General features: G+C 36.6%; 18 protein-coding genes across 23 annotated transcripts in view; 4 read left to right on the top strand and 14 right to left on the bottom strand.

Annotated features, from left to right (window-relative positions):
* LOC109712075 (oligopeptide transporter 5-like) overlaps positions 1–7,374 on the top strand; it is an 8,664-nt gene extending 1,290 nt beyond the window's left edge. The window contains exons 2-8 of the mRNA XM_020235503.1: positions 1–66; positions 1,782–2,224; positions 2,396–2,493; positions 2,617–3,186; positions 5,622–5,886; positions 6,279–6,461; positions 6,627–7,374. The exon at positions 1–66 is cut by the window's left edge and continues 35 nt beyond it. Of these exons, the coding sequence (XP_020091092.1) occupies positions 45–66; positions 1,782–2,224; positions 2,396–2,493; positions 2,617–3,186; positions 5,622–5,886; positions 6,279–6,461; positions 6,627–7,247 (2,202 nt within the window). The 5' untranslated portion in view covers positions 1–44 and the 3' untranslated portion in view covers positions 7,248–7,374. The remainder of the gene's footprint in view (positions 67–1,781; positions 2,225–2,395; positions 2,494–2,616; positions 3,187–5,621; positions 5,887–6,278; positions 6,462–6,626) is intronic.
* Positions 10,483–11,260, top strand: LOC109712153 (protein TIC 20-v, chloroplastic-like; the record flags this gene model as incomplete). Its single annotated transcript, XM_020235577.1, has 1 exon — positions 10,483–11,260. A coding segment is annotated over one exon (486 nt), but the record flags the coding sequence as incomplete, so codon positions are not given.
* LOC109711457 (transcription factor BIM2-like) lies at positions 18,917–29,596 on the bottom strand. 3 transcript variants are annotated; one of them, XM_020234499.1, is made up of 14 exons: positions 29,306–29,596; positions 29,070–29,132; positions 28,899–28,985; positions 28,215–28,553; positions 24,005–24,074; positions 23,767–23,897; positions 23,461–23,584; positions 22,006–22,075; positions 21,830–21,925; positions 21,217–21,255; positions 20,881–21,088; positions 20,659–20,803; positions 20,277–20,409; positions 18,917–19,495 (listed from the first exon to the last, which is right to left on the bottom strand). In XM_020234499.1, the coding sequence occupies exons 2-14, from the start codon at positions 29,080–29,082 to the stop codon at positions 19,493–19,495; spliced, it is 1,458 nt and encodes a 485-aa protein (XP_020090088.1). In that variant the 5' UTR covers positions 29,083–29,132; positions 29,306–29,596; the 3' UTR covers positions 18,917–19,492. The 3 variants fall into 3 exon arrangements, with proteins under 3 accessions (XP_020090088.1, XP_020090087.1, XP_020090086.1); XM_020234498.1 differs by having other exon boundaries at positions 18,917–19,492; positions 29,070–29,192; positions 29,306–29,593; XM_020234497.1 differs by having other exon boundaries at positions 18,917–19,492; positions 29,306–29,593.
* On the bottom strand, positions 34,221–39,880 carry LOC109711458 (calcium/calmodulin-regulated receptor-like kinase 2). 3 transcript variants are annotated; one of them, XM_020234502.1, is made up of 9 exons: positions 39,547–39,874; positions 38,783–39,168; positions 38,039–38,192; positions 36,833–36,959; positions 36,192–36,277; positions 36,037–36,108; positions 35,249–35,452; positions 34,763–35,058; positions 34,221–34,284 (listed from the first exon to the last, which is right to left on the bottom strand). In XM_020234502.1, the coding sequence occupies exons 2-9, from the start codon at positions 39,097–39,099 to the stop codon at positions 34,269–34,271; spliced, it is 1,272 nt and encodes a 423-aa protein (XP_020090091.1). In that variant the 5' UTR covers positions 39,100–39,168; positions 39,547–39,874; the 3' UTR covers positions 34,221–34,268. The 3 variants fall into 3 exon arrangements, with proteins under 3 accessions (XP_020090091.1, XP_020090089.1, XP_020090090.1); XM_020234500.1 differs by having other exon boundaries at positions 34,229–34,302; positions 39,547–39,880; XM_020234501.1 differs by lacking the exon at positions 34,221–34,284 and having other exon boundaries at positions 34,451–35,058; positions 39,547–39,866.
* On the bottom strand, positions 41,143–44,573 carry LOC109711629 (PHD and RING finger domain-containing protein C126.07c-like). The gene is made up of 3 exons (XM_020234772.1): positions 43,799–44,573; positions 41,862–43,218; positions 41,143–41,579 (listed from the first exon to the last, which is right to left on the bottom strand). Exons 1-3 carry the CDS (start codon positions 44,225–44,227, stop codon positions 41,320–41,322), a joined length of 2,046 nt encoding a protein of 681 aa, XP_020090361.1. The 5' UTR covers positions 44,228–44,573; the 3' UTR covers positions 41,143–41,319.
* Positions 46,978–48,860, bottom strand: LOC109711630 (UDP-glycosyltransferase 89B1-like). The gene is made up of 2 exons (XM_020234773.1): positions 47,752–48,860; positions 46,978–47,650 (listed from the first exon to the last, which is right to left on the bottom strand). Exons 1-2 carry the CDS (start codon positions 48,772–48,774, stop codon positions 47,237–47,239), a joined length of 1,437 nt encoding a protein of 478 aa, XP_020090362.1. The 5' UTR covers positions 48,775–48,860; the 3' UTR covers positions 46,978–47,236.
* On the top strand, positions 55,336–69,904 carry LOC109711271 (DNA topoisomerase 1). Its single transcript, XM_020234228.1, has 22 exons — positions 55,336–55,525; positions 55,622–55,736; positions 56,163–57,208; positions 58,324–58,978; positions 59,539–59,625; positions 60,234–60,280; positions 60,805–60,914; positions 61,013–61,113; positions 63,205–63,297; positions 63,589–63,672; positions 63,947–64,030; positions 64,172–64,240; positions 65,394–65,453; positions 66,026–66,097; positions 66,970–67,077; positions 67,182–67,258; positions 67,962–68,045; positions 68,135–68,246; positions 68,340–68,429; positions 68,836–68,901; positions 69,010–69,105; positions 69,336–69,904. Exons 2-22 carry the CDS (start codon positions 55,668–55,670, stop codon positions 69,465–69,467), a joined length of 3,342 nt encoding a protein of 1,113 aa, XP_020089817.1. The 5' UTR covers positions 55,336–55,525; positions 55,622–55,667; the 3' UTR covers positions 69,468–69,904.
* LOC109711273 (kanadaptin) lies at positions 70,074–77,166 on the bottom strand. Of its 2 annotated transcripts, XM_020234229.1 has the most exons (13): positions 76,706–77,165; positions 76,347–76,432; positions 75,845–75,921; positions 75,539–75,594; positions 74,804–74,852; positions 74,551–74,700; positions 74,238–74,333; positions 73,536–73,649; positions 73,320–73,450; positions 72,385–72,647; positions 70,777–71,568; positions 70,612–70,700; positions 70,074–70,501 (listed from the first exon to the last, which is right to left on the bottom strand). In XM_020234229.1, the coding sequence occupies exons 1-12, from the start codon at positions 77,044–77,046 to the stop codon at positions 70,651–70,653; spliced, it is 2,205 nt and encodes a 734-aa protein (XP_020089818.1). In that variant the 5' UTR covers positions 77,047–77,165; the 3' UTR covers positions 70,074–70,501; positions 70,612–70,650. The 2 variants fall into 2 exon arrangements, with proteins under 2 accessions (XP_020089818.1, XP_020089819.1); XM_020234230.1 differs by lacking the exon at positions 70,074–70,501 and having other exon boundaries at positions 70,611–70,700; positions 76,706–77,166.
* Positions 79,132–80,373, bottom strand: LOC109711649. The gene is made up of 2 exons (XM_020234797.1): positions 79,823–80,373; positions 79,132–79,690 (listed from the first exon to the last, which is right to left on the bottom strand). Exons 1-2 carry the CDS (start codon positions 80,227–80,229, stop codon positions 79,318–79,320), a joined length of 780 nt encoding a protein of 259 aa, XP_020090386.1. The 5' UTR covers positions 80,230–80,373; the 3' UTR covers positions 79,132–79,317.
* Positions 81,676–85,027, bottom strand: LOC109711648 (sodium-coupled neutral amino acid transporter 2-like). Its single transcript, XM_020234796.1, has 5 exons — positions 84,241–85,027; positions 83,432–83,584; positions 83,057–83,260; positions 82,266–82,731; positions 81,676–82,129 (listed from the first exon to the last, which is right to left on the bottom strand). Exons 1-5 carry the CDS (start codon positions 84,665–84,667, stop codon positions 81,991–81,993), a joined length of 1,389 nt encoding a protein of 462 aa, XP_020090385.1. The 5' UTR covers positions 84,668–85,027; the 3' UTR covers positions 81,676–81,990.
* On the bottom strand, positions 96,052–96,798 carry LOC109712152 (aspartic proteinase CDR1-like). The gene is made up of 2 exons (XM_020235575.1): positions 96,165–96,798; positions 96,052–96,065 (listed from the first exon to the last, which is right to left on the bottom strand). Exons 1-2 carry the CDS (start codon positions 96,796–96,798, stop codon positions 96,052–96,054), a joined length of 648 nt encoding a protein of 215 aa, XP_020091164.1.
* On the bottom strand, positions 98,828–100,168 carry LOC109712151 (aspartic proteinase CDR1-like). The gene has a single exon (XM_020235574.1). It carries the CDS (start codon positions 100,166–100,168, stop codon positions 98,828–98,830), a length of 1,341 nt encoding a protein of 446 aa, XP_020091163.1.
* On the bottom strand, positions 101,153–102,521 carry LOC109712150 (aspartic proteinase CDR1-like). Its single transcript, XM_020235573.1, has 2 exons — positions 102,177–102,521; positions 101,153–102,019 (listed from the first exon to the last, which is right to left on the bottom strand). Exons 1-2 carry the CDS (start codon positions 102,519–102,521, stop codon positions 101,153–101,155), a joined length of 1,212 nt encoding a protein of 403 aa, XP_020091162.1.
* On the bottom strand, positions 103,601–104,950 carry LOC109712148 (aspartic proteinase CDR1-like). The gene has a single exon (XM_020235572.1). It carries the CDS (start codon positions 104,948–104,950, stop codon positions 103,601–103,603), a length of 1,350 nt encoding a protein of 449 aa, XP_020091161.1.
* On the bottom strand, positions 107,325–108,824 carry LOC109712165 (aspartic proteinase CDR1-like). The gene has a single exon (XM_020235588.1). The coding sequence runs from the start codon at positions 108,716–108,718 to the stop codon at positions 107,375–107,377; it is 1,344 nt and encodes a 447-aa protein (XP_020091177.1). The 5' UTR covers positions 108,719–108,824; the 3' UTR covers positions 107,325–107,374.
* LOC109711934 (basic leucine zipper 8-like) lies at positions 121,703–122,796 on the top strand. Its single transcript, XM_020235310.1, has one exon. The coding sequence runs from the start codon at positions 122,054–122,056 to the stop codon at positions 122,597–122,599; it is 546 nt and encodes a 181-aa protein (XP_020090899.1). The 5' UTR covers positions 121,703–122,053; the 3' UTR covers positions 122,600–122,796.
* Positions 129,335–136,552, bottom strand: LOC109711485 (serine protease SPPA, chloroplastic). Its single transcript, XM_020234546.1, has 13 exons — positions 136,230–136,552; positions 135,534–135,717; positions 134,585–134,722; positions 133,581–133,751; positions 133,398–133,501; positions 132,244–132,311; positions 131,861–132,027; positions 131,621–131,690; positions 131,322–131,476; positions 130,808–130,913; positions 130,337–130,424; positions 130,112–130,255; positions 129,335–129,840 (listed from the first exon to the last, which is right to left on the bottom strand). The coding sequence occupies exons 1-13, from the start codon at positions 136,341–136,343 to the stop codon at positions 129,610–129,612; spliced, it is 1,740 nt and encodes a 579-aa protein (XP_020090135.1). The 5' UTR covers positions 136,344–136,552; the 3' UTR covers positions 129,335–129,609.
* Positions 138,573–140,942, bottom strand: LOC109711898 (zinc finger protein HD1-like). The gene is made up of 2 exons (XM_020235252.1): positions 140,224–140,942; positions 138,573–139,154 (listed from the first exon to the last, which is right to left on the bottom strand). The coding sequence occupies exons 1-2, from the start codon at positions 140,815–140,817 to the stop codon at positions 138,816–138,818; spliced, it is 933 nt and encodes a 310-aa protein (XP_020090841.1). The 5' UTR covers positions 140,818–140,942; the 3' UTR covers positions 138,573–138,815.

The following is a 141,495-nucleotide window of genomic DNA, read 5'->3' as shown; positions in this document are numbered from 1 at the left end:
GCTTTGGCAAAGAAGAGGGGCATATCAAAAAGTGCAATATCTCTATGGACCAATCACCCCCATTGTGTAAGCGCCTTTCTCATGTACCTTTTCATAGACCTGCACAAATATTTTACCATATCCCTTAATTTATCCATTATTTAAAAGGTTCGCTTAAAAATATGCATAAAATGTTTTTAAAGCTTTTCTCTTTTTATCACCCAAGTTTGTCATTTGAGATATGCTTAGCTAATGCTTTTGTAAATTTTAAATATTTTCGAGATAAAATTAGTAAAAATTTAAAAAAGAAAAAAAGCCTTGCATGGCATAGTTGGTCTATATTTCTACTTAAATTTATTTCTAAAAAAATATATATCGTTTCTTTTCATTTGAAGAGTATAGGGACCGATTTGCAATATTAATATTGTATATATAGTACTCTAACTTAGCTGTACAATTACTCCAATTACTTCCTTTTATACTGCTCGTAATTATACTACAATAATTTCTTTTCCTTCTATAAAACTGTTATCTATTGACGATAAATTATTGACATAAAATGCACATTACTAATCTGTTATTTCCTTGTTCATTTGTTATCTCCTGTCATATAGTACAAAAAAAGGAAAAAAAAACTTGAATGAGTAGCATTTATTCCTCTTTCTTATTTGGCTAAATTCGTCTATATTCATGTTCAATATGCTATTGATATATGGGTGAAAAAGTTTCTAAATTAGAACAATTTTTAAAATTTAAATATAAGATGCATTATATTTCGGTTCACATTACTTCAATAAGATTGATCTTGTTAAAGACTACATCAACAAATTAAGCGGCATTTTCACAAAGAAGTGGGACATATCAAAAAATCCAATGTCTCTGATGGACCCATCACGCCCGCTGTGTAAATGTCTCTTTTATGTACCTCTTCATGGACCTACACTATTTTTTTACCATACCTCACTATTTTTCTATTATTTCAAAGTTTCATTTAAAAAATATGCTTAAAATATTATTCTACTATTGATGCTGAACCAAGAGAACTAAATATATAAATTTTCTTTTTATGGGAAAAGCTTAATTTTCTCTCCTAAAAATCATCTCTAGTAGATTTACATGAAATCAAACACCACACAAGTTTTTCATTTTGTATATATGTTTAGCTAATTGATATATGCAATTAAACACATCTATAAATTAAGTATATTTATCCTGTTCTTATTCAAGCTGTTTATTTTTCTTTGTCACACTATTTTTCAACAGCCATAGAATCAAACTTGTAGACATGTAAATAGTCATTGTGATCCGAAGAAAACAATTAATTAATTCTCAGGATCTACAAACATAGAACAACATTTAGGATTAATGATGGCATATGTATCCTAATAATCACTATGAGAACATCTTAATACAAGAATATTTTTTGGACCACGTATGGAAGAAGCGTTTCTAAACGTTCCTACAACCGACACTTTAAACAATATCGTCATATAAATACTCTATTATATCAAACCAATTTATTGAATGATAAAGTGTACTATTATTTTAAATTTTTTGATTCTTTAAAATGTTGTATTTCAAAAAAAAATCTCAAAAAAACCTAATGCCTTTAAAACGTTAGAATGTATTTTACAAATTAACACTCGGCATATACCGATATGTACGTAGCGACTCTTTATTTATCAATATTTTAACGGACATTTTCAATTGTGATCCTAGACTATATAGGAACACTTTTAAGAATCGTTAAATATGAAAAGAAAAAGTATTCGTAAATGATAATTTTCTTATGGTGAATGTAGGTGAAGTGCATGATGATTCTCCGATAGAGGAGGTGAGGCTCACGGTTCCGACGACCGACAACAAGGATTTGCCGGTGCTTACGCTCAGAACATGGGTCCTGGGCATCAGTTCATGTGCCCTTATAGCCTTTCTCAATGAATTCTTCAATTATCGCCAGAATCAGATCGGGTTAGACCCAAACTTGCCACAACTAGGCCTCCTTGCGCTCGGAAGATTGATGGCCGCGACCCTCCCCGCAAAATCCTTGAGAATCCCGTGGACCGGATGGAAGGTTTCGCTAAATCCCGGGCCCTTCAATATCAAAGAGCACGCGCTCGTCATGATTCTAGCTTCGTCGGGTTCTTGGATCCCTTATGCCAGTGAGGTGGTACCTCAAATGAAAGCGTTCTACCACAGGGAGATTAATCCCTGGGCTGCTCTCCTGTTGATACAAACATCTCAGGTCGGTTTCTATATATGTCTGCATGTGTCTGATCAGGGAACACAGATACAATTTGGTTCAGAAATATGCATGCGTGCGTGTACCGTTTCTAGCTAATTAAGTTTCCTAATTATCATCTCTTTAGGAGCTAGCTAGCTAGCATCATGAAATTTTATGTTTTAATTTGTGCAGGTGATGGGTTATGGGTTTGCTGGTGTGTTTATGAAGTTTCTCGTGGACTCTCCGTACATGTGGTGGCCTTCGACTTTAGTTGATGTTTCTACCTACAGGTAAATTAACATGCATATATTACGTAATGCTACTTGCATATGCGTCAGCCAAATATATATACGCGCGCGCAGACACACACACACACACACACACACGCATACACACCTTACATTGCTTTCCAGGGCGTTTCATGAGGTAGAAGTGAGACAAAAGGGAGGCCTAACTAAAATTCAGTTCTTCACGATTGTCGCCGTCTCGAGCTTTGCTTACTATGTTGTTCCCAACTACTTCTTCCCCTCGATCACGGCCCTATCATTCGCCTGCTGGATTTGGAAGAGCTCAATCACGGCGCAACAGATTGGGTCAGGCTTTTCTGGTCTTGGGGTTGGCTCGATCGGGCTTGACTGGTCGACCATCTCTGCGATCGGCAATCCCATGGCCAGTCCAGCATTCGCAACATTTAACACGCTCGCTGGGTTCGTTCTCGCGGTTTACGTAGTAACTCCCCTCGTTTACTGGAGGAATGCATACAATGCAAGAAGATTTCCTATTTTCAGCGCGGGGACATTCGACGAGACCGGTGGGAAATACAACATTTCAAGGGTGCTGGACAGCAAAAGATTTGAGCTGGATAAGAGTGCATATGAAGAATACTCACCATTGTACATGAGTGCATTCCTGGTGGTTTCCTATGGTTTTTGTTTTGCGGCGATAACAGCTACTCTAGTCCATGTGGCTCTTTACAACGGGAGGTATGTAATATTACTTGTTTTATATCATGCATTTACAATCCTTCTAAAGATGGCAACATAACATATACGATGATACATTTGAGGAGATGTACCCTTCTAAAAGATAGTAACATAACATGTACAATTATATGTTTGAGCAAATGCAAAATCCTAACAATTATCATGAACAAATCAATTATTTCTCACGGCCAATTCGTACACCACCTAACAGTCTAACCAATATTAAAGAACTGTTTGATTCAAAGTTTGTGATATTTCAAAAATATTATATATTTTTATTTAAAATGATAAGTTTGTTATTAATTTATCAAATCATTTAGTAAAAATATTGTTAGGAATCAATATTTATTCTTATTAATGGACAATTAATGAGTATATTTTCTATCATCCAGAAATCTAGCAATGATTACACTAGAACTATATAACTTGACTCGAATAATAATAATTCCCACATTACACCCTTGCTTGAGGGGGAGCGAGTCGGGGTTGGGACTGGTCCAACCTTTTTTAAAAAAAATTTTATTTTAATTTTAATTTTTTCGCTTTCCACTGTCCACTAATCAAAACTGAAGGAATTGGATTTTTTTAAAATCCAATCTAATTCTCATCTATTTTATTATAAAATTCAAAATATATAATTTTTTATACATAATTTTTAAATCATATAGGTTATATATGTTAAACATACATTTTTTAATTTTATAATATTTATCACTTAGATATAAATTATACAATAAATAATAAAAATAGATTGATAGAGTTTAAGTTAATATTTATTTTAATAAATTTAGTTGCAAAAATCATGTGAAGTATATTAACTAAATCTATAAATTAACGACGCATTTAAATTTTGAAGTTAAAGTATTATTTATTGACTCAAATTTAACATGTAGAAAACTTAAATAATAAAATCAAAATTTTAAAAGGTTTGATAGCTTACTCAAAATAGTTTATAGTTCTAAAATATTCTATACATCTTTATTTTCATTTTAATATCAAACTTTAATGCCATATTTATAATCTAATTAGCGATCAATTTCATATTTAAAATCTTTTAAATTATTCAAAATATGATTGGTCGATTTTTAATTTTAACAATTAAACATTCTAAAATTTATTAGATGGTTTAATATATCGTAAAGAGCTTTGTCTCCTTCTGAAATAAAATTAAAATATAAAAAAGTATATTACGTTTTTGGTCTCAATTTATAAGACTTGTGATACTTTAGTTCTCGAATTTTAATGCGTTATATTTTCTTGCTCAAACAATATGAGGCACGTGGCACTCTAGACCTCAAATTTTATTTAGTTGAAATTTCTGACTCTATCTATAAGGCATATGATATTTTAATCCTTAACTTTTTCTGATATTGTAAGTATAATTTTATTTTAATATATATGTAGAAAGATTGGATAGTAAAAATAAAATTTTGAAAGGTTGGATAGTTGGCTCAAAATAGTTCATAGTTCTAAAAAGTTCTATACGTTTTTGTTTTGATTTTAATATCAAACTTTAATGCCATATTTATAGTCCGATGATCGATCAATTTCACATTTAAAATCTTTTAAAATATCCAAAATATGATTGGTCGATTTATAATTTTAACAGTTATATATTCTAAAATATAAAAAGGGTAAATTATGCTTTTGGTCTCAAGCTATAAGAATCGTAACATTTTAGTCCTCAAATTTTAATGTGTTATATTTTTTTGCTCAAATTATAAGGTACATGACGTTTTAGTTCTCAAACTTTAATTAGGTGCGATTTTTGGCTCTTACTGGAGATCATATGATATTTTAATCCACAACTTTTATTATTACTATAAATATAATTTTATTATTCTTATAGTTTTTTTAAAATTTTTTTTTTATTTTTCTTATATCTTTATTTTTATGCCTGTTGCTAATTCTTCAATTATTATTTATTAGTTTTTCTACGAGTATCTTCACTAGTGGAACATTTTGATGCAAATTTTCATGAGGATATGACTAATAATAGTCTCTGAATAATGATATATATATATATATATACACACACAGAGGGCTCCATGCTTCTAGAAGCATACCAGNGTCTATTATATTATTAATAGTACTATGTACTTGGTGTTATAGAGTTTTTTATCGTTAGATTTACCATTTTGATTATTTTCGTCCGTTAGATCATACTACTAAATCAATCACCCACTCAATTTTAAAAGATTACTACCATTCTAACCGAATATCTCTTTATCTAAGGACCGAAAATTTAATAGTACCAAGTACATAGTACTATTAATAATATAATAGACTAATTGTATATATGTGTATATCTTGTCAAAGTGGATGGTAAAAGTGTTTATCTGCATGCTTTATATTTGCGAGCTGTATATGGGATAAATGACGACTCCTGCAGTCACAAGTTATGCCTTCGATATGCGAATTCTGTGTCGTTGCAGGTCGATATGGCGACAGTACAAACAAGCAAGTTCGAGTTCAAGTAGATCGGATGACATTCACACTCGATTGATGAAGAACAACTACAAGTCCATCCCGCAATCGTGGTTTATCGTCCTACTGTTAATGATGCTTGGTTTATCAATACTAACAGTTGAAGGATTCGGGAAACAATTCCAACTTCCTTTTGTGGGGATCCTGTTGGCATGCGCCATGGTTTTTATTCTCCTCCTACCTTTCGGGGTTCTCGAGGCTACAACAAGCATGGTAAGTTTAAGATCTCATAGAATTAATTAATATGACATGATGATTGGATCCAACACCGGCTCAGAAATTCACACGAAAAAAAAAAAGAGAGGTGTGTGTGGGTATTAATTGAAAGTGCATTTAATAGTCAGAATTAAACCTGATTGAAGCATCCCATGCATTGCATGTAACTACAATAATTCCCCGATAATTTGGTTTAGTACTATAGTTTCTCTCCATATTTTGCAATTACTTAAGTGTACTGGTCCGTATGTGATTTATGTCATGTTTCATTTGTCTCTCTTTTATGCAAATAAAAGAAAACAAGATAGGTAAATAATAATATAAAGCATTACTATTTAATGAGCGTGTATATACCTGAACAAATTACGAATTAGCTATCTCTCTTGCAGGGTATAGATCTAGCTCTTATTTCAGAAATGACTAGTGGGTACTTGTATCCTGGAAAGCCCCTGGCAACATTTGCATTCAAATCCTATGCTACGAGTTGCATGGGACTTGCACTAAATTTCCTAAAATCTTTCAAGTTTGGCCACTACATGAAGATCCCTCCGAGGTCAATGTTCATCGTCCAGGTAATTCCTATATGTTTTTAAAGTATCATTTGGTTATTTGGTTATTTGGGTCAGTGATATTTCACCAAACACATTCGAAATAAGACATACATGTCCATAATCGAACAGCTTCAACTCTGCGCTCCTTATAAGTTTCATGATAATACATGGCAATCTCTCGTGCAGATTGTCGGCACGGTGATCGCAAGCTCGGTAGACTTTGCGACAGCATGGTGGCTCCTTTCAACAGTCGATGGCATTTGCGACCTCGATAAGCTTCCAGTGGGGAGCCCCTGGACGTGCCCGGGCCAAACAGCAATCAACAGCAGCATCAACATTTGGGCTGTGATTGGACCGGCACGCATCTTCGGATCCCTAAGCGCTTACTCAAGCCTCTACTACTACTTCCTCTATGGTGCCTCCGCGACGGTCTTGGTTTGGATCATCTCGCGCGTATTTCCTAAAAAAGAATGGATCAGGCAAGTCAATGTTCCGCTGATTTTTGCAGCGTCCACGCAGATGCCGTTCGCGAAGCCTGTGCACTACTGGTCATGGTTTATCGTCGCGTTTTTCTTCAACTATGTGGTGTATAGGAGGTGGAGAGCGTGGTGGAGTAGATACAACTACCTGTTGTCGAGCGCGCTCACCTGCGGCGTTGCATTAATGGCCTTGCTGGGGAGTATTTTCCAGTTCAATGGCATCAACGGGATCGGCTGGTGGGGGCAAGCTGTGAGTGATCATTGCCCCTTAGCTATTTGCCCCACAGCTCCAGGAATTGAAGCTAAAGGTTGCCCCCTTCTGCATTAAGATTCGCCGCGCGGATTATATTATATTTTACGGTCAAAATTCTGTGAACTAATCCAAACAACTAATCTTCTCATTCAACTTCATTTATGTATGAGAATGTACATGATCGTCCTCATTGTGAGACTGTATAATCTACCATTCATGTTATTTAAAAATTCAAGCCTGAAATATCAACAACTTAATTACTTTTTAAATCAAAAGGTCAAGATTCTCTGTTATTTGATCGTACAAATTCACTTTTGTACTTAACTTCTAATTGAGATTTTCATTTCTATACATTAGAAAGTTCTTAAAAATTTTGTTCTTATATAGTTAGAAGTGTGAGAATTTGTAAAAGAAAAAAAAATTATTGATGCAAATAGAAAAATATGGGTATGTGCATGATGGGATTTGATAAAAAGTTTTAAAAGAAAATTGAGTTTCTGTCATTTTTTTTTTGCTTTCCAAACACTTAGGGATGTAAAACAGCCGGGCGGCACATGGGCTGCCCTGCCCGGCACGGCCTCAGGCCGGGCTACAGCAAGGCACGGGTACTGTAGCACCCGTGCCGGGACGGCCTAGCCCGAGGCTCTTGGTCGTGCTGGGCCAACTCTTTGAAGCCCGACGTCCCGGCACGTCCCAAGCCCGGCTGGCACGGCACAGCCCGAAACGGGCTTGGGCCGTGCTAGGCAGAGTAGAGGCAAGCGGGTCGACACGGCACGGCCGGCTTGGGTCGTGCCAGCCGAGCCATTCCGGTCCGCACCCATGGCCTAAGGCAAATTGCATTGGGCCATGGGGTCTGATCTTCTGGGGAGGAGGGCTTGATCATTTTAATATTTTTTTATAAGTTTTTAATATTTTAATCAAAATATTAATTTAAATAAAAATATTTATTATTTATATTTTTAAATTTCATAATAAATTGTTTAAAAAAAATTAAAAAATAAATACTTTAGTAGGCCGGTCCGAAGCACGGCCTGGCCCAGTATGGCCCGTGCCTTCCGGACCAAAGGACTGTGCCGGTGCATAGGGTAGAGAACTTGGGCCCAGCACGGCCTGGCCCGAAATTAAATCAGGACCGAGCCAGGCCGGAGGCTAACCCGTTTTGACCCAAAAAATTTGAGCCGTGCCGGCCCGACGCGGCCCACATTACACCCCTACAAACACTCCCAAAGAAAAGACCCAAAAATAAAAAGTCATTAATTAGTCCACGCTACGAAAATGTCTGTAGTGCTAGATTTTAGGCTTGAATGTTAGTCTAAAAACCTACAATAATTTGTGAATTAAGTTGAAAACTTTTATTAAAATGAATTGATATATTAAATTGTTTCAAAAGTCAGCATCGAGGAAACAGCTCGTTAACGTTATTTCGTAGGAACTGATCGTCTTGATCGTCCCTAGCGCAAGTGGCCGAAGACTTGTGGTTGGTATTCGGGGTCTTTAGTTTGAATCCTAATTAATTCATATTTTTAACTAAATTTATTTTTTTAAAAAATAAAATATATAACATGCTAAAGGGGTAGCATGCTATTTTTTTTTGAAAATAAATATTATTTCATAGGATTGATTGTAGGTGTAAATTGATTACATGACCGGGCCGGTCACGATCCGTATGTAATATAAGTCGCGCATTTCGTGCCGACTGAGGCACGGACTGACCTTTTTTTTTTATTAATTTTACTTTATATATTTTTTATAAATATAGTAAACTTATTGACAAATTATTTAAAAATTTTTAAAAATATATAACAATATATTTTATAATACTTAAGAAAATTAAAGATAGAACAAAAGAATTTAAAAGTTTCCAAAGAAATATAAATTTCTTTACATATATTTTGAAGACCAATTTTTGACTGTTGAGAGGTAATTTGGTCCTTTCTTTTAAAATTTTTATAATTCTAAACAAATTATATAAAAAAAAAAAACATAAAGAGTCGGCTCAGATTTATTAATTTAAAGGATCTGCATGGTGTTGTTGTTGCCGGGGAGACATGCAAGGCTGTACGTCCAAAAAAAATGGAACTTGTCTAGGACAATCCGAATTCAAAATTGGATCAGGCTGAACTGGTTCTTTTCTTGTTTCAGTGCAGTTAATGTGGATCATGCTGGTACGGCGCAGTCCTCATAGTGCCAGTAGATATACGTATTTTACGGTATCATAGGAGCTCACATACAAATTCACCCACTAGCTGGAGAATATCTAGTGGCCATCTTATCTTATATCGGCATTAATATTGTTAGGGGGTGGTTGGAGATTGGAGAATTTATTAGGAGACTAACCAACTTGAAAATAAGAGAAGAAGAGTCTTCTATATCTAAAGTGTGAGAGAGCTCATTCCCAAACTGGAAGAGTGGATGAAATCGGATAAATGATGCAACAGCTATATGGCAGGCTTTACATTTTTTCCATCTTGAGGCAGAGAGCCCAAAAGGCTACTGACGGACAAAAAGGAAAAAGAACAGATTACACATGGGCAATTTAATGTCCAAGAGTAATTGTGCAGCCTGCGATCATTTAATGTCCCAAAATATTGTAAAGTTATGCTCCATCTATAAATACCACATACCTTGGCCACTTTAACACACAAAACAAATCAACTTCTTACTAATGTTATCGACTGTTCCTAGAATAAGTGGCAAAGAATTTGATGGTTGGTATTCGAGATCCTAAGTTCGAATTCTAGCTAGTTAATTCATATTTCCAGCTAAGTTTATTTCTAAATATAACAGGTAGTGTGCTACCTATCTCTTTTAAAAAAAAAATTTCTTCCTAGTGTTCTTAATTTAAGATAACAAAATAAATGATTTACTCCTGTAGCCTGCGCTCCGTCGTAATGCAGCACCTGGTAACGTTTTTACTGCTGCTGGTGGTGGCGGCGACAGCAACAACAACTGTGTTTTCTAATCCTCCTCCTAATCCCCCGTGCTGTCCCTCAATCCCGATGAGCTGCGAAAAAGTCAACACCACTGCAAAGCCATAAGAGCTTTGTGGGCTTCTCTCTTGCTGGGAGAATATTCCCGTTTTCATTGTCAGTAACTATGTATTGTTGTTGTGTTGTTGTTTAAGGACTAAAATAGTTATGTACCTATGTATTGTTGTCGCATTATTTGATGACTAAACTAGTTAGGCCCACGCCTAGCTAGATATCAATGTATGCTAATTTTATGAAAATATAATGTATTAGTAGTAGTAAGTTCTTTTGGGCCTTCAGTATTTGCAAGTTAGACAAAAATAATTTGTAGTTACAACTAATTAGGTATTATACAACCGCGGTCACCCACTTCCTCCTCGGCCGCGTGCTACCTCTACCCTTTCCTCGACGGGGTCCAGTACGGGGGCTTCGTCCTCGCGCAGTTCCCCTTCCTCCAAACCCTAATCCTGCCCCTCGTCCCCGCGATCCGGCTCTTCCGCTCCTCCCCGGTCACCCCCTTCCTCCTCTTCCTCACCCTCTACTTCGCGGTGGTGCGCAACCCCTCCCGCTTCAGCGGCTACGTGCGGTTCAACACGATGCAGGCCATCGTCCTCGACGTCCTCCTCATCTTTCCCGACCTCCTCGAGCGGTCCTTCGCCCCCAGCAACGGGGTCGGCTACGAGATCCTGCAGAGCGCCGACAGCACCGTCTTCTTCTTCTTCTTCTTCTTGCTCGTCTCCCTCGTCTACGGCTCCACCGCCTGCCTCCTCGGCCAAATCTCCTGGTTGCCCCTCGTCGCCGACGCCGCCGATCGCCAGGTCCTGTGACTGCCACCTCCTCTATCTGCCCCTCCCCCTTCCCCTCACTACTTCTACTTCTTCTTCTTCTTCCTCCTCCTCTCGCAAAAATAGGTGTCAGTTTTTGGCATTCCACGGTTCCGATTTGGGTATTTGGGTGGGATCGGAAAAGTGGATTAGGTTATAATTTTTCCCTTCTTTTTTTTTTTTTTTCTGGTGGTATTTGGTGGTGAATTGGTTACAAAACTAGATTTCCTTGTTGTACCATCTTATGTAGAACTCGTAATTTTGCTAATAATATTTTGCTGATAATTTCTGACTATTTTAGGGGAATTGGCATGTATACAGGGCTGAATTGATGATACTTTGCGCTTGTTTCTTATCCTTTGTGATAATAATAGAATATTTTAGGGGAATCGGCATGGATTTGCTCCTTTGTGATTATCTTTGCATATATAGTAGTTTAACTCGAGCTCTGGCATCAGTCCTGTTTATCCTCAATTTTTTTTTTCTTTTTTTTTACTTTTGTTTCGTAAATGTGAGTTAATTAAAATGTATCAATTATCATTTAAACGGCCAAATTTTATCTTAGTAAACCAGTAAAATTTGCTATGATACACTACTTTAGCTGGAAGAGAAGGGGAATAGCGTAGTAGAACGGAGCAAAGTTGAGAATGTGTGTCAATCAGGGGCAAAAAAAAAAATAATAAAAATAACATAATTATCACCACCGCTAATACTATGCAGTTTCATAAAATTAATTATAGAACAACACGAAATTATATATATATATATATATATAGCTAGCTAGATATGGATCCAGCTAGTTTAGTGACCAAACAACCACACAACAATACATATCTAGCTAGTTCGGTATGTACCTAACTAGTATAAAGTAGTTACTGATAATGAAACAGTCATCATATATATATATATATATATATAGCGACATACTGAAATAAAAAAAGAAAAAAGTGCGGTGACGATCGAAGCCTCCATATGGCTCCTACGGCTTGGCCGTGTTGTTCATCATGCGGCAACAATATGGAATACGTGGGCAGCATCCGGAACAGCATCCCAGCGGAATTTTGGTACCTAGGGACTTAGCTGCTGCTGCTAGCAGCAATGTAAGCAACAGCATTATCATGAAGCGCCAACTGGAGAGTGAACTCATTTTTACTTTTCTATCTTAAATTAACTTATGTAGGAAGAAGATGTGTTTCTGAGTGAAGGTCTCCACACTGAAACGATATTTATAGAGGTAGGAGGAATATAATTTTACAAAATTAGTTAAACATTTAATTTCTTAATTCTTATATGGCGTATTAATTTTAAGTTGATTTGTGGACTCTTTATGTTGATTTTACCGTACTGTTAATTTAAGTTCCTTATAATATGATAAAATAATAAAACAATTATTAAGTGCAGTAAACTCTTCTATGAAACATTAAATCATCACATATTCAACCCCTTTTTTTTTAATCTTTTTTCATTAACCAACTCTCACACATCCCAAACTATTTTAAAAAAAAATTATATAAAATAAAAAGTCCCAATTAAATCTTAATTACAAAAGTGGGCTTGTATGATCAAATAAAAAATAATCTTGACCATCGGATGTAAAAGCAAACAAACAATGGGCTCTCTATCTTAGTTAGGAAAAATGTATAGCCTTCCATAGTTGCTGAGTCAATTACCATATTTTATCCACTCTATCCCAGTTTGTGAAAGAGGTCTTTCACCCACCAAATAAAGAATGCTCCATATATAGTAGACACTTCTCTGTTTTTCAAACTCTCCTATGGTGTTATTAATGTCTTTTCTCACGTGTGTCATAAATACGTTACAACAACAATATCTGATATTTATAACATTTAAAAGAATTAGAGTTCGTTTAGTTAGATATAATTATAAATACAACGTAGTTAGATATGCATGCTGTTGAAAATATAACAATTGCAACTGCATGTATCCTGTTTGATTGGATATCGTAGAAATCGTTGCAATTGCAAATAATTTATTTGGTTGCATGTAGTTGAGAAATTATTTTTAAAATTTTATTATTTTATATATATGATTGTGAGATTACCTCCAATGTAAAAAAATATATTTTTTATTTAGAAAATAATTAGGGAGATAAATATCTTATAACAATATTACTTGATGTTTACAGTATTTAAAGACATACTATAAATGCTAATTTTTATTTGTGAAAAACTTTAACGTGGTATCATTAGTACCTTTTCTCACGTTGTATTGTAAATACCTTATGGTAACATTACATAATATCTACGGCATTTAAAAATTTTACTCTAAATGGTAATTTTCATTTAATGAAAAATTCTCACATGGTATCATCAACACCTTTCCTTACGTGGTGTCGTAAATCATTTTTTGCAGTATTTAAATAACTTATTGTAAACAATAATCTTCATTTAAGAAAAAATTTATATATATAGTGTCATTAATACCCTGGTGTCGTAAGTTCCTTAAAACAACATTATCTAACATTTACAGCATTTAAAAGACTTACCGTAAATAGTAATTTTTTCTTAAATGAAGATTATTGATATGGTATTATTGATATCTTCAATGTTGTCGTAAATATCTTATATCAATGGGCTAAATTTTTTTTTTTTTTTTTTGACTGTTGAGAGGTAATTTGGTCTTTTCCTTTAGATTTTTATAACTTCAAATAAATTAAAAATAAAAAATATAAAGGGTCGGCACAGATTTAATCTAGCACGACATGGACAGCGTTATTCTGGCGGAGGGCCGATGCAGGGCGTTAGTTCCAAACTTAGAACAATCTGAATTCAAAATTTGAATTAGGCAAAGCCAGTAATTTTTTTCTTAAACAGTAATTTTTATTTAAGGAAAAACTCTCAAATGGTATCCTTCCTTGCGTGGTATCCTACCTTGCAACAATATTAGCTAATATTTACAATATTCAGAGAATTTATTAAAAACAATAATTTTTCATTTAAAGAAAAATTGCCAGTAATTTTATTTAAGAAAAAATTCTCACATGATTGCATCAATACTTTTCGTCGCGTGGTATACTAAATATTTTTAGTAATATTACCTAATATTTACAGTATTTAAAAAACTTATTATAAACAAAACATTTTATTTAAAAAAAAAAAAACTCTAATCTCCTTCTATATGGATAAAATGGCACTAGATATCTTTTTCATTTTCACGGCCTTCCACATGCCGTAATCAATGCCATTATGTAATCAATGTCATAGGATGTAAAAGGACATCACATGTCCCGGGCAAAAATTTTATGGACCCAGTGTCCATAAAAAGCAATTTGGGGATGCCCCCTGTAAGTGCCGCGTGGCACCTGCCTTATGAGGGGAGCAGCTTTTTTTTTTTTTTTGGGTGCACGTGGTGCACTACGTTTTGCTTTAATTTTTATACTTTTAAATTATAATTTAATATAGTTATATATTTTGATATTTTAATAATATATATAAAAAATTTAGAGTGTAGGATTTTAAAATTAATTTTAATTATATTTTTAAAATATCATAAAATATATCTCTATTTTATTTTTAAATTATAATTAAAAAATAAAAATAAAATTTAAAGCAAAAGATGGTGCACCGGGTGCACCTAAACAAACCCCACTATTCTCCCAAAAAACAGAGTAGCGGGTGCCCATCCAGAGTGTCTGAATGCCACGCGGCACGCATCCAAGGATTCTCAAATTGGATGTAAAACGACCTCACATGTTAACGGTCGAAAGCTTTAATTGACTGTTACTTTTTTAGACCGGTTTACCTTTTATGGACGCTTACTTCTTTAGGACGGGTTACCTCATAAGCACGTCCACTCCAACATAGTACCACGGTTAATTTTAATTTTTTAAAAAATTTTTAATTTTTAAATGAGGAATGTAAAGATGCACGTAATAGTGTACAAGCAACATTTTTTTAGATTTATAATTCAAAATAAATTATAATTTTACAGTTTAATTTTTATATAATATTTTTTTTAGCATTAAAATTTTAAAGTTATTACTTCAGTCCTAAAATACAGAGCTGCAGAATTCGAATCTCTTACAAATTACAAATTATATATTCAAATCTCTTACAAATTTTTGCACCTCTCATCTCCTCTGCCCATGCATTTTTAATGGCGTTTGCTTCTCCACAAGTTCAATACGAGGATCATTTTAATAGATCCAATTAACAAAAATGAAAATAAAAACACGCTACGTACTAAAAAAAAATAAAATTTCTGTTCTTTCTAAGTGCAAAAAAAAACGGCATTAATTGCTTTAATAGGGCATACAGTTGAAATATTCTAGTTGCTTTCAGTTGTATAATACTTAATTATACCTATAAATTATTTTATCAACGTGCAAATAATGAAAGGGCAAAAAGAACAAAATTATTAATATTGGTAGTACGTTGCGTTTCATAAAATAAGCCATTAAACAACATGAAAACACATAGATAGATAAGACAATAGATAGACAACCATTACTAGCTAGATATGGACCTAACAAGTTTACTCATCAAACACCAAACAATACAACAACAAGACATACATATCTAGCTAAGCTAGCTAGTTTGAGGTGGTTACTGAAAAATAAAAACGTACATCATATATATAAGCAACATACGTGGGAAAAAAGTGTTCCCAGCATGAGATGGAGCCCCCACAGGGCTCCTAAGGCATTGCAGTTACATTGAAGATTAGGCAGCAGTGCGGAATACGGGGGCAGCATCGAGAGCAGCATGGGGGCGAGTTTTCAGTACGTGGAGATGCGGCGGCAAAGAACACAACTGCTGTTCATAGCAGGAGCATTTACTACCCGTTTCGTTTATTTCATTTAGAAATAAACTTAGCTGGAAATATGAATCAACTGGGATTTGAACTTGGGTCTCGAATACCAGCCACCAAGCTCTAGAGACGGTCGGTAGCAGTTGCAGGAGCATTAGCAGTTGGCGCAACATTACAGAGCATTGACCGGGAGAGGAAATCTTTTTTTTTTTTTTTTCGCTATGTTAAAGTAATAGCTGCAGTAAAGAAAGATTTTTTTTTTTTTCTGTAAGTTAAGATGGCCATAGAACCCTAGTATTTATAGAGCTCGATGTAGTGGCGGTTCTGGCATATGAGTAGTGGGAATTGACGCCAAATTTTCCTCTCAAAAATTTTCCATATCTCTGAGAGTAGTATACATCTTATAATTAACTTTATTTTATTGATTAATTGGTCTTGTTTTATTTTAATTAATAAGTAAACATATCTTTTGCTCTAATGTGGCACTTTTTTCAATTTTATAAATTTGAACCCCAATTTTAAAAATCACCTATAAAATATCAAAAATATTTTATATTTCTTTCAAAATAATAGTGATTTGGGTGAAAAAATAATCCTATTTAATGACGCCATCCTATATCATTTTAAAAAAATAAAATTATGTTGGAAACAATATAATTCAAAATGATACATATTCTTTCTTAGGCAATATTTTTAATAATTATATTTAACAATTTTTATACTTCTTAAATTTTATTTTTTCTTCATTTTAGATACGCCATTGGACTAAAGGAATCATAATTAACTTTGTAAAATTCGTCAAAGATTTACTATTTCTTAACTCTTATATGCAAATTTTAAATTGATTTGTGGACTTTCATGTGTTACTTCTGGCATACTGTTAATTTTAAGTTTCTTATGATATAACAAAATAATAGAGCAATTATTAAGTGCAGCATTAAATCATCACATGTGCCACACAAAGATTTACTATTTCTTAACTCTGGAACATTAAATCATCACATGTGCCACATTTTTTTTTTCCTTTTTCCTTGAATGTCAGTTAGGGTCTCCACCTCAGATTCCATTTGGCTTAGATTCTAAAAAAATGCTACAGCATTGATTTTGATTTAGAGAATTAGTTTTGGTTAAAAGTGGTAAAATATTTGGCTGAGTTTAGATAAAAAAATATTTTTTTGAATTGATTTAGAAAAATTGTTTGACAAAAAAAATTTGATGTTTGCATATAATAAATTTTTTTATTAAATTTTATTTTAAAATTAATATTTAAAATTAAAATTTGATTACTTTAAATAAAAACTTAAAATTTAAATTTTAAAATTTAAAAATAGAATTTAAAAGTTTAAATTTTGAAAGTAAAATTTTAAAATTTAAAATTTTTATATAGAAATAATATATGATATTTATGCCATTTAAAAAACTTACATAAACATTAAGTTTCATTTCAGAAAAAATTGTTATACGGTGTCATTAATACCTTCGTTCATGTGGTATTGGAAATACCTTAAAACAAGGTTACATGATATTTAAATCATTTAGGGAACTCACCTAAAATAGCAAATTTCATTTAAGGGAAAACTCCCACATAGTATCCATTATAACTTTGTTCACAAAGTGTCATAAATACCTCTAAGCAAAATAAGCTAATATTTACAGCATTTAAAAAACTTACCATAAACAGCTGTTTTCATTTTTTAAAAACTTTTATAATAATAGCATTAAAGGACTTACCATAAATAGTAATTTTTATTAAAAAAAGTTTACATATAATATCATTAATGCATTTAAAATAGTTACCATAAATAGTAATTTCTATTTAAGCAAAAGTTCTCACTCACATTATCACATAGTATCAATAATTCTTTCTCTCATGTGTGTCGTTAATATCTTATGGCAACATTATAGATATTTACAGTACTTAAATAATTTATAATAAACATAATTTTCATTTGAGAAAAAATAATCACATAATATTATCAATAACTTCCCTCACGCGGTGTCATAAATAGCAGTTTCTATTTGAGCAAAAAACTCTTATGATAGCATTAAAGGTCTTCCTATAAGTAGTCATTTCCATTTAAAAAATTTCACATGGTATCATTAATGCCACTCCTCATTTATAACATTAATAGTACTTACCATACAAAGTAATTTTTTTTAAGAGATAACTCAAACATGCTATAATTAATTACCACTCTTCCGTGGTATTATAAAAATTTTACAACAATATTATCTATATTTACAGTATTTAAAATACTTGTTGTAAATTGTAATTTTTATTTAAGAGAAAACTCTTATATGATATATATATATATATATATATATATATATATATACATGTGGCGCATTTTTATGAGAAGTTTTAATATAACTAGATAATAATATAGCTTATTGTGTTCCAATATTATATATATAAAGCAGTTATAAGAAGTTCTAATATAACTTGATAATAGTATAACTTATTGTGTTCTAATATTATATATATAAAACAGTTTCATGAGAAGTTTCAATATGACTTGATAATAAATTACTTAAAAATTATAACTAAAAGTTAGTAATAACACTCCATGCATCGCCTAGGTCAATTGCTAGCTAATATAACAACATTATCGCATATTTACAATATTTAAAGGAATTACTGCAAACAGCTCACGTGATGCGGTAAAAATCGTACCTCACGTGGTATTGCAAATATCTTAAAACAACATTACAAGATATTGTATTTAAATCATTTAGAGAACTCACCTTAAACAACAATTTTCTTAAACAACAATTTTCATTTAAAGGAAACTCTCACATAATATCAACAATAATAGTTTTCTTCATATGATTTCGTAAATACTTTAAAGCAATATAAGCTGATATTTCCAGCATGTAGAGAACTTACCATAAAGAGCAATTTCCATTTAAGAAAAAACTATTATGATAGCATTAAATAACATATCATAAATAGTATTAAAAAAATTCTTATATGATATCATTAATTTTTTTCCTCATTTAAAATAGTTTTCATAAATAGTTATTTCTATTTAAAGAAAAATAGAAGACGTAACAAGTCACCACTCCTAATATTTTTCAAATTACTAAATTATTCCACGGAACTCATTACACACATACACAAAAAAAAATAATAATAAATAAATAAATAAAGATACATAAAAGAAAAAGAAAACAAAACAAAGAAAAGCACAAGACAATCAGCAAAAATTATTATATAGAGTTTTTCTAACATCTGAGGTCCGACTAACTGAGCAGCGGCCATTACTCAAACTACTAACTTTTTGAACCAATAATGAAACCAATGCATAAACAATGTCAGAGATGCACTGCTCAACCAATACAATGATATTTACTACAAAGAACACAGAGTATTAAACAATCTAGTAACCACAGTCCCTTTGCCAAAAGAAAAGAGCAACTTCTCATATCAATGGAAGCCTGTAAAGAAAAGCGGCTTCGCAATTTATAATGGAAGCCTCTTCTAGAGGTGCAAAGAGACAAATGAAAGAATACCTGATTGGCTTTTTGGCGCCAATCGATTGGCTTTTTGGCGCCAATCACAGTTGAAACATACAATGTACAGTGTCCGAGGAACTGAGCTTTAAAAGAGGACGAGTTAGCATATTTGAACAGAGAAGCACAAGGGGGTACTGTAGTAGCTGCACTAGCTGTAATCAGTTTTGTGCCGTTTAGGTGCTTGCGTAACATCCTCGCGACACCCAGTTTCTTGATTGCTACATGCAGGATCTTCCTGATCCTACTACCAAAAATAAAGCATCAGCCATAGATCAAGAAATAAATGATCTTAAGTATTTAGCTGTAGCCAGAAGCTGGACTTCTTACATAGGACTATTGGGTAAGTAATCGAGCAAACAAAGCAAGCGGGAGTGTAGGATTAGTGACTGAATATAATAAGACATTCATCAAGTCATTTTCAACCTTATTTTCCATGGAAAAATGGTGAGATAGGCAAATAGGGAAAAAGAATCCACATATTAAAAGAAATACATCAAGCAGATAACAATGTTGATGAACTACTACAATGTTAATTGTGTTTTATGGTCAGAAAGAAGCACAACAATCACAAGTACAAAATAATGCAATTTAAACAAATTCTGAGAGGCTGCTGATTTCCCAAGAGTAAACATTTCACAAATATAGCTTTTTTGCACAACAAGGTGAGGGCCGTGAGGCCCATGTTCCCTACAAGTACTTTCTCATTCAAACAGAGGCTAACATTGCCTACAGCTATTTTCTAGGGCTAAAATATGAGTGCAAAATGATCAACAGGACTTGTCGCCTCACTACTTGATCTCTCAGAGGACCAGTGTTGTTATGCAAAGGATTTGATTATCAACAAGGACATCAAAGTTACCAAATTTAACAATAAAGTAGAAACTTAGAGCAGCTAAGCAAGCATCATTAGGAATCATATCTAACCAAGGAAAAGAAAGAAACAAAGGCACCATTTTACAACAGGATCAGAACTCTTTACCACCTAGTTTTGAAAACAGATAATAAATGACAATAAAATATAGTACCTTAGTCGTGCAAGCCGTCACATTGGCATTAGTTCTTTTTGACCGCCTTGCCAAATTGATCTGCACAGACAAATTGGCCTGTGATAGATCTATTCCAGAGTTCTGAAGAGTCTGGGTAAGTGTTGTCAGCACCCTGAAAAGAAGAATGATTGGAAAAAACTTTTTTACGAGATAAGCTAGTTAAGTTAACTTTCGAAAACCAAACTCACTACATAGGAAGGCACAAATATAGTATAAGGACACCTATGACTCCATAGTAATCACGCAATTTAAGAAATAAAATCATCAAAAGAACCAAGAAACATATAGCCAAAAGAGACAAGGTCGTAGTAACAAAAGATAACCAGAAGTAAAAATAGAGCCAATCGACTAGAAGACAGACCCTTGGGAATATGCATTCGAAAAATTAACAGTTGCCTGATCAATTGCTAGCTCTTCTTGTTCACTTAACATTTCACCATTAACAGCAGAGTCGGCTGCACCATGTGGTCTTAACCATGGGGCTTGAGCGCCACTCATGCTTTCATCTGAAAAGAAACAATTGCAATTGAGTAACACTAATTCTCCGCCCAACAAAAGAATTTAAGATATTTCTGGGGCTTACTTATGAAATTTTGAGGAGTTTCCATAGCTTTGCTAGAGAAGCCAGCTGTCATCATCTCTGTTTCAGTTCGATTCTGTGCCACACCTGTCAAAACTGCAGGCGCCACCTGAGTACCATTGTCAGTGTATTTGCCAGAGAACATGTAACCGGATGGAGAGGAACCATTTTTAATGGCTTGTAAAGGGTCGGATAGACCATGGTTGTTACTCTATTGGAGAAAAAAGAGAAAAAAAGAAGGAAAGACAATTTTAGAAGGCTAGTAGAATAGACACTCATCAAAGGAGAAATTATAAGTACTATGTAATCCCAGTTGAAATATTCTACACAAACAGATACCTGTGCACTTTTCCAGAAAGATCTAAAATAGACGTTAACCTGCCATAGAAAGCCAAAGTGAAAATTAACAAGGACCGCAATATTTTCTTGGTGACTAAAAAGGCCCCAAGAATTGCCGAAATTAACATTTTTGCATGTACAGAAAGAAAAAAACAGCATTCACAGACAGAAATTACTATACAATATTAATGAATGGTCTTCCGCACGCATCCCGATTAGCCAATGGAGTTAATATGATACAAATGCAGAATAGGTTTGCTTTACTTAGTTAAACCTTGTTGAATATAATTCTAAATACTTAGTTAAACCTTGTTGAATATAATTCTAAATACTTACTAGAGTAAAGGAAAGGTTTGTCTAAATACGAATATGACATGCAACATTTATTTAAAAAATTTATATGTCGAGCAAATATGCTTATACATATAACACAAAGCACACATATGCCATGGCCAAACTTATAGACCCAAAGATCTCTGTTCATGCAATACTTTCACCAACTGAAGTTCCCACAGGCATTAACAACAAAACCATAAAGCACCAATCAGGGCAAAATATTTATACATAAATGCATATATTCTCATTCTAGTGCTAAAGGCTCAAAAATTCTCACCCACGGCAATAAATTGGAACTTTCTTGATTCCATTCTGGATTTGTTGCCTCATACTTCTGTACCTTCTCTTGCAAGAATCGGATGTACTCAATAACCTTCATGAAGGGAAAAAAAAAGATTTCGGAATCGTCTATGGCAACAAACATGATAGAAACATTGTCTCTTATAAGGATACCTCTAAAAGAAATGAAGCCTTGTCTCTCTTCTGATCACCTTGTGGAATGAGTTCCCTAAGAATCTGAAATCTGCATGAAAAAAAAAATTGAAGGATCTGTTTTAATTTTGAGCAAATAAGACAGTTGAAAAAAAAAAAAAGGTCAAGAACATGCCATGAGTCAATAATTGCCATTGTCCTTGTTTCATTAAACTCTACCGAAGCTACTTAACATAATTAACATGTGCATGAATGCATCAGCTCATGATCTTAAAAATAACAGTGATGCATATGAAAGAGGAGGTATACAGGATGTATCAGTGTTTAATGATATCTCCCAAATTTCAAAATAGATTATAGCAAAAACATTTTTTTTAAGAATACGCCCGTAGGCCAACACAAAGATTAGATTCTTAGAATTATCACACTAAAACCCAATTCTGCAATATTTTGATACATATAACTATCATGTTTCATACTTCAATAAAAAAAATGTAGCAGAGTACATGTAAAATGATGAATAAATAGCATCAAACATCCATAGGTAATCAGTTTGGTCAACAATGTTAAATTCAGCCTTCCTTTGGCTGATTCTCAACAATAGATATGTTATAATTTTAGACCACAATTTTGGTCTACATGACCAACGGAAACACATTGATCAGGTTTCAATGTTTAAGCCGAAGCCTAAAAACATGCAAGAAATTTAATTGGAATATTTCACAAGGTTTTGCTAAATGCTAATATCAGGCCCTTCTTCATGGCTCACTAAGTTTCAAATAAGCACTTGCCACTCATTGGTACTGCATGAACTTGAATCTGATGTAAATTTTAGTGTCTAACAAAACTGGAGAATTGAACCAGCACCTATCGGACACATCTACCCTCAGGATTTGGAACTTAATTGCAATCAGCTAACACCGATAATGACACCTAAAAGATACGGACAAAGAGAATAAATATGCTGTTGTAAACTTTTTAAATATCCATCACCATTGAAAACTCCAAAGCGGCAAAAGAGCACAATTGACGTAATTGAATACTGTACCCACAAAAAAAATGCCGAGCTTATCAGTAACTGTTGCTATTATCAGGACACGGTTAACTCTACAATGATTAGCATAAATCAAAACACGAAAAAAAAACATTCTCAGATGTTGGTACATCAGCTGAGATCTGTACTAAATGGTATAGAATTGTCCAGATGAGGAAAGTGTAAACTCTGACTACAGTCCACTAATCATACTAACACTGAAAACTGCTTTTGAACTTCAAAAATGTAGCATTTTGTAGCACAACATAATTCCAAAATGACCCAATGATCACAAAACAACCTGAGCATCGCAAAGCAAATCAGCAACCAAAACTAGCTATTTCACATATAAGCGCAATTCAACTATTGAATAAACATAGAATACAAGGAAAACAATGAGAGTACAACACACTAGAAGAGTGATGCATCCAACATAAACTCGCCTATCATTAATTTTGCTTCTTCTCCGCTGCTCCGTGGCAGAATGCTTTGATCTCGGCGTGTTGGGCCGCTGATCAGTGCCGCTGCCACTACCACTTCCCTTCCCGTCTACCTTAATGCTCAACTCTGCCACAGAAGACAACAAAATTGATTCCTTTTTCATTCATATACACGAAAAGGAAAACCTTCGCACAAAACTTCCACTATACTACCAAAAGCCACAAGAAAAGGCCAACAATTTTCCCCGAAACCAAAACCCAAGTAGAGAAAGGCGCAAAAACACGAAAGGCGATTGAGAAAGGACGGACCTTTACGCGAGGAGGAGGCCTCTCGCCTACCAAACTCGTCGCCGTCGTCGTCGTCGTCGTCGTCGAAGGCCCCCCTGCTAGACCTCGAAGCGGCCTCCATGGATCGCTTCCCCTCCGTCGCCGCGTTGTCCCTGTGGCCCAACACACCCTTCCCACGGGTCAGAAACCCTCCAAAACCCTATAAAAGGGGAAACCCTAGGAGGCGAAAAGGGGGGTGAGAGAGACAGGGGATGCGAACCTGGAGGCGAAGGAGAGGGATCCGACGAAGCCGTTGGCGCGAGCGGCGGCGAATGGCGACGGCCACGGCCCTGCGCCGAAGAATACAAAACACAGCCCAAGCCTAAGCCTCCTCCTCCTTCTTCTTCTTCTTCCCAATTATTTTAAAATACTAATTTTAATTAAATTAAATTAATAAAAAAGCGATTTATAATTTTAAAAACTGGAAGATTCGTGCTACAGAGCGAGGCGTGGAGTGGAGGTTCATAGGCGACGGCACCGGCCTTTATTTAAAGGCAAATATGTACAATCACCGTCCCAACTAATGGATAATTTTGAAATAGACCCTCAATTTTTCTTTTCCCAGTTTAATCGCATTCAAATTTTATATTTTCTGATAAATTTATAAATTTTATTAATTATTAAGAACTAGCAAGTAGAACTATCAATATTAAGAAATTTATAATTTTATTAAAATAATTAAATTAAGAAATTAAAAGCTAATAGAGCATCATCACTTGGATGAAACATAGATTAGCTATTTTTTATAAAATACCCGTATACTACTAAATGTGCATTCATATTCTCTATCTGTGATTAGAATGGAAATCGCAAATATGGAACGCCTGCATTATTTGAGGGCTCCGCTCAAAATCCACTAGTGGTGAGGGTTCTACGTACATTTTCACCTTTTCAAATCCTTTTGTTTCGGCTCCCTCTTCTCAACGTACCCCCTCTTCTCAACGTACCCCCTCTCACCGGATCCGACGGCGATTTCAATTTGGTTCTGGGGACAGTTTGAGTTCCGGCTCGAGTTCCGTCCGGGTTTTTATTTCTTATTTTTATTTTTTTTTATTTTATTTTTCTCGTGGTGGTGCGGTGACAAAGACGTGCTCGCGGATCACGCCAAGAGGATTGTTCGGGCCACTACATAACGCCTCTGTGGGCGCGTGGCGTCACAACACGATCACGTGGGTCTCGTGTGACAACTACTTGCTCAACCAATAAAAGAGAGAGAGGCTTGAACGAAAAATCATACTTTGCCACCAGAACAAAAATTGATTAGTAAAATTTACGGCTACTATCATTCTAATCAAAAATTACTATTATACTAACTGCATATTCATTGATCTAAGAATCTAAAACTTATAATTATAAAAGAGTCTATATTATAAAAGTATAGCAGCCTAGTCTATATCTATATATACATAGGAATTATACTATTATACTATCGATAGTACCAAGCACTTTGTACTATCAAATAGAGCAATGCTCCTATGCACCGAACAAATCTCAACCATTAAAATTCTTTAAATGAACGGTAACGATAGACCTATTAAAAGAGGGTGACCGGCACTTGGGGGTATAGGTACCGGTCACCACTTTAATAAGGGTTTTTTTTTTTTATTACATGGAGTTTGCAATGAGAGCATTTTGGTAAATTTTCATCCTCATAACATGTTATTTTTGTAAATTTAAAATATTCCATCTTCCTTCATTCTTATCCTCCAATATTCCATCTTTGTATTATTATCTTTCCTAAATTAAACCTCATGTCTTTAAACCATAGTTAGTTAATTCGAATACGATAAAAATTCGATACGGATAAAATACGAATAAAATTTGTATCTTAATTTTTAAGTTCGTTAAAAAATACGGTTTAAAAATTAGATTCGCCAATAATTCGTATACGCGATTTATACGAAAAGTTTAAGTTTATCATTTAAAAATGCAGAATAAAAATTCATTTATTTAATTAAAATTTTTTTAGATTTATGCTATTATCATGCATAAATAATTATAATTCTTATAAAATATAAAAATAAAATTGGATATATATATACACACACACAACACACGCACACACACGCACACAAAAAGGAGGAGTGGAGCGAGAGGTCCACCGTGGACCTCTCACTCCGCACAATCTACGAGGCTGAGTGCAGCCTCGTGGACCGTGATATTTTCCTACACGTAGGCCGCGATTTCTTTTTCCTCGCCGCTCCTCTTTTCCTTTTTTGCTTTAGAATTATTTAGTTTAAATAGTTAACAAATTTTATTTTTTTAACTATAATATAAACTAAATCTAAATTTTAATTTTAATTTTAATCAATGTTTTTAAATTTTAATGTTGTTTTTACTATCGAATGAACAATTTGAATTTAATTTTAGAAATAAAAGCCTTTAATTTAAATAAAAAATAAAAGTTATGTTTATAAATACAGCATAATTTATAATTTAAATTAATTTAATATATTTGAAATTTCGTATCATTTTAATATATCAAATTAACAATTTGAATTGAAATAAACTATTCATTTAAACATGTATTTTTTCATTCTGAAAATAAAAATTAAAATTAAATTTGAATTTAATGTACACAATTATAAAGTTTAAAATTAAATTTGAATATAAATTGAATTTTAAATTCAATTTATAAAGGTTTATTACTTATCAAATTAGCACTATCTAATTTGGTAAGTAACAAAATTAAACAATGAAATAAATATTTGTATAAGGTTAATCAAATTTGATAATTAGTTTGCATTTTTTTTTTTCATATTATCCTTACAAATGGTAACCTGTTGAGCAGGTAACTACTATGCAAAAGTCAATCTCGCCCTTAAAATATGAATTGTTAGATTTATTTTACCTGGTGTATTGAAGCATTCCTCTCAAATTTTTGGCTGTTGGATAAAGGGTTGTGCAGCTAGAATAATAGTACTCCCTTTGAGTTGAGTGAGTAGTTAATTGAATAGTATGATCTAACAAGTAAAAATAATAATGAGTAAATCTAACGACAGAAAATTCAATAATACCAAATACTTGGTACTAATAATACACACAGAGAATTGTGCTGTAATACTATTAATAGTATTTTGGCTCTTTTGCTATTGAGTTTTTAATCTTTTGATAAAAAATTGTAGGGTTAGAATGATAGTAGTCCCCCTAGGATTATGTAGTGGTCTTCCTAGGATTTAGTGGGTGATTGGTTAAATAGTATGATCTAAAAGATAGAATTGATTAAAATGTAGATTTAACGGCTAAAAAATTGATAGCAAAAGAATCTAAATACTATTATTAGTATTCCAGCTCAACCCTTTCTCTCTCTCTCTCTCTATATATATATAGAGAGAGAGAGAGAGTCCGGCTATGGTGCTATACTATTATTGGTATTCAAGCTCAACTCGTTCTCTCTCTCTCTATAGAGAGAGAGAGAAAGTCTGGCTATGGTGCTTGTATAAGTACCAAGCGCTTGATGCTTATAAACTTTTTACCGTTAGATCTAATCCTGTGATCGTTTCACCCGTTAGATCATACTATTCAACCAACCACTCACTCAACCCTAGAGGTCCCGCATCATCCTAACAGCACATCTCTTAATCCAATGGCAAAAACTCTACAAGCATCAATAATTTGATATTTTTAAAAGCATAAAAGCTCAATTCTATATAAGTCCGGCTATGCTGCTTGTAAAATCACCAAATATTTTGTGCTTGTAAATTTTTTACCGTTAGATCTATTCCTTTGATCATTTTCGCCCGTTAAATCATACTATTCAATCAACCACACGCTCACCCCTAGGAATCTCATATCATCCTAACCGCACATTCTTTAATCCAATAGCTAAATATCTAAAATCACCAATAACTTGATACATAGGAGCTCAATTATATATATATATTGTGGGAAGCAGCTGAGAGTATAAAACACAGACATTGGAATAATCCCTTCTTGTCTAGCTCTTGAAATAGGGGCCCATAACAAAATCACACTTGTTTATTTTGAGAGAGAAAGGTAACTAAGTTATCGACTTTATTTTTTATATAAATAAACTCAGTTAAAAGTATGAAGTTATTAAAATGTTGAATTTGAGATTTTGACTATGCAATTATCAAGTTATTAGCCAATGACTCTAGGTATGGTCGCAAAAACAATTATCACAAGTTAGGCTACTTTGTTGAGGTGGCTGGACTAAACTACCAAATTTTGCAATCATACGGTGGTACTAATTAGAACTAAGTAGAAGCATACTCTCTGCAATTGTGTAGAAATTAAGAAAATGCCATCACTGAACTAACTAATAACCGAGAACGCAGTGCGCATGCAGTGCACAGCAGGTGCGAAAGCCGAAAGGTGCGCAGCAACTACTACCGTTTAGGAGAAACTACTGATTGGAACCGACTGTAAGCAGAGCAGCTCAAACAACCAGTTATGTTAATGTCACTTACCTCTTGATGATGGACCGGAATCCCGCGCTGTGGAATGGGCCCACGTAGAAAAAGGTGCACCAAGAACACCGACGTTTTGAGTTGTATAAACACCACTGTCGATGTCGGGTTCGGGTTTACTCTTCACACCGAACCCGCGAACCGCCCCGCACGTGCCCCGGTCGGGCTTAAGCGGCGCCCTCGAGCCAGGGCCGGACACGTGGCTGATGCTGAACGCGCCGATTCCCCCGGGGAGCGTGCGCTCCTCCTCTGTGGGGCCCACCGCGGGGTCCCGGCCCGCCGATTCCTCCTCCCGGTCATCCAACGGCTGTAAAAAATCGCGCGTCTTAATAAAAAATCCTGCATTTAAGAAAAACATTAAAAAGGGCGATTAGCGTTCTCTGATTGGCGAACGACGGTGAGCCGGGCTCACCGAGTGGTGGAGTCGCTCCAACGGCGTGATCACCGGGTCAGTAACAACTTCAACGGATGTGATGGATTGCAGACACGTGATTAGTAAGGACATTCAAGCATTGCGTAAAGTGTCTTTTAATTCCAAAAATATCCCTATCAGTATTAACCGATTGAGAATATATGAAGAACGATTTAAAATTTTGGATGCTGGATAAATTAATTTGAAGCTAAAATTCAAAAAACGAGAGGAAATTAGAGGGGGAAAAAAACTGAGAGACACCGATCGATTACCTTGGGAGGAGGAAGGTGATGTATCGTGGCGCTTGAACGATGGATCTACGGTGTGGAGCGAAAGGAAATCGTGAGTTGTTTTCTTTCCTGTAGAAGTATTATTAGAACTTATATCTGAAAATGTTTCAACGAAAACATCGAATTACTGCGTAAAATTATTCAGCCACTTACCTCGTAGCTCCATTCTCGTAATCTCTGATGCTCGCTACTTCGAGTTTCCAAGAGAATTCACCTCTGATCTCGAAATATCACATTCAAAAAAAGAAAAAAAAAAAAAACCTTATCTCATGTTTTCTGCATTATAGATCGTGAAATTCGTTAGAATTATCCACATATAGATCAATACAACTTCAAAATTAGAGAACTATTCACGTATAGATCGATAAACAAAACCTTCGATCAAGTACCTTAGAGAGCGAGAGAGAAGAGAGATTCACCCCAGAGTGTACTCTCCGATCCTTCGCGGGGATATATCTAGAAAAGGGAACGAACGTGATACATCGAAACTCTAAAATTCAGAGAGAGAGAGAGAGGGAGAGGGAGTGGGCGTGGGAGAGGGAGATATAGATCTGGGGAAAATTGTAATGGGGCCAAATTTTGATGCGTTAATAACTGAGAGAGAGAGAGAGAGAGAGAGAGAGGTGTTTGAAACTTTGGGATCTCGCAGGCGCACCGTGGCGGAGGTGGACACGGGTCGGCGCGCCTCTCGCCAGACCCTTTTAGACGGCGCCTTTTTCACTTTCCATTGGGTAAAATATATGGGTAGTCCCTATAATTTTCTGATAAAGCGAATTACCTCAAATGCTTTGTACCTAAATACCGTATTTAGCTCCTAAACATTCTTACTATTACGTTTTAGTTATTAATCATCAAACATAATTTTTGTTTCTAATAAATTTTTTTTACTTTTAATTGTATAATAATGTATTTGTTTTAGTTTATCTTAAAAGGTCATTTTACAGTAATTTGTACTTTTCACAGTAAGCTGTAATAGAGTGAAATATTAGTGATTAAAAAAACACAGGAACTAAATCAAAATATTCTTATAAGGTAGGGACTGAAATACATTTCTATCCGCACGCATTGTCCTTTCCGTTATCGCAAACGCCGTTTCCTGTGGATAGCACTATAGCAGCAGTAAAACTAACGGCCAGAACGGCAGCATCTGTTGTCCTTGTCCCACACGCAATCTCAGCCGTCTGATCGGCCCCGCCCTTGTCCTCGGGCACGAAGGACCGACGGTACAGATTGGCCCACAACACGGATTCAAAGCACAACATCTCTGATTATCTCTGCGGATCACGTGACGTACGGAACGTTGACCGCGGCCGGGCACCGTTGACAAAGAGAAGTTAATAAGAGGAGTAAAAGATGTAGAAAAAGAACGAGGATACCCCTACTAGTTTACTGATTAGCGCTGATCCCGATTAGAAAGTTTTATTAGCGAGTAATTAGTGCAGAGTTTCGAAAAAGGATTAGGAAAGGGAGGACGGAGAGTGCACGTCTCGGAGCATCTTGTTGTGGGGAGAAGTTATTGCCTGGACCAGGTTTATCTGTAATTCTCATGCACAGAGAAATCATCTGGTGCGGGGTGCAGTGTTCCTAATGTGAAACTATCTGATATATGAATTTTGCTTAGGAATTGAACAATGCACTAGCTGTGAGAAAATTGTGTTTTAGATAGTTTATATTAAGCAGGAAGCGAGTGGTTTGGAACAATATAGGTATGAATCAATTTGTGCATGCATGTAGGGCATGTTTCGTTCGTGATTGAAATAGAAATAAAAAATAAAATTAGATTGTTAATTTGGAATGAGAAATGAAATAATGAATTATCTAAAAATATTTGATTTTTATTGGAATGAAAATCGAAATAGAAATTTAGAATTTTTGAGAGAGAGTTTTAATTAGGAGAAAGAAAAGTGATGAAGAAAAAGAAGAAAAGAATTTTGAATAATTTATTTTGAAATGGGCTAATTCGAGATTCAAAGCCGGATTAAATCATAAATAGATTTAGCTATTCTCATTCAGGAGTAAAATAGAAACTAAAATTTAATTTTTATAAAATAAACGACAACTACCAAAATCAAAAATTTTTATTTTAACTTTATAGTTTAAAATAGGTGGACCAAGCATGCTCGTAAATCTTTTAAAATCTCTATAAGCCTTTGTTTGGTTGGAGGTTAAGGGGTGGAATAATCCTTTAACCCCCATATTATCCACAAACACCTCAAAAAATGAGTGGGGTTAGCTAATCCCATCTCAAATGGACTATTCCGGATTAGCTAACCACACCTAACTCCACAAAACTCCAACTAAATACTATTTTTTATTCATAATAATCCACAATTTTTTTTATCCCACCTACTCCAATCAAACATTATTTTTCACTATTCTGGACTAACTCCAACCTCCAATCAAACATAAAAATATTCCAACCCCACCTTAACCCTGAACTTAACCCTATCTCTGAAATAACTAGTTTTTTCTTAACCCCGAACCAAACGGTAGCTAAGAGACTTGAAAAGTAGCGTGCATGGTGCACGGGGTGCATGCAGTAAATTCTGAATGGTGGGGACTGTCGGGGAAAAGGTCGCGTGACAGAGCACCGAGGCTGAACGTTGGCCCACTGGGACCTGGGGTTGGTGGCGTGGTGGGCCCCATCGTCGCGCCTCCTCCTCCTCCTCCCACTAATAACCATAGGCACATGACCGAGAAACGTGGGCACACGCCTATAGTCTATAGATCTAGGAGTCCTCATGTGCTCTAGATTCCACCACCCCTAGGTACTCGCCTCTTTTTTTCCAACTTAGTTATTGTTATCTCCATATAAAGAACAAGCAAGTAAATACTTAGGAAGAAGCTAATTTTCAAAAGTTAGTAGTGTCGTATTAAATTGCGTGCAAAGATTATTTACGTTTCAATGGTTTAAGCAGATAGAATTTTATCTGCTAGAGTGGGGCCCGGAGCAGTGTAAATGTATAATAAAACATAAATGCTGATGATGAAAACATATTATACGGGTAATAGAAACTTCACTTATAATTTCCAAATTTTTCTTAACCAATTAATTAGGAGATAAAGTAATTAATCTGGAAAGAAAAGACAGCTGTTAGATGAGAGAGAAAAAAAAATAAAAAAGAAAAAAGAGACGAGATTAATAGATCTTACAAGTAACAACAATCAATCATTTTCTCTCCCTTCTTTTAGTTTTATTTTCTTCATTAAAACATACCGTTACGTTAGCCCATCACATTCCAACGGGGCAGCACCGTTTTTGCACAATTAGTTTAATGGTACACGATCACAGCACCTCCGTTTGTCTCCACCTCTCAAGCTACAAGTTTATTTATTCCAATATCAATGTCAACCGTAGCATGCAGAAGCTCTCCACAACACTCTCATCAATCTTTGAGAATATAGATAATTTTTCCAGCAATCAATTAAAGTGGTGCATGGCTTATGGATCGAGATTAATTTTGTTTGCACGCATGAAGTACGATTACTTTTGTTATTGTAAAAAATACCTCTCTTAATTTTCTTGCTTGCTTTGTTTTTCCCTATCTATATCTCTCTTATAATCAGATGCATGGAGCCTTTGGGTAGAATTATAAGCATAGCATTAAGCCACTAGTACCAACTCATCAAAATTTCAAAAAATATTGTGTAAACTTGTCAAGACATTAAAAGATTTGACAACCAATTAGGATGTGTCATTACACCAAAACATATTTATTGATTTGTACCATGCATCATAAATAAGGACATTTCGTACAAATTCAAAAAGTAGGAAGTTTCCTAATCCAAAAAAAAAAAAACTATTATTAGTCGTAGACTTATTATGCTAACTTAAAAAATATTAATCCATATTTAAATTAGAGTTTGGTTCTGGTACATGAACATTCCCTGCTTCTATGATTAAGGAATCGGTTTAGGGATCAGTAAATAATAGTTTCCATCATCACCGTTCTCTGATACAATTGATATGGTTTCGTAAGATATTTTTAATCACGCTTCGCCTCTAATCTCGCGGGGGGCGCTTTCGAAACTGCAAACAAAGAAAATTTTCTCCTGCCACGTGTCGTCGGCTCTGTGGCCGATGCCCCCGCTCGTCACGTGATTAAAGAAAAAAAATAACGCCACGCCATGCCGCCCCAGTCACGTGGCCAACTCAAGGCGAGTGGAAGGTGGGCCCCACAGATCACAGACGCTGCTACATCACGGCTCTGATTCTGCCACGTGGAAATTGCGTTTTTAGTGGGCCCCGCATATAAGAGTATCAGTCGTGATACGTAAGCGTTACACCGAAGACGGCTGAGGAGTGGTTTCTGTGCTGCGGGATCCAGCTAAAGCGCTTGGATCCTGTCCACCACGTCATCCATAAACCGGTCTGTATACGTTTGAATTCCAGAGACATTAAAATCAAAGCGTAGATCATTGTTTGTGTTTTTCACAGCCTCTTAGTATTCTGCGTATCAACTTTTGGAAACCTACATTGAACCATTAAGCGGTCAAGAATTGAACGACATTGAAAGAAACTTGTTAATTTTATCAAAATTTATACAAAGATCTTTCAATTTTGAAAATTATGTCAAATTAGTTAAAATTTTGTTAGGTTTTGTATACATACAAAATTATCTTATCTGAGCATATATTCTAACAATCTTATTTATTTATTTATATCCATCTCTTGCCAACAGCATATATACATATTTTATATATATCAATTCTGTATTCAGCAAATTTTAGTTTTACAGAACTAGTTATGTATACGCACGCAAAACAATCACGTCACTTTTTACGCTAATAAGATTGACTGTCTCGACCAAGCTCAAATGTTAATTATTAAAATGAAAAAAAGCAACAAATCCCAATTTCATCTGCAGGAGAATGGTCCACGGTAGACCCTCGGTCCATGGATACGTGCAATCACCTGTGTCGCAACGCATGTGAGGCGTGGATGGTGCGTGCGTCGTTGTCACAGTAGGGCGTGGGGTGGGGTGCGGCGCGGCACTTCACACGTGAGAACGGAAACTCTCGCGAGGGGAAGCTGTACCTCACGTGCGCGCCATCCCCGTCCTCGGTTTGCGATCCCGATCTGACAGGTGGCAGAGCGCTGTTTCCCGTGCGGTGGGCCCCCGGCCCCGCCCCCCGCCCGTCCTAGCACGCCCTTCGCCCTTTTGTCGCCACTCTCACGCTTCCCCGGCCGTTCGTAACGGCATCTGACGCCGTCATCTTCTCGACGGAGCGCCGTTTACCAACGCCGTTATATTTCACTTAACGTTTTGCTTCTATACGATGAAAAGGGGAACTCCCCAAAAGAAAAGTGCAAGAAGCAGAACTCAAATGTTCACGAGCCCTTCAGTTCCATCAGTACAATTCCGAGCTGTACCTCAATAACCAGCTAATCGACATGAAAGAACAACAAAAATAACCTGATATAGCAAAGTTCAAAATAAATTTTTTTAAAAAATGAAAAAAAAATCCTTTTTATGTACAATTTACAACATCTGTTATCTTATAGACCCCTGCAGGTCGAATAAAGCACGCAGTTGATAAACCGAACAATGCACAAAATGTCGCATTCTTTAACATCATCTTACACAAGTCACAATATCATGAATCTAGTCAATTCTTCATCATCGACCAATCTCTGTTAATTACAGCGTGACGATAATTTTCGTGTTATGGAGAATTATGCATTGGAGGACAGGTATCAGAATAAACTAAGTGAAGATCAAAATATTGAAGATCAAGATACGAGTGCATCGAACCGAGTACTACTATCATTTTGAGCTATCAATGACCCATAACCAGAAAGAAGAGAGTCCGGATACCGCGGTCATACTTTCTGGGACGCATATCCTCTCATGCTGGTAATGTTGTTGAGCTCCAGTTGCTGAAGCTCTATCCTCCTCAGAACTCCCGATGTCTCGATTCTTGAAGAGGGCAGGGTGTCTTCTTTCATGAGGCGCCGCTGCCGTATTCTTGAGATAGCCTGAGTCACGTCGGATATGGAGGGGCGCCTTTTCGGGATCTTGTGCAAGCACCTGTGCGCAATGTTGGCAAGATGCCCCACCTCATCGGGATTACTTTCACCGATAAGATTCGTGTCAATTATCTCATCCCAGTTGGCCTTTCCATCCCCCCCGGTTGCTGCCTGAAAAGTTTGGTGTTTTATTAATAAACTGACTAAATAAAATCGAAGCATGTGTTTTTCATTACGTAACCGTGCCTGAATAGTTTGATAGCCAAAACTTTCTACGTGAAAGAAATCATTCACTCTCTGAATTAGCTAGGGAAATGTATTTTTCATTTAAAAGTAAAAACACCAAGTCATAAGAACTTACAAGATTGATGTACTCCATCAGGCCTTGCTGCGGATTTATGGTTGTTATGAGCTCAAATAATATGATGCCAAAGCTGTATACGTCGCTCTTCTTGGTGAACTTGTTCGTTGACATATAGTCGGGGTCCATATAGCCATATGTACCCTTAAGTCCTGACTTTCGCTCATCGAATACCTCCTCCTTGGATAGCCCAAAATCGGCAACCTGTTTTCATCAATGGCATCAAAGACAGATGTATAAGGTAAATTACAAGAAGAGCATATGAAATTTAAAAATATTAATGACAGTTATTATTGCCATTTTACTTCCACCATAAGTTAACCCATAGAGAACAATTAAACAGGGTATATGCACACAAAAGTCCAAAAAAAAAAACAGAATCAAGTTATTTTAACTTAAGAAGAGATTCTTATGGTAACTCTGCTTTCGAAAAACAGATGTAGGGTTCTCTTTGAGAATGGCACTCTTTCCTGGCTCTTTGCAGCCAGAGATGTTTGTTACCAAAGCCTCAGTCATTAGAATTGTGTTCAAGGTGATAGATTAAGAAACATTGTGGACCAAAAACAGACGCAAGAAAACAGCCAAACATGTTTATGTTTAGTCAGCTTACATTTGTTAACAATAAATATAAACATCACTGAAGGATCCCCTAGATCATCATTAGCTATGTTAGTTCCATAGATTATAATAAAAAGAGTTAATAGCCCCTGACTCTAGTTAAGAAGCATATAGCAGCAGAGTATCAGATAAGATGATAAAAATATGCTACTATTATTTGCATGTCTCACCTTAGCCCTCAAAGAACCATCCAAGAGAATATTAGCAGACTTTAAATCTCGATGAATGATAGGTGGAACTGCCTGCATCAACCATCGATTTGATCATTGACCATGAACAAATAAGTGATAGCACAAAGTATGTTTGAGAAAAATGTTCACTATACCCCTTCATGAAGGTACTCAATCCCATGAGAAACATCATGAGCAATTTGTAGCCTTTCTTCCCAGCTCAAAACACGTGGATTGTCACCTAGGACATAATAGAAGACCATTTCGAAAAATTTACACAAAATAGGATTATCCATGCACAGCTAATCCTATTGGCATGAAAGCTGAAATCAGAATGAGCATGGCATAAAAACCTTGACCATCACAAACCACTACGTTAGGCTTTTTTTAACACTAATCTTGGTTTAATGAAGCAATTGATTGGCAATTGTGTCAGTCAACAGGGAAGGACTAATGGCAAACGGACTGAAAAATTAATTCAACATCAGGCAGTCTTTGTTCACGACAAGAGAAAAGACCCAAAAATGAAGCTGAACAAACAAAAATTAACTAGTTAACCAAAACAAATGGTTAAAATGCTCCCTTCAAGTCGTTCTGCTAGTAGTTCTCAAGACTAATGACTGTTGAACAGTCGATAGTTAAGAATGAAACTTTTTTTTTTTTTAACAAATTTTACTTCCCGTTTTAGTCTGACCGACAAAAGCCAGATAACTCAGTTGCAACTCATTGAAAGAAACTGTTCCGCAGGAATCAAGCCAAGAACATTAGCATGTATAGAAGAAATTATCAATCTTACCATACAAGAGGCTTGCCAAACTCCCATTACTCATGAACTCATATACGAGCATGCGTTGATTTTTATCTACACAATATCCAACCAAATTTACAAGATTCCTGTGATGCAACCTGCTAAGCAAAACTACCTACAAAAAGAATAACGATGAAGAATGAATAGGTTCTAGTCTAGAATCAGTAAGTTTTAGTACAACAACCTATTGTATCTGATTCCGTGATGCAAGGGCATAAGGAGTAGCATATCATCTACATATATTGAGTAAACTTTGAACTTGGCAGACTTAAACAGTGCAAAAAACAGCTAATAAAAGTGCAGACAACATATGTTGTCTCAATATTCGAGAAGCTAGATGTACTCTACTTTCAGTTCAAACCATAAGCAGGTGAATCAACTCTTCCTTCCATTTTTCATTTTCTTTAGATTAGTTTCTTCATTGTTGTACTTCATTCTTGTGTATATATTAGCCTTTGGGTCTCTTGCTATTTCAGTAAAAATAACTTTTGGAAATTAAATATAAATGAAGTCATTATGACTTCAAATTACAACTTAATATTAGAGAAAAATAATAATAATAAGCATACTTTCCTTAAAATACTACTCAAATGTGGACGATAATAGCTGATTCAATCTTCCGCAGCGAGGGTATCTCTTTTGAATGGGTTGATAGAGGGCAACAGGAAAAGGAAGAAGGGGTGAATCAGATGCAAATTTGGCATCCTAATTCTAGCTTTCAAATTCCATGGTCCATAAGCACAGTTATCAGTTGTCAACATCATATTTATATTCATGTAGAAAAGTTGCCGCATGGAACGGCATGGTCAGTATTTGGCATCAATTGTTGTTATATTGACATAATAATTTCTAATTGTAGGGTAAGTAGATAAGAAAACTGCAATCACCATATTAAGAGTTCAAGTTGTATGATGTTTTTTGCATTTCAATTTCCGTAAGAATCAACCATTTGCTAAACCAACGCTTTACTTTTCAGTTATTAACTTTTCAACCAAAACATCTTCAAGGAAAAGAGCATTAATCTCTAGTAGGTTTTAGTAACAGTTCACCGTTTCTTCCATGTACACGTAATAGTAGTTAACCTAGTTAAACATTTCATGCATGCCAATGAAGAAGTAAAATTGGCTTCCCTGCTAAAAAGTAGAAATCTATAGAAAATTTCAATCTTGGGCCATAGTTTGAGAAAATGCACACCTCTGTATGGAACTCTCTTTCTCCTTGCTTTGAATCACTTGCGAGCACCTTGACAGCTACAACTCCACCCGTAGGCATAACAGCTTTATACACCGGGCCGAAAGATCCCTGACCTAAAATAGTTGTGAAGTTTTTTGTGGCTTTCTGAATGTCCCTGAAAAATAAAATAGGCTTCATAAACATCCATATAACAAGAGCCAGTTTACCCAGGCTATGGGCGCGCAGAATTTTTCTATGTACGAATACTGGAAGAAGCACTAACAACTTTTTCTACTAAAATCTTCCCACTAATTTTCCCTACAGTAAAAAAGCATAAGCTTCAATACAGAGTTTCCATTTTTGAGGGGTTAGAATCTTGTTTTTTGCTTCGCCCACAGCAAAAGATCTAGGCTTCTAGCTTGCCGAATGCTTAGCTACTGCTTCCTGAAGAAAAGAAGCTTTTGCAGAAGAGAGGCCAAATAAGCAGTATGTACAGTTACTTAAATGTCTCTAACGTATGAATCTTATGCGCAAAATTTTTTTAAGTAACTACAAGAGCATTAGCTCAGATTAGTTATTTGAAGGTAATGAAAACAATGCTAATCAAATTTGTATAAAATTCGGTGGTTCGAGTCCCAACGACCACACCAAGTTGCCACATAAGAAACAAAACGTTCACCCATTAAAAGCCATAAGAAATGTAAGGCAAATTAAAACATAAGCGAAATATAAGGCAACGAGATAGAATACTTCTTGCAGCCATACTTGTAGGAGTATCTCGGAATCCCTGATGCAGAAGTATGCAGATCGTTATTGTGCTGCCCTCGCCGACCCCAGTAAGTATTTCTTGTCGCCGTAGTTTGCAAGTCGTGCGCACTCTCCGACACTGAGATTGACACGCTCGAATCGATGCTCGTAGCATTCGCGCCATTTGTGCGGATCGGAAGAGACGATATGCTAGGTTCTTTACGCGACCAATTCTTATAAATTCTGATCAGAACAAATACAGCAACAGCTATCAAGATCACCGCAACCGCACCGACAGTGACCCCGATAATCGTTATATTAGCTTGACTGCCCATTTCGCGGTCTCTTTTGATGCCTCGGAGGAACAGAACATTTTGGAGGGCTAACGACACGAGTCAATTTCTCTGTCCAAAAATGAGCATTTTTTTACATCAATAAGATACAGAGTTTGTGTCACGGAAACTAATCTTTGCCTTTTAATCTACTTTAATTTAAGAATTAGACAATTTTTTTAAACCAATGTTCTCACAAAGATGTCTCAAATAGTTTCGTTTACGATGAATTCTGCAGCATAGGCATAACTCGCAGAAACCCTAAGAACAAACACCCCCGTAATCAGGTCGATTGAAACAATGAATAAAGTTTTGCAAAAATCGAAAGGATAAAAACAAGTAATAATAATTCGACAAGCGAACCAACAAATTCTGACTAAAGATCGAATAAAAAAAAAAAAAAACCATTTCAGATGCTAATGGTTAGATCGATGGTGAGCAAAACCATACCTCGTAAATCCAAAGAATTAGCAGCAGCGATCTCATAAACCTCGAACTAGTGTTCGCTCCTTTTCCTCAGAGGGGGGATTGGTCGATTCCCTCCAGTGTAGTTCACCCAAAGGAGAGACGACGCGTGGACTCGGCTCTGCATATACAAAGTCAAAGACCAAGTCTACGAAACTACATAAAAGAGAGAGAGAGAGAGAGAGAGAGAGAGGAATAATAATAATAATAATAATAATCCCACATAAAGCTTTGTGGATTTTACACGGTTTTCCTTTTTTATTTTTTATTTTTCTCTTTTTCTTCGCTATGTAAAAACTTTTTTTCTGGTGGAATAATAATGCAGCGGGTAATGAGTGGGGCGAATATAGTTTATAGTCGTAATATCAGCAAAAATTCTTTATTATGAGATTATATAAATATAAGTATAAAAAGGATATTTCGTGGAATATTAAAGAAGAACAAATGGGTTGGGATTATTCCAGGGTATTCCTTGACCCGCAGCCGCCGGCAGCCGTGCCTCTGGGGAGTCCGTCCATTCCTCGCAGCTTGTCTGACTTGTGCCTTCCCTGTCTGCCCCATGGACTTTTATTCCACGAGAAAAATAAAAAGTCTTCATAACATAACATAACATTCTGATAATAATAATACTATACTGCGATTGTTTTTATAGATTGTCAATTTACTGACACGCATAATAAAACAGATTTTTATCTGTTTGTATATGCAATTTAAAGTGCCACATAAGAATGATTGACAATATTAAATGACAAATTAATATCATATAAAAGCCTGCTGCTGCACTAGATGGTTAAAAAAATTTGTCACCAGCCAGTAGTCGAAGTTCAAGCTCAATCAATTAGTGATGTTTTTTTTTTTTTTTTTTTTTTTTTTAGTAGCTGATGGGGAGATGAGTATTATAATTTCATTCCTATCCCACTAGCCTAATTTATCTTAAGTTAAATTGATTCTGCTTAATCCATGTTTAAGCCAAAGGTAGCTCACCAAACTAGATGAGTGCCTAGTGCTGCTTTTTTTCTTTTTTTTACTATTGTTTTTAAATTTCTTGTGGTTATCCAATTATTAATTATCAAGTACTTTTATAATTGTAAAATATGAAAGTTGCTCCTCTGGTCCTCGGCTAACCCATAGGTATTGCTAGAAGGGAAAGTAACCAGCCATTAATTTCAGAATCTAGGAACAAGCAAGTCTTTGAGTGAGTTAGGTTTAGCAACTAAAGTCCTAAACTAACTGATCATTAAACCAGATATTATTGGCTGTATGCAAGTGTCCACTCTATTCATTTTTATAAGCCTGGATATGTGCAGAATGTCATCAAACCAGACATGGGATACATTCTTATCCTTAACAAAGCCTTTTGTTCAGCAAATGGTTGGTTCATCTTTCTGCGGAACTGCAATGCAAAAATCTTCATGCAGCTCAAATTCCCGATACAGTATGTTTGCAGTGTTGCTATCTACTTGCCAAATAATTAGAATACCACATAATCAACATCACAATAATTGACACCAAAGACTGACCATTACAAATTACAATCCTGCTAATGATGGATTCCAGAAAATGACAGTAAGGACAGCATTCTGGGGAGCTTGTAACAGTTTTCTTTTCAGAATATCAGGATGTTTCATCTTCCATCAATATTGACAACATTTAGAGGGGGGAACTGCTAAAAGGAGGAATTATTGTACAACAATAAGGCATGTTCCATGCACAAAGAATTTACAGCATATAAATTGATATACATTGAAATAAGAAAATTCAATAAAGTCGATCTGCATTTGTTCGATCCAAGCAATTTTCTGATAATACAGATTTCACCACCTCTTGTACAAAGGTGTAAAAGCATTCTCTACAAGAACTAGGCATCAAATTACACTTACGAAGCTGCTTAACTTTTTCGCTGTGCTTGCATACCGATCTGGAGAACGGGCGAGCGCTTGATCTTGAATGTTCCAGTCCGCATGCAGCTAGGATGGTGTGAGTTGCAATCCTAGCAACTTCCCTAAAACTGTCCGCACCTGCATAATGCAACATTATCTTCAGAGAACTTCTAAAAAATAAAATAATCATCTTTCAAAAAAAATAAGAACAACTATTAAATCATCTTATTCCGAGATAAACTTCCACGATCTAGATATGAACGAGAAGAAATATTACTGCACTAGTGGTTAATAACCAGATCTTATATGCAGTCAGCTATAATAAGCTTGAAAGCTTAGATGACAACGGGGGGGAAAAAAGAGTAGGCATAGTAACATGGAAATTGAAATTATTGCATTGAAAACAGCATGAAAGCCTACCTAATCGCTTATCTTTGTTGAGCAACTTCAAGTTGAGTTTTACCAGTGACTGGATCTCACCCTTAGCAGTGTCATTCATGGTGGAACCAACTTTTCTCGGCAATCTATCATCAATACGGGTTCTCGCCTCAAGCTTCGCATTGCCCACTGGTCGATCTTTGGCCAGAATATGATTTTCCAGCTTATCAAGTGGTCCAACATCTCCCGTAGCATTATTGTTTCTAGAGCAACCAATAGAACTATCATGAAAAGTTGTATCGTTCACCTTTTTTTGGCTGTAAGATTCCAAGTCACAGAAGGAGAACTTATCCCTCATTAGAGAAGATTCTTCAGTATAAAGTGATAGATGAGCTTTTGTGGGTGAAAAATTAAAGTAGTGTGCTTCGTTTGTTGCATGCATATCCCATGTTTGCTTACCATGATCATAGTGCTCATATTTCTGGTGAACCAATTCAAGAGAGGAACCATTATTCCTGGATCTTCCCATCTTAACAACCAAATTATTTGCAGTTTTACTCTCCACAAGAGATGAACCAGAGCAGATCTCCGCTTCCCTGAAGAAACTTTTAGTACTAGAGGAGCTCAGATGGTTATCAGATTTAGTAGGTAACTTTTTTCCATTGATGGATTTTGCAATTTCCATCATTTTCCATGCTTTGTTAACATCTCGAGACCCAGCACATTTGGCTTTCTTGCTAGAAACACCAGAATTTATCACTTCCTCATCAATAGCCAACAAGGAGTCCTGTTGTTTAATAACACCAGCCGTGGTTCTGCCACTAACTTTTCCTCTTTCAGAAACAATGGAACTATCGATGAAATTTGACGAGAACTCTAATGAGCCTTCACGTAGGGCATTCCAGTTCTCACGTAGTGTTCGTATACGCTCATGCAAATTGCGACAATTTTGCAGGGTTCTAGCCCCTATCTCAACTTTATTTATCTGAGAAGTACTTTTAGATGGTGATTCCCTATCATACCTCTGAGTTTCAAGGATTTGCCTACCTGTGTATCTGCTTGATGAATCAGAAGTGTCTTCATCAGCTACAATATCAAAAATAGAAATAGATGGAACATACGCCCTGATTTGACAAGTGGATTCTTTTTCTCGGTTGTAAGATTCATCATCAAATTGGTTTTTTGAGTGCTCGTTCCTAGAAACAGCACAGTCGGGACAGTACCAGTCACCTTCAGGTACAGTTGCACCCAGACCAACACAGTAAGTGTGAGCGGCCGAATCACATAGGTCACAGAGGAGCAAGAGTTCTTCATCAGAAGAAGAGTGGCATAGACTGCAACTTGTATTTGCATAAGGGTCGGCAAGTCTTGTACTTTCATTACCGAGTGGATGGTAAACCTGTGTGATAGCCCATTTTGTTACTTAAAGCTGGATTATTAGGATAGTAGGTTAATAGTAGGACTATCAGAATTTCCAAGGAGCATGCAATAAGTACATTGGCCTTCTGGAATGCAAATATAGAAACTAAAGCAAGATAGAGTTTAAGAGCACAAGTGTGAATAAAGGAGTCCAACAAAAAACGACAAATCAGTAAATACACTGGTATCACCTCAATATATGAATCTCTAGATCAGATCATCACATAATAGAACATCTTCAAAGTGACAAGAGCTCAACAAGTTCCACAGCACAGTGATCCGCGCTGCATTCGAGTCATACATGTTAAAATATGTCAATTCTAGGTGTGAACCATTTGATAGATTTGTTTCCTCCGTATTAGAACAAATGCGAGAATGGTAACAATTCGCAAGTTCAGCTAATATCCATGGATTTTTTAAGAAACAGGGGAGTTCACATTGATTGCATATTCATACACATCATCAGCAAACTTAAACTGACGAATATTTCCCTAGTAAGAGAAAGGCGTAATCATATGAAGCCAAAACACTAGAAAGTGATCAAAGAGCTAGGATCTCACCTGATCGCGAACGGCGACGTCGACGACGCGCTCCGAAGGGAAGACCCCGGGCATCGGGGGTCTACGGATTGATTGGAAGCGGCGCTTGCAGAGGGGGCACCGGGACTCGATCTTCGCCCACTCCATGATGCAAACGAAGCAAAAGTAATGGTCGCAGCTATCCACGCGACCGCGGATCGAGCGCCCACCGCCGCTGAGGCAGATGCCGCACTCCTCCTCCTCCTCCTCCTCCGCGGCCGCCTCCGCCGCTGCGGGATAGAGATCGCCGGGCGCGGCGGCGGAGGCGGCGGAGGACGACTCCTCCACCGCATCCGGATCGGGCTCCTCCATCTTCTCCTTGCCCTTGGCGCTGCATCCGTGCGGCGTATCTAGGGTTTTGGGGCGCTTCGCCGGGGAGGCGCGGAGCTCGTGCCCTAATTCGCCGACCATCTTCGCCGGTATGCGTCGGATTGGGTGGTTGCCAATTTGGTCGGGTTTGTTTTTACTTGGAACACCCAATTTTATCACTGGAATGGGAATATGTGATCGAGCCTATTTGGGTCTGATCCCAATCTAAAGTGATTATTGCCACCGAAACGCTCGGTTGGATCGGACCCAACTCGAATTTATTGGGCCTAGGCCCAAAATCTATAGATAAAGAACAGAGACCAAAATCTACAGTATCAGCTTATATACATGGAATCAGTGCGAGAAAAGTATGTAACTTGCCCAAAAGGATCGTGGAAAAAGAAGAAAATCATGTTATTAACATTGAATAACTTTGTTGAATTATAAACTGCATGGTGCGAATTATATATAATTGAATTAAATGAGAAAAAAATAGAATATTAGAAGCCCTCGTCGTCACATTAAATGAAAGAACATAATCGAAAAAAAAAGTAACACAAAATCTGGTTGTGGTTATAACAAAGGAAAGTAAATATTGGAGATTGAATTGATGAGCTATAATGTATTTAAGCTATTACTATTACATGAGATGGAATTTAGTTAAAATTAACAACTTTATTAATTATGTGAAATTAATTGTTGAAAGAAGCACGATACATTTAGTCAGCTAAAGTTCTTATCAGAAGCATCAAATTTATCAAAAATCACCACTCAAGGGTCTCTCACAACAACCAGTGAGTTAGGTGTGTGGTCACCCATTTTACCCGCAGGGAAAGGACAATATTGCTTCGGTGTTTTTTCAATGATGTCAAACTATTTAAGCATTTAAATCCAAGATTTGGTTGTGGCATATTGTTACCTAATGAAAATGACTAGTATTTAAATAGATGACGATTAGAATGTGGCCATTAAAAACTAGAATCTGCTTTAGCAAACACTTAAATAATACAACTTTATTAATCATCTCGTAATAAAAGGAAAGAAATTATGTAGTTGTTGTAGTTCATCTCACTTTGTCAAAAAGGTTGTTGGCCTGCCATGGTGCAATCTTGCTTAGACCCCTTCAGAAACTGATTTGAATGCAATTGTACACCGCTTAATATAGATCCTTTTTGAAATTTTTGATTATGACACTTCAACTTCTATTTTTTTCAAAATAAAAATAATTTTAAGTATTAGAAATTTGGCTAAGTTATTGGCAATTTTAATTACATGTACTATATATTTGTTTAGAGATTTACTAGTTTTCTTCTTTTCCAGTTGTATATATTATNCAGTGGAAGCCTATCGGATGCGTACACTAAGCATCTCCGGTGCACACAAGACAGTCTACAACAATAAGGAAAAAAAAATATTCCTAACATGGCTAAGTTATTGGCAATTTTAATTACATGTACTATATATTTGTTTAGAGATTTACTAGTTTTCTTCTTTTCCAGTTGTATATATTATTGTATATCTTTTGAATGTTGTTGTTCTAGACTTATAGTAGACTTATGTTCTTGCTCTGATAGCCATGTTAGGAATATTTTTTTTTCCTTATTGTTGTAGACTGTCTTGTGTGCACCGGAGATGCTTAGTGTACGCATCCGATAGGCTTCCACTGAGACTCGAGGCGTGACAAATTATATTGTCAAATAAGGCTAGAGAAATTGATGGTTAATAACAAATACAGTTATTATATTTGATAAAATTTTTAATATAACTAAGTCTAAAATTTAAATAAAAGATGCTCCTTTAATAGATCCGTTGTTAGAAAATCTATTCAAACGTGTACAATGCAAATAGATAGATTTGAGATCCGATTTGGGAATTTCTATAGCACCAAAAGATGCTCTATTCAAAATTATTCTAATTAATTTTCATGTGGGTCAAACGAGGACTAAAATAGAAAAAAAAACTAATTAATAAAACCAAGTAACCAAATTAAATTAGTTCTAAAATGAACGACTCGTCTACAAATCTAATTTACTAAAATTATACTTTGAATGGTGCTAATCATAATGCTATGGTTATACAAGATGATTCATTGTACAAACTAATTAACTACTTCCTCTGTTCTATACTTTTTTGCTCAACTGGTGCCTATTTTTGTCAAAAAAAACAAAAAACAAAAAACAAAATGCTTAAAGAGCAACTTGGTGCACCATAACTGCTAAAAATCAACTTTTGCTTTTTCAATCTAAGAGGTCTTGAAAAAATCTAAATTTAGTTCAATCTAAAGTTTCTAAGTTCTACTTAAAAAAAATATTGTAATTTTGGAAGAGAAACAAATTTATATATCCCAAAATAATAAGTGCCATAAAATCAACCGCACTAAAATGGCTATTCTTTGTTGCATAAATAATATTAATAAAACATAAATTTCAATATGAAATTATTTAGTATTGTGAATGCAATCAAATGGTTTAATTTTTACAATCTCTGAATTTGGCCTAGAGGTGATTTTTTTTTTTTTGGTATGTAGAAACACAATCAATTTCTACCATACTAACGGTAAATCTAAAACGTTCACTAGATTCGGAAACGCAATCAATTATCACGAGAACATTTCTAACTAATTTACTGTGCATATTTGTCTTGAAATTAATTCACAAGTGTTATAGCCTCTCTCTTGGCTCATATATGAGATACGTCGAAAGTGGGTACAAATCCAACTTTCTTTTGGAGGATTTTTTTTTTTTACAAAAATATTAGTTTTATCATATCTCTACTATTCTATAAAAGGTGCTAAAAAAATTGTCTAATTGGATATAAAACTTACATCCAAATTTTAACGTACACATATAGCATTTCTCAGTATACAATTAGAAACTTCACGCGAACATAGCTAACATGTTGATTATCTGTCTCAATTAATTTTTTTTAAAAACGAGGCTAGCAACAGCAGTGAGAAATTTTTTGGACCGAGGATTCAAGCGAAACAAAACAGACATACTTAGAGATTATTTACTCGTTTTTTTGCATTATGTTGTGCTCAGCAGCATGAATAATCTAAACATAGATCTTATTATCGGAGTATTTTGTTGGTACGCCAAATTACGTCCAAACTTACCGCTTTGCACTTGTACAGCTCTTCAACTTGTAGAGCTCGTGTATGAGCCCTTCCAAGTGCCTGTATGAGCTTCCCCCCTCCCTTACCGCCTCCGCGGCCTTCGTCCCGAGCTCCTTCGCCCGCTCCCTAACCGTTCTCCCCCTCTCCCCGCTGACCGCCTCCGCGACGATCCGCGCCAATTCCTCAGGCTCAGGGACGGCGCCCCCGCCGTCGCAAGCCGGCACCGCCACCCGCGCCTCCTCAACCAGCAGCCGCGCGTTGACGTGCTGGTCGGCGCTCATCGGCCACGTCAGCATCGCCACCCCCGCCGCCGCCGCCTCCAGCACCGAGTTCCACCCGCAGTGCGTCAGGAACCACCCCACCGCGGCGTGTCCCAGTATCTCCACCTGTGGGGCCCACCCCCTAATTACCTGTAAAAAAATTAAGCTAATTATTATTAGCTTAAAGAGAGAGAACATTTTAATATCTTTTACTATTATTATATTATTATTAGTATTAAATTTGACGCAACCTTTCCCCTCCATTTCACCGTCTCCTCGAACCCCTCCGGCACGGCCGTGCCCCCGCGCACGGCCCACACGAACGCCGCGCCGCTCCGCTCCAGCGCGGCGGCCACCGCGGCAGCCTGGGGCGGGGCGAGCGCCGCCTGGCTCCCGAAGCACACGTACACCACCGAGCCCTCCGGGAAGCCGTCGAGCCACGCCCCCGCCTCCGCCGGCGACACCGTCGGCGCCCCGCCGCGCTCCCCTCCCTGGGCCGTGGGCGCCACGGGGCCCACAGCCCACACGCGCTTCGTGGCCAGGTCCTCCAGAGGCCGCTCCAAGTACGCGCGTTCGAGCCCCTCGAACGAGTTGACGACGAAGCCGTAGCCCTCGAGGTTCCACAGGAAGTTCCGCCGCACGAATTCCGAAGCTGGGTCGCCCTCGACGTAGGTCCTGAACAGCCAGGAGAGCTTCCTCCAGGGGTAGACCGGGGAGTTGGGTAGGGAGGGGAACGCGACTGGGTAGTCGTCGTCGTCGTCGTCGTCGTTGGGGCGGGGGGGCCTCCGGGGCATTCGGACGAAGAGGGAGTGGGAGGCGGCGGTGCCGAGGACGCCGGAGGGGGAGAAGACGAGGCGGGGAACGCCGAGCTCGGCGGCGAGGGGCTGGGTCCAGCCCACGAAGATGTCGGAGACGATGGCGGAGATGGGCCGGGGGTGGGCCCGGGCCCAGGAGAGGAGTGGGCCGTGGAGGGAGGAGAGGGCGAGCATGAGGGCGCGGAAGTAGCTGGGGGGAAGGTCCTTGGTGTTCTCGAGGCCCGGGGGAAGGGAGGGGTGGGAGAAGGGGAGGGAGAGGGGTTGGATGGAGGGGGACTTGGAGAGGAGAGGGGCGAGGAGGGGGAGGTTCCCCGAGGTGACGGCGACGGTAATGGCGATGCCCCCGCCGCGGAGGGAGAGGAGGTGGGCGAGGTCGAGGAGGGGGAGCATGTGCCCCTGCGCCGGGTAGGGCACGACGAGGATGTGAGGGGCTTCGTCCCCATGGGCACTCTCCGCCATGGACAACCCCGTACGAGGTCTCTCGCTCTATCTCTCTCTACTATCTCTCTCATACACTGATTGTTTCGTCTTCCTAGACCTTATCTATGGTCTACAATTACGGCCATGTCGCTTTTTACGACGAAAAAGTTTTACATACACCCCGGTCTATACGCCAGGGGTGCTTAAAAAATATTAAAGCTACAATCACTTGAATTGGACAACAGCTAAATTTAAAAAATTTTATGTGTAAATTATTTCAAAAATATAAGTTTTTAAATTTTGTTAGATTTGAGTTGTAAGGACCCGGCGAACACAATAAGTGCAATTAAATATGAAATAAATTTCCTATGGGACGGGGTCATCGGTGCAGAGAATTAAAAAGATTTTCTAGAAGGAGAATCTATTGGTGCATTCGTAACACCCTCAAAAATAAAAATATAAAGCAAAACAAAAATAAAAAAAACTCCAATGTCTTAATTCAACAACTAAAAAATTCTATTCTAATTTATAAAAATATCAGAAAAAATTATGATTATACCATACTTGTGATATATATATATATATATATATATATATATATATATATATAAATATTTATATATATAGTATATAATTGAGCTAGAATACTATCGATAGCAAGGACTCCTTGCACACCATTTGTTTTTGATGATGAAGCCTCTAAATCGATGATCGGCACCATTAAACATTGATCTATACCACTTGAAGTGTTTAGAAATCAATTTTATACATTTTCGATATTATTCTACTTATCTATCGAGGGACACAAAAATGAACAACTAAAATAAATATTCTTTAAAAAATGATGATAGGAGTCTTGTAATCAATATCAAGAGTATAGATCTTGTTTTAATAGTTTAAAGAATTTTTTAACAAAAATTCAATTGATTTGGATATCTTTATGCCGTTTGAACGAGAAAACGCCTCATATCGACACATTAAAATATAATTTTAAAACCCTTGATCATTAGGCAAATATGTCGAAAAGATTTGAATTGATTTCTAAACACTTCAAGTGATATAGATCAAGTTCAACGGTGCGATCGTCGATTTGGGAGGCTTCATCATCGAAAACAACTGATGCCAACGGAATCCGTTTGCTATCGATAGTATTATAGCTCAACTATATATATAATATATATATATATATATATATATATTACTTGCATGCCATATATACATATATAGGTATAAATCTTATACCCTTATATCTTAAATTTGGAAAAAATAAAAAAACTATCAAGATGTGCTTGGTTTGCCCTATTTTCATATCGAAATCAGAATCAAAATTGATGAATCCATTTATAAAAATTTAGTATGCGGGAGTTTCATTCCGATTCCGATTTTAGACTGAATAGAAATTTTCTAACAACCTATTTTTCTAATCCTTCTAGGCTAGATTGAAAGTTGAAATCAGACAAAAAAAATGCACTTTACAAAAATATCTCAGTTATATTTTATATTTTTTATTAAAAATTAAATTAAATTTTTTGACTTTAGTTTTTAATTAAAATATATATTTAAATTTATAAATTAAATTTTTAATTCTAGATTTTGATTTGGAAATTAAATTAAAATATAAATTCAATCAAGCATTATGAATTTGATCTATAAATTTAAATTTAATCATAAATTTGAATTTCAATCAAATCAAAAATTAGTTTTATATATTGAGTTGTCTACTCAATTTTAAATTTTAAATTTTTTTAAATTTACATTTAAAATTTTGGCTTATCATTTCAATATTTTGATGTAAAGTTTTGATATTTAACTTTTAGTTTGAATTTAAATTATAAATTTAATTTTATATTTTGAGGTGCAATCTCAATTTTCAATTATTTTTTTTATATTTTATATTTTAATTTTATTTTAATTATTTTTTGATAATTAAATTTTCTTAAATATTAAAAGTACAAATCAACCATACTAATTCCGATTGTTATTCTGAACCAAATATACCGGGAGGTTGTATTATTTCTTTTTCGATTCTTATTCATTCCGATTTTTATTTCAATTTTATTTCTCATTTTGAATTAAACACGCCCTTTGTTGAATCTATAGTCATAAGAAGTCTAAGATGTAACATACACATGTAGATTCTAGCTATACAGATAGCATTGCTGTTATTTGTAATAAAAAATAATACCATAATTTATTAACCTTTTATATGATTTATAAAATTTGATATTTTAGTACCTTTTTATTTGTAAATTAAAAAATACAGAAATTTATATATGCACCTTAAAAGATAAGTTAGTAACCTAAAATAGAAAAATTAAGTTACATTACATGAAGATTTTGGGAAACTTTTTTTCTAAATATAATTTGTAACTGGTACGGAGGTATTTGAAGTTTTTCCTAATATAACTCGAGAGATTAGTGGAATTTTGAATTTTGAAATATATGATGAATATTAGAGATGGGGTGTGCACGGTTGAACAGGTGCACCTGGTGCAAGCAATAAATTCTAAATCCGGTAGTGCGAATGCACGTTGGATAAATATATGTGTAGCTGTGGACGAGTGAGATTACTCGGGAGTGGCGGTAGGTGGGGATTTTGACGGAGAGGATCTGTTTTTATTTTTCCGAGTATGATATAACATACAACCCGTTAATGGCGGGGGGAATCTCTCTTTTTTTTAATTCACGAAAAGCGTGACGGGGACGATGAACAGCGCCTTTTATTTTGTTTATTCATTTCCATCCGCGAGGACAATACATTATTAAGAATAAAGAATTTCAAATTAAATAAAATAGTAGCTGTTTTTATTACTATTGACTGGTGTAAATGTGTAATTGACTCGTATCCTAAATCGCTATTAAAAGTTTGGGAAGTTTTAAAAATGAGCCGTATGGATTTTCTCGGTAAAAAAAAAAAAAAAATCCTCTATCTTAATTATCTGTGATTTTTTTTTTTAATGCGGCACACAAATTGATTCGCTTATTAGTGATCTGCTGCTGCAGCTATATTATACGCCTAAAATTTTATAATAAAAGTATAAAAAGTTAGAGTTTATATTATTATATGCATTTTGTGATATGAAAAATATCTACGTGTCATAATACATAAATTATGAATATTTATTTGTTATGGATCAAATAATATCTTCTTCTATACTTTCAATCTACCGATTGCCAATACAATACCTTTTGAAATTAACGATTTTTTTACCAACCGTCCCTGGTGCAAGTGGTAAAGAATTTGATGATTGATATCCGAGATTTCAAATTCGAATCCTAATTGATTTATATTTTCAACTTATTTTTTATCCATAAATCTTTAAATATTTTAAATTGCATCTAAAAAATTAGTTATTAATTTTAAAAATTAATTATTAAATATTTTTTTAAGAAATAGGTAGCACGTTACCCGCTTCATTCAATAAATTAGTAAATTAAGCTACAAGTGTGGGGCAACTTGGCCCGGAGGCTAAGAAAATTAATTATCAAATATTAAGCACAATGTGTGAATTAAACCGACAAAGCTAGTGCGAGAAATAATTTCTCTTTGAACGGGAAATGGGAATTGGATTGGTCAAAAGCTAACCCACCAACTCTATGGAGACGCTACGTTCGGTCGGTGCTAGACGGTGACTGATTTCAAAAACCTGGTCAACATTCCACATTACTTTTTTTTTTTTTTAAGAGAAAATTAATATGTTATTCACTTCGTTTATTTTATTAAAAAATCAATTTAATTTAAAATACGAATCAATTAAAATTCAAACTTAAAATCCTACATATTAGATGGAAAACATTTACGTACATTCTTTCCCAATTCTTATTGTAACTGCAAAAGTATTTGGTTTTGAAAGAGCTTTCTCAAAGGGCCCCGTGGTGCCGCACGCTGGTGGGTTGCATCGTGCCTGAGCAGGACCATAACCCGTTTGTTTTGGTGTAAGTGGAGTGATGGAACTCAAGTTCCATCACTTTCGTTATTTGTTTTTGTATAGGGGCATATTTGTTTCAACGTAAGTAGACTTGGGGTGGAAGTGGACTTTGGGTTGAAGTGGAGTTGGGGTGAAAATTAGTTTACTTCTGCTGTTTGTTTTTAACTGTGGAAGTGCAGTTCTGCGAGTTCTGTTGTTTGTTTGGTAGGAAGTAGATGACGTAAAAAGTGTAGCTCTCCACCCCCGGTATACTTACCTCCAAAGTGATATTATTGTCTATTTTATAACTTATAGTGAATAATAAATTATAATAAATAAAAATTAATATAATTATATATGTATATAATTATATATATGTATAATTATAAAATAAAATTTTAAAAAATTATATTATTTGTTTGCATATAAATTATAATAATGCAACAAATAAAATTCTAAAGTTAAAAAATTATTAACATTTAACAAATTCATTTTTCATCATTTTCTAAATATACAAATTAAACAAAAAATATATTAAAGTTTACCTAATCAAATTTGATCATATTTTNTCTTGCCTTTTTTTCACTTCACCGAAATTGACTTCGCCCCATGGGAGGGCGAAGTCAAGTTCCTTATTTTGGGTGAACTGAACTTTCGGGCGTAATAAACTTACGGTGAACCAAACAGCGGAAGTGGTTAGTTTTCACCGAAAATCACTTTCCCCGTCCCACTTCCACCCCACTTCCGTCGAAACAAACAGGCCCCTAGGTGAAAAATATAATGTAACTCAAGTTACGTTAGAGCTCTACTTCATCTACTCTCAACTTCCTCCTCTATACGTTAGTTATTATTATTTTTATTATTTAGAATGAGCCTAAGAGATAAATTATTAGATTAAAAATATTATATGTATTTTTTAGAGAAAAATAGCATTTTATCTATTTTATTATTTTATTTTAAATAAATGAATCTAACTGAAAATATAAAGCAAATATGCTTTGAATTTTCGATCTCGAATACCAACTACTAAGTTTTTTACCACTCGTGCTAGAGACAGTCGGTAAAATATTTACATACTTAAAAATAAAGAATATGTCGAATAAGAGAGAATTCTCAGATAATATATTTGGTATAGGTAGACAAATGGGAACAAAATAGACAGTAAAGTAATATTGTTATGCGCCACTGGGAAGGAGCTGCAAATAATTGAAGCAGGTTTCTCCACTTTCTAAAGCTCAATCTACAAAGATATTTCTGAAGCTTCGGAGATAATGGATGGATAAACAAACAGGATTTTAATAGATCATCTATCAAACTTTATGCTTTCCATAATAATATGATCAGGTGTGCATATACCATTTATTTACTCATTATAATTTTAAGTGCCACTTGTGTACTCAAATAGAGAGTGCAAAATTTATACCTATTCATTTAATTTTTCATATTAAAAGAAATAACTAGTTTACTGCAAAAATATTAATCTTTAGATAAAATAGATTATAAAATTTACATGTACAAATAGGTATTGCTCTGTAATTTTAACCACGCCACATTCTCATCAGATACAAATTGGCCTAGTTTCAACCTTTTTTTTTTTTTGATTCCAAATATTTATCCTATCCATTATCCGAAGTATTCAAATCAGTAGATAAATTATTTGATATAATTTATAATTTAATAACAACTTGCATATAAAAGCATTACAATTGTAAAGAATACTATGAAGACAATTTAAAATAGTAAGTGTGCAAACCTTGCTCACTTGTTCCATCTCTTTCTTTTCATTTATTCTCATTTTCGCCCACTTTTTAAACAGCGACAAGCACGCGGACTTTTTTATAAAACAACCCTCTAAAATTTTAAAATTTGCGAAATAATCCACTCAAAATTTTATTTGTAAAATTAATCCTCTTTTCTCCTATTTCATTTAAAGACGGTGAATCGTTCACCGCGTTCTCCCATTTCTTTTAAAGGCGGTGAATCATTCACCGTTTTCTTCCATAACTTATTTATTGTTATTTTCTATATTTCTTATATAATCCTAACAACCACATAAAAATTCTAACAAATTACATATAATCTTAACAATCTTTAAATCCTAATAATTTATTTATATAATTTCATATAATCTTAACTGCCTTTATATGAAATTATATGGATAAATTATTAGGTTTTAAAAGTTGTTAAGATTATATGGGATATAGAAAGGAACAGTAAATAAGTGAAAAGCGGTGAATGATTTATCGTTTTTTAAAAAAATGGGAGAAAGAGGTGAACGATTTACCGCCTTTAAAAGAAATGGGAAAAAGCGGTGAACGATTTACCGCCTTTAAAATAAAAGAAATAAGAGAAAACGGCGAACGATTTACCGTCTTTATAAGAAAATCTTGACGTGCCGCCTACGTGGCGAAAGGAGGGTTAGTTTTACAAATAAAATTTTTACATGATTATTTTGCCAATTACAATTTTTTAGAGGGTCATTTTATAAAAAAGCCCCAAGCACGCACTGATCACGTTGCGCCAAGGAAGTAAGGTTCGAGTCACATCTCGACTCAACCTGAACCGGCCGAAATACAACACCCGGTCCGGTCGAACCGTCTCAACCTAAACCGGAACCCTAGACCAGTCCATTCGCCCCCGGTCCCGCATGTATAAAAACCTCGCCACAAGTAAAACCCCTAACGAACCGATATCTCCTTTCCATTTGTGCGCGTATCCAAAGCCGCGCCCGAGAGAGGGAGAGAGAGAGAGAGAGAGAGAGTGAGAGAGAGGAGCGCTCTCTGTTCGGAACACTGGCCCGTTTCTTCTTCCTCCGTCGTCGTAGTGATGCTCCGCAGCTGATGCCGCCCCAAAACCCTAACCCTAACCCTAGATATCCTCAGGTACGACCATCGCCATCGCTGCAGCTGTAAGCTCTCTCCTCCATTTCTTGAATCGTGTGCTAATGTTTTTACGCTCATTTTCCTTCTTCGTGATAGCTTCGGGGGCCCTCTCTTATCTTTAGCGGATCCTCAGAGGGCTCGCATGGCGCTCCAGCTTCGTAGGCTCTTCTTCCCCAGCTGCTTACCAAGGAGTTTCTCTTCTCCAGCCATGGTATCTACGCTTTTCATTTTTTATCATTTCCCGTTTCTTGAATGCGATGTATTGATTTGTGATTCTTGTGAACGATGGTGGCAAGCGAATGAGAATCCTATGTTCTTTGAAGGTTTGAGCCTTTAGTATCAGCTCTGTAAGGTTTTCAAAGATTTAAACCTCTGTAGGATTTTCTTAGGAGATTAGCTTTTCGTCATTGACAACATATTTAATGCATATAAAGTTGTAGAAAGGGTTTGATCATAGCTGGCTTCAAGAAATTTGGGGTTTGTAATTCTGCCTATTTCTTGTTTGTCATATTGCCTCACTATAGCTTGTAAGTAATGGTTGGTCCTTCTGGGGATTCTTGCAGTCTCATGCGCAACTATCTAAATATTGCAAATATTTCAGTGCTCAAATGTCTCGCCTTTGGGTTTCTTGTTGCAGCTTCAATATAGGGCGTTGCAGAATTTTCCATGCAGCTGCATGCCTTATTCGCCATTAGGCTTTAATGGTTCCAATGTAAAGCCTGTACAACTAATACTGAAGGTTAATTCATTGAGAAAGATGGATGCTGGGATTTCTATTAGAGTTTCTCCGCAGTTTAAACAGATGCCCTCTTATTCTATTAGACATTTCAATAGTTGCGGTATTGGCATTTCTGGATCTGAAAGCACTCCTATATTTAATTTGATGGCTCGTGAACACAGAAACAAAAGATTGTTTTCAACCAAGAGTAAAAAGAAGTTCCAACTTGTGGCCAGATCAAAGAGTTTCCAAGATAACTTAGTTGTGAAAGGTAGTAAAACAGAAGATGGTCCTGGTGCATCTCACCTGCTTCATGGATCAAAGAGACGAGAAAATTCACTAGCCACTTGTGCCAGTATTAATGGAGAGGCGAATGCTGCATTCACCGGTAACTCCGCAAAGGATGTTGCATGCACTGATAAGACAGTTACCAGAAGTGCAATTGCTGCACAGAGTGGAGAGCAAGTTGCTGTAGGCCTTAGAGAAAAGAAAGAACCGACCAAGAAAGCTACTAAAACTCCAGAAAAGAAGAATTGGAAGCCTGTTTCAAAACAGGAGGAAATACCATCTAAAAGTGCTTCTGGAACTAAAAAGGAGCCTAAAAGTTCGAAAAGATCTTCAAGAGCACAGAAAGCCAATGTGGCTATTACATCTCATGAAGTTAAAAATAGCAGTCAGAATTCTTCTGTTAAATGTGCAAAGTTTGGAAGGAAGCAGCATAATTCCCTTCACCCTCTTTACCCTCCAACCGGTAAATCGGTTGTTGTGGTGGAGTCAGTCACAAAAGCAAGAGTCATCCAGAATTATCTAGGGGATAAGTATGAGGTGCTGCCTAGTTATGGTCATGTTAGAGACTTGGCTGCTAGGTCACGATCAGTCAGGACTGATGATGACTTCAGCATGGTTTGGGAGGTGCCTTCTGCTGCCTGGACACATCTTAAGAGCATTAAGGTAGCATTAAGCGGGTATGCTTCTTTATGTTGGTTCTTATTTACCATACTACATAATTGTGGCATACATACGAATCTCATTTTGAAAGAATTGGTGGCTAAGTTTATAATTGTAAGAAACTTTTTTTTTAGGATTTGTATGATTCACACTCTGGATTTAAAAAATCTTATGCGAATGGTTCTTAAGATAAGAGTTATAATCCCTGAATTGGAATGTAGAAAGAATCCATTTATTTTACGTATAGTGAAACCCTTAGATCAGAGGATCTAACTTAATTATGTCTCTATAGGTTAAATATTTATGGCAATGATAAGTTAATCTCTTTTATAGGTTCAAACGGGATAAGTAAGCAATTATCTTTGTCACCAGAAAGCAACAACATTACCATCTAACCTTAGTAGACGGATTTGTAAGGAAATAATCCTTTTTCTAACTACTATTAACTAGAGCTTCATGATTCCCCTCCATATTTTGTTTCTTTATAGATTTTCTGAATGAAAATCAGTTCATTACATACTGTAATGCTCTGTATTACCATATATGATTCAACTGAAAGATGAAAAAAGTTTCATTTACAGATATTTCAATGAAGGAATGAATTATTTTTTCTTCTGTTGCATTTGCTTACATCCGTCATCATTGTTGAGCTATTATTTTGTATTTAACCTGATTGAATAAACCAGTTAAGATATTTGACAATTGTTTCTTATGTAAAAATCTGTTTTTATTAATTGTAATTTTTGTAATTTTTATTAAAAAAAGACAATGCTATTGTCCTTGATCTAGTTGATCGTTCCTATGATTTCTACAATTTATCTATGACAGCGACAACATTGTTGGTAGCAATTGTTCATTAAAGCTACTAAATCGGCATTCTTAATACGTCAACTAATGGACTTAAGGACATAAAAATCAGCTGTTGGAGATTGTGAACGCTAAGCAAGGTCATCTGCCCGGTAGCTCCACTACTAAATGACTGTTCCTTTATTTATGCTCCATGTAGTTAAAGTTTACTCTTCATTCTTTATTTTGTCATTGTTTGCAATGGTTTCATTAGAAATTTCTTTTGTGGAAAAAGGTCGTGCATCTGATTCACCCTTTTCTTACATTCGTCCGTTCTTCTTCCCAGAGCGGAAAATCTTATTCTTGCATCTGATCCTGACCGTGAGGGTGAAGCAATTGCTTGGCATATCACTGAAATGCTACAACAACAAGATGCCTTAGGTGGAAATATCACTGTGGCAAGAGTCGTATTTTATGAAATAACGGAGGCTTCTGTCAAAAGTGCTTTGCACTCTCCCAGAGATATAGATATGAATTTGGTCAATGCTTATCTTGCACGGCGCGCCCTTGATTACTTGATTGGTTTCAGCATATCACCACTTTTATGGAGGAAGCTACCTGGTTGCCAGTCGGCTGGCCGTGTCCAATCTGCAGCCTTGGCACTTTTATGTGATAGGGAGACAGAGATTGAACAATTTAATCCACAAGAGTATTGGAGTGTTGGGGTTGACTTTCAAGTTTCAAGTTCAGATTCTTCAAAGAACAAAAGCTCTATTTCTTCATATTTAACTCATTTTGATTCCAAAAAATTGGATCAGCTATCTGTAGGCTCTCAAGCAGAGGCACAGGCCATTGAAAAACGAGCCTCTTCCTCTAAATTTAAAGTGATAGGTGTAAAAATGAGCAAAGTTTATAAAAATCCTCCCATGCCTTATATAACATCAAGTCTTCAGCAAGATTCTGCTAACAAGCTGCACTTTACTGCTGCTTATACAATGAAGGTTTGTTTCTCATTCTTCAGAGATTTAATGACCTCTTGCATCCTTTTTCTTTATGAAAAATAGGCTCATTTCCTTAGTGGGATCTAATTTTTTCAATCTGACCATGAATTGCTATTTGAGAAAAGCAGGGGGTCCTATGATGCCAATTAGCAGAGTCTTGTTTGTTTATCACTTTACCTTGAAACTATTTAAACAATTCTCATGTTGGCTTGACCTCGAGGGGAGCCAGTCGATACATATGATTGATCTGTTTTTCAGATGTAGTATTACTTAATTTGACATTTAGCTAATTGCAGTTTCAGTTTCTATGCCAATAACTTGTATTATTGGCATCTACACATTATTTTTCAATTGAATCTTAGGTCTTACATGCGGTTGGTTGCTTCTTTAACATTGCTAAATATTTCATAGTAGTGGTTTCGTTTTGAATATTCATAAATTACTCAACGACTTTCAGAAGATTATCTGATTTAGTTATATTTTACTTGTTTAAGTCTATCCCAAGATGATAGGATTTTTCATCGAAGAACTATTTTTATTACGGCATCATTTAATTGCAGCTGGCTCAGAAGCTGTATGAGGGGGTCAAACTATCAGATGAAGAAGCAACGGGGTTGATAACATACATGCGAACTGATGGATTACATGTAGGTATCATTTTTGCCATTCATTACCCAATTTAACTTAATCTGTTTGTTCTTGATCTGCATTTACCGATAGTTTATATTCATGCCCTGTGTTTTTCTGTTGTCCCTAAGGATTGAGCTGCTTGATTGCATTCGTTTTCAATTTATGATAGTTCAACGTTCTGTTATCTTAATCTCTAACATGACGGTGGAAGTTTATGATGACTTCCTCGCAGATAAGTGTGCATGTTTGTGTAGTCACATGCATTACGCCCAATAAATTCCTTAAATTTTATGCTTACTCCTAGATACAAATCACATGTTTTCAACTTTGGGCACTGTAGGTTTTTCTATTGAAGGTCTGAGGTTCTGAGCATTCATAAGAGTAGTGAGCACAAGTTTGCAGAATAATGCCTTTTATAGTGAGCACACGTTTGCAGAATAATGCTTTTTATTTGTATGCCTTTGAGATGTTTAATGGTTTCCTGCTAGGATGAAGTGAGGAACTATTGAGCATAGTGCCTTTAGACGTTATATATCTCGCAAACTTTAGATCCAAAATAATATGAAAAAACTTGATCTTTTTGAAAGGCTTGCCTTTATTCTAATTCTTTTCATTTTTCCTGTAGGTTTCTAGTGAAGCTGCAGAAGATATCCATTCCTTGGTAAAAGAAAGGTGATAACTTCTCACATGTTATAGTTATCCTTTTTTCTAGTAGATATATCAGATTGGGTGAATCTGTGTTCTGTTGTAATTCGGGAATTCATGGGCTTATTAAGGTCAACTTATGGTTGAGTTGGAGAGGAACTAAAATAGGAAGTTCTATCCTCAGTCGCTGTAGCTTTTGGAACTTGAAGGTCTGAGCTTTGATACTTTATTAAGACATTGCACTTGCCCCATCATGACAAGCGTATAAGTGTAGTATAGGGTTGCTTATAAATCGTTATTGGAAGATGCAAGTCACTGAATGTAAGAGCTTCTCTACTTATATTGAGTTGGGCAGGTTTTTGTTTAGGCTCTTTCATAACCAGTGAATTGCGTTCAGGCTGAGACCGCTCAAACCTAACCTAACCTAACCTAACCTGACCACTTATGTAATTTTTCAGTCTAACCTGTAATGCAACTTTGATGTAATTTAGTATAGTTGCTCAATTTTCCTTTTTATTCTTTTCACTGAAAATTCATTCTTTCCCTTGCAGGTATGGTAAGGAATATGCTTCAAAAAATATACGCAAGTACTTCAGAAAGGTGAAGAATGCTCAAGAAGCTCATGAAGCTATCAGACCAACCAGCATAAGGAGGCTGCCATGTAATAAGTTCCTTTGATTCATCATCTTGTTGTTTTGCACAAATTCAACTCTTTCAACATAATATTGACAATGTTCTTACTTGTTCTCATGCTTACAGCAACTTTGGTTGGAATACTTGATGATGATTCTCTAAAATTGTACACTCTTATATGGACACGGACGATGGCGTGCCAAATGGAACCTTCTGTAATCAATATGGTTTGTTTGCTCCCACCACCGCAGTCCCATCTAATCATGTTCTTCAAGCAAATGAGTCAATTGCTATATCATACTATATTTACCTCTACTTCTCTTTCTCACATCTATTTCTTAATTTAAGTTGTTCCTTAATGTGGTTAGTCTAATACAAGATATGGTTTCTGCTATTTTCTGAAGTTGTCTTTGCTATTTTCCTTGTAATCATATATATGTATATATGTTTATATTGTTCAGCTAGGATACTATTGATAGTACATCTATGTTACTATCAACACCTTTGCTATTGATGGTGTTCTAGCTTTACTCTATACAAGTTAACCTATGCTACTATTAACACCTTTGCTATTGATGGTATTCTAGCTTTACTCTATACAAGTCCATCTATGCTACTATTAATAGTAGATGTGTTTACTATCAACTTTGTAGCCCTTGGATCAAATACTATTCCACTTACCCCATTAAACTCAAGGCATCCAAAGGCTAAAAAGTAGGTAGTAAGTACTATTCCTTTGCTATTGATAGTCTATGTATCATAGGCACTTCTATAGGCTTTGCGTGTACACGCCCTTCTGTGTGGAACTCGTGTTTGACATGGACACGCCATGGGCATACGCTCCACGTGGGTGCATGGCGCATCCCATTAAATATATATATTATTTTTTTTTTAGGCATATGTAATATAAGATGATAAATATTTTGCCTTTTTGGTAAATGCATATAAATTTTTTTGGACAATGTCAATAGATTATGTATGGTGGAGAATTTTTTTTCTTAAAATATATGAACTATCAATGAGAATTTTATTAACTTTCATTTTGTACGAGAAATATAATAATATTTTTGCAAAATTAATATTTTATATAATAAATAGAATTGAGTTGGAATACTATTAATAATATTTGGGCTCTTTTGCTATAAGTTTTTAACCCTTGGATGAAAAATTACAGGGTTAGGATGATAGTGGTTTCCTAGGTTTTAGTGGTGGTCCCCCTAGGGTTGAGTGGGTAGTTGGTTGGTTGAATAGTATTATCTAAATGGTAGAATTGATTAAAGTGTAGATTTAACGGCTAAAAAATCAATAGCAAAAGAGCCCAAATACTATTAATAGTATTCCAGCTCAACTCTAATAAATATATATTATTATATTAATAATATTATATTTTATTAGCGATGTCTATGCAGTGTCCGTGTCCTAACTTTTTGGAAGTCGTCGAGTCGCCGTTTCGGAGTCGTGTTGTGCCCCGTGTCTGTGTCCATGACACCTAGATTCTAGCTTTACTTTCTCTCTCTCTCTCTCTCTCTCTCTCTATTTATGTAGTCAGTATCTTTAGCATATATTAAGCTAAAGATTGTGATGCCGTGCTTAACTATAGCAGGGGGAATAATATAATTGTACTTTTCTATTACTCTGAAGTCTGAACTCATTACTATTTTTGTACGATGATTGGCAACTAGTAGTATTTTATCCTGACCTGTTTTTGGTCTTTAGCTCCAGCTTACTTTCTACTAGGGATGTCAACGGGTCGGGTTTTTAAAAACCCGAAACTGAACCCGAAAACCAAATTAAAACCCGTACCCGGACCCGAACCCGGCGGGTTTTAAAAATCCATACCCATATCCGTACCTGACCAAAAACCCGAAACCTGAACCTGGACCCGGACCCGGCGAGTTTTAAAAATCCCTACCGTTGAATGAAGATCTAAGGGATAAAAATTATTAAATATTTTATATATTATATAAATAAATAAAAATAAAGTATGTTTATATATAATTTATTCGGGTTAGGGTTCGGGTTCGTGTCGGGTAAATACAAAATCCATACCCGTATCCATATCCGTTGGGTTTTTATTTTCTATACCCATAACCGAATCCATACCCGTTTAGCTCGGGTAAACCCGCCCCGTTCTGGTTCGGGTTCGGATAATATTTCGGGTATCCATACCCATTGACATCCTTACTTTCTACCCTCATATTTGTCTAGTGCTATGGGAATGGGAGCATTTCTTTTTGTAGCGATTGTTTTTCGAATATTATTTTCAAGCAAATGATAAGCTGAACTTGTTTCTTTCACTTTGTTTTATTCATTTTTAGATTCAAGTTGATACTGGTAATCCTGAAGGAGATATGATTTTCCGTTCAGTGGGATCAACAGTTGAATTTCCAGGATACCAGGCAGTTTATCAGGTGTGTTTTGGTTAAATTTTGAACCTTCACCAAGCATACGATATCATTTTTCAAAATTTTATTTTGCATCTACTTTGATGTAAGATCCTTATCCATGGTGAACTTCTTGAATTTAAAAAGCTTCCAGCTTATTAAAGAATATGCTAATAAAAGAATTTAATTTCATTTTCATTCGGCATAATGTTATCTGCCTCTGCATTAAAACTTTTAGCTAATTTTTACGGTGTATTTCATTTCTCAAAAATAAAAAAGAAATTATGACATACATCAAAAGTTGCTCTGCTATTTTAGGACAAAGAAGCAGGAGTTAAGAATAACAGCAATGTGGAAGATGGCATTCATGAAGAGGTTTTTGAGGCTCTCCAGAAATTAAAGGCAAGTTGTGCATTACACTGATTTGGCATGTACAGTAATCAGCAAAGTGTTCTTTAATGCATTGTAATTTGAATTCTGCATAAATTGAAAATGATTTTGGTAGTTAGTCAGCCATTACCACAAACTGCATCTGTTGGATCAACGTCATCATATTGTACTTAGATTACGTGGCTTTCTTTTTAATGCTGGATTTATGTGTAAGATATTGCTCATTACTTTGTACGAGTGGCCGTATATTGCACCACATTACCAGTATATCATTTTGTTTCTGCAGGTTAAGGATTCTTTATCTTTGGTTGAGGTGCATCTTAGACAACACTACACTAAGCCTCCGCCACGCTATTCTGAGGGAGCATTGGTCAGTACATTCTATCTTTTGTTTGTTGTTATGAAACATCAGTTGCTTCATTTTTTGCTGTCAAAAAAAAAGAAAGGGTTTTTTCCGGTTCAGAATATTCAGTTACTCCATTTGTTCATTTTTAAAGCTTTGCATGTCCAGGTTAAAAAGCTAGAAGAACTTGGAATTGGAAGACCGTCTACTTATGCTTCTATTATGAAAGTGCTGCAGGTAATTGTTCTATCTTGGATCTTTTTAAATTCCTTGGCTTATCAAAGGGTTATATTTGTTGGTATTGTAGCATAATTCTCCCCTTTCCAGTATAAATTTTGGTCTCTTTTACTCCCTATTTTTTTTCTCGTATATATAATAATGGTGATTTTCAGATTGAGATAAAAAGAGACTACCAATCATGAGCTTTCTGACAGAGGTGATTGGTATCAATGAATTGAAGCATGATGTGTTTATAATTTCTTGATCTACAATAAAACTTCTGGTAAATAATTTTCACACATTGAAAATTAACGAGATTTGTTTTCAGGAGGTGAAAGATACATAAAACAGAGAAATGTTTAGTACATGTAGCATCTGAATGCTGATATTTTGTGGTCTTTATTCATGTAGTTAATTTGCACAATTTAAGGGGACTTGCTTCTACACATGCAAATTTTTATAGCCTGAGCTTGTGTTGATATGCAACGTGGCTTCATGAAGCATATGGTTGTCTGTTTATGTTTGTGTGATTGTAGGATATTCCCTTATTCCTTGCCCATAGTTTTCAATACACCTTATTAGTCACTATTAACCGCTGCTTGAGATCTGGGAACATCTGATTAGAAAGCTGTGAGTTGATGAAGAGATGAGAATCAAGTTCAATTTACTGAATAATACTGCTTGAAATTACATGTCTAACCAATAGTTTTCAATACACTTTATTAGTTGCTATTAACCACTGCTTGAGATCTGGGAACATCTGATTAGAAAGCTGAGAGCTAATGAAGAGATGAGAATCAAGTTCAATTTACTGAATTACACTGCTTGAGATTACATGTCTAACCAAGCACAGACCCACCCAAAAAATTTGCTCCAGCACCAACGGAAATAAAGATGGTTTTGTTCGTTGATGTATATTTTGGTGTGTGAGCTGGGATTTAGATTTTTGCAGTTTAGCCGCTTTATAGGAAACAATTAGCAGTATCTCGAAAAAAAATAAAAATCAATACATGAACAGTAGTATGAACTTATTTTGTCTTAGAAATATCATTTCATGTTGAAGTTTTGAGTTCTGTAAAGCTGAACCTTCTACTATTTTAGTTCATCTATTATATTTGATTATGACATATGTCTCAAGTATAAAAGGTCAAATTCTTCTTGTGGTAATCAGGACAGAAATTACGTGACGATGAAAAATCGAGTTCTGCATCCTGAGTTTCGCGGTCGCATGGTATGTTAGTTCCCAGTTATTATTGCTGCTCACTTATATACAACATACAACACCCGAATTGTTTAATTTGAAGGGTCAGTTTTTGTTTGTGTTATACTGCTCTTGTAATGCAGTTTACTATAATATGCTTTTCTTGACTTGACTTCGTGCATTAACCATAATAACTAATTGATCTTTAGCACAACCTCTTCAGTGAGGAAAAATTAAGAATAATTTGTTTATTGATTTTTCAATTCTTCCTCAAAGGAGTCTTTGTCTGTTCTCATGGTTTTGGCGGCTAGCACTGTTTGAATGTTTAATAGACATCTTGGTCTTTTGGCAGAGGCAACTTTAGCTTTTATCTTTTTGTTTTTTTGAATTTTTTCCCCCTTCTCTGTCATCAATTCATTTGTGAAAGTAATATTTTACTTTGCTTTTTCTCAATATCTCTCAGCTTCTTTTTTTTTGGGTCTTTTCTGTCATCAATTCTTTTTGTATAGGTAATATTTTATTTTTCTTTATTTTGCTATATTTCTCAGCATCTTTTTTGGATGTGTAGTACCTAACTTGTTTCTGCTAAATATTATCTTTAGGTCTCAGCATTTCTTTCTCACCATTTCTCTGAGGTTGCTGATTACAGCTTCACTGCTGATATGGAGAACGAGGTACTTTCTTGACACCTTCATATATGCGTTTTGAATATGCATTTTCTTGTGTAACTAATGGTAGTCATCTAGATGACAATATTTTCATAAAATCATTTTTTTTTCACGATAAATGAAGTGAAATCTTGTTTCCTAGTGCTTCAATTTCTTAACATGTCGCAGAAAGTAAAATATCATCGAATCTGATCCATAGCTTAGTTATGCGCCATTAAGAGTAACTCTTGAATTAGACTTATATCTATGTAATGAGAATTCCCACATGGAGCATTTAGAATATTCAGGATGACATTTTATTGTGTCCAATAGTCCGTCTTGATGGCAACTACGGATAGTGTATCAGTATGGTAAATTCTTCATATGTGGGAATAACTTCTTCTCGCAGGCTTGTATTCATGATGGAGATATATAATTGGCGCAAAAAACTTTTAGGTATTTAGTGCTTATGATTATTGTGTATAAGCGACTTTACAGCATCTCTATTACATGCTGAAAGAGTACTCTAATCCATTGATTGCATTGTGGAATCTTAATTTGCAAGTTTCTATTTTGAGAGACCTCTTGCTCACAAAAATAGAATTGTCACTGGACATCATTTTTGTGGCCTCTGTTTTAAGTGTGCCCTGCCTAATTATTAACAACTTTATGTTTTTATAATTTTGTATTGATTGACAATTCCAGACAAGTAGCGATTATATATACATGACAAAACGAGTGTTGATAGTGATTTTATCTATAAAAACTATTTAGTGCGAAAGGATATCTTATCCTTTTGCCTAAAATATATGCATATTGCCAGCTTCTGCTTGTATTAGTTTTCTAATTATGAGTGGCAATCTTTTTCTAATATGCTTCATTTTTCGTTGTTTGATCAGCTAGATAATGTCTCTGCTGGGGCAACAGAGTGGAAGGGTCTTACGAAAGATTACTGGTCACGCTTCAGCAAGTACTGTGATCTTGCTAGTAAAACTGATATAAGACAGGTGCTGCTATGCTATTAATCAGTCGACAGTTTTGACCTTGCTCTGCATTGTTTTCTTTTCTTTTCTTTTCTCTTTTTGGTATACTATTATCTTGTTTCTTGCAGATAGAGAGAATGCTGGAAGACAAATTCAGTGATATATTGTTTGCTGCCCTTCCTAATAATAGCAGGGTGTGCCCTAGGTATTGCTACTATGGCTGTTTTCTTATGATGAGAATTGTTTAGTTTATTTTGTGCTAGATAGTTTGTGACGTGGATTACCTTTCTATTAGTGCTGATTACTATCGCCTTTCGGTATGCACAGTAGTAATTTTGTTTCTCATCAACTTGGCATTGTTATCAGCTCACATTTTTTGACAGTGATGAACAAATCTTGATATCCAGAAATTGATTGTTTCCATCCAAGTATGGAATTTTACGAATACCAATATTTTCCTTGCAGGGTGATTTTGAAAACCAAGAAATGATAGTAATTCTGCTGAAAAGGAGTTTTTTAAACAAATAAAAATAAAAAGGATATAAGTTTCTTCTGCATACTAGGCAAAATTCTTGAAAGAGCAGCATTTCATTCCTTTCCTACTTGACTCGAACAAAAATCTTTTTATTATACTGTGGTATGGTCATTTCTTCACTTGCTTGTATCTTTGTAGGAGGTTTGTTTCTGAGATATATTTTTTGATTAAGTTGCTGGTAAAGTTGTTATTGTGTAAGGTTCCTTGTAGTTTAGAGTGAAGTTTTGTGAAACTAGTTGTTCATTAAATTATCTTTTAGAGCATAATGAACTTTCTAGGTTCTGGAATGATGTCTCTTCAGCAAAAACATGTTTTATTGCTACATACTCGACTCAAAGCATAAGATAATATTTTACCCTCGTGAACTTTGCAGTTGTTCAGAAGGAACCTTGAGATTTAAGGTCAGTAGGTTTGGCGCCGGTTATTTTATAGGTTGTGACCAACATCCCAAGTGCAAGTATGTACTCTTTTCCTTCTCTATATCCTTTCATGATGATTAGTGTGTATTTATTAGTATTTTCTTATCAACTGGCACCTTTTATACAGGTATATTGCCAGCACATTATTTACTGAGGATGACGAAACCGACACTTCTGAGAAACCAGATAAATCGTTTCCACCTAAATTGCTAGGTGTTATGCCAGGTTCTAAGCAAAAGGTGTTGAAGTGCTTTACTCCCCTTGAACCTTTTTCGTTCTTTTTACATTTTTCTCCTTTTATATTAATAGCTTCCTTTCACTATGTTCTCCAGGTCTTCTTGAAAAAGGGTCCTTATGGCTACTATGTCCAGCTAGGGGATGACAAAAAGGGGTACACTCCAAAAAGAGCTTCTGTGTCCGAGGTTTGCTAGCAACATATTTTTCACGTGAATATTTCTTGGTGTATATTGTGTGGATAAATTTGTGTTTGTCAAAAAAGCTACTGTCCTGAGATCTTGATGCAAATTTTTTTCCCCCCTCCCCGCTGAAGTGTATTTAGCTAAATTTGAAATTTGAGCTGGAGGAAGAAGAATGCAGTATTCGAATAAACCTAGAATGGATAATGCCAGGCAGAATTTATTAGTTTTGAAACTAAAGAAAGCAAATAATTTATGAACATTCAGTTGCATGTTGAAAAGCTCAAGTAAAGATGCTACATAATCTTCTCCTTTTATTTTAAGAAAAAGACGGTGAGGACAAGTTTTCTGATTTCTACTTGATTTTTAAGTAGAAATCGTTATCACACCTATTTTGATCTGCCTATTTCAGGTCAAAGATGTTGATTCAATCACTTTAGAGGATGCTGTTGACCTGCTGCAGTATCCTATCATTCTGGTATACATCTCTATGTTTCATTGTATCAGATATTGACAGTTGGTTTGTTCTTTCCATTTAATTATCCCCACAAGCTGACTAGTTGCATATTTATATTTTGCCGTGCAGGGTAATCACCCAGATGATAATCAGCCTGTTCTGCTGGCGCATTCAAAGTTCGGATTTTCTATTAAACATCGGCGTACTGTCTCTCCAGTGCCAAAGGTGTGTGCCTTACTGTTGGTTATCATGTTTCTCTTGCACGGATGATTCTGAACTTGGTTCCTACTATTTATTTATACACACAAGCCTTTACAGTTGTGAGTTCGATTCTTTTTTGCCTTTCTTTATTTTACTTACTGAAGAACAAGTCTTTTTCTTGATATTACAATCTGTTGATGGCATCTCCATGTAGTATTTTTAACTCTCGAATATACTGCCAATTTTGACCACAGAATGTCGACCCAAAAAAGATCACACTCCAAGCCGGACTGAAGTTTTTGTCAAGTAAAAATGCCAGACAGTTTGGTCGCCCCAAAGGCAGGGGCAAAGCCAAACAAGATGAAGCCGTGTGGGAGTTAAACTAATTTTTTCACTGGATCCGAGGTGGAAATCTCTCCACCAAAATGCGGAAGAGTTAAACAGGTAACTACTCAGACAAGTAGGTACTTTGCACGATATCCGTTTACAGATACCACAATATTAAGGCCTCTTCAACCATGGAAATGCATTAGAAAATTCTCAGCATTTTTTTTCACCATTTATTTTATAAATTATAGATATATTTTCCATTCCCTACATTACTTGGTAAAATTTTTTTGTAGTAATATTTATGCGGTTCTTTCAGGTTGAGATACAGATGTAACAAATTACTTTTAATTTTTGTGTTCTGCTAATTTTGTTTTTATATTTAAATAATTCTACTATGTAATCATCACTTGAGGCTTTGTTCAGCAACTTTTGAAATAATGAAAGGTGTAATAAGAGAAGGGTAAAGCAAATCGCAAGCAGTATGAGATGTAAATTTTGTTTTAAGCTCCCTTTTTATCTCTTGATAAGTTACTTCTAAATGATCAGAAAGGAGAGGGAAGGTACTCTGCCTGCAATACAAGTCTTACCGTGTTTGTGCAATGCCGCATGATTGCAGAGGAGGCACTCCCCTATGAGTTTTTCACTTTCCCAGCAGAAAAGAATTTAAGTGGGGAAAACAGCTTTGCCTTAATTTACAATGGCAGCAACTCAAAAACAGAACCATATGCTCCAGCACGTGCCAACTGGGAACTCTTTTCGAGCGCCCAACCCTCACCTCTCTTTATGCGTTACAATAAAACGGAATTAACTGCAGCTAAACGAGAAGTTTTCTGCCTGTGGTGTTTGATTTTGCACAATATTTCCAGAGAAAAGCTTAAATACCTATGTCTATCCGCCAGAATCCTCATTTGACCCGTTAGGAACTGTGACAAATGTGACCAAGTGTTTAAACGTCTTCATTCGCTGTATGCTACAGGCATGTTGATCCATTTGTATCAGCAGCCTTTATACGGTTCTGTTTCACTGCAATGGCCCTCCAGAGGTTCAATAGTTGGGAGCAATGGCTTCATCAGGATTTCTTTGTTTTCTCCTAACATACAGGTCACAAAATAGAGCTACTTAACACCTAAATGCACCACACTACAAAAACATAAACAATCTTCAAAGGTAGGAGATAAATAATAAAGCACAATAACTTACCCCAGCAGAGTTATCCCTGATGAGAGCAAATGGAGCTTATCAATAACCCAGGCGGTCATTCAAAGAGGTGCGTCCATCACCAGTTTGTCCTGCATGTTACGTTCTCATAGTTATTGTTAGTTAGTACAGTCAGCTTTATATTCAAAATTTTTATTCGAATTATACCTTCAGGGGGCACCCAAGTCTCATAATCTGGACTATTGTTAAGAAAATCGGGTCTTGAAGGTCCAAACACTCGTTTCGGTTGCGATTTTTCTTTTTTCTCCTTTTTCTGCCCAGTTTTGAGTTGATTCCCATTCTGTTCATCATCTTCTAAAGCATGGTAACCTCGTTTATGCTTGAGCAGTAGGGCCACAGCATCAGCAGCTGATGTTTCAGCTTCTCCAGCAGATGAGTCTCCCGCTCTCTGGACTTTATCTACATTAGATTCAGGACTATCTAAATGCTTCCGCTTACGTATAATAAGACCAGCAGTGGTGCTTTCCATTTCTTTTCCAGTATCGAGTTGTTGAAGAATCTTTTTGCGATCTTTGTAATCCACAAAGTTATCAGGCTCTTCTGCATCAGCTTTTACCTCTTGCATTTCATTCTCTTCAGGTTTCGTATCCCGCATGGCACCAAGCCATTGAGGTTTTGTTAAGCTAAATGCGGATACCCCATTTTCTTTTAGATTGGGAATATCGCTACCTTCTTTAGCATTCTGGTCCACTTGTTTCGAATGGGAAGGTTCTTTAGGTTGTGGATTTACTACAGCCGTTTCAGGCAAAGCAATTTGTTTTTCCTTGGATAATGGTTGTGGATGTGGAGTGGATTCAGCCGTTGGTTCTTGTGCTTTTAGACCCCTTTTCCAAGAAGCTTCTCCTGTTGGATCAGCTATTTTCAGCAAGTAGGTTACCTTGTCATACTCAGCTTGAAGATCGGACAGTTCCTTCTGAATTTGTGCAATTCTGTCATGCACTACAAATATTATGGGTAGAAAGAAGTTAGTGAAAGGATGAAGGAACACACAACATCAAAGTTTCATGATATGCGTGCTCTTGCAGAACCTACAAATAAAAATAAAAGAATATGAAACTCTATCTATCTTCTATCTATAACAGTACGATATACATTATATTATATCATATATCTTGATATACTTTATATGTGGGGCTACTATACTATTGGAAGCACGAACTTCCAACTTTTAGGCCCTTGGATCCAATTAGTAAACTCTAGAGATCCAAGGGTCCAAAAGTTGGAAGTTCGTGCTTCCAATAGTAGCTTAACTCATACTTTATTATGTACATTAATTTCCTGCATATGAATCAGAACAACAAACGAAATCATACATGTTCCTCTAGGAAGGCACGATATTGTACGGCATTAGTCGTTGCAGCAAATGCAAGATAGAGAAAGGGTATGGCTTTACGCAGAAGTCATACTGAAATTTTGCATATAATTATCATGGAAATCACTGACCTCCCTTTTTTTCCCCTAAATTATGTAAATCTAAAAAAAAAAAAAACAAAAAAGACAAACATCTCAAAAAAAAAGAATAAAAAGTGGTACCTAGACTCGACTCTGGCGTTTTTTAGCAACAAAAATTAAGTGTTTTGGGGGGCAAGTACAAAGCAGAACTACGCGAATGAACAATCCTTGTCAGGCCCTTTAGCAAGATAATCCAGAAACTAATTAAACTGTTGCAAGAGGATAGAAAATCCTAAAAATAACAGCCAGTCAGGGAAAGATAAAATAAGAAAACTCACAACAGTCACATTCAAGGATTCTCACCTAGTTGAGATGACAGTCCGGTCATGTATGCATCAAGGTCATCACCATCTTCATTGTTTTCACCACTGTCATTTCCTTCTTTGTTCTTTGCACTACTAGGTAGTTTATTTTTCTCATTTTCAAGCAATTTCCTCTTGTCTTCCATCTCACCGGTAATAGCATCCTTCTTGTCAAGAAGTGTATCGGCCGTTTCAACAGACTGCTGTTCACTAGATTTTTGAGAAGATGGCTTCTTTGTCCGATCATAGAAATCGTCATCATCACTGGACAATTCACAGATTTGTTAAGTAGAAGGAAGACTAGACCACTTGAAAAGTCCCCATGTGATGAATAATACTAAATTCCAGTATTAATAAATTAAGGAAGATCATTTCAACCAGAATGCATCTGCTACAATCAGTTTAGATGTTTAAGTGTTGCAGTAACTATTGACAAGAAAAGGGTGTAGATTTTGCAATAATGCAGAGTCCAGTACACACTTGCATGTCAATTAGGCTTAAAACTTGTTCATCCACAAATGAAATCATTCTTCTCGAGCTCACTTGAGAAGACTGCCATATTAGCATTCCCAAAATTAATAGAAAAGGGCCCCATATTCCTACACGCATATACCATGAAGCCACACTAGTCTCAAGTTTTTCTAACCAGCACTACCTGGCCTCAATCCAACTGAAAGCTTTTTTACTATTTACATACGTATGAAGCTGGAAAAAATTTCATGAATGTCTTCTCTATTGTAAGTAGTTCCCAGGATCTGGAAACATATAATATGATCTCACTATTCCTTTCAGTGATTCTATATTCATGAGAAATATTATTTAGAGGCATAAGATAAAAGAATGATCTAGCATTAGTAGGCATGCAATAGCTTTTATCCCCAACAAATCTTGTCACAATTACTCCTAAAAAGGCGATTTCTTTAAAGGTTGAGTTACCTCAAGATGTCATCTTCATCCTCAATACTTCCTTTCTTCCTACCATGGGCCACCTTTCCAGCACGTGCACCTAAACTTTCTCGAATACTCTCATTCAGAGTTTCTTCTAAGCTCTCCAGTTCCTCCATAATCTGAACAAGAACGGTAACAATTAGATCCAATAGGGGAATATAACAACAAGCAGACAGAAGTCTCAGCATATCATACTATACAAACCTGTGATATTCTTTGTTCATTTCGTGCAATCTGTGTTTGCTGACCTTGAGTTAACCCACCTTGAGCAATATCTTTTGATCGAATAGCATCAATCTCTTTCTTCATATTGGCAACCTAAAAAAACAAAGGAAAATGAAGAATTACTAAGCTAATGAGATTGATACAACACAAGTAACACTAGAAGAACAAAGACTTCCTTATGTCAAGCAATACATTGTAATTGTACTCAGATGAGATTAAAAAAGAAACCCATGGGGATATTCACATGTAAGCTAAATAATTACAAAGGAAAGCAGAAATGCTTATTAGGGAATCTAAACCAAAGGCTTCAATGCTGACAGCTTTCAACACAATAATTTTCTGATACCTTCATGTATGATCACAATTCTAACAAATTTACAAAAATTTTGTGGAGCAAGCTATGCCTCAAAACAGTAACTTTTAAAAGTAACCTTCATCATATATAACAAGATTTGAAAAGAGACTAATAAAAGTTTGATTCTAATTTTTGAACAGTTTACGAAAGAGAACTCTTCCCTCGAAGAGAAGAGCCTAAAAAGTCTTTTCACTTCACTTCCTCAAAGTAAACAATCATTGGTTTAGGAGGTGAAACAATACCGCAAATTCTATAGAAGCAATGTTCGGGTGCAAGGAAATTTCTTACAGCGGTCAATTCATCCAACTAGAATAATGTCGACTTGCCTTTTCCATTCTTTTTGTTATTTTGCTGCGAGTTTTCTCCTGCCGTTCAGTAAGCTGTCCTTTGTATGCTTGCCATGTAACTTCATCTGCATCATCCTAGGAGATGACAGCTTGGTCAGTGAACATCAGAGTGTACAGAATCAAACAAATTCGAACCAGACTTCAAAAAGATAAAACATGGAAAGCACACACAAAATTAAGGTTCTTGAAACTATTAACACCATGGCGCACACAAAATTAAGGTTCTTGAAACTATTAACACCATGACCCATAAGAACATAAGCAAGGAAAAATTAGAGAATCAAAAACTAACCTCTCCAGCTTCTTCAACTGCATCCTCAGCAATGCCCCATGAGATTCCCTCTGCGAGAGAAGCTTCAGCCCTTGCACGTGAAAGCGAAGCTTCTCGATCAAGCAACTCTTCTTGAATCCTAGCCTCTCGCAACTTCTGAAAATCACCCTCCTATCACAAAGAAAACCCTCAATATTACACTGGGTCTTAAGTATTTCAGGAGATTTGATAAAAAGATAATACAGATCAAATAGAAAGGTTTTCACAATCTGACCGGCGGCATCAGCTCAGATGGTCCTTGGAAAATATACAAGCGCGAGGACCTGTTGAAAGTGGAATAAAGAAGAAGGTTATTAGTAATTCTTTGCATATCAAGATACCGGGCAAGCATATTAGAGTTTTTCAAGGTAAAAGCCCATATAAGCCTTAAATTTGCAGACCATTGCTAAACAAATTAAAACAGTTGAATGACTCCATGTCTAACAGAGCTCCAGGAAAGGTTGTTATACTTGATAGGAGAAGATTTTGAATGAGGAACCTGAGAAGAAAGACTGAAACCAGCAAAAGATGAGACTAACTAGACAAAATAGTATGGTTTACTATTTGACTTGCACTTGTTGTTCTCAGCTATAACTTACTAAAAACACCGTGAAGACCGAAAAAATACAGCTATCAATAACATCAATTGCATCATGAACACTGAAAAAAATACAGCTAGAATAACACATCTTCTGGAAAATCACGACATGATTCACTAGTTTGAACAGGATTCTTTCCACTAAGAACTGACACCACAGATAAAGAACTTTAAAGCATAAAGTTCTTAAACCATGACTAAGTATAAAAAGTTACATCTAGTCAAAAACATGTAACACTACAGTTATATAAATGGAAAAGCTATACAATCTGTTCATGATTGTTTTGGCAGATACAAAGTGAAGACCACGAGAAATCGAAAGGGAGAAAGGCAAACTATATACTAAAATTAGATTATTATAAATGAACTTACTGGCCAAATCTTATAACATCACCAACATGGATTTCCATGTACACCTTCTTCTTAACCTAAAATTGACAGAGAAGGCATGCAAAGCAAATTAAATAACTAGAACCAGTAATCAAATTCTATATTTGGTATAAAGGCACGAGAGAAGACAGGTCAGACAAAATGTAGTCAAGATATAAGACAAGTTCTAAGATTCATTGACTAAAGAAAAGACGTAATTTTGTCAAAAACGAATATACCAATATCAAAGATGCAACTGTAAAGCTTTACATAAATGGTAAGACATGAAGCTCTATAGGTACTTTTTACCTGTTTCTTATTAACAGAAGTACCATGCGTACTGCCAAGATCATAAAGTAAGACTTCGTCTTTTTTAAACTGCAGAACTGGTGAAACATTTGGAATAAGAACATTTAGATATTTACACAAGATAAATAACCTTTAATAGTGTAGACATCAACAACATTTTTTCATGATACTAATCATTTGTAATCCTTAGATAACATATAGTTCTATACATATATATATAGTAAATCCAAATTAAATTCCACAAAGCTACAGCCAAAGCGTCGTGTAAGCAAAATACAAAAAAAAGGTTGGGCAGAAACATATGCTTATATCTCAAACATTGTCCATTTCTGCATTAAAAGAAATCAGAATACCAAGACTAACTTGTGGTAATGTCTTGAAGTTACTTGGCAAAAGCACCTATAATTAATATTTAGGGTTGAAACAGGATATATTATGCACAATAATGTGAATTTACTCCAAGTACGCCAAATATCATGAAAAATATCAAGATATCACGAACCTGCGTGGAATCTAGAGATTGTTTGATGTTCCAAAATGAAATCACAAAGATCGACACGTCCAAACATGTACGCTCCTTTCTTAGACCTGCATCATTACTATTGTTTAGTAAGAATACCATCATTATTCTCACTAACCGAGCATATGATACTTCCAAATTGAACATCGATTGGAATATGACAGTCAATAATATGGTTTCCTGCATCATTAGCTATAATTTCTTTCAAAAACAACCTAAAAACAGAGAAAGAAATGGTAGAGTACGAGAAGGTACAGTAGAAGAACAGAAACTTGAAAACAAACTAATAATAATAATTCCATAAAGGAAATATGGCTAAAGAAGCGCTACGAAACCCTTACACGTCTAATTGCTCGATGATTGATCCATCTTTGAGAACCTCGAGGAAGAAGCGGTGAGTAGGAGGCTCGCTCCACGGCGGGATCGAGTAGGGTACTGGGGATTTCCCACCCCGCTCCGAGGGGCTCGAGCTAGGGTTAGGGTTAGGGTTTTGGTGGGGCTCCTCCTTGTCCGACTCCTCGAGCGGCGCGTTACTCTCCTCGTCGGTGCCAGATTTATCCAGGGCGCTGGGTTGCGGGGCCTCGCCGAGCGATCGCTCCGCGTTCGACAATTCGGGTTCGCGATCAGGGTTAGCATTAGGGTTAGGGTTTCGTGGAGGAGGAGGACCCATGGGAACCTTCATTTTGAACGGGATTTTGAAGGAGAGCGAAGGGGAGGAGGAGGGGTTTGAACTTCGGGCGCCGAGGAAGAAAAGCTCGGGACGGTGCAAGGGACGGGTTTTTTTGGGTGGATGGAGTGTACAAGTCGGTGGCCTCAGACCACCCGATTATAAAGTCGGTGACGATACATCAAAAATTGCCGAATTCGGTTGAATTTATTAAGCATGCTACTGCGTATATCCCTGAATTTCTGAAGCGTAAAGAGTTACATAAAAAATAAAATTTAAATATAGTTAGCTATGATCTGTAAATTTTAAATAGTTTCTATATGAAAAATATGTAGCTATTGTTCGTTAACAGGTAAAATAGTTTAAAAATCCAATATTAGTTATGTAGATCAAAACCAATAAACTTGATGTTAGGAGAATCTTCTTGTCTACTTTTACAAGTGTTTTTTTTTTTTTTTTTACACTATTCATTTGTGTCCACTTGATACTGTGTATGGTAAATTTTAGAAATGATGGGTTCTGATTCCAAAATTATTCTATCATTGTTAAATCAGTTTAAATGCTACAGATCATCAATATAACCCTCTAACAAAACTTTTCTTTAACCTCTGACCAAATACTGAAACAAAAAAATGTTCATTTGAGGAACAAAAATATGTTTCCCGAGTTCTACGTGAAATATTAATGATTAGATTAATAATTTTGGAAATATTAATAGATGACAATAGATGACCTCCAGGGCAAAAATACTAAACAAAAACCGGTAGCAATCAAAATAGATGACCTCCAGGGCAACAACTGCAATTTTGCATCAAAGATTAATGATTCTGTGAGAATCGATATAAATATTAACAATTAGATTGGAAATATGATTTGTAAGTTTATTTATATCCATCTTTTACTTTCTTTCTTAGGAATTTTTTCATTCTTAGACAATTAATCACACGATTGTCTTTCTAAAATTAAGGCTTAGATTAGGCCTTGATTTATTAGGGCATGTATGTAAATGGTTATTTAACCATTGTTGTATCATCTTTGGAGGATCATGAAAAGTAGCCAAATTCTTTATGGTATCAGAGACAAATCAAAGGTCTTGAACCATTAACCTCCTGCTCTATTTCCCTGTAACCTATCTCCATATTGGCAATAGAACAGCTTAGATTCGAGCGCGAATGTGCAGGCGTGCCGACATGGACTTCCACCAGATACAGGTTGCTAGGTGTGGGAAAGACGTGCGGTCGGAGACGCATCGTATCGTAGCTAGCATGCGGTGCAGAGAGGGTTAGTTCGACGTGTTGAGCTCGAAGAGTTGAGTGGTTTGCCAGCCGTATCATGAGCTCTTCACTGGTGAGGTTTCCAGGGTAGAGAGGAGAGCGAATTGAGTCACTGTTGATCATTCTAAGCTGTAGAGACTGTGGCGAGGAGAGGGAGATGGTGAATGGTAGGCAGTGGAGGAGGATGTGCAAAGTTTTGACCATACTGTTCATTGTATTTTCTCACTGAGTTCTGCCCCTCCCAAATTAAGGGGTGCATACGCTGAAAGTTTTATAGCTAAAAACACTTCATTAAATGAGGTATTAATTGTGGACTATAATGAATTTAATTGAAGATAGCACTTCGTTTAATGAGGTATTAATAATTGCGGGATCTTTCGCAATTATTAATAATTGCGGGATCGAGGATCTTTCGCAATCGACGAGTCACGCACGAAGAAATGGGAAAATCCATTAAGGCTGAAGTACAGTTCTGGAGATCCACCTGGGGGGGATGATTGAGTTTGGATTGTGGGTTTAACTTATGTAATTCATTTTTCTGTATGTGCTGATTTTACTCTTTGTTCCACTGTACTCCAAAAATAGGGTAAATCCCTGTTTAATCAAAAAAAAAAATAATTGCGGGATTATTATGGATTTAGTAGAGGATATAATAACAGTAGATTTTTTTTGTGGTGGGAAGAGGCAAAAAGTTTCATTCAATTTGGCTTAAACTGTTTGCTGCATCACAAAAAATGGAAAAAAAAATAGAAAGCAGTTTTCATTGCTATATGTTCTAAGGATGTATTTCACGGTCTCTTTAAAGCAAACATCAAGCAGAACAAAGTTTGAAATGTTTAAACTTAGATTAATAGCAAAGCACCAATCTTTAAGTAAAATAACCAAACAATAACTGGTTCGTTAACAACCGCCGAGTATCACTCATCTACTTGTCCGTTACATACATAAAACATGTACTAAACATCAAGAAAAGCTACACCTACACAGTATCATCGCAGAAGAAAACGAACTGCTAAAAGCTACCACTCTGCGGCTGCCGCGGCCTCTTCGCGCCGCATTCCTTGGACCGGAGCCAACTCTCGATCTCTTCGAGCCTCACGCTTACGAGCTCCAGCTCCAGCAGCCTGCGCTTGCACGAAGGCGCTCTTGGCGGCTTCTTCGGAGCCGGCGGGCAGCTGGTGACTTCGAATGCCAGCCTGCTTTCTCGATCGATCGGCGTGCGGCATTCCTCCTCCTCGTCCCGGGTCGTCGAATGATCAAACGGCAGCGCCATTGAGATCGGCTGCAGGGCGGCGAAACCCGATAGCGCACGAGAGAACTCCTCTGAACCGAAATAGGAGTCAATTTTGCCGACCTCCAAAGCCTCCACAATGCTGAACCGTGCTCTAGAGAACGCGATCGAATTAGAGGCGGGGCTCCTCCGCCCCACAAAGAGGTCACAAGAATCAGAAACCTCTGCTTTCAAATCGAAATCAGAATCAGAAACCTCCGCATTCACATCGAATCGCTCTACGCACCTCGGTAGGGAGCCACAATCGGGATCCACATTCAAATCGATTATCCCAGCACCAGCAGCAAACCCTAGCTCCGTGCACTGCAGTGAGGGAGGACAGGGATCGCCGACTCGTGAACCACAATCAGGATCCATATTCAAATCAATTATCCCAGCACTGGCACCAAACCCTAGTTTCACACACCTCGGCGGGGAACCATAACCGGGATCCACATTTAAATCGATTGTCCCAGCAATGGCACCAGACCCTAGCTCCATGCACCGTGGCGAGGGAGAACAGAGATCGTCGCCTCCTGAACCACAATCGGGATCAGCATTCAAATCGATGGCACCAAACCCTAGCTCTGTGCACTGCAGGGAAGGAGGAGAGGGATCGTCGACGATGCGATCAGGAAAATTGAAATTCGCCATGGGAGAGAGCCAAGACGCAGAAGACAAGAGAATGCGAAGGATTGGTTTGAGGGTATATATTTATAGGCTTCGGTGAAGTCGAATCCTACGGTGGGAAGGATTGGTTTGAGGGGATATATTTATAGGCTTTGGTGAAGTCGAATCCTACGGTGGGANTATTTATAGGCTTCGGTGAAGTCGAATCCTACGGTGGGAAGGATTGGTTTGAGGGGATATATTTATAGGCTTTGGTGAAGTCGAATCCTACGGTGGGAAGGATTGGTTTGAGGGGATATATTTATAGGCTTTGGTGAAGTCGAATCCTACGGTGAGTCGAAATTGAATCCCACTCGGAATTGAAGATTTGACCAAATAAGTTTAAGTTAAAAAAAAAAAAAAAACTACTGTAAATAGGGGAAATTGTTGCTTGCACCTGGTGTATAAGTATATCTCATACACCGCCTCATTAAAAACAATCATAATAAAGCTTTTCAAACGATAATATAATTCATTAAAAATCACAAATTTAAATACTAATTTTTTATTATAAATGAAACGATATCTGTCTCTACAGCACTGGTTTTTAATATTACCTTTCAAACCATAGACCTTCAAATAGTAATTTAAAAACATTAAACATAAAAAATAATATCAAAATAATAATAAGGGCGTGTTTGGTTCGATTCTCTTCCACCATAAAATCGGAATCGGAATGGATAAATCTATTTGTAGATATTTCGTATGCGGGAGTCTCACTCTGATTCCGATTTCCGCCCCACTCAGCTCTTTTTCCAATCCGGTCTAGGAGATTGGATTAGAAGTTGAATCCGAACTCAATAGATATTTTATTCGAATTAAATTTATTTTTTTATTTTTTTAATTAAAACATGAAGAAGTAAAATTGGCCTAACTTAAACACCTAAGTCTAGCTTAACTTTTTCACTCAAAGCCTGCTTACTAAACATTTATGTGAACTTATACGATATTTTGAGTTACGCTCAATTGTATTCCACCATTTCAAAATGGATACTTGATGTTTCTGATTGATAACTTTAAAGCTTCTATTTTTTTTTTTTAAACTCAAATTATTCTAGGCTAAACAAGTAGTTGGACGAAAGCAAGCACCGACAAAGAAGGACGGGAATAAAAAATAATGCTCTAAATTACTAGATAAAGAAGTGGCGAAAATAAGGTCGAATGTGAATTTAAACAACAAGAATATTTACAATAGTTAAGAAAAAACAGAGAGCTCTTAATTGTCAAATGCCAGCCCCAGTTCAACAGAAGGCAATCAGAGAACTTTGAAGACCATTATGTGTTTGTTATCCACATCAGTTTCAGATCCAAGTTTCTCATCATTTTGCATTTGTAGGAGTGTTAAAAAAAAAACAAAAACAAAATTCTATAAAATGTCCTTCTAAAACAATGAGGTGAAGTGACAGAAAAAAAAAAAAAAAAAAACCAAAATAATAGAACCAAGTTTACAATTCCAAATCAAACTTCTATTACAACACCCAAACTTGGAATCATATACATGTCTTAATACTTTCGATTGCATAAAAACCCTTACCGAAACCTAAAGATAATACATGCATCCTACCACACAGTGGAGGATGTAACTCAACCTGCAAGGTTGAGTTAACTAAATAAATGATTAAACTCACGTAACATAATTACACTAGGATCACTTATTGTGCTAAAATACAGTTTTATCAACATACATATGCATGGCAGCTACTAGACACCACAAATTTTATCGACTATGAAGAGGATACGTGTAGTTTAAGACTGGGAGCCCTTGCTCTTCTTAAATAGGGAATAAGCATCACTATACACAGCAACTGCATTTGACAGGACGGCGAGAACAATCATAAAAACAGACAATACTTTATCCCATCTCGTTGCAACGCCGTGGCGGTCCCTGAAAAGTGGTCGGCAAAGAGAGGAAGCTCTCAATAGCAGAAAATTTAGGCTTGCAAGAAAGAACTAGAATGACTTCAGACAAGTAAAGAGAAGGTGATAGTATAACACGGTCCCGATGAACTGCAAGAACTAACCTGAGAGTAATGGCCGCAGGGAAAATGAAGGCAATACAAACAGCAGCAGTCGCACCAGTAAATTGGAAGGCATCCCATATGCTGGGTATAAAGTTCGCAGCCAAGAAAATGGCTAAAAGAGGTACTGCAGTAATTAGGGCAAATCTCCAGTTATCAGAAGATAAAGACCTTGCATAGGGAAAGAGGAGGCCATCCAAGTTAAGCCTCAAAGCATGGAATATGATGGGAAATACAAGCATTAGGTGGACAGCATAGCTAACTCGAACTGCGTCATTGAGAACCGAGCTGTAGGGGATGCCAAGGTTGGAATCGAAGTTGGCGAGTACATCGTCGAGGGTGTTATCACCAAAAAGAAGAAAGCCAAAGAAGCTTGTGGTAATATATACAGTTGAACAGAGGAGAAGTGATGTGCGCACGATAGGTTTTATCTGGGAAGAATCCTCCAGCTCATTGTCTATTGAGTGAACTGCAAAGTGAAAAATCATACTTCAAATATCGCGAACAGCATTAAATGGAGAAATATGATAGGTGAAGTTCTAGACACCCCCACCCCTACCCACACACATAAACAATTAACTTTGTTTCTTTTTTATTTTTTTCGGTGTTGATCAAAAAAATAAGTTCAGAAATTTCTCTCAAAATGGCCTATTATTAGGGTCTCAGTACAAATTTCACCTAAGATTTATGATACGAAAAGAAATAGATAATGCTAAGCGTGTGACAGATTATACTTTTCTGATGGACCTACATATGTCGTGCCAAAATTACATAGCCAATTCTATCTTTAGTACCGTTGTAATGGCAGATATAAGCGGTGACAAGAACCGGAACAGCTGTGAAAAGGTTCCAGACGGAAGCCAAATCAGGTAGCTGAGGAAACAACTTTGGCATGCTAATGCTTCCACTTATCAACTTCACAATAGCAATTCCAGCAGTAATTACAACAAAAACAACTGCAAGTGCAACCGATACGGCAGATGTGTATCTCAACGAATCTGCAAGACAAGAAAGAAAACCCAAGATGTGAGTCTGAGAAAATAAGGAGGTAATAGCTCATGCATGGCATTTTTATGTTTTTTCTGTTTCTTTTATTTTTGTTTTGCTTTCGGTCCCTCCAATTATAGGACGGTCCAAGGCATCTAGGGACAAAGCGCAGCTACACTTACCTACACGCTTGAAGGTTGCAAGTGGAGTAAACACTAGAAGTGTGGTCACTAGAAGAACAAAGAAACGGCTGTTCCACCACTGTGCCCCAAACCATCCTTCCAAGACACCAAAATGGTGTTCACCACTAGAAGAAGTTCCAGATAGCACATCACCTTAAGATTACAGCTTAGGTCAGTAATTAAAGAAGCAGATAGTTTCAACCTAAAAAAAAATATATATATATCTTATATGAAGAAAGCAACAACACTCAACTTCCTAAAACAGCATAATTATTGATAGCAACTCAAAAAGAAACATGCTTAAGAAAGTAAATAGTGCTTCAGGCTAGTTAAGGCAAGAACACTCCACGTGAAGCAAGAATTTAGGATACTATTAAGGCTTTTCACTAAGAAGAACCTCAAAAGCAAATTAAGTAATAAGGAACATAAATAACCTCTTTAAATTGTTCTAGGATGCAACAATAGAATCTACGACTAGACGACTAGCAACTAATCAAGGCCTGTTCGGTACAGCTGGAGCTTCTACAAAAGTGCTTCTTGCTACTGCTAGTAGCACAAGCCTGAAAAGCCAAAAACTCATTCCAGCTTCCTAGCGCAAACAAAAGCTTCAAAAGCTCTTGGTTTTTTGCTTGCAGAACACCTAACTATTGCTGATGGAGTAGAAAATGCTATATATAATAGCGACACGCAATTGCTAAATCAATTAAATTGTGCAGAGAAAGTAAGAAAGGTAGATAACAATGATATAAACACCTATAAGAAAAGCTTTAGGAAAGTAAAGATATGTATCTCAATGAGAGTGTGTATACCAATAATAATCATGTACACAATCATCACTCCAATATTATTCACGACGACGCAGATCTGAAGCAGCGTCCGGCCGACGTTCCCGAATGCGTCCCCCATGACTTCCCCGTAGGAGACCGCCTTTCCGGCGCGGCTGAATCGGACGAGCATCTCGATCGAGGCCTCGGTGAGGAAGGCGCCAAATACAATCAGAAGGAGCCCCGGCACTAACCCTAGCACCTTCATGGTGGCGGGAAGCGCCATGATCCCGGCGCCGACGACCGTTGTCGATAGATTGAACACGGCGCCGGCGAAGGAGGCCCCGTTGAACTCGTCAAACGCACCATTTTCCTCCTGTTTGGTGGGCAAAAGAGGGACCTTTTCATCGAGAACCTGCTTGTTCTTGCGATTTCCCCTCTTCTCGATCGGATTAGGGCTTTCGATCGTCATTTGTTTCTATAAAGCTTCGAATTGATCCGAAATTTGGGTTCCAGGAGATGATTTTTGAGCAAAAATTTGAAAACAAAGACTCGATTTTTATGGACAAAAATCGGATTTTGTCTACGAAATCAAGCCCACGGACTCTGACTCTGAGGTTTCCTTCCGTGTAGTCTAAGTATTGAATAGATATGGATGAATCTTTGTATAATTTGACTGGGAAAATAAAAAGGGGAAACAAATTAAAGAGGTAGAACCAATTTGAGCTCTATGTGGAGGAGAGGGGAACAGAGATTCGGCACTCTCTTTCTCCTCCTCTCCTTTGAGGGGATGGAAAGTAGAGACCAGAGAAGAAGGGAGACATAGGGGAGGAGAGAGAATGAGAGTGGGCCTTGTGGACATGGACATTTTACTGGTGTTTTTTAAAATTTATTATGTGTAATAAAAAGGACATTATTAGTGTTTTTCTGATAAAATGATAAAAAAAAATTTGCATAAAATATAAAATTTTATCTAGTAAAACTAATCAAACTAGATTAGAATAAGAATATTATTCAATTTGATGAATTGACAGTGATGAATCATGATTGATAATAATAATTGAAGGTTGCCGGCTTAGATTTACGTTATTTTCCGCACATTATTTTGTTGCTTCTGTTTAATATATATAAATATAATAATATATATTTTGTATTAAAAAGTATCAGAATAATAACATATAATAATAGATAAAACTAATAAAATTTTAATATCTCTCTTTTTTTTTTTTTCTCTTCTTTAAAAAATAAGGATGTACAGTTTTTTTTTCTTTTTTCGTTCCACTCGTGGATGGGGCACACTTCCAACACGGAATTCATCTTTATAGTTTTCAAACTAGTAGTTTAGAGGCGATGTTCATATAGTTTTATCCTACTGTACTCATTGTGAATAATACTATTAAATATTATTATAAATTTTTTAAATAATTTTAAATAAAAATAAAATAATATAATAATTTAATGGCCTAATTTTATTAAAGGACGAGGATGCAAAATGATTGATGCAGGGCGGCTTAATTATTAACTGTTTGACAGAATGGAATCATTTTCCTTCACTAATGGCAGGTGGGATGTGGGCCCATGAGTCACTGTCGATGAATATAGACCGCTCATTTAAAAATAAATAAAAAATATAACAGTTTAGATTACTTTCTTGAAATCCATTCATTATTTTATATAGTTTTTATACATTTTAAAAATAAAAGAGTTATATAAGTGATATAGTATCTCAATTAATTAGTTGATATTTTTTAAAAAATTTACTAAATATAAATAATAGGATTAGTTGCACAAAGATTCTTACCAATATAGTAAATTACAAATATATCCCTACAAAGTTTTAATTTTATATATTGTCTTTATAAAAATTCTAATATTTTCAAATATATTCCCGCTGTTCGAATCCTTTAGAAAATTTAGTTAATCATAGATTAAATATTTAATCCCGATTAGTTAATAAGTGAATTGTCATTTTTATCCCCTTTAATTAACCGTTGGGGATATAATTGTGATGACAAAAAGATCATTTAACTTATAAAATAAATAGTATGCCAATGATAACAAATTACAAAGACATATTTAAAAATATTAAAATTTTTATAAAAATAATATCTAAAATTAAATTTTATAAAAAAATATTTATAATTTATTATATTTGTAAAAATCTGAATGCAATTAATGGTAAATAATATTATGTAACTACTATATTGATAGGTTAAGATTCGAGACACCGAGGCATCTTGTACTGCAGCAAGGACAACTTTGTCTACAGGTTGCATAGTTTTTGTCGTTTTCAAACAGTTTGTAATTAAATTAAGATAAATTTCAATAAATATTTTTTTTCTTATTATAAAATTTTAGGTACAAATTATGAAACTTTTCTAATTTGACTTTTCAAAATATAAAAATAATAATTTTACTATATAATATTTTAATTTATTTGATTTGAAATAGTTAATGATCCTTAGACTTCAAACTTTAAACGCGTCGTTTATATTTATATGTTTAGTTAGTATATTTCATAAAATTTTTATAATTTTCATAGATATAAATTTATTAAAATAAATAATTAANATATAATATTTTAATTTATTTAATTTGAGCCGGTTCGTGATTGTTTAACTTTAATACTTAAACGTGCCATTTATCTTTGCAAGTTTACTTTATATATATATTATATAATTTATATAATTATAAATTTATTAAAATAAATATTTAGCTTAAATTTTATATTTAAGAGTTAAATTACTTAAATAAAATAAATTAAAAATTTTAATATTAAAATTTAAATTTTAAAAGATTGGATAGTCAAGTAAATAAAAAAAATAAAAAAATCTATTGTTCCAGTAAGTTTTATAAGATTTTTACAAAAAATTTACCAGTGTCAACTCCACTACCTTATTGTGAGAGTACGGAACGATTATTCTATGTCATAATTATTTATATAGAATTTGTGATATCTAATCATATATTTTTATATTGCATAAGAATATATTCTTTTTAAATTGTTTTATTGTTTATGATTAGATTTTTTTCTATCCCATGCGTTATACCACAATTATCCATAGCAGTTGAATGTATTATAGTGACCCGCGCGTTACGGTAGGTAAATATTATTAAAGTAAAATTTAAAATAAATATCATTTAGTATAAAAAATAGTAAATATTGTTTAATTATAGACAAACACTTTTAAAAAATAAAACTATAATGAAAAAAATTTAATCGTTTCAACAAAATTATTCAACATTGTTCAAGAGAAGTTGCATAACATGTAAATGGAACTCTTTTCCAAATTAAAGGGGTGAGTACATGTCGAATTTAGGCATATAAATTTTTTTTTTTTTTAGAGATAGGTAACATGCTACCTGCTTCATTTATTTTATTCTGAAAAAAAATTAGCTGAAAATATGAATCAACTAGGATTCGAACTTAGAATTTCAGATACCAACCACAAAATCTTTTACCACTTGTTCTAGGAACGGTCGGTTTTAGGCATAGAAATTAATGTACAGGCATAGATGGTTATAGCTTAAGGTTGGGTTCTCTCTCCCGCGCGTGCCAACGTTGGAGCGCCCGTTATAAAACAAAGCCCGATTCATTAGTTTCGTGCATAGGCCGTTAATAGGCCAAGTTATCCACGTCTCAACGAACACTCACTAATCCAACATGAAAAAGGCCCAGCATAATGGGCCTACTTGCAATGTCGTTAGCCTATGAACTCCCTGGCCCGGACCAATTCATTTCCATGCTTACTATATTTGTAACTCGTAAGAGCTCAAAATCGACACATCCTCAAACCCTAACCCTAGTAAGTAGATCCCAGGAAAGAGACGCCGCCGCGAGCAACTGATCTTCATACGATCTATCCAATTTTTGTGGGTTCGATTTTAGTTTGTGTCAAATTTGTACGGATTTCAAATTTTAGTGCCATTCACAGTTTGGTTTTGTGAAGTGAAACCGAATAAACTTTTTTTCTGGATTTTGTGAGGTAATTTATGTCTATCTTGGTATTCACAGAGCAAACTAGTGTTGAATGTGTTTAGATGATATTGATACTAAAAGTATCAATTTTACAAAAAAGATGCTGAAGGGAACAATGACTTGTTCTTGTTGATGCAATTTAAAGCAGTGGCTTTACAGGGGGGAGGAAAAAAAAATCCCCAGTTGAGGCTACCTGTGTCATCAGCATGATTTTGCATTTCATCCCTATTTTTTTATATTTTTGCACAATTCGCTTTTGTTTAAATTTGATGATTTTTGTCGTAATTACGCACCATTAGCCCCTTGCTTCGTGGAGTATGGTAGCAAGGAAACTACGAGAAATGGTTCACAGGTGCAATATTCATGCATTGGCAAAAGACCTTGCATAGATAAGAGGGGTAATTGAATCGCGTTACCCTTATCATCTCTTTTGCTGAAATTGCCACACTATTTTTTCTTAAATTGTTTGTTTCAGAGCTTAATGTGTTACTGTTATAGCAACTTAGCATGTTTTCGCCCCACATGTAATTCTTATAAATATAGTTGGTATTGTGTTTTTGACATGAAGCTTTCAATGAGATAATAATATTAGTTAATTTATGATGACTTGCATTGGTTTTTTGAACCCTTTGTTGTAATCAGTTTATTCGATATGTATAATCCATTGATTCCATATTTTCTGTTTGAGTTACTTCACTTAGTCTGTAAGTGGATTGGTTTCGCCCCAGCACATTCTACTCAGAAAGCAAAATGATGCGCCATCATGACCTGAAACTTATGTGGATACTCCATGGTCTTCAAAGTTCTCTGATTGCTAAACTTGGTTCTATTATTTTGGCTCTTTTTTTTTTTTTTTCGTTTCTGTCACTTCACTTCATTGTTTTAGAAGGACATTTTATAGAATTTTGTTTTTGTTTTTTTTTTTTTAACACTCCTACAAATGTAAAATGATGAGAAACTTGGATCTGAAACTGATGTGGATAACAAACACATAATGGTCTTCAAAGTTCTCTGATTGCCTTCTGCTGAACTGGGGCTGGCATTTGACAATTAAGTTCTCTGTTTTTTCTTAAACTATTGTAAATATTCTTGTTGTTTAAATTCACATTCGACCTTATTTTCGCCACTTCTTTATCTAGTAATTTAGAGCATTATTTTTTATTACTTTCCTTCTTTGTCGGTGCTTTCGTCCAACGACTTGTTTAGCCTAGAATAATTTGAGTTAAAACAAAATAGAAGCTTTAAAGGTATCAATCATAAACATCAAGTATCTATTTTGAAATGGCGGAATACAATTGAGCGTAACTCAAAATATCGTATATGTTCACATAAATGTTTAGCAAGCAGGCTTTGAGTGAAAAAGTTAAGCTAGACTTAGGTGTTTAAGTTAGGCCAATTTTACTTCTTCATGTCTTAATTAAAAAAATAAAAAAATAAATTTAATTCGAATAAATATTCATTCAGTTCGGATTCAACTTCTAATCCAACCTTTTAGACCGGATTGAAAAAAGAGCTGAGTGGGGTGGAAATCGGAATCGGGATGAGACTCCCGCATACGAAACATCTACAAATGGATTTATCTATTTCGATTCCGATTCCATGGTGGAAGAAAAGTGAACCAAACACGCTCTTAGTATTATTTTGATCTCATTTTTTATGTTTAATGTTTTTAAATTACTATTTGAAGGTCTATGATTTGAAAGGTAATATTAAAAACCAGTGCTGTAGAAACAGATATGGTTTCATTTATAATAAAAAATTAGTATTTAAATTTGTGATTTCTAATAAATTAAATTATCGTTTGAAAAGCTTTATTATGATTGTTTTTTATGAGGCGGTGTATGAGATATACTTATACACCAGGTGCAAGCAACAATTTCTCCTATTTACAGTATTTTTTTTTTTTTTTAACTTAACTTATTTGGTCAAATCTTCAATCCGAGTGGGATTCAATTTCGACCCACAGTAGGATTCGACTTCACCAAAGCCTATAAATATATCCCCTCAAACCAATCCTTCCCACAGTAGGATTCGACTTCACCAAAGCCTATAAATATATCCCCGCAAACCAATCCTTCCCACAGTAGGATTCGACTTCACCAAAGCCTATAAATATATCCCCTCAAACCAATCCGTCGCATTCTCTTAGCTTCTGCGTCTTTGCTCTCTCCCATGGCGAATTTCAATTTTCTTGATCGCATCGTCGACGATCCCTCTCCTCCCTCCCTGCAGTGCACGGAGCTAGGGTTTGCTGCTGGTGCTGGGATGATCGATTTGAATGTGGATCCCGATTGTGGCTCCCCGCCGAGGTGCGTAAAGCGATTCGATCTGAATGCGGAGGTTTCTGATTCTGATTTCTGTGACTTCTTTGTGGGGCGGAGCAGCCCCGTCTCTAATTCGATCGAGTTCTTTAGAGCACGGTTCAGCATTGTGGAGGCTTTGGAGGTCGGCAAAATTGACTCCTATTTCGGTTCAGAGGAGTTCTCTCGCGCGCTATCGGGTTTCGCCGCCCTGCAGCCGATCTCGATGGCGCTGCCGTTTGCGGATCATTCGACGGCACGGGACGAGGAGGAGGAATGCCGCACGCCGATCGATCGAGAAAGCAGGCTGGCATTCAAAGTCACCAGCTGCCCGCCGGCTCCGAAGAAGCTGCCAAGAGCGCCTTCGTGCAAGNTTTTTGAAATGGCGGAATACAATTGAGCGTAACTCAAAATATCGTATACGTTCACATAAATGTTTAGTAAGCAGGCTTTGAGTGAAAAAGTTAAGCTAGACTTGGGTGTTTAATTTAGGCCAATTTTACTTCTTCATGTTTTAATTAAAAAAATAAAAAAATAAATTTAATTTGAATAAATATCCACTCAGTTCGGATTCAATTTCTAATCCAACCTCCTAGATCGGATTGGAAAAAGAGCTGAGTGGGGCCGAATTCGGAATCGGGATGAGACTCTCGCATACGAAACATCTACAAATGAATTTATCCATTCCGATTTCGATTTCATGGTGGAAGAGAATCGAACCAAACACGCTCTTAATATTATTTTGATCTCATTTTTTATATTTAATGTTTTTAAATTACTATTTGAAGGTCTATGGTTTGAAAGGTAATATTAAAAACCAGTGCTGTAGAAACAGATATCGTTTCATTTATAATAAAAAAATAGTATTTAAATTTGTGATTTCTAATGAATTAAATTATCGTTTGAAAAGCTTTATTATGATTGTTTTTTATGAGGCGGTGTATGAGATATACTTATACACCAGGTGCATGCAACAATTTCCCCTATTTACAGTAGATTTTATATTTTTTTTTAACTTAACTTATTTGGTCAAATCTTCAATCCCGACTGGGATTCAATTTCGACCCACTGTAGGATTCGACTTCACCGAAGCCTATAAATATATCTCCTCAAATCAATCCTTTCCACCGTAGGATTCGACTTCACCGAAGCCTATAAATATATCTCCTCAAATCAATCCTTTCCACCGTAGGATTCGACTTCACCAAAGCCTATAAATATATCCCCTCAAACCAATCCTTCCCACCGTTGGATTCGTCTTCACCAAAGCCTATAAATATATCCCCTCAAACCAATCCTTCGCATTCTCTTATCTTCTGCGTCTTTGCTCTCTCCCATGGCGAATTTCAATTTTTCTGATTGCATCGTTGACGATCCCTCTCCTCCCTCCCTGCAGTGCACAGAGCTAGGGTTTGGTGCTATCGATTTGAATGCTGATCCCGATTGTGGTTCAGGAGACGACGATCTCTGTTCTCCCTCGCCACAGTGCATGGAGCTAGGGTCTGGTGCCATTGTCGGGACAATCGATTTAAATATGGATCCCGGTTATGGTTCCCCGCCGAGGTGTGTGAAACTAGGGTTTGGTGCCAGTGCTGGGATAATTGATTTGAATATGGATCCTGATTGTGGTTCACGAGTCGGCGATCCCTGTCCTTCCTCACTGTGCACGGAGCTAGGGTTTGCTGTTGGTGCTGGGATAATCGATTTGAATGTGGATACCGATTGTGGCTCCCCGCCGAGGTGCGTAGAGCGATTCGATCTGCATGCGGAGGTTTCAGATTCTGATTTCGATTTGAATGCAGAGGTTTCTGATTCTGATTTCTGTGACTTCTTTGTGGGGCGGAGGAGCCCCGCCTCTAATTCGATCGAGTTCTCTAGAGCACGGCTCAGCATTGTGGAGGCTTTGGAGGTCGGCAAAATTGACTCCTATTTCGGTTCAGAGGAGTTCTCTCGTGCGCTATCGGGTTTTGCCGCCCTGCAGCCGATCTCGATGGCGCTGCCGTTTGCGGATCATTCGACAGCCCAGGATGAGGAGGAGGAATGCCGCACGCCGATCGATTGAGAAAGCAGGCTGGCATTCGAAGTCACCAGCTGCCCGCCGGCTCCGAAGAAGCCGCCAAGAGCGCCTTCGTGCAAGCGCAGGCTGCTGGAGCTGGAGCTCTTAAGCGTGAGGCTCGAAGAGATTGAGAGTTGGCTCCGGTCCAAGGAATGTGGCGCAAAGAGGCCGCGGCGGCCGCAGAGTGGTAGCTTTTAGCAGTTCGTTTTCTTCTGCGATGATACTGTGTAGGTGTAGCTTTTCTTCATGTTTAGTACGTGTTTTATGTATGTAACGGACAAGTAGATGAGTGATACTCGGCGGTTGTTAACGAACCAGTTATTGTTTGGTTATTTTACTTAAAGATTGGTGCTTTGCTATTAATCTAAGTTTAAACATTTCAAACTTTGTTCTGCTTGATGTTTGCTTTAAAGAGACCGTGAAATACATCCTTAGAACATATAGCAATGAAAACTGCTTTCTATTTTTTTCCAATTTTTGTGATGCAGCGAACAGTTTAAGCTAAATTGAATGAAACTTTTTGCCTCTTCCCATCACAAAAAAAATCTATTGTTATTATATCCTCTACTAAATCCATAATAATCCCGCAATTATTAATACCTCATTAAACGAAGTGCTATCTTCAATTAAATTCATTATAGTCCACAATTAATATCTCATTTAATGAAGTGTTTTTAGCTATAAAACTTTCAGTGTATGCACCCCTTAATTTGGGAGGGGCAGAACTCAGTGAGAAAATACAATGAACAATTTGGTCAAAACTTTGCACATCCTCCTCCTCTGCCTACCATTCACCATCTCCCTCTCCTTGCCACAGTCTCTACAGCTTAGAATGATCAACAGTGACTCAATTCGCTCTCCTCTCTACCCTGGAAACCTCACCAGCGAAGAGCTCATGATACGGCTGGCAAACCACTCAACTCTTCGAGCTCAACACGTCGAACTAACCCTCTCTGCACCGCATGCTAGCTACGATACGATGCGTCTCCGACCGCACGTCTTCCCCACACCTAGCAACCTGTATCTGGTGGAAGTGCATGTCGGCACGCCTGCACATTCGCGCTCGAATGAGATCCAGTTCTTCGTCTTAGACACCGGAAGCAGCCTCGTGTGGCTTCAGTGCGAGCCGTGCGTCAACTGCTGGAGCCCACTGCGTGCACGCTACAACCCTGTCCACTCCGACTCTTTTGCTCCGATCCCGTGCAATCACCCTTTGTGCGAGCTGAACCGACCTGATCGGCGGTGCGTCAACAACCAATGTCATTACACCCACGGATATGATAGTCATGCAGTCACGAAGGGAGTTCTTGCCACCGAGACCTTCGGCTTCGCAACTGACGGCCGACAGATGGAGTTCATCCGCAACATAGTCTTCGGGTGCGGGCGTGACAACCAAAACTTCAGACTGTATCCGCAGATCACCGGCTTCATGGGCCTCAACATGATGAGCACTTCCTTCTTGACGCAGGCAAGCGATGATCTCAGAGGCCAGTTCGGATACTGCCTTCAAAAATATACGGAGAACGAGCAGACTGCTAGCATTTTGAGGATTGGCGATAACGCTGTCCTGCGCGGACCGAACGTGAAGACGGTCCCTTTTGCTGTTGTTGACGTTGCGCATTATTTCCTTCCGCTTGCAGATGTGAGCATCGCCGGACGACGACTAGGGTTCCCCCACGGAACCTTCAGGGCAAGGAAGGAGGGGAACAAATACAGAGGAGGCTTTGTCATCGACTCGGGGACGGGCTCTACCATGTTCGTGCACGGGGGGCCGTACGAGCGAGTGAAACAAGCGTTCATCGACTACTTCCAACCGTTCGGGCTAACGAGGTCGAGCAATCCGAAATTCGAGGTGTGCTACAAGATTCCAACTCGCGGGTTCACGGCATACCCGAGCATGACACTCCATTTTGAGAACGGGAAGGATTTTGTGGTGCAGCCGGATAATGTGGTGTGGCCAGCACCTAACATGTTCTGTGTTGTCATACAGCGGTCGAACTCCGTGAATATATTCGGGACGTACCAGCAGCGTAACCATCGCATTTCATACGACACCCGCAACAGAGTGTTATCGTATGTTCCGGCAGATTGCAGTGCAGATTTGGCAAGCTAGTAATAAACTGTCATGGCTTTTACCAATTGTCATGGTACTGCATCGCCCCATAAATTAATTCGTGCGTACAACAAGAAGCTCAAACAATCATGGGATACTTTTAATAATATCTTCTGTAGATCTGCATATCTTTTTTTCTTTTTTTTTTTTCAAATAAATAGATTGGAGAAGCTCAACAGTCTCGGAGGAAGATAAGAAGTTAAAAGTTAAAACCCTCTCATCTTAGCGCACAAAAAAAAAAAAACAAAAAAACCAAAAGATTAGAAACTTCATAGAAATTAAAATTTGTTTTAACTAATTTTCTCAATAAAAGATACTTGGTTTTATGGTTTGAATTGAAAAAGTAACTGAATGAAGTATATTTAATTGCTAACACAATTTTCTATAACGAGCAGCTTATAGAAGTTTTGGAGCCCATTTCATGTCTCTAGCTAGTTGAATACCCAATAATCACTGGTTTAATATTCTAAATTGCATTGTGCTATGGATGGCAAAAGGAATCAATTTAGACAATCCCCTGCTAGGAATCTCAAGCTCTATATCTGTAGAACACTTATTTCACAGCCTTTAAATTGATTTGATATGCATGATTATTTGTTACAATAAACACACAAATAGAAACAACAAAAAACGATCGCAAAATGGACAAACCATAAAAACAGTAAAATAAAATTAAACACAAGAATTTACGTGAAATTTTTTTTACAGAGAACGAACGAAAAATGAGAGAATTTCATTATGAAAAAGAAATTACAAAGATTTTTTTTGGAGATTACAAACAATTGCTCTTTCGTAGCCGGGAACCGGCTACACTTTGCGCGGGGAACCTTTAGGGCGAGGAAGGAGGGGAATGTATACAGAGGCGGGTTCATCATTGACTCGGGGACGGGGGCTACCATGTTCACGCCGGGCGGGCCATGCGAGCGAGTGAGAGATGCATTCATCGAATACTTTCAGCAGTTCAGGCTGGCGAGGGCGAGCCATCCGAAGTTCGAGGTGTGCTACAAGATTCCAGCGGGCGGCTTCACAGCGTACCCGAGCATGACTTTCCATTTTGAGAACGGAAAGGATTTCGTCGTGCAGCCGGATAACATGGTGTGGACGGTACAGAGCGAATTCTGTGTTGTTATAGAGAGGTCGAATTTGGTGAACATACTTGGAACGTATCAGCAGCATAACTATCGCATCTCGTACGACACTCGGAACAGAGTGTTGTCCTATGTTCCGGCGGATTGCAGCGCAGATCATGCAAGCGAGTAAATAAACTGGATTTGATGTGTGTGTGTTTTTTTATTCTTTTACTTGTATTTCTAATTTCATCGAATTCCATCGCACTATCCACTTCATTTATTAAAAAATAGCGAACTATCCACTTCATTTATTAAAAAAAATAAATTTCGTAATAGAGTTAAGACAGCAGGTCTACAAAACAAATAAAAATAAGAAAAAATAGGTGATAGAAGAGATAACAGAAGGTTAGCTGGTTCTATAAATTTATATTTGGTCGTACAACTAGATTACAGTCTGCAGAAACGTAGGATAGTGCCTTGTTCCGAACATCATATGAGATCTTGTAGTCATGCTGCTGATATGCTCCAAGAACGCTCACCATCAGAAGACCGCCCACCGCAATGCAGAATTTATTCTCTGTCTGCACCACCTCATTAGGCGGCTGCACGACAAGATCATTGCCCTCGTTAAAGTGGAGCGTCATGCTTGGGAATGCTGTGAATCCCTCGCGCGGGATCTTATAACACAATTTAAGAAAATCCGTGGCTTTTGAGTGTGCTTTTCGCAGCTTAAATGGCTTGAAGTATTCCTTGAACGCTTCCATTATTCGCTCGTACGGGCCTCCTGTGATAAATCTCGTGTATACCGTCCCTGTGTCGATGAAGAAACCGCCTCTCACCGATCGCCCGTGCCTGCGGGCGGTGAAAGCACCAGGCTCAAAACCAATACGATGGCTGGCGATGCTCACGTCTATAAGAGGAAGGTAGTACTTGAACTTTCCGGGCACATGCACGAATTGGAGGGTCTTCACGTGAGGGTCCCGTAGAATAGCCTCGTCACCAAACTTGAGCCGGCTCGGCGGCTGTGCGTCGTCGGTGAACCGCGGGAGACAGTAAGCGAACCGTCCGCCGATCGTTCTCTCCATTTGGCTCGTCAAAGACAGCGGTTTCATATTAAGGCCGAAGAGTAGACCCCTGCTAGCTTCCCCGAAAACGAGAATTTTCGATTGTCACGAGCGCAGCCGAAGACGAAGTGGTGGACGGACTCTGTCCGGGCTGAACCTGCTGAAGAAGCAAATGCGGGCGTCTCGGAGGCGAGCACGCCCTTCGAGAAAGATGGCGTCAAGTAACGGATGCTATAGTGGCACTGGTTGTTGACGCATTTAAACGTCGGTTATCGCAAATCGCATAAGGGATGATTGCAGGGTATCGGCACAAAGGTGGTGGAATCTTCGGATGGGTCGAAGATGGGGGTCATTTGGTTCCAGCAATGGATGCACGGCTCACACTGAAGCCACACTATGCCACTCCCGGTGTCCAACACCATGTAGTACTTCCTTCTTTCCTCATCACCGCTCGGCGTACCGATTGAGAGCTCCACTATGTATAAGAACTTGTCGGCGGCAACATGAGGGCGGAGATGCTTTTCGCTGTAGTTGAGACCTGAGAGCTTTGTTTCCAGAAGCTGAGCACGGGCTCCATCGTTGGCGTACAGGCGCAGCTGCCTCTCGTCGACGGTGAGATTTCCGGGAAAGAGGGGAGAGTGGATGGAGTGCTTATGAATCAAATTGAGATGGAGGGAACAAACAATCGTTGAGGAGAGAGTCAACAGAAGAGGAATTATTCGACAGGCTTGTAACATTTCTGTTCTTAGTTCCTACAATATATATAAACTTTATTACAAAGTTCAATGTGTTGGCGCCTCAAATTTATAGACCCAAGTTCCCTATTTGGACTTTTTTTTTTTTTTTTTTTTTTTTTTGAGAAAAAAGTAGCATGCTATCCGCTTCATTCATTCGGGAGGTGAATTAAGCTACATGGGTGAGGCAACAAGGCCTATAAATTTGGGTCCATAATTTTTTTTTTTTTTTTTTTTGAGAAAAAGGTAGCATGCCACCCGCTATTTGGACATTTTTAATATTATCTTCTGTAGATATGCATATCTATCTTATTAAAATAAGCAGATTGGAGAAGCCCAAAAGTTTCCGAGGAAGATAAAAAGCCGAAACCATAATCTTCTCTTCACAAAAAAAAAGGGGCTAAACCATCAATAGGGAGTACGATTAAACTGGTATCACAAAAGATAAGAAAATTTTAAGAAAATTCTTAGAAACTCAAGGGCCATAAATTTCCTAGAAATACATGGCATGACGTAAGATTATTTTAACCAATTTTCTCAACAAAAGATGGTATGTTCTTATAGTTTGAATTGGAAAAGTAATTGAATAAAGAATTCTAATCCCCCTCATACAATCTCCTATAAGGAGCAGGTTCTCACAAAATTTTTGAAACACGGAAAGTGATTGACCGTAAAAATTTGTAAGCGGGCAAAATGAAGTGTCGCTGGACCAGGAAATTTGGATCTAGCTCATTGTTTTTTTTTTTTTTTTTGAGAAAAAGGTAGCACGCTACCCGCTTCATTCATTAAAAAGATGAATTAAGCTACAAGAGTGGGGCAACACGGCCCCGAAAGAAAGACAAGGCACAAAAAAAAAAAAAAAAAAAAAAAAAAAAAAAAAAAAAAAAAAAAAAAAAAAAAAAAAAAAAAAAAAAGAAAAAAGAAATGGGGTTGGGTCCGAAATTGCTAAGTAGCTAGAAGAAGATCCCACTCTTTCACCAGCCTTGACTTACAGACCTAGTAGGCTGCTGGTGGAGCATCTGGAAGGTCAGAAATGATTGTATCTTTCGGAACATCTTGCCGAACCCCGGTTTAGCGACCCAGAGACGGTCAAGGCCTGAAACATCAGCACAAGTGTCGCCTTGACTCAAACAAGGCCCGATCTTAAATGATAAGGATCGCTAGATCTCACTTACTAGATTTCGATATTACAAGTTGAAACATGAAAACCCCGTCATGCAAGCTTTATATGCTATCAAATCTAATTAAACAAGCTCGAAATTAGAGCTGACGATACTTTAATGCCATTGAATTGTCTGCTACGACAAACATAAATTTCATGCAATTCTGCTACAATCTGCAGGGGCAAAGGATAATGACATCTCCTTCACATTGTAGGAGAAATGGTAATTAAACTGCTGATATACTCCAAGAATGCTCATATCAGGAAGACTCGATATGGCGACGCAGATTGTGTTCTCCTCCATCTCCTCTACTATATTCGTTGGCTGCACTACGTAATCTACGCCGCCGACAAAGTGGAGCGTCATACTCGGCAACGACCCCTTGAATCCTTTGCGCGGAACCTTGTAGCACACCTCAAACGGACTATACTTGGTCCTTCGGAGCTTAAAAGGCTTGAAGTGCTCCACGAACGCTTTGCTGATCCGCTCATACGGCCCTCCATTGCTAAATATCGTATAGGTCGATCCGGTGTCGATTATGAAGCCCGCTTTCAAATGCCTCCCTTCTCTCCGAACAGCAAAGTCCTCCGGCTTGAACCTAAGACGACGATTAGCGACGCTCACGTCAGACAGAGCAAGGTAGTATATCATTTCATTCGGCACGTGGACAAAGGGAATGGTCTTGACTTGAGGGCCTTTAAGAACGGCCTCGTCGCCAAACTTGAGTCGGCTCGGCGGATGCGCGTTATTCGTGAGCAGCGAGAGGCAGTATGCGAACCGACCACCTATCTGTCGCGATAATTGGCTCGGCAGCGACAATCGATTCATGTTGAGGCCTAAGATCCCCGAGTGCTCCTTCGACAATGTGAAATCTCGACTATCGTGAGTACAACCAAAGATGAAGTTACGAACAAACTCTTTCTCGGGTCCGTCAGATGCGAAGCCTAATGTCTCCGAGGCGAGGACGCCTTCAGTTGAAGACCCTTCGGTATACTTAATTGAGTAGTGGCATCGGCCTTTCACACATTTCCAACCTGGTTTGCTCAAGTCACACAACGTATGATTGCACGGTATGGGGTCGAATGAGCTTGACTCTTTGCCCGGGTCGAAGATTGGCACCTTTTGTTTCCAACAATGGATGCATGGCTTGCATTGCATCCACAAGATACTACTACCAGTGTCCATCACTAAGTGGTACTTCCTTCGAGCAGGTGTGCCGATAGTGAGCTCTACCATATAGGATGAAGGGTCGCCTTTGAGATTAGGGCGGAGTTGCTCTATACTATAGTTGAGACCAGATAGAGATGGTCGTAGGAGTCGCGCACGGGCTCTGTCGCCGGCATAAAGACGTTGCGCCATCTCACTATTGGTGAGGTTTCCCGGGAAGAGCGGAGAGTGGATAGAATATTTGTGGATCAAATTGAGGTGCAGGGAATGAACAACTGTTAATGAGGGAAACAAGAGCAAGAGAAAGATATGCCCTGCTAATGTCATTTCTTACTCCACCTGAACAGAAACACTAATCTTAGCAATATCTACTTAAACAGAATTAACACAAAGCAAGTAGGGATCTTCTCAAAAGCTGAAGTGTTGAGACATGGATCATTAAAATATAAACTCTCTGGAATGCCGAGAGCGAGTCACTGTACGCAAAGTTTATAAATGCTGGTTACCATTTTGATGATATCTTTGCAGATATGCATATCTTACTTTTTCAAATAGCAAAGAGCAGAAGCCATATATGTTCTTGATAAAGGACAAAAAAGGGTGAAATCATTAAATGGGTATTTAATGGTCTGTGAATGTGGTTTGTTTGGCACATCTATTGGATTAGAAAGACAGAATTAGAGCGTAGATCATAGATAATATTGTAGTCTTGTAATTGGCCTATTTGTTGGCATAAAATAAGATTGGAAGTACATGTGCCCGGGACCGTAGTGGGGTGCAAGATGAACTCGTTCAATCCAACTCGATCAGGTCGGATTGGACCTAATTGGAAGAGCTCGACTTTTTGGCTGGGTAGAAAGATTGGTGTGTCCTGTTTCCAACAATGGATGTATAGCTTGCATTGCATCTATAAGATGGTGCTACTGTGTTGAACACCAAGTTATATTGTACCGTTGCAGGCACGCCGATGAAGAGCTTTATCATGTCGGTGTCTGGATCGGATTTACATCAAAAATTGGTATTAATTACTGACTGTTCATAGCGCAAGTAGTAAAGAGTTTGATGATTGGTATATGAGATTTTAAATTCGAAACTTTATTGCTTTACATTTTCAGCTAAATTTATTTTTTTTAAAAAAAAACAAGGTAGCGTGTCAGAACAAAATTGGTATTAATTATTAGATTCTTAAAGCTTATGAGATAAAGCAGGGAATTAAGGCATCCCCAAACCACCCTCCGATTTGGGTCGCGCTAATTCGTCTTCTTGATTTATTTGACAGTCTTTCTTTGATCTTATAGGAGGGGTTTTAGGTCATACAACTCGACTGCAATCCGCAGAAGCGTAGGACAACAACTTGTTTCTGACATCATACGAGATCTTGTAGTCATGCTGCTGATACGATCCCAGAATGCTCACCACATTAAGACTACCCACGGCAATGCAGAATTTCTCCTCTGCCTGCACCACCACATTAGGCGGCTGTATGACAAAATCATTGCCTTCGCTAAAGTGGAGCGTCATGCTTGGGAATGCTGTGAATCCCGTGCGCGGGATCTTGTAACACAATTTAAGAGAGCCCGGGGCTGTTGATTTTGCTTTTCTCAACTTGAACGGTTTGAAGTATTCTTTGAACGCTTCCATTATTTGCTTGTACGGGCCTCCTGTGATAAATCTAGTGTATGTCGTCCCTGTGTCAATGATGAAACCGCCTCTCGTTGTTTGCCCTTGCCTGCGCACGGCGAAAGCGCCAGGCGCGAAACCAATGCGACGGTCGGCGATGCTTACGTCGATGAGGGGAAGGTAGTACCTGAATTTCCCATGCACATGCACGAATTGGAGGGTCTTCACGTGAGGGTCCCGGAGAATAGCCTCATCGCCGAACTTGAGACGGCTCGGCGGCTGTGCGTGGCCTGTGAACCGCGGGAGGCAGTAAGCAAACCGCCCGCCGATTCTCCCCTCCATTTGGCTCGCCGGTGATGGCGGCTCCATATTAAGGCCGAAGACCCCCGCCACCCTCGCCGGCAGAGAGAATTGTCGATTGTCGCGCGCGCAGCCCAAGATGAAGTGGCGGACGAACTCCGTCCGAGCTGACCCAGCCGAAGACGCGAATCCCAACGTCTCGGAGGCGAGCACGCCCTTCGAAGTAGCCGGGGTCATGTAGCGGATGTTATAGCGGCACTGGTTGTTGACACATTTAAACGCCGATTGTCGCAAATCGCACAAAGGATGATTGCATGGTATCGGCGCAAAGGTGGTCGAATCTTTCGACGGGTCGAAGATAGGGGTGATTTGGTTCCAGCAATTGATGCACGGCTCACACTGAAGCCATACATACAATGCCGCTTCCGGTATCTAACACCAAGTAGTATTTTCTCCTGTCCTCATCATGGGTTGGTGTGCCGATTGAGACCTCAACCATGTAGACAAATTTTTCGGCGGCGAGATATGGACGGAGATTCTCTTCGCTGTAGTTGAGACCTGACTGCAGTGACGTTTCCAGAAGTCTGGTGCGGGCTTCATCGTCGGCTTGCAGGCGCAACTGCCTCTCGCCGGCGGTGAGATTTCCGGGAAAGAGGGGAGAGTGGATGGAGTGCTTATGGATCAGATTGAGATGGAGGGAACAAACAATTGTTGAGGACAGAAGTAACAAAGGAGGAATTATTTGAAGAGCTTCGTACATTTCTTCTTCTTTTTTTTTTTGTGTCTTAGTTTGTTTGTATCTTAGTTTCTAAAATAAATTTATTACAAAATTTGGGGTCTCAACTTTAAAGATCCAAATTTATTACTTGGATATTCCAATAATATCCTCTATAGATATGCATATCTTCTCTCTTTTTTCTTTTTTTCTTTTTTTTTTTTCTTTTTTTTCAAATCGGTGCTGCTATGTGTACACTAGATCGTACCTTACAAGATTCTTGATTAACCGGCAACGTTATTATTAACTTTTAAATACTAATTTCTAAACCGCTTAGTATCATAATTAACTTGTACATATAATAGCTAGTTAATTCGAATTCGGCAAAATTTCGGTACGGATATAATACGAATAAAGTTCGTATCTTAATTTTTAAATTTTTTGAAAAATATGGCTTAAAAAACTGATTTGTCAATTATTCAGATAAGTAATTTATAAAAAAAAATTCGAAAATAAATTACTTTTTTTTGTAAATATATATATAAATTATATATATATATTATATATAAATATAAATAATATATAGTCCGGCTATGGTGCTTATAAAAGTACCAAGTATTTGGTACTTGTAAATTTTTTACCGTTAGTTCTACGCCTTTGATCATTTTCATCCGTTAGATTATACTATTCAACCAACCACCCACTCAACCTTAGGGGGCCCAAATCATCTTAACCGCACATCCCTTAATCCAATGACTAAAACCTTACAAGCACCAATGACTTGGTACTTTTAATAGTATAGGAGCTCAATTATATATATATAAAAGATATAAAAAATTATTCCTGTCAATTGAGTACTTGGTTGATAAATTTTCACTATTAGTAATCAACCGAGTAATAGATCAAATTGTATCTTATAAAGTATCCAAATGTAATAAACAGAGAATGGAGATCTCTGCGACTACAAGTTTTCAAAGCCAATGAAACTACGAACAATATAAAGAAAATCCCAATCTTGAGCAGTATAAGCTGAAGCCCCGAATTCAAACATGCTACAGATAAATTACCAATCTTATTAATTAGTCCCCAAATTTGAGACTTGGCTATTACACTAGACATAAATTTCATACAACTTTACTGCAATCTGCAGGAACGAAGGATAAAAACATCTCCTTGACATTAAACGAGAAATGATAATCATATTGATGATATAATCCAAGAAGGCTAAAGCCCGGATAACTTGTTATGGCGACGCAGAGCGTATTCCTCGCAACCTCCACCATTGTATACTTGGGTTGCACCGTATAATCGGCATGATCGCCAAAGTGGAGTGTCATGCTCGGCAGTTGCCCCTTAAACCCCTCCCGCGGCAGCCTGTAACACACGTCAAACAGCCTGTGCTTCGATGGTTGCAGCTTAAACGGTCTGAAGTACGCCCTGAACGCCGCAGTAATCCTCTCGTACGGGCCTCCGGTGCTGAATGCCGTATGCGTCGATCCCGAGTCGATGATGAATCCCCCTACCATATGGCCGTCAGCCCTTTTGCGTATAGCGAAGTCCCCTCGTTTAAAACCAAGGCGGCGGCCAGCGACGCTCACATCAGAGAGAGGGAGGGGGTATTGGTATATTTCTTCAGCTGGCAGGCGAACAATGTCAATGGTTTTCACTCTAGGCCCTCTAAGCACAGCCTCGTTGCCAAACTTTAGCCGGCTCGGCCGTTGATTGTGGCCTACGATCGGAGAGAAGCAATACGAGAATCGGCCGCCGATCAAGTCCGTCAGTTGGCTCGCCAGTGACCACCGGTCCATATTAAAGCCAAAGATCCCAGAAAACTTTTCATGTGGTTGGAAACCTCGGTTGTCATTTGCGCAGCCGAACACAAAGTTACGGACCGACTCCTTTCCGGACCCCTCAGACGCGAATCCCAATGTCTCAGAGGCAAGGATGCCCCTCGACGAAGAGCCCTCGCCATATTCGAGAGTGTAGTGGCACTTGCCTTTGACGCATTTCCACCCCGGTTCGGTCAGATCGCACAATGTATGATTACATGATATGGGTTCGAAAGAGCTCGACTCTTTGGCAGGATGGAAGATTTTCGTGTCTTGTTTCCAACAGTGGATGCATGGCTTGCATTGCAGCCATACGACGGCGCTAGCGGTGTCGAACACTAAGTAATATTTTCTCCTTGCCGGCGTGCCGATGAAGACCTCTATCAGGTAGTTGTATCGCTCGGCTTTGAGATTGGGGCGGAGAAGTTCTAAGCTATAGTTGACACCAAAGAGGGATGGCCGTAGGAGCCGCGCACGAGCCATGTCGCCCTCGTAAAGGCGCTGCACCTTGTTTACTTCGGTGAGGTTTCCAGGAAAGAGCGGAGAGTGGACGGAGTACTTGTGGATCAAATTGAAGTGCAGGGAATGCACAACTGTTAACGAGAGAAGGAGGAGTAGAAGAGTGGCATGCCATAGTTGTGCCATTTCTTACCCTTTCTAATAGAGATTAACTCACTTCACCTCAGTAGTGCTTACTCGATTTCTAAAATTAATTTATAACCACGAAGAGTTCTTCTTGTAGCCGAAAGTTTTGACACATGGATCATCTAATAAATATAAACTATCGGGGTCTCAGAAATATTAATTAAGAGTGCATTAGTTGCATCTTATATAGAAATAGGCTAGCATTTATGTGATATTTATTGTAGATATATATATCTTAACTTTTCATGAAATAGATAACAAATTCTAAGAATGCCAGAATCTTGATTCACCTCTCTTATTGAATACAATAATTTATATATATCTATTTATAGATATAATGAATCTTTAGTTGCTTGAGCCCACGTGTGAGAAAAGAGGGGCAGGAGGGAGCGGGAGGGGGAGTTATAGTGGCAGTGGGGGTGGGTGTAGGCCCCAACCGGATCGGTGAGGGGCTGGGCCCAGTATTTTTTTCTCATTTTAATTATTTTCTATTTTCAATGATTTGGACTTGGGAAATTAGACTTTTGCTTCTTTTACCCCAATTTAATTTTTTATCATTATAAAAATTTAAAATACATTATTTTTTACATATAATTTTAAAATAGTTTAGATTGTATATATTAAACATAAATTTTAATTTTATAATATTGATCACTTAAATATAGATTGTACAATAAAAAATAAAAAATATTAATAGAGTTTAAGCTAATATTTATTTTAATAAATATAGTTGCGAGAATTAAATGAAGTATATTAAATAAATATGTAATGCTAAATAATGCATTCAAATTTTTGAAGTCAGAATATTATTGACTGACTCAAATATAACATGTAGAAAAGTTGGATAGTAGAATGAAGCAGGTAGCTTGCTACCTATTTTCTCAAAAAAAAAAAAGAAAAGAAAAGTTGGATAGTAAAAATAAAATTTTGAAAGATTAGATAGTTGATTCAAAACAATTCATATTTTCGAAAAGTTTTATATATTTTTATTTTAACTTTAATATTATCATATTTATAGTCCAATGAGTAATTAATTTCCAATTTTAAATCTTTTGGAATCTCTAAAATATGATTGGCTGGCTTTTAATTTTAAGATTTGTGCGTTCTAAAATTTATTAGATAGTTTAATATATTTTTTCGTACTAATTAATAAAAAAAAGTCGATCGTCTGGAATGAAATTAAAATATAAAAAGAGTAAATGACGCTTTTGGTCCCAAACTATAAGACGCGCGACACCAATACTGTGTTGAGCAAATTGGATGGTATGCTTGCTCCCGGGGCATGAGTTGGATTAGGAATTTAGGATTGGTCTTCAACTGAATCTATTAAAGTTGTGATTACTAAACATATCCTGCGAAAGTTCTAAGATATGAAAATTTATCCCCGTCAATTGAGTTCTTGGGTGCTAATTTTGCACTATGAGCAATAAACCAAGTAATACGTCAAAGTACTGTTACGTAGCTTAAAAATATCTAAATGTAACAAACAGACAATGGAGATCTCTATGACTACAGGTTTTTAACGCTAATGAAACTAAAAACAATATAAAGGAAACAATTCCAGCAAAGACGTACATAACCTTGGTAGTTTCAGGTAAAAATTGGAAGTGGTCCTAAAGAATACCAGGATTAACGGACCTTATTCTAGTAGGGGATGGAAGTGGGCTATTATTCTTAGAGGTGTGGGAGCTGCTTCTCTGAGGTAGCGTTTGGATCAGGAATAAAGGGAGGGATAACCCCATATCCCCCTTTATATCCAAACACAATTTTTTTTTTTTTTTTACCCGAAAATAGTAGTTCTCGGATATCTGAAATAAGTTGGTATAACTATTCCTACAAACACTTTCATTTTCTATATATAACTACTAACTATTTTTCTTATTTCATATTATCTATCCAAATACTATTTGTCTTATCCACGGAAACAACCAATTTTCATCCAAATGCTATTATTCTTATCCCCATACTTGTATCTATTCCTGTAATAGTTAATTTTTGGTTATACCCGAACCAAACGAAGTCTGAACATAGTCATGTTTACGAATTCAAGGACTTGGTCTTTAGGTTTAGAGAAGATAATAGACCAAAGATTCACAATTTAATCTCTCTATGATGTGCTAATGGACGGAGGGATTAGTGATAGTACGTAACACACCAAAGATTTGGAATATGAAAGTGCAAGTTTTTCATTTAAGTTTTTTTTTAAAAAAAAAAAAAAAAGAATCGGCTAACGTGCTATGTTTATGCACCAAAAAAAAAAAAAGAATGCCTCTACAAGTGTAGCCAAGACTTGAGGGAAGGAGCATAAGCTGAAACCCCGAATTCAATCCTGCTCCAGCTAAATAATAACCAAAATTTATTAATTAGTCTCCAAATTTGATGTTCTATGATACCGGAATTGGCTTTTGCCTTAAAACATAGATTTTATTCAACTTTGCTGCAATCTGCAGGAACGAAGGATAATAACCTCTCTTTGACATTAAAGGAAAAATGATAATCAATTTGATGATGTAATCCAAGAACGCTCAAGCCCGGATAACTTGTTATGGCGACGCACATTATTCTCCCCTCCGTCACAATTGTATACCTCGGGGGCACTAAATAATAGGTGTGATTGCCAAAGTGGAGTGTCATGCTCGGCAATTTCACCATGGACTCCTCCTGCGGCAGCCTGTAACACACGCCAAACCGACCATGCTTCGTCGGTTGCAGCTTAAACGGTTCGAAGAACGCCTTGAATGCCTCGGTTATCCTCTCGTACGGGCCTCCGGTGCTGAATATCGTATACGTCGTTCCCGAGTCGATGATGAATCCCCCTCCCATGCGGCCGTCAGCCCTTTTGCGCATGGCGAAGTCCTCCGGTTTAAAACCAAGGCGGCGGCCACCAACGCTCACATCAGAGAGAGGGAGGGGGTATGACACTGCAGTTGGCGAGCGAACAATGTGAATGGTTTTTACTCCAGGGCCTCTAAGCACAGCCTCGTTGCCAAACTTCAGCCGGCTCGGAGGGTGCTTGTGGCCTGTCATCGGAGAGAGGCAATACGAGAACCGACCGCCAATCCGGCCCGACAGTTGGTTTGTCAGTGACCACGGCTGCATATTAAGGCCAAAGATTCCGGAAAATTTTTCATGTGCTTGGAAACCTCGGTTGTCATTTGCGCAGCCGAACACAAAGTTGCGAACCGACTCCGTTCGCGACGACCCCTCGGATGCGAATCCCAATGTCTCGGAGGCAAGGATGCCCCTCGACGCACTGCCCTCGCCATATGTGAGAGAATAATGGCACTTGCCTCTAACGCATTTCCACCCGGGTTCTTTCAGATCGCACAATGTATGATTACACGGTATGGGATTGAAAGAGCTCGACTCTTTGGCAGGGTGGAAGATTTTCGTGTCTTGTTTCCAACAATGGATGCATGGCTTGCATTGCAGCCACAGAACGGCGCTAGCGGTATCGAACACTAAGTAATATTTTCTCCTTGCCGGCGTGCCGATGAAGACCTCTATCAGGTAGATGCCTGATTCGGCTTTGAGATTAGGGCGGAGATGTTCTACACTGTAGTTGAGACCAAAGAGGGATGACCGCAGGAGCCGCGCACGAGCCATGTCGCCCTCGTAAAGGCGCTGCACCTTCTTTTCTTCGGTGAGGTTTCCAGGAAAGAGCGGAGAGTGGACGGAGTACTTGTGAATCAAATTGAAGTGCAGGGAATGAACAACCGTTGACGGGAGAAACAGAAGCAGAAGAGCAGCATGCCATAGCTGAGCCATTTCTTACCCTTTGGAATGGAGATTAAATTACTTGACCACACTAGTTCGTACTTGATTTCTAAAGTTAATTGAAACCAAGAAGATATCTTCTTACAAGCGAAAGTTTTGAGACATGGATCGTCAAATAAATATGAACTGTTGGTCTTCAGAAATAATAAGAGTGCAGTTGGTGTACCTTATATGGATATTGGCAAGCATTTCTATGATATCTATTGTAGATATGTGTATCTTAACTTTTCAAGTAAGAGATAACAAATCTACATAATAATAAATAACAAATAAATGTATATATGTATATGAATCTCCAGTTTGGTAAGCATGCACATGTGGCAGGTGCTCCTTAGTCCCCTCTTTTCTCTCTCTCTCTCTCTCTCTCTCTCAAATATGAAAAATTATTACGTGCATCATTTCTATAATTAAATATATTATATGAACCTATGTAATTTTTTAATAACAAATTTAGTAAAATTTAGGTATGAGCTAATGGAAGCTTGGCATATATTCAATAAAAATTTTGAACGTACCTATTGCATTATAAACCAACTCTAAAATATGCATTCAAGATAAATTTAATTTCTTTAGAACAATAAATTATTTAAACATTTTATATCATGTATATTATACCATATTATTTTTTGCAATACTGATTATCAAATATTTTATCAATCATTTAATATTATATAGATATATACAGCATTGTTATGCACCATATGCAAGTAAAGATTTTTAAGCATGTTGTATATGTATACATATACAACATGCTTAAAAATCTTTAATAAATATTTTTAAACTAATTTATCAAATATAATTTAAATTACTAAACTTTGTAAATCAAATATATTTAATTTAATTTGAGATTAAAATATTAGTTATCTAATACAAGTTGTAGTGTATGAAGTATTAAGATAAACCGGGAGCATGTAATAGTTTCTTTTTTCTCTTGTCAATTTTAACAAGCTAAAAACACTGCTCACTTATTCTTTCAAACAATTTGAAATAAGTCCTCCAATTTTAATTTCTTAGTTAAAAAAATTATAAAATAGCTATCAAAACTATTAAGTTTGATTGAATTTTTAAATAAATTTATTAAAATAATTTAACCCTACAAATACTAAAACTTAAGAAAATATTAATGAAAAAATTATTTTTTATAATTTATATAAAATTTAAATAATTATATATCTTAATTAGTTAAAGTAATACCTATCCGTTGCGAAGTGCCTGCCCTACACTACTTATTAAAGCCATATGTTTTACTTTAAGATGAGAAATATTAAGAACTTGTTGACCGTGTATTCCACATAAAGAAATTCTAAGTCTACATTCCAAAAAGGTTATATGATCTGTTAAGGTTTTAACCTTCTAGCAACATAGTTGCAATGGAAATACTGATGTTAATTGATTCTTCCAATCAAGTCTTATCTTCTCGTTAAAAACTCATTAATTTTGACAGAAATTTGCGCATGCATGGCAAGATTTGTAAGAAAATTTTAAATATAAAATAGCTACAAATATAATATAATATCAAATACTTTGTAAATTAAAAGTTTCTAAATTTGTATAGTTACTTTGTTTGTTCAATGAATTGCAAACTTTGGGCTAAATTTTATAAAAAAATTCTTACACTTCAGCCCGTGGCTCAGCTAACAAAAAATGGCCCACCGTAAGGCGCTGTTAAAACGGGCTGATATTGGACAAGGGCCCCCATGTTTAGTATCCAATAAATAGTTCTAACATAGTGACCATATGTAGATTTGTAACAGTACACATAAAGCAATAATTACATAAAATGCGTAATTATTATTTTTTATTTATCATTGGGAAATCAAAAAGTATGAAGCCTTCTTACAATTTTTTTTTTTTGGAGTGATCTTGTAAACAATTTAACGCCATTGAATTAAAAGATATGCGGTTAAGATGATATGGGCCCTCTAGGGTTGAGTGGATGGTTGGTTGAATAGTATGATCTAACGGGTGAAAATGATCAAAAAGGTAAATCTAACGACGGAAAAATTTGGTAGCACCAAGTATATATATATAGAGCTAGTCTCCTATACTATTTATAGTATCGGGGCTCCGGTACTATAATCTCGTTTTCGATCTTCGGGTGTTCAAATCAACGATCCACACCATTAAAACTGATCTAGGATATTTAAAGTTTTTAGAAATAAAATTTTATATTTTTTCGACATAGTTTACTTTATGATCAAACCATTTCAAAATTGTCAATTTTCAATGACTACTATGACAAGTTTAGAAATTAACGGTGTACAAGAATCTAAATTTCTTCAAAAGGTTAACATTCTTGATCTTGAATTTAAAAGTCCTATACTCAAATTTTAAAGATTATTTAATTATCACCGTCTATTTTGATATAATTTATTTACTAAATAAACAATGTCGAAAAAAAATAAAATTTTATTCATAAGAACTTTATATACCCTAGATCATATTTAACGGTGCGGATCGTTAATTTGAATACCCTAAGATCGAAAACAAGGCTATAGTACCGGAGCTCCGATACTCTACATAGTATAGTAGCCTAATTTTATAGATATACATATATATACATACATATATACATACATACATACACATACATACATACATACATATATATATATATATATATATATATATATATATATATAAGGCTATGGTTACTAAATATCTCTATGAGTATACGACTCCCTGTACTCATAATTTTTAACTGTTGATTGATGAGATGTGTGGTTAGTATTGATGTGTGCTTCCCACTTTTAGAATAATACGTGGTCCCACCAGGTTGGTGGTAGTTGGTCTGAGATAGCATGATCTAACGAAATGGAAAAATGAATATAATGGAATAAATCTACAGGTTGAAAACTTAGAGTATCACAAGGACGCCACACTCATAAAAGCTATACGTGTAGCCGAACTTCATATATTATATAACTACTATTAAGTATAAAGCTATAATATATAATCTAGAGAGGAAAGAGAGAGAGATGAGGGAGAGAGAGAGAGAGAGAGGAGAGAGTTTAGCTTAGACATAGCTATCAAGCTAATGCTATAACGAGCCTTTTCTCCTATTTATTCGATGATAAAGCTTGCCAAAATTGAGATCGCTCGTTAAAATATGATCTAAAACCAATTTATACACGTAGAAATCTATATTCACGGCAACTTTCGATATTGTTCTTTTATCCATCAACGGCACGAAAAGAACTGGTTTGAAATAATGAATTATTTCTTTAAAAAATGATTGTATTACTGAGTTCTGCTATATTATTCAAGATCAAGATAATATGATCTTGGTTTTAAATAGTTATAAAGAATTTTAGCAAAAATTCTCAATTGATTTGGATATCTTGTACGCCTGATTCGGATAACAGACGCTGAGAGCGCCTCTTATCCGACATGTATCAATTACAAATTATTTGAAAGCCTTCTTGAGTAATTAGCACCAATGATGTTCGAAAAGATTGAAATATAATTTCTAAACACTTCTCAACGTGGTTAGGAATATGTTCAACGGAGTCGAGTCGTCAATTGGTAAGCTCTATCTACGAAAACAAATTAGGTAGAAAACGCTCGTTTACACTGTAGTATTCCTAGTGAAAACTAATATATATATATATATATATATATATATATATATATATATATATATATATATAATTAGGTGGATTACTATTAATAGAAAAGTTGCGTTTTGCTATCAACATATTTACCTTGCATGAAAAATTGTAAGGTCAGATGATATTAATCGATTATAGTTGAGTGGTCCCCCTACGGATTGAGTGGTCTCCCACTGGTATATACGTATTTAATCCAATGTTTAGAAATAATGAAAAGAGTTGACCAAAGGCTAAAATATACTGGTAAGCCAACAATGAGATTTTGCTACTAATAGTAGCCCAATCCAACTCTATAGAGATTTTATATATATATATCATATATATATATATATATATAAATATATATATAATATTATATTATTATATATATAATATGGAACAGCTTCTCGAGTTGATTATGCTTATTAGCAGATAAAAAAATCAAAAAAAAAATCAAAATGTCAAAAAGCGCATTATTCTGAAGAAAAAAAAGCAGAAAGTAAAAAATATGTGGCTACAAATCTCTCATAAGATTATTTATTTTTTTCAGTTACTGATCATGCGTACGTCTGTGATGTGACAAATTTTAATTGTAGGCACCCATAGTTAAATACTATTCTGAAAAAAAAAAAAAAATAATGGAAAGCTACTTTCCATATGTTGGCCAAAGCCGATAAAAAATTGACCTTAATGGAGGAAGTGTCTTGGACTGATCGCTTCTGTGGAAGAAGAATATTTGTGGAAGAAGAGGCGTCTCGGACTCGATTGATCTGCATTAATTACACATCAACAAGACATCTCGAAATTTCAAAGCCTATTATTATTCTGAAGGAAAAAAAAAAAAAAATCCTGTTACAAATCTCTCATAATATTTATTATTCTTTTCGACTACTCCAATCATGTGTCTACATTCATGGTATGAAAAATTTTAATTGAGGGTACCCATAATAAATGTTTCTTCATTGAAAAAAAAAAAAACATAAAGCTTCTTTTCATGTTTGGCCCAAGTCAATTTATTGACATTAATGGAATGGCGACGACAGCGACGACAACGACGAGGACTATGACGTCTAGCGTGGCCATTTGTGTAACCTCCTAGCCTTTCAAAGGACTAGACAATACCTCTATTAGTTTAAGGAGATTAATGGCCATTTTTATTAACCACCTTGCTAATGGATGAGGATATCGTACTAACTTCCCACGTAATTAAGCAACACAAACATGCGTGCAAAGCTTAATTAATTTGCATTAGCTCTGTGACGCACTCAGCTTTTTATTTAAGCTCATGGGCGTACCAACATAAATAAATAAATATTTCTGGATCTCTTTCTTAAAGTTGCTAAGGATTGAAGATCCTGATGCATGCGTTCATTTTTCTGTACGTATTCGTGACATTAGGTGCAAAGTCAGATTAGTTTATTTTATTGAGTCCTCGGATCAGATTAGGATAATACACGTACGCATATACCCTCGTGGTTCTTAGACAATGTGTTGCTTGAGCTTTAATTCTCAAGAGTATTGTTAAAGTGGATATAGCTCTATGCATTATGGAGCAGTAGCAGCTTTTTTATGCTAATAGCTTTTAATTTATAGAAGTACTGTTCCAGTACAACTCTTTTTTTTTTTTTTTCTTTTTTATAGCGGGAGCCGGTGTGGCTAACTTCAATTTAAATGTAAACTTTTTCATACTAACAACTTGTTGAAGCAAGAAGTTGTAATGCATGTTTAGTTATATTTTTGTCTAAAATAAGATTCGTTGTAGCTGAAAACCAAAATAAATTTTTTTTTGAAAAAAAATAGCATACTACCGCTTCATTCAATAAAAATATGAACTTAGCTACAAGATTGCAGCAACAAGGCCATAGAAAAAAAGAGAAAGAAAATCAAAAAGAAAGAAACAACAAAATAGCAAGTAGGTGGAAAGAGGAGAGAACAAGGCACACCCAATTACACCCCAAAAAATTAAGGCACCCGGTGTTGTTCCTACAACCTTCCAAGGTCTCTAATCTCCATCTGCAGTTGGTGCAGGCCAATCTTTTTATTTTGAAAAATTCGTTTGTTTCTCTTCCACCACACAACCCACCAGGTGGCGGTCAAAATTGATAGTTCCTTTTTATGGAGGGTGCCTGACGTCAAAATTGTCATCTCCCAAAGGAGATTAACTGAGGTGGGTAGCAGTGCACCCTTGTTGACCAGGAGACTCATCAATAGCATTTTAGTAGATGTGCAGTGAACAAACATGAGATCTATTGTCTCTGAATCCTCACAACAGAGTATGCGCATACGCTCTCCCTGCCATTCTCTTTTCTATATATTGTCAATCGTGAAAATCCTGCGCCTAAGAACTAACCAGACGAAGATTTTGACTTTAAGTGACACTAACACCTTCCACAACTGGAGAGTGGAAGGGTCTCTAGCTTCCCCATCTTGTAGAAAACTGTAAAGGGATCTAGCAAGAAAGGATTGGGAAGGGGACCATCTCCATCGGACCTCATCCTTCTGCGAAGTTGGGGAGGTACCAGAAAGGAAGTTCATAAACTCCCGCACCAAGTCTACATCTAACTTGGACCCAGGTACTAAACTTGCAAGAATGCGTCCCCAATCCCATCCCCCTCTTGCGCAACAATCCACAACTAAGCAATCCTTGTAAGACACTCAAAAATATAAGTGTGGAAATAAAGTCCGGAGGGAAACGTCCCCAAGCCATATATCTGACCAGAATCTAATGGTACAACTGTTTCCAAACGAGAATGCTAAACCACACATAAACGCATATTTCAGTGCCAAAACGTCCCTCCACCATTGAGCCAAACAGGTTACAAGAGTTGCGATGTTGGGCCTCAATCGCTTATCCACTTCTCAAGCGTTAAGAAACGTTACATGCATTTTTAACTACCAAATTTTTAGCTTTTGCTTCTTAAATAAAATAAACAAATTAACTTAAAAGCAAAGCTAAACAAAGCACTGAATTACTTAATTATTATTCGATCCTAAAGATTGGAATGGACAATAATTATATGCATAGATTCTTAACCAAAAGCATTTCCATGCAGCAACGAAACCTAACGGAGTCGGGTTCCTAAGCCTTATCCTCTCTTAGCCAATCCTAAATTAAGTAGTACGCAAGCACGTATTTTTGTAGCCGAGACCTTATAAAGAAAAGAATAAAAAAGATGGTGGAATGAGTTGGTACTTGGTAGTGGAAGGAAAGAGGTGGGCCCCCTAACACTCTAGATGTGGTACAAGTGATGGTACCACGACAAATGTAGACCCTGCTGACCTTCTCTATACGAGAAAGAGGGAGCTAGCGAGGAGAAATTCGTGGAGGTTTTGCCTTTTCTTTTCTTTTTCTCAGGTGAAAAAGTTAGGCTGTTGGACTAAAAAGTATGAAAATAAAGAGATGATAGATCGTAAGTGCGGTAGACAGGCTATACTGGGTGCACTGGATGAAAGTAAAAAAAAATCTTATGTACATCTCGCGCATTGTTTCTCCATTCGCTCTCCATCTTATCTCATATTTCAATTATCTGCAGCATTTAATCAGTACATACGTAGCTGCTCCTTTCTCTCGTTTGAAAAATTATTGATGGAGTACTGCTGCGCACAAGATGTACTGATGTGTTTTTGCGCACTAAACCGCAAGTTATAGTTGAGAGAGAGAGAGAGTGAGAGAGAGAGGCGGGGGGTGATGATTGAGAGCTAGAAGAAGAGCTAGAGGGAGGGGAGTGTGGAGGGGAGAGGCCGGTGGATTTTGTTTGGACGTGGGACTTAATTGGAACCTTTTCTTTACAAGGGGAGGGAGGGGGAGGGGGGGGCCGGGNCTAATAGTAGCCCAGTCCAACTCTCTCTCTCTCTCTCTCTCTCTCTCTCTCTCTCTCTATATATATATATATATATATATATATAGAATCAGTGCTAAATTTATTTTTTATTTTTTCTATTACATTTGATTCCATTGGATCAAATGTTTAAACAGATTTTTTTTTTCTTTTGAGTCGAGTTGAGTCATATAATAATCAGAGAGTCAAGTAGAGAACAGAAAATTAATTTCTTTTTTTGTGTACAAATGTTGTTACATTTTTTTCCTTAGATTTGAGATGGCTGATCTCTTATCAACCTTTTTTCTTCTCTTGTGTACTTTTTTTGTATAATGTTTTGGGTTGAAGTTTTTATTTGGTATTTAATTTTCACTTTTTCTAATGTATGGTGTTTTGATTTTCTTGGAGAAGTTGGTTAAATTCATATTTGGTGTTGTTTGAACTTGTTATTGTGAGTTTTTTATTTCTCCATTCTTATCGTCTGCTTGTGCAATTTTGGATGTGCAGAATATATATATATATATATATATATATATATATATATATAGAGAGAGAGAGAGAGAGAGAGAGAGAGAGAGAGAGAGAGAGAGTTCCGCTAGCTATTATTCCCTTAAGAGAGGATAGAAGTTTTTATCCTATATATCAAGTCATTTTAGATGATCGGAACTTCAAATTGATAATCGGCATCAATAAAATTAATCTACACTATTAGAAATATTTAGAAACTGAATTTTGTAATTTTTAAAAATCATTTTCAAGTCTATCGAAAAGTCGAAAAATAAACGGTCAAAAATAAATGACCTTCTGAAAACAGAGGTTAGACTTTCTCAATTTATGATCAGAGTTATTAAATATTATCTAAATAGTATAAAAAATTTTTCTATCAAAAATTCAACCAGTTTCAATTACTCTACACCATTAACAAGTAAATGACTTATATAGGACGTTAAAAATTGTCAATTTTATAATCTTTTAATCACTATGTAAATAAATTTTAAAATTTATAAAATTTAATTCCTAAATAATTTAAATATTCTAGATCAATTTCAACGATTTCGATTATCGATTAAAAATCTTTATCATCAAAAATAATTTGATAGGTGAAAGTCCCTATCCTCCTAAAAAAATTAGCAACTGGATATTGGTGTGATACTAAAAGTTTAGGATGGATCCTAATACTGTGCATGTATACTACCTAGAAAGCCTATGGACCTCGTAAAAAAAATAATTTAAGATTATATATTTAATACCATAAATTAGTTAACTTAAACGTTTATAAATTAGTAAGAACTCTCGAGATTAGACAGAAAGGGACAGAAATATTAAATGCAAAACCGGCCTATTATGTTTCGGCACGAGGCGCACTCTATATTCTCTTTAATTAGGCCAAAGAGAAAAAAATATATATATAGATTTATTGTACTTTGGAACTCTTTTTATTGTACATATACGGCTAGTTTTATATTGTAATTTAGAAGTATCTAAACTTATATTAAGAGATCTAAAAAAAATTCAAAAGCACTTTCAGATTTATTTCTTTCATTTTATGCAATACAATTGGGACTGTAATCACCACTGAAAAAATATACATGCTGTCAATTTTTAAGCATTTAAGTATAAAATTAGGCGCTTCTAAAAATACAATCTCTACCTAGATTATGAAGTTTTTTTGATCATCCTTAATTGACAAATTGCTTCGGAGCAGTCAAGTCCAATAATCAGCAATATTACCCAAGTATCAGTTCAAAAAGCTAAAAATATTTTTAAAAAAATTCACTTTATAGTGGCTAATATTATCATAACAATTTGGAAGTTTCCTTTTATGTGGGCTCTCATTATAATAACTAGTGGCCAGGTTTTTTTCGCCTTATCTATATTGTCTAGATCATATCACTTTATGAATAAAACGTATAATTTATTATTTTTTTATTAAAATAAAAACACTAGTGGCGAGAGTTTAGGTAGCCGACCACTTGGAAAGCACATTAGATACGTTTGTATACGGTAACTTGGGTAGGTAGATGTAGACGTTCATTGCAAAGCTAACGACTAAACTGTAGCACTTAGTGCTCTATGATGTTTACAATAAAAAAGAAATTAATTATTTCTTTTACGTGCTAATGCAAATAATTTTTAATAAAATAATAATAAAAAATAATATTTCAAGGCCACTATTTTTCTATCAATTATTAAAAAAATATTTTTTATTTAAAATAAAAATTATTTTCACTTTAAACAAACAGTTGGAAGTTGGAAGTCTGTTATGTATTACTTACACCATATTATTAATAACCAGCAAAATATTACTTCTCTTTATTATAAAGAAAAGTAAAATAAGAATATTTTTTTAATAATTATGATGAAACGAGCAAACACAAAAAGTACAATCTAAGTAGCTGGTAATGCTATATCAATAATATAATTGTTGGAAATGTGAATTTCTCTGATAATAATTATTGGAACCGGTAATTATGCTAATACCGATTATGTAACGCAGAATCTAAAATAGAACAAAATAATATGAAAAAGAAATATTGGGAAAAGAAAAGGCTAAACCAATACTTTATTAGTAGAAAGTATTGAATTACACTCTGGATAACACAGTCATATGTACTGTGGCTTATTCATCTAATTAGCTCATACCTAATTATACATAGCTATCGGGCCATAACAGATGATAAATCTAATTTTTATTTTCAATAACTATAAATTCTAATTATAATCAAATGAAAAACTTAAATATATTTATAATTATTATATTTTAATTAAATTTAAATTAATTATTTTAGTAATAATCGATGCTTCGTAGACTTTATGGACATACAGATTCCTTACCTTACAGGATCGTTCCGTACGCGGACCCGACATTTTGGACTATTTGATCTGCGTCTCCAGTTGCGTGGTGGCACCGCCCCGCTTCTTCTTCTTCCTCTTGCTTGACCCTTCCTTGACCTGACCTGACCTGACCGGACCTCCCTCATTAGTCATGACTAGTCATTTCCTTCCGCTTATCATTACCGCCTCGCACGTGCAGGTGCAGCTGCAGGTGCACTTGCGTTACTTAAATCCCATGCGGACTACGATACCGCAGTGGCCCGAACCGTCGCCGGGGCCATTATGTAGTATGTACAGGGCCCTATATAGGATTGCAATTCTTATCCCTATTTGCCTATTTCCGTAGGGCCCGTACGCTCCAGGGGCCGGTGGGCCCCAGAATCTCCCCTGTGATCGTTTCTTTGTCTTTTTCGGGCGCCGTCGCCTCAACGGTGATGGGGCCGTTAAATCAGCACGCGACGCCATGATCTAACGGCTCTCGGATTCTGTGTCCCCCCGCGTTTACGCTGCTCCGCCGGAACGGTTTTGCACGAAATTTCCCCCGACACGTGTCGCCTCGTGGGGGGTGGCTTTTAGTGAGAAAGGAGAATTCGCGGAGAAAGTTTACATTATCACACTTGCATCACATTATTAGTACGAGCGGCAGAGTTGGGTTCGAGGTGCACGAAACAAAACCGAACTGAGTGCGAGGGAGGAGGATTATCCTGTCGTCCAATGTTGGGGATTAATTAATTAACTAGCAGGGATGTGTGCGAGAGGAATTGAGGAGGGTGGATAATTATTTATTTATTTATTAGTGCCAGATTGATTGAGTGGGTTGTAGAATCTCAATACTATCTCTACGGATTTGAGATTTTTCCTTTTTGCTTGGTAAATTTAAGTGTTTTCTTTTATCGCAGGATAATAGAGTATATTTGGTTCTACTGTAAGATAGAGTTATTTTTTAATAAGACGACTCAGAATGATTACCAGGTTAAAAATTTAAAGTGGTGCTATAAGAAAATTAAAATTACGAACTTGTGTGACCTTACTTTTCAGCTTTAGTTATCTTAATAATCAAAGCATTTAACAAACAAAATTTAAAGTTTTTAATCATAAGTTCACAACAAGAAGCAAAAATATAATTTTAGGGCTCAAAAAACAAAATTTCAATATGAGTTTCTACCAAAAGGATTATTTCAATATAGTTTTTCTCTTCTCTTAATAAATTACTTCGACAATATTTTGCCGATCAGCATTACAACTTACAGTAAAAATAAACACGCCCTACGTCAAAGCACCACAACTCACAGCAAGACTAAACACGCTTAATATCAAAATCTCATCGAACAACTTCTCCCTACGGCAAAACGAAAAGCTTTTTTATGAGCTCATAATAATTCCCTTCGAACTTTACGCTGCACCAAAAGCTTCGAACTTTGACTCGCCTGTCGTTATGCTCTAATATTCTCGCCATTTACGTGGATTACAGTTAACATTCCATTGTTTCTTACTGTACATAATCCTAAGCGTGATTTAAAAGAGAGAGGGTAACTATGCATCCAAAACCAAGCCCATCAGCATCATTAGCTGTGAAGAAATGCACTACAATAAAGGTCTCCAACACATTAGTAGAAGACAAAAGACACTGACCTGTTTGGGGCCTGGAACAACATCATCCTGGGAAAGATTTTGAACATTTTGTTGAGAAAATTAGTGCCATGCATTTTCTTGTAGTGCATCCTACTTACCCATCCCAATTGATGGACAAAACTTAGGTGGGGAGCTCCCCAACGACGCTTTGTTGGAAAACTCCCAATCTGCTCTCACATGCTAAGTTTTATCTTCATCTGAAATTCATTTGACGTTCTTTTAATATAAAAACTCCAAAAACTCTAAGAAAAAAAAAGAACTAGACCGACGGATTATAATCCTTAAATAGCGACAAAACTAACACATACAAGAGATCGAATTTCCTCAGTGAGACATCATTGGGTGTCTCTACTGAAGGTTTTTTCCCGAGTGTTGAGGCCACAAGAAAGAGTTGAGGGCTCCACACTGCAGTGGATCATTTGAGTCATCAACATTATAATTCTTGCTTTCCACAAAGTGACTCCTGTGGCCTCACTATACACGAATTGAGAGCCCAAGTTGTTTTCAAAAGAAAAGGAAAAAAAAAACAAAAGAATAATAATAATTTAAACATACTTCAAACTTCCTTTTCTTAGTTCCCGTCCTAAAACATTCATTCCTCTACCCGGTTTAATAAAAAGAATCCCCACGAATTAAAGCGAACGTTACACTCCCCATAAAGCACTCTTACGCCACAAAATGGAACCCACACCCCATTAATTATATGCTCTCTCGCCACATGCATGACACATGTCCCATCCACATGACATGGGCATATGTGTTTTCCCTGCCACACTAAGTCATACATTCATTTTCATTACCTCACCGATCAATAAAAGATCGATCGATTCAAAAGTATATTTAACACTTGTGCTCATATTCACGATAAATATTAAAGACACAGAAAAATAATAGGAAAGATAATAAGTGAAAATTTTTAAACCAGTATAATATTTTCTATTAGATTGATCTTTATATGGATACGTGGCCTATTCCCTTTTACTATTGACCGGAATGCCCGTCACTGTTAGCCAACCAGCTCAAGCTTAAATGGGCATGGCACACCCGTTATGTGCAGTGTTGCTATAACGCAATCCTTTATTCCATCACTGTTGTCGGAATACGAATTAACATTGTCAATGATGGTTCTTTAAAGAGACACATGCAACATGTAGCATCCATGGAGCAAAATGCATGGTGATCTCATGGATGTATGTGTGTTGTTGCTTTCTGAATGACCTGAACAATGCGAGAAGCTGTGTTTTGTGGCTCTTATTAATTAGACGTGGGGCCTATGCACACAGTAATCCTTTTCACACACTATAAAATGAGCCTGTTACTCTTCATGTTTTCTCCTCTTCTACAAGCCTCTGCACTTAGTCTCCAACAACACATCCCCGGCCCACTCTAATTGCCTAACATTGCTAGTAAACGTCCCCCCTCTTATCGCCTAACATTGCTAGTAACTCACCATGCATCCTGGGGAAGTTGCGAGCCTCGGGTACTTGTCGCAGTCGAACCCGCCTTCTTTCGCCACTCATTACTACGTAACCCAAAGCAGTATCCCCTCCCCCTTCGACTTAAGCAATCTCTTCGGGCCTTACTCTGCACCCAATATCTATGACAACATACAACTAGTCAATGAAGTAGGAGTTCCCGCCAATTGTAATTCGAATTCGGATGAGGGGGATCACGAGCAGCGGACGAGTAGTCTAGCAGAGGAGAGGAGGAAGAGGAGGATGATATCGAACCGGGAGTCGGCGCGGCGGTCGCGGATGCGGAAGCAGAAACACTTGAGCGAGCTGTGGGCGCGGGTCGTCCATCTCCGCGGCGCAAACCGCCAGCTTCTCGACGAGCTTAACCGCGTGATGAGGGACTGCGATCAGGTCGTGCATGAAAACACGCAGCTTAGAGATGAAAAGATTGAGCTCCAAAAGAAACTTGAGATGTTGGAAATTGAGAACACTGTTATCATGATTGGAGGAGCTGCTGAAGACACCTGCAGGGAGGGCAAATAAGGTTTTGAAATGAGAAAACCAGCAAGAGGCATCTAATGATTCTCTATTTTGAGGAAGTACTTTTTTCTGTTTTCTTTTTTGTTCCCCCCGGCCCCTGCCGAGTATTTGTTTTCCTCATTGTTATATTTGCCCTGTGCTTGGAATGAATAGGAACCATTTTCGATGAGTTCAAATTATTGAAATAAGAAAGGAAGTTTAGGAAACTATATATGATGTAGAGACGGCAAACCTAAGCCTCGTTTAGATATCCACATGATTTCTTTTGTTTTGTTTTTTTTTTAAAATCAAACTATATGCGACCGAGTGCGCCGGCAGAAGACCCTTTTTTTTTTTTAAAAAAAAAGAGAATAATAGCATGCTACCACTTCATTCATTTAGAAGATGAATTAAGTTACAAGATGAGATAGCTGAAATTCAAAATAATAATAATAATAATAATAATAATAATAATAATGGGATGTCGACGTATCCCAAAGAATGCTGGACGATCAGATCTCTGCTAACATTTATCTCGTGGTGTGGTTTTTTCTTTTGAAATATTCTTCTATCCTGCTCTAACTACAAAACCCACCTAGTAACGGCGATTGTCATTGACTTCCTTCCACCTAAAGCACCACCTTTGATTTAGCTGGTTTTCGAAAGCTTGCCATCTGAATTGCAAATTTGTATAGACAACTAATTAGGTAAAAGGCCCGCCAACAACAATTTGGTAATTTCTCAAATCGCAAAAAGGTGGTCAACCATCTTGGCTCACCCAAATAGAGAAAAAAACGACTCTCCTCCTCCTGCCAATTCCTCATTTCCAGGTTATTTATCAACTGTTAGCACCTTACTCTTTAAGACCAACCAGATGAAGATTCTAAATTTTAGAGGAGTGGATTTTCCACAGTGATACAAACTATTGAGTATTACACCACCGTCTTGCAGGAAAGTATATAGTGATTTGACCGAAAACTTATCGAACTGGGCCCATCTCCATCTGGATTCATCCTTCGATTAATCAACAAGATGTTAGAAAGCAGCTCCTTTAGCTCCAGGATCAAATCCTTATCGTGTCACGAATTTGGGGCTAAGTGAAACAGTATCTTTCACCACTTCCACCTGTATCTCCAAAGCATTCCCTCACCCTACACCTTTTACCCGCCAATAATTCTACATTCATGATCTCTAAATTCTTAATTCCTAGTCCTCTTTCCTTTTTGTCCCTACACATCGACTTCCAACATACAAGGCAGTGTCCCCCAGCAACATTAATTTCTCTATTTCAGAAAATCACCCTACGAAGGGCTTTAACACGCCGTACAACACATTTGGGAGCTCTAAACATGGAAAAAAAAAAAAAAGATATAGCGGCAGGTTCGAGAGGACAGCAATCACAAGAATAAGTCTGCCTCCTTGAGTTCGCTTGTCATCCTTCAATCCGCTTCTCAATTTTACTTGTAACAGTCCACCGACCTTTCTTTCGAAGTCATCCATTTGTCAAGGGTAGTCTGAGATAGTGGATTGGCGAAGTTCCCAATTTGCATTCTAAGCTTTCAACTAACTCCGACCCTACCGATTGTTTCTACCCTAGTGCAATAGCTCGGACTTGTTCTTATTAATTTACAAACCTGATGCTCACACGAATATTTCCCATATGGATAAGAGGTTTCTCACTTGCCTACTCTTTGTCTTACAGAAAAAGATTGTATCATCTGTATATTAAATTGCAGCAATCTTGCAATTCTCGTTTGGACTGACCCCTCTCAGGAAGTTAGTGTTAACTGCTCTTTCCGTCATCCTCACGAGGCTTTCTACCACCATAAGAAAGAAATATAGTGACAAAAGGTCATCCTATCGTAAACCCCTTTTATCTTTAATCCATTTAGTAGGGACACCATTGATAAAGAGTTGCTATCACTACTACAAATTCATGATTTAGCGGTATTTACTCTGCAGCATTTATTTAAATAACACTAATTAATATATTTAACAGCATTACATGATAAGTGCCGCTAAATTTAATAATTTAGCAGCAATTTACTATTAATGTTGCAAAATAGAATAAATTAGCAACATAAATTAGTGAATGCCGTCGAAGTTTCCGGTATTTTATAAAAAATGACACTAAATGTAATAAAGTAGCAGCACTTATTGCTAACTGCCGCAATATTTGCTTCGCGATATTTATTTAAATCATGTCAATTAATATATTTAGAAGCATTACTTGATAATTGCCGTTAGATTTAATTAATTAGCAGCAATTTACTATTAATATTGCAAAATAGAATAAATTAGCAGCATAAATTAGTGAATGCTGTTAAATATAATAAACTNATAACTGCCGTTAAATTTAATAATTTAGCAGCAATTTACTATTAATGTTGCAAAATAGAATAAATTAGCAGCATAAATTAGTAAATGACACCGAAATTAGCAGCATAAATTAGTGAATGCCGCTAAATATAATAAACTAGCAGCACTTGTTACTAAATGTCATTTCTAATTAATATATAATTATTAATAATCCCTTTTTTATTTAGAATAAAAAATTTTAAAATTAAAGTTTAAAATTCGAAACATATAATTTAAAAATTAAACTTATAATTTAAAATTTAAAATTCTAAAATTTATATTTTAAATTTTAAATTCTAAAATTATTTATTTTTAAATTTTTAAATTTTAAATTTAAAACTATTAATTTTAAAACTTAAAATTTCATATTTCAAAATTTAAAATTTAAATTTAGTATCTAAATTTAGAATTTTAAAATTTTAAAATTTTAAAATAGAAAACTTAAAATATAAAAAATTAAAATATACATAACTAATAGTCGCTAGCGCAAGTGGCAAAGGATTTGGTTGTTGGTACTCGAGATCTCAAGTTCGAATCCTTGTTGATTCACATTTCCAGCAAAGCAAAGTTTAAGACAAAAAGAAATAAATGAAGCGAGTAGCATCTTAAAAAAATTAAAATTTTAAAATTTTAATTTCTAAAATCAGATATTTGTATTAGCAGCATTATATTCATGTGCCTCTAATAAACAATTTAAAATTAGCATTTAATTCCTTTTAGCGGCATATTCCTAATGACACTAATTGATTTATATTGGCGGCATTTATAATTAATGCTGCTAATACTTTTAGCAATATTGGCGCAGCATTTGTTGATCATTTAGCAGCATAAATAAATGTCACTAATGATTAATTTTCTAGTAGTGTATTTTGCTATTAGATATACATTGTTCGATCCATTCGCACTATTTGTGATTCACTCGAAGCCACCTCATAATCTTTTGAAGGTAATTCTAGATCACTCTGTAATAAGCCTTTCAAAACCTACTTTAATTCTGACACATTCCTCTTCGACTTTTGAGCACCAGCTAATAAGCTCGCTATCAATTGCAAAGGAGTCCAAAATTAACTAGCCTTTCAAGAAAGCAATCTAGGAGTGGAAGATGATCTCTTTCACTCCACCTAGTCTATTGGTGAGAATTACCTTAGATAAGATCCCTTGTACTTCGTTTATAAGACTGATTGGCCTAAAATCATTGGCAGATCTTGCTCTCTCTCTCTCTCTCTCTCTCTCAGGAACTAGGCAAATACATGAGTAGTCTATCGGCCCGAAATGCAATGAACCATCAAAGAGGTCCTTGAAGTCGTTAAAAAGGTCGTCTTTTAAAACCTCCCAAAAGGTCTGATAAATTTCAGGTTGAAACCATTCGGACGCAAAGCTTCATCTACTCCTAGCTGAAAAGTGGCCTTTCTAATCTCTTTCAGAGAAAAAGGAGAAGTGAGCAACTCCGAGCTTAACATTGGTCTATCCCTAAAAAGGCTGCTTCAATCATCTATCGTCCTGCTATCAGGGTTACCAAGGGCAAAAGTCTATTTAAACTTGTTAAAAATATATATATATATATGCCCTCTTATTTTTCTTTCTGTAATATCTCCAACCTTCATCTTCTACCACACCTATGGCGTTTTCGCGCCTTCTTCTATTAGCCATCGCATGAAAGAATTTCTTGATACCATCCCCTTTGGCCGTTGTAGTCTGGCACGAGTCGTCTACAGTATCTCCTCAACTATGATAATATCCGCTAGTTGCTTCTTGAACGGCTATGGATTCAGATTTGGGCTTTCCTAGAAATGTCCAGCTTGTGTATTTCTTCAGTAAATTTCTTCTTGGTTTTGTGTATTTCTTTAGTAAGTTTCTTCTTAGTTTTAGAAATACTATAAAAGTTCAATACACATCATTCCTTAATCCTCTTTCTGGCAGTTACGGAGTTTGGCCACAAGAGTAAGGACGATACTTTTGAAAACTCACATTTGTCAAGAAGAAAACAGGCAACACGGGGGAGAAATATTGCAAAATTTTGCTTTTTTTTGGGACCAAACAAATCTCATACTTATACAGATCGCAAAAAAGCCATTTTGCACATCAGCACATTCAATGGCATAGAGTTTGAAATTTTTTTTTAAAAAAAAAAACAACTATGCATGAGCAAACGACGCTCTATTTAGCAAGTTCTCATCAGTGCTAATAATATGTATATAAAATCTTTCCAGATATTACTAAAATCAGAACTAAGAGTAAGAGCCACGATATTCTTTCTAGAGCTTTTTTCCAAAAAAAGAAAAAGAAAAAACTAAGGCCACATACTAATGAGATACATGTCGAAAAGACCATACAAGGAAACTAGTGGTGGCAATTAAATTCGGCACAAGCAAAAGAAAAGGGCATAAAACAACAACTCAGTTTTCCACATAAAAATGATGAAGCAATAAATAAAAATCAAACATGATTTATGGTAAGAAGAGAGGACAAGTGTGGGTTCAAGACTCAAAAGAGTGGCTTCCTCATATCAGAGAGGTCATGCAACAGTACCTAAAAAAAGTAGGGTTAATTGCATACAAGTTTCCGCAAATATAGTGAATTGCAAATATATCCCTATAAAGTTCAACTTTCATAAGTTATTCATGTAAAAGTCCTAATATTTTTAGATATGTCCCTCTAGTTTGTTATCGTTAGAAAACCGTTAAAAAACTGTTTACATTTCCAATTTTGCCATCACAAATATATCTCTTCAAAAATTATAACAGTATAATATAAGATGGATAAAAATATCAAAAATTAATCTGGATAAAGTATTTAACCCATACTTAACTAAACTATTCTAACAGATTCTAACGATAGGGACATATTTGAAAATATTAGAACTTTTGTAGGAATAACTTATGAAAGTTGAACTTTACAGAAATATATCTGTAATTCACAATATTTTTAGGAACAAGTATGCAATTGGCCCAAAAAAAGTAAATCCTCTAAATAAATGCCCCCTATGGGCTGCGGCACATCACAAAGTGCAGGTGGTGGAGCTTTACCATAAACTGTAAAACATTATTCAAAAATAGCCCTAGCACTAAAAAGACAGTGTTCCCTAGCTTTTTATTTGGTTAACTTCAGTGCCTCGCATGATTTAGTCATGTTGGGCTGCTTTGTCAAATTCTAAGTAACCTACCGCCGCACGACATGACATGAAAAGATCTCTGTACACCTATAACAATTATTTTTATTTTGGAGAGGATAAGATGAAAAGACCACATGAAAGGAGGAAAGTTTTGCAAATCCAATAGGGTCAATAATTCAGCAGGGTGAAATAATCTGGTCCACATAAAGATTGGGATTAGATCGATCAACACACAACTCCATGAACCACAAAAAACAAGAAGAAAATTCTAAACAAAATTCAACTTTGTGAGATCAGTGCGATTGGAAACCATAATCGTGATTCTTTGTGATGTTCTTTTTTCTTCCTTTTTTTTTTTTTTTTTTTTTACTCGACCACTTTTTGGGTTTGTTCACATTGGTTCTTTGGAACAGAAACAAAGATGAGCAAAGTAGTTGATACACTTTTCCATCTTACATGTTCAGAAGCTCCTATTTGGGGTGTAAAATGGGCCGGGCGGCACTGCGGGCCAAACTATGGCCCAGCACGGCTACTGCAGCATTGTGCCGGGCCAGGCTGGGCCAATTTTCATGGCCCGACGGCCCGGCCGGGCACAGCCCAAGCAGCAGGGCCCGAACCCCGAGGCTGTTGCTTGGTCTTGGGGTTGAATCTCCTAGGGAGAAGGGCCTTGGTCCTTCTTCCCAGGAGATCTCCCCCAAGGTCTACTGTGGCAGACCTTGTGAGGAGTTTTGGTCAATGGACCAAACAATTTTGGTCCATCGGACCAAAAACACTCCAATTTTTTTCCAAAAAAACTAAAAAATTATTTTAATATAACATATACCTATACTATACTATATATACCTAATATATATATATATATATATAAAATTTAAATATTTGTTATATTATAATTATTTTTATAAATTTTAAATTTTAAATAGAAAAAATTATTTGTTTATTTTAAAATTTTTTATATTTTTTTAAAAATAAAAAAAATAAAATCCTTTAGGGCCGGCCCGGAGCACGGCCCGGACCTTCCGGGCCAAAGGGCCATGCTGGGCCAGAGAGTTGGTAGCTCCGGCCCTGCAACACCCAGCCCAAATTTGAAACTGGGCCAGGCCGGCCCGGCATGCCCCTAGTCCGAATCAGCACGAAAAATGTGAGCCGCGCCGGTTACACCCCTACTCCTACTATATCACATTTATTAATGTGCTCAAAACTGAATCTGCTCATGCCTAAACAAACTACAGCATGCTTCTCTGAAATGTTTTGACTCTATTCTCTGATACTAATGGAGTCAGATCGCAAGTGCGTACTCATAGAGAAATAATTTGATAACCCTTCAAAATTTGACACTTACATGCATTTTTTTGCTCCTTGTTTTTTGCAACTACAATGACTGCATGAACAAACATATGCAATAAATACAACTTTGAAGATCCTATGATGACTTACCAGTCTCTTTTCCCCACCCTCTTACTCGGGATGTATTAGCTGTTGTATTGTTTTTGTCTCCCAAATAATAAGTATTATCCTTACTGACAAACAGTGTGCAATGGTATTCCTGGAAAAGATACTCCAATCACAACGAGCTTAAGTAGTCCTTTAATAACGTTAAGATCTGATCATCATCTGATGCACCTTCAAGTCTTTCAAACAAAATACCATCCATTCTTGCCTGAACACCACTTGATGGTGCTAAATCCTGCAGAACTTCTTTCACTGCTCTGTCTACTCCAAGCAAAGAACTCCCAACACCAATCAGGAGCCCAGGTAATGACGGAGATGGTTTTGATATCTCGACTAACCTTACCTGCATTAGAAAGAAATGGATTCAATAGTTATGATGGGACAGTTAAAATTTTTGGTTTTTCCAATTCTATCCGAGCTCCCAATCGTACAAGTAAAACAAAGTGGTGGTAATAACAATGAGACTAAAAAGTAGATCCCTTATAGCAAATCTAAAATTCCATAGTGCTTCACCAACGGAAAAACAGTTAGTTCAAACTTCATGTGAAATAGGCCCAAAATCACGAAATTTCAGGGAAAAGAGTATACGAAAAATGAAAACCATGCGGACTAACCTGTCTATCTTGTGGGATGTTTGCCTTTTGTTTCGCAATAGCAATGGCTCGTGATAGTCCACCAATAGCATCGACTAGTCCCCGGGGAGCTGCTTCTTTGCCGCTCCATACTCTTCCCTGAGCAACACTTTCCATTTGATCTACCTGGCAATAAACAATCTTCTAATATGAGCATAGAATTAAAGAAAGGATGAACTGAAAACAGTAGATCTTTGAGGTGCTTACAGGCATTGAACGTGAAAAGGCAGCTTTATCTCGGAATTGCCTGTAAATATTTTGTGCGAACTTCGCAAATAGTTCTTCTTCATCTGGTCTGTCAAAATCGATCATGTTGCCTTTAAAAATGTATGGCCTTTTTTATCATAGACTAAGCAAAAGAGGGGAAAGAAGCACATCCAAAACTCCAAGGTCAAAAATAACATTCTACACTAATAAGAGTTGTGGGAACTGTGAAATCAATGTGTTTTTTTAGCAATTAGCAGTCAATAATCTTTCAACTGCAGAAGCTTCTGATAACTTGTACTTCTTTGATCTATAAAAATGCAAATATAAAAAGAAATAAACTGGAGGAAAAAACTGTGAGAAAAAGGAAGCAATCATACAACATCGACAGTCCATTATGAATATGTTCTTGTATTACTTTTGTGCGCGCAAACTGTAAGCTGAAGGGACAATATGATATCAATAGATATTTACCTTAAAGGGCGATTTTCAGCCGCATTAATTTCAGCATATCGACCTCTTGATAGTACCTCCTTGTTGAAGCCAATCCTTTCATACAGCTTATGTAAACTAAACTTTCCTGCAATCTCAACGTGTCAAGTCTAAGCTAGCAAAACAAAACCTAGTCTAGCACAGAAGAAAAGAAGCAAATATGCAAAGTTCAAAAATTAATGACAATGATAAAACTTCAAACAAGAACAAAGTTCACCACGAAAGAACACAGAATAATTAAAGAATACAAGATTTTAATCATGTATACCCTCCAGAGGGCTATGCAGTTTGTAAACTAAAGGAGATTTGAACAATCCAAGAGAGGATAATAGTAGAAAATGGAAAATGAAATTAGTCAGGAATCCTCAAATGCTTCCTCACTGAACCAAAAACAACTCATTTGCCTATTCCAACGGTCTAATAAAAAAAAAAATCTGAATTTTGAATCTGATGCATCTAAGGAGACCAGGACAAAATAGATAAGCATTAGATTCACCTGTAACAACTCCAATTGAGCCGGTTAGAGTAAGCTTCTCAGCAACAATTACACCAGCAGCCATAGACATGTAATATCCTCCACTTGCAGCAATATCAGACATAGATGCAATTACGGGTTTAGTCGCAGCAAGAAGCCGGATTTCCCTCCACATTCTACATTAAATCAGTATAAAAAACCAGAAAATATGGGTTAATCTTAAGCCTAAAACTAAAATGTGAAAAGTCAAAGAAGAAGATTCTTATTTATAGGTCCTACATTATAATTGCCAAAAGAGATCAAGCTTGAAAACCACTTACAGATCAGAACCAAGCGCGTCACCACCAGGGCTGTCAATTCGCAAGACAACAGCCTTATACTTCTTTGACTCTGTAAAACAAAATTGGTAATTATTTTACTGACTTCCATTTGTATGTTTAGTTTTCCACGCAAAATGCATCTTCAGGAAAAGGAAAATAAAAATGCACTCCAACCCAACACGAAGGATACTTTGAATAAGTATCAACAAATATTTTAAGCTTAATAGCGAGTAAACAGACCTCTAACTTTGCGTATCTTCTCAATTATTTCCTCAGCAACAATCCCTGAGCTAGGAACATTCAATGTGCCGCGAGCACGACGGATGCTACCAGTTGCTCTAATTATCGCAATTTGGTCTCCGCCGCCTTCCAACCCAAGAGTCCATTTTCTTACTCTAGAGTACTTCCTATGAAAAAGAGAACAGCAAGATTTTAGTTATTTTCCCCAAGTATAGGACACGAAACTTTCCAGGAAATTTCCCATTTCAAGGCTGATTTTGCAAGAAAAACACTAAGAGGAGCAAGCCTGAAATTACAACCATGAGAAAGCACGATCATATGATATAACAACAATTACCCATAATTAGACAGCTCAAGAAGTTCTGCTAGAGCTTATCCATTACCTGTAATCAACCATGGGTAGATTTTTCTTATTCTTTTGTCCCAATCTCTCCTTCAGCATTGATATTATCTGCATTACAAGACCTAACTAAATGAATAAAGTACATTAAACAGATAAATAATATAACAAGTAATATTAGGGAATCTCGCGAGCCAATATCAAAGCCAAATTTATCTCCAGCTGCCCTGTTGTGCTGTAATTCTCATTATTTGGTAGGAGACCACTATCAGAAGTACAACAACTAGAACAAAGAAAATCCTTGAAGAATTCGAAACAATGTGAATAAAATAAAGTACAGGTTCATCAAATTTAATCATATTTTACTTTTACTGCAAACATCCTGTTTGCAATAACAGCCAACTGCATATTTAAAGGCTTCTTGAAGTAGTAGAAAGGCATTGCAAATGGATGCTTCTACTTTTTACAAGAACCTTTTGTACTCAACAAAAATATTTATATTATATCTGTTAATAATATTATATTCAGATGGCTAGACAGAAGAGTCCATTATTGCCCTCTTGGTGCTATTTGAACCCTTAAAAAAAATAAGAATATACACAAATAACATTATTAAAGGGATGTTTTGATAGCACACAATTCTAGAAAAACAACAAGAGCAGACTTGAGAAATGCATGACCCTCTTACATTATTCTCACTAAATGTCCTTTTTCACTGCTTTCTAGTGTCTGTTTTCTTCATAAAATAAAAGAAATAGAAGAAACAATTGTTCCAACAATCTCAATCAGCAGCAGTCTGAAACGTGTCTGTCAAATGTTCTATTTTACATGTATATTATGACCTATCCAAATCTTAATGGGCATCAGCAGTAATATCTTCCTTTGTATTATGAGAAAAGAGCTCACTTGAATAGACAATCTAGTAAAAACAGCCAACTTGTTTTCTATTTTGCAATTTGGTCTTTGTTTCCGTTTGCAACTTCGGCCTGAAATACCTTTTCACGGACCAAAAATGCCTTTGAACAAAATCTTCAGCGAAGAGACGCATCGCAACATTGGCTACAAGCATTTTGGTTTATTAAAAAGAAAATATCAACCCAAAGAAGCAAAAACCAAGGTGGTTTTGCATGACAATCCCTTTAAAACATATCCTATTCATTTGAAATATCAGTTAATTGCTAGGACAGAAATATGCACCTCATCATCATATGATATTTTTGTTATCCAACCTTCTTCTCTAAGTCTCTCAATTTGATAAACTCCAGAGTTAATAAATTCTTCAATTTCTTCTCTTGTCTTCCCTGGCCAAGAAAATGAACTCAATAATCTAGGAAAGTGACCTTAGGGTTTAAACAACTAAAAATAGATGACTCAATGCACCTTGGGCACTTGAAATTGTGTCCAGCCAATTTCCATATATATCATCAAGCAATGAATTTAGCATCTCGCTAACTTCGTTTGACATGTTTTTACGTGAGAATAGGTCCCCAGCACTTTTGTATTTTCCAATACGCTGGATATATGGTTCAACACCAATTTTCTCAAGAGTCCCTGCAAATGAAGTTATCGAATATAAGGATATATGAACAATGTTTCCATACATAATTATGAATAGTTAACCAATCTAAAGAAAAAACAAAACAAAACGCATAACTGATAGGATTTAATATATCACAAGGACGAGGACCAGGAGGAGGTCAAATACAGAGTGGCCAAAGACCACTTGCTGTCCAAATCAAGGAGCACAAGTGTGGGAAGTGATACGAACTGACATTCCATTTTTAATCTTAGTATAATCCATGACCTATTTATCTATTAAATAGAAGTTCCAGCAAACTACAAATAGCAGAAAAAGGTTACGAGAATCAAAAAACAAATATAAGTTGAAAATAATAGTTAGAAAAAACAGATGTTTGAAGCAAAAAAAAAAAACTTCAACAATTAAGGATAAGCTACAATATCTCCTTGCATGTTCTAATACAAAGCCTAGAGAGAATAGAAAACCTCTTCTGTGTACACCACTGTGTAAGAAGGCATCTTCTAGTAATCATCAATATTAGTCATTAACTCCTGATGACATCAATGTTACTGTTCTTGAAGAATTTTTTCAAAAATATCAATAAGAACAGATAAATAGAGCAGAAGCAGAAAAGAAAAATATATAAATGCCATTATGTTGCTACCCTGGAAGACATTAAGCATACGATGATGCACTTTGATGATTTTTCTCAGCAAAAGTACACATTATTTGTGCAAGAGAAGGTTACAGAATACAGATGATGAAATATGAAACTGCGCATTCGAATATATACTTGATGATCAATATTTGTTAGACAACATTTTTAAGTATATATTTGTTATATAGCATAGATGGAACAGATTACCCCTGAGAAAGGAGGCTTGAACTGTCAACCCAAAAAGTGAAACATATGCACTGGGAGGGGCGTACACTTCTCCACAAGCGCATGCAAGGTAGTACTCTTTCTCCCCACAAATAGGGATATAGCTTACAATGAATTTGCCTACAAAAGTCACATGCATCTCCACATTAAAAGTAGAAACAGTGATGAGATTTTGGTGATATGTGATAGTCAAATATTCATATAGAATAATTTTCATTTACATTTCTAGTTGAGCAACAGATGATACACCAAACACTCATTTTGTATAATTTGTTAACAAGTAGAAAGCCTTTCTTCTTGTCATCATGGTTATTTATCTTGTAATAAGCTTTGGCCAAGTAACGGATGATTACTTGTTTTATTATTTTTTTAAAAAAAAAAAAGAAATCTGAGAAGCAAAATACAGTTGTTTATATATATATATATATAGAGAGAGAGAGAGAGAGAGAGAGAGCGCTAGACTGGAATACTATTGATAGCAAAATGTCCTTTTTGCTATCAAAGTTTTTAACTCTTGGATGAAAAATTATAGGGTTAGGATGATATTAGTCTCTTAGGGTTGAGTGGTCCTCACTTGGTTATAATATTTAATCCAATGGTTAGAAATGATGGAAGGAATTGATCCAAAAGCTAAAAACTTGATAGTAAAAAAGGCTTTTTGCTATCAATAGTATTCTAGCCCAACTCTCTCTCTCTCTCTCTCTCTCTCTTTATATATATATATATTTGGCCAAACAAATACTTTGAATGTAAGGATTGCAAGCAATCAAACATCCCTTTCTACTCTATTTCATATAGAAATTTTATTTAAAATAAAATAAAGAAAAACAACAACAATACCAAACAAGGCCTTACTTCTCAGATTAATTCAACCTTTTATCCAATCAATTGAGCCGCAATTGCTTCGGCAATCATAAGGATCCATATTTACCTGATTTCTTGAAATTGAAAATATGCCTTCGTATTTCATCGACTTTGCCCCATCCGCACCTAAGAGGTTCAATGTGAAGATATATACCAGATATACGAGGATCATATGCCGCCTTGACAAAATTTTCACATATTTGAGGTAGGGATAGACCAGCAGTAAAACGGTTTTCTAGTTGGTCAGATATCTGCATTTAAATAAGTTCATTAACAGCCAAGAAACCAGCTCAATTTTTTTTTTCAAAAGGTTAGAAACAATGTTACTTTGCCTCCTAATGCAGTAAATAAATCGCTGTCACAAGATATGCAGCGAAGAATCTATTTCCATAACCCATACAAGCAATTTCAGCATTTGATTGCTAGATGGGGGGAAAATGCTACCGACCGTGAACTCTATCAAACGTGGTGAGCTAAGTAAGGTGATGTTCTACACCTTCTAGCACAGCTATTAACTGGTTGTGACAAAATACTGTTCCCACAAGAATCTATCGCGACTTACTCATCGCCGATGAAACGCCCAAAGAAGTGAAGTAATTTGGCAATTCGTTGCAAATCGGAAAGAATCAATTTGCCTGTAACCTTCAACATGCATAGCAATTAGCCTGATTACTACTACACGAATTCACCACCGATACGAGGATGACCATTAGCATTCTCCACCCTCTAGAGAGCCTACGGAAGAAGGGGGAACCCTAGCTACCTGGCCCCGGAGCTTCATGGAGAGCACGCTACCCTTCTTGACGCGCTCCCACGGCGGCGCGACGAGCATCCGGAGCTTGACCAAGAAGCTCCTCCACCACCCGACCTCGTCCATCTCGAACTCCCCCGCGGGGAACGCGGCCTCCTTGTCGGATCGCGGAGCCGAGGGGACGGCGCCATCGCCATTCTCGGAGGCGTCGTCGCCGCCCCCACCATCGTCGGCGGCCTTGGGAGGAGATGAGGAGGAGGAGGAGGAGGAGGAGGAGGAGGAGGATTCGAGGGCTCGAACGGGGAAAGAGGGGCGAAGGAGGAGATGCGCGGGGGCGGGGGAGGAGAGGAGGAGGCGAGGGGAGAGGAAGGGGAGAGAGGAGACGGAGAGCGAGGGTTTGTTCGTAGAAGAGGAGGAGGAGGAGGAGGAGGAGAGGAGGAGGAGGAAGGTGGAGAGGCTAGGGAACGTAATACGTGCGGAGCGTCGCCATACGTGGAGAGCGTGGAGACCGCGCGGGGGCTTCAAGAGCGCGATCCTCGACATCTTCTCTCCTCCACCTCCGCGACGGAGCAAAAGAAAGAGAGAGAGAGAGAGTGAGTGTGGTGGATTGGATTGGATTGGATTGGGTTGAGGCGGTTGCTCTACTGCCACGTTATTCTCGTTCCTCCGCTCCAAGGCGCGGTCGGGTCCTCCGGACTACTCTGGGAACCCGGAAGAAGTGTCGCGCCAAATCATGCCTCGCATGATATATGGACAGTGGACATGTCACAATATTCTGTTACATTTTGCGGAAAATGTTTTGTGCGCACCCGTATTTATTATTTATTATAATAATAATATAGAAGTAAATTTCACTTTCTTTGAATTTAAAAATGTTCCAGTTAACATATTATTATAAGTGTACATTTATTTGAGATTATAATTAGATGCAGGTTTGAGATTCGAATCCGCACATTGTGAAAACAGTTAATTAATGTCGATTCTTTGGTTACCTTGCCGTTGTTTTGTCATGCATGAATGATCTTCTCTCGCGATTAATTTCCAGTTATTTCTTTCCATCTGTTGTTTTCAAAAAAGAACAAAAAGGGAAATCAACCGTCCTGTTCAGTGAGGAAGAAATTTCTTCAATAGTCACATTAGGCTTTTTCTTTTTTTGATCATGAATTCTTTAAAGTTTCTCATCGTTTTCCGTCATAAATACTATTACAAAATACTTTATAATATTATCTTTATATATTATTAATGTGTTGACAAATTAAACAAATCACAAATCTATACATTATAGATGGCAAGATATTAACAATATAATTGAAGAAATATAGTGAAAGACTCAAAACATTTATCTTTTGTCACGAAACATTAAAAAGATTTATTCCTTTTACACATTGTCAATGACTTATGTGTTTATTTTCATGGCTTATGTTATAGCTCTATTTGAGGGTTTTCTTTTCTTTTCTTTTCTTTTTTTTTGAGATTTTCTTCCGGATAAAAAGCAGCAGGTTCTGGATCAAATATGAAATATGTGAATAGAAGTAGAACCAATTCATATCCATAGGGCTTCTGTCGGATCTGTTGATCGGTGGTTAAACACTTAAACCTGTGCAACTTTATCCTTCCAAACTATAGTGATTGATTCCTACACGCAAGGCATGCAGGTTTTATTGGAAAACTCAGGAGAAAAACACAAACCATTAGTCCATTACCCTCATTCTGACCTGATAGAATTATTTCGAGAAGATTGGAAAATGGAAATTAACACTGCACCTTTTTTTTATTTTGTTTAATTTAGTAATTTCCATAATGACAATTATTTTTCTTTCTTATCTAAATTATTTTCTATTCTTATGCAATTGATTCATGATCCAAAACTATCCTGCAATGGCAGAATAATCAAGAGACAGGAAAAAAAAAAAAAAACTATCAGGGTAAAATCAGAGAGTATAGGGACGTAAAAGAGCTTATTTAAGGTTTATTAATTAATGATTAGAGTGCAATAATGATATTATCACATCATCAATAATATCGTAAAGTATATTTGGGGTTCCTGTAGCAGCACTTTTTTTATTATACCAACTATTACTAATATAACCGGTAAAGAGCATGACGATTGATATTCAAGGTTTCAAATTCAAAATCTAATTACTTTATATTTTTAACTAAATTTATTTCTAAATAATAAATAAAACGATAGCATGCNTTTCTAAAAAAAAAAAAAAAAAAAACGATAGCATGCTACCATTCTTGAAAAAAACTGCAGTTTCCATTATGGCATGGACTTTGGAGCTCAAAATTTCATATATACAGTAACATCTCTGCTTTGCTATACTGTTCTCACAAACCATAGCACTTGTTGTTTTGGTAGGTGCAAATACAAAATTTTCTCTGAGCAAAAGTGGTATAGCTCTTTTTATTCTTTCACCCTTAGTTAAGACAAAAGGAGTTAGAAGTAGTACATAATTCTAGGCTCTAGCATTATCCACAATGCTAGGTTGAAAAGTTTGCTAATAGGAACATGCGCGCCACTAAGATCAAGTGTCAAAACATAGAATTATATTTCTCTTCTTTAGAACTAAAACGATGGCTCGCGCGACGCCGTAATTACCATGGAATGTCACAATAGGAGAAAACATCAATCTTATCCACTTTGAGCGCCAGATCCGATCTCTTGACGAACCGGCCCTTGATTCGTGGTCGGGACTCCGCGTAGGCCTTCCTCGATGCGTACCGTATCGTCTTCTCGAACTTCCTCGTCTTCCGCTTCTCTCGGTATCTGAGTACCCGTGCTTTTCTATCCACCGATTTGAAATGCAAGGGTAATTGAAGCGATGGGCCGGAGAAGAGGTCTATGGTTCCTTTGCAGTGCAGGAGATAGGAATTTGTGGTATCTGACAAGGTAGTATCTGGTACAGCAATCGCTTCCATTGAGGAGAAAGATACCTGAGATTTCACGTACTAGATGGTCAAGGAATTATTGTGTGGGAAGAGATTAATTAGAAAAAAAAAGAGCCAAGTATATATGTAGATTCGATTTTGTTGTTTGATATGTTTGAATAAATGACACAAAGTTGTTCAAAGAAATACTAGATGATAAGATGAGGATATACAAAGCTAATTAGAACTAGAGCTGTAGAGCAAAAGCCTGGCTTTGAAGCGCACATTGTGTCTGACTTTTAAAAGTAATTTTTTTTTACTCACGAAGCATTGATTATGTGTCTAACTAATGTGAAAAGTTGTTAGTAGAGTTTAGTATTATCGTTTGGTTAAATTATAGAAAACTTTTTTTATGAATATATGCTTTTTCATTTTTCCTTCCTAATTTTTAAAAATTTATATTTTATTTTCTTACCATTTCAAGTTATTACATTTAGCTTTCTCCATCAGAGTTCTATACCGTTCCGTCTATTTTTTATAATTTATATCAAAAATATTTTTTAAAATGACTGAAATGCACTAATTTTTTTATATTAAAAAAATAAGAGTAATCTGGTCATTTTGTTCTCTTCATTAACGCCGTACCTCTGAAAATATTTTTAAATTTTTAAGGGAGAAAAAAGTAGATTTTTAAAAATTATAGAGAAAAAATAAAAAATGGGTATTTATAAATTTTTTTTTTGTAATTTAACCTGAATATTATTATGATTAGCTTAATTTACGTGGTAGTGCTTGGCGTAATGTATGATAGTAGTTAATTAGGGGACACAGAGAAAGCTATTTGACAAATTTGACGAAAGAAACCAATTAAACAAATAACCTTAGAAAAGCAGTTCTCTGCTTGAAACTAATAACTTAAGAATCAAGATTCCCTTTCTAAACAAACACAAACAGAGAAGTAAATAAAGATTACGAGGAGATTAACTAATCGGCTGTTATAAAACGGCAAAAGATATCGAGCTAAACTAGTGTTCATACCTGTCAGCGTTGACTTAAAATAAAAGAGAAAGTCAAACAGTAAGTGCACGCATGGGGATCGAGTTGTAAACCACCACCCGACATATAATTAACTCACGCTGCTACTGTAGGAAGCTGTGTAACCGGACCCTGCTTTACAATTCGAAGCCTCACGCCGCAGCTGCGGCTGCGAAGGAACCTCGCACTCGCGCGCTTCGTTCTCGTCGCAGCTCACGGGCCATCGCCGATCCTCTTGCGTCTGGTTGTAGAACAGATCGTAGTCGTGCTCCGCAAGATCCAAATACTCGTCAACCTCTCCGTACGGAGGCAATCCTGCATCGCCGGCATCGTCGTTGTAGTAGTTCTCATCGAGGAGCGGCCACGACCCGGCTGCTGCAGCCTCCAGTTCTAGCTCCTCATCACAAAAGGCTTCTGCTGCTGCAGCGGAGAGGGGGAACGCAGGGAAGCGGTGTTGGCGGCAGTCGAGGGTGTTTGCGGAGTGCACCTGCACGTCGCAGTCGGCGCAGAGCGCAGCGTCATCGGCTCGGCAGTCGACAGCAGCGATGGCGCGCTCGCAGGCCTCGCACACGCATCGCGAAACGTGCAGCTGTGCGTAGCATGCAGCACACAGGTACGCCAGCCTGTGTGAATCGAACGGCAGAGCGACCGGCCCACTCTCCGCTCCCGCTGCCGCTGCCGCTGCCGCCTCCATCGGGCGGCGGATGCTTTGTAGCTCTCCTAGCTCTCCCTCCTCCTCGAACAAATCACTACTACGGGTATTTTACAATATATCTAGCATGAAAACACAGCTATTTTACTACGGGTGAGTCACTCAAGGGAGAGTGAAACGGGGGGGTGGGGGACTATAATACAATGCGAGAGTAAGCACTAAGCAGGGATGGAGTGGCAGAGGAATCCCGCCAGTGACACGTGGCGCTTTCTGGGTGGGTGAGACTTACGGCTGGGGTAGGTGTCGGTGGGCCCGAGATGGCCCACTGCACCCTTTGCCTCAGAGCACTTTTTGGTATTTAGAAACCTGCAATTCTCCGCCCTCAGAATAAAAACGGGTCGGATCTCTAGCGGATGGTACCTAATCCATATTTAGTCATGTTTTCATTTTGAATCTGAATCTAAATTTGAATATTGGTGGGATACTAAAATTCAAATCTGTATTCAGTAAAAATAAATGTGAATGAGAATCGGATATCAAAAACGGATATGTAATCAATATAGAGAATCGAAAGCAATTTTTTTATTTTTTATATTTTATAAAAAAAAAATTAGTGTTCTGTTTTTGAAAAAATTGAAAAATAAAAATGCTAGTTTTCTATAAAATCTAAAAGAAAAAACTAAGGGAATATTTGCTTTGCTCGGGAAAGAGTGGAAAAAG

Source organism: Ananas comosus, linkage group 6 (assembly GCF_001540865.1).
Source record: "Ananas comosus cultivar F153 linkage group 6, ASM154086v1, whole genome shotgun sequence".
Lineage (NCBI taxonomy): Eukaryota > Viridiplantae > Streptophyta > Magnoliopsida > Poales > Bromeliaceae > Ananas > Ananas comosus.
This window is presented reverse-complemented; position numbering and strand designations above follow the sequence as displayed.

What these genes read in the sequence shown, in the direction of transcription:
- LOC109711457 (XM_020234498.1), bottom strand. An exon ending in AGAAGCAAAATTAATGATAG is followed by an intron (nt 22,076 to 23,460) that starts GCGAGTTTATGT and finishes TTTTTCATGCAG; the next exon opens with ATTTCAGATTCTTAGGGAAC. An exon ending in CTTTCTGGAAAAGTGCACAG is followed by an intron (nt 21,089 to 21,216) that starts GTATCTGTTTGT and finishes TTTCTCCAATAG; the next exon opens with AGTAACAACCATGGTCTATC.
- LOC109711458 (XM_020234500.1), bottom strand. Translation starts at nt 39,099, where the DNA reads ATGGGCAGTCAAGCTAATATAACGATTATCGGGGTCACTGTCGGTGCG. An exon ending in TTTGGCAAGCCTCTTGTATG is followed by an intron (nt 36,278 to 36,832) that starts GTAAGATTGATA and finishes ATTATGTCCTAG; the next exon opens with GTGACAATCCACGTGTTTTG. An exon ending in ATGGTTCTTTGAGGGCTAAG is followed by an intron (nt 35,453 to 36,036) that starts GTGAGACATGCA and finishes TGATGAAAACAG; the next exon opens with GTTGCCGATTTTGGGCTATC.
- LOC109711629 (XM_020234772.1), bottom strand. Translation starts at nt 44,227, where the DNA reads ATGGTCGGCGAATTAGGGCACGAGCTCCGCGCCTCCCCGGCGAAGCGC. An exon ending in ACGTCGCCGTTCGCGATCAG is followed by an intron (nt 43,219 to 43,798) that starts GTGAGATCCTAG and finishes GCTATCACACAG; the next exon opens with GTTTACCATCCACTCGGTAA. An exon ending in CAACAAAGATAAGCGATTAG is followed by an intron (nt 41,580 to 41,861) that starts GTAGGCTTTCAT and finishes TGCATTATGCAG; the next exon opens with GTGCGGACAGTTTTAGGGAA.
- LOC109711630 (XM_020234773.1), bottom strand. Translation starts at nt 48,774, where the DNA reads ATGGCGGAGAGTGCCCATGGGGACGAAGCCCCTCACATCCTCGTCGTG. An exon ending in CGGTGAAATGGAGGGGAAAG is followed by an intron (nt 47,651 to 47,751) that starts GTTGCGTCAAAT and finishes ATTTTTTTACAG; the next exon opens with GTAATTAGGGGGTGGGCCCC.
- LOC109711271 (XM_020234228.1), top strand. Translation starts at nt 55,668, where the DNA reads ATGGCGCTCCAGCTTCGTAGGCTCTTCTTCCCCAGCTGCTTACCAAGG. An exon ending in GTAAAACTGATATAAGACAG is followed by an intron (nt 67,078 to 67,181) that starts GTGCTGCTATGC and finishes TGTTTCTTGCAG; the next exon opens with ATAGAGAGAATGCTGGAAGA. An exon ending in AATAGCAGGGTGTGCCCTAG is followed by an intron (nt 67,259 to 67,961) that starts GTATTGCTACTA and finishes TGAACTTTGCAG; the next exon opens with TTGTTCAGAAGGAACCTTGA.
- LOC109711273 (XM_020234230.1), bottom strand. Translation starts at nt 77,046, where the DNA reads ATGAAGGTTCCCATGGGTCCTCCTCCTCCACGAAACCCTAACCCTAAT. An exon ending in CTTCTGTTAATAAGAAACAG is followed by an intron (nt 75,595 to 75,844) that starts GTAAAAAGTACC and finishes TGTCAATTTTAG; the next exon opens with GTTAAGAAGAAGGTGTACAT. An exon ending in ATGAACAAAGAATATCACAG is followed by an intron (nt 73,451 to 73,535) that starts GTTTGTATAGTA and finishes GTTCTTGTTCAG; the next exon opens with ATTATGGAGGAACTGGAGAG.
- LOC109711649 (XM_020234797.1), bottom strand. Translation starts at nt 80,229, where the DNA reads ATGGCGAATTTCAATTTTCCTGATCGCATCGTCGACGATCCCTCTCCT. An exon ending in GATTGTGGCTCCCTACCGAG is followed by an intron (nt 79,691 to 79,822) that starts GTGCGTAGAGCG and finishes CGCGTTCTCTAG; the next exon opens with AGCACGGTTCAGCATTGTGG.
- LOC109711648 (XM_020234796.1), bottom strand. Translation starts at nt 84,667, where the DNA reads ATGACGATCGAAAGCCCTAATCCGATCGAGAAGAGGGGAAATCGCAAG. An exon ending in TGTGTACATGATTATTATTG is followed by an intron (nt 83,585 to 84,240) that starts GTATACACACTC and finishes TGTAATCTTAAG; the next exon opens with GTGATGTGCTATCTGGAACT. An exon ending in TTATATCTGCCATTACAACG is followed by an intron (nt 82,732 to 83,056) that starts GTACTAAAGATA and finishes TTCACTTTGCAG; the next exon opens with TTCACTCAATAGACAATGAG.
- LOC109712152 (XM_020235575.1), bottom strand. Translation starts at nt 96,798, where the DNA reads ATGGAGAGAACGATCGGCGGACGGTTCGCTTACTGTCTCCCGCGGTTC.
- LOC109712151 (XM_020235574.1), bottom strand. Translation starts at nt 100,168, where the DNA reads ATGACATTAGCAGGGCATATCTTTCTCTTGCTCTTGTTTCCCTCATTA.
- LOC109712150 (XM_020235573.1), bottom strand. Translation starts at nt 102,521, where the DNA reads ATGTACGAAGCTCTTCAAATAATTCCTCCTTTGTTACTTCTGTCCTCA. An exon ending in TAGATACCGGAAGCGGCATT is followed by an intron (nt 102,020 to 102,176) that starts GTATGTATGGCT and finishes GTCAACAACCAG; the next exon opens with TGCCGCTATAACATCCGCTA.
- LOC109712148 (XM_020235572.1), bottom strand. Translation starts at nt 104,950, where the DNA reads ATGGCACAACTATGGCATGCCACTCTTCTACTCCTCCTTCTCTCGTTA.
- LOC109712165 (XM_020235588.1), bottom strand. Translation starts at nt 108,718, where the DNA reads ATGGCTCAGCTATGGCATGCTGCTCTTCTGCTTCTGTTTCTCCCGTCA.
- LOC109711934 (XM_020235310.1), top strand. Translation starts at nt 122,054, where the DNA reads ATGCATCCTGGGGAAGTTGCGAGCCTCGGGTACTTGTCGCAGTCGAAC.
- LOC109711485 (XM_020234546.1), bottom strand. Translation starts at nt 136,343, where the DNA reads ATGGACGAGGTCGGGTGGTGGAGGAGCTTCTTGGTCAAGCTCCGGATG. An exon ending in TTTCAATTTCAAGAAATCAG is followed by an intron (nt 134,723 to 135,533) that starts GTAAATATGGAT and finishes TGACTTTTGTAG; the next exon opens with GCAAATTCATTGTAAGCTAT. An exon ending in CTACCCATGGTTGATTACAG is followed by an intron (nt 132,028 to 132,243) that starts GTAATGGATAAG and finishes TCTTTTTCATAG; the next exon opens with GAAGTACTCTAGAGTAAGAA.
- LOC109711898 (XM_020235252.1), bottom strand. Translation starts at nt 140,817, where the DNA reads ATGGAGGCGGCAGCGGCAGCGGCAGCGGGAGCGGAGAGTGGGCCGGTC. An exon ending in CAGCTTCCTACAGTAGCAGC is followed by an intron (nt 139,155 to 140,223) that starts GTGAGTTAATTA and finishes GTGAAATCTCAG; the next exon opens with GTATCTTTCTCCTCAATGGA.